The sequence below is a fragment of the Lutra lutra genome, chromosome 4 (assembly GCF_902655055.1).
Source record: "Lutra lutra chromosome 4, mLutLut1.2, whole genome shotgun sequence".
Classification (NCBI taxonomy): domain Eukaryota; kingdom Metazoa; phylum Chordata; class Mammalia; order Carnivora; family Mustelidae; genus Lutra; species Lutra lutra.
In genome coordinates, this window is record NC_062281.1 from 131,893,126 (window position 1) to 132,036,993 (window position 143,868).

The 143,868-nt window shown below is 39.3% G+C and overlaps 1 protein-coding gene, 1 non-coding gene and 1 pseudogene across 2 annotated transcripts; 2 read left to right on the forward strand and 1 right to left on the reverse strand.

Moving 5' to 3' along the window:
- Positions 1 to 9,438: 9,438 nt before the first annotated feature.
- Positions 9,439 to 10,780, forward strand: LOC125097377 (E3 ubiquitin-protein ligase RNFT1-like; annotated as a pseudogene).
- A 29,884-nt stretch (positions 10,781 to 40,664) lies between these two features.
- GIPC2 (GIPC PDZ domain containing family member 2) lies at positions 40,665 to 120,446 on the reverse strand. Its single transcript, XM_047727575.1, has 6 exons — positions 120,120 to 120,446; positions 87,324 to 87,509; positions 76,249 to 76,429; positions 57,282 to 57,388; positions 50,865 to 50,946; positions 40,665 to 41,432 (listed from the first exon to the last, which is right to left on the reverse strand). The coding sequence occupies exons 1-6, from the start codon at positions 120,357 to 120,359 to the stop codon at positions 41,287 to 41,289; spliced, it is 942 nt and encodes a 313-aa protein (XP_047583531.1). The 5' UTR covers positions 120,360 to 120,446; the 3' UTR covers positions 40,665 to 41,286.
- LOC125099501 (U6 spliceosomal RNA) lies at positions 84,176 to 84,282 on the forward strand. The gene has a single exon (XR_007127224.1). It is a non-coding gene; the product is annotated as a U6 spliceosomal RNA (small nuclear RNA).
- Positions 120,447 to 143,868: the final 23,422 nt, after the last annotated feature.

The following is a 143,868-nucleotide window of genomic DNA, read 5'->3' on the forward strand; positions in this document are numbered from 1 at the left end:
CTCAGTTTGCTTCTCAAAGTCCACAGTCTCTCAAGGTTTGTCTCCCCCTCCAATTTCCCCCAACTCACTTCTCTCCTCCCAATGTCCTCCGTGTTATTCCTTATGCTCCACAAGTGAAACTGTATGATAACTGACTCTCTCTGCTTGACTAATTTCACTCAGCATAATCTCTTCCAGTCCCATCCATGTTGATATAAAAGTTGGGTATTCATCCTTTCTGATGGAGGCATAATACCCCATTGTATATATGGACCATATCTTCTTTATTCATTTGGCTGTTGAAGGGCATCCTAGCTCTTTCCACCGTTTGGCAACTGTGGCCATTGCTGTTATGAACATTGGGGTACAGATGGCCCTTCTTTTCACTACATCTGTATCTTTGGGGTAAATACCCAGTCATGCACTGACATTTTTTTTTAAAGATTTTATTTATTCATTTTACAGACAGAGATCACAAGTAGGCAGAGAGGCAGGCAGAGAGAGAGAGGAGGAAGCAGGCTCCCTGCTGAGCAGAGAGCCCGACGTGGGGCTCGATCCCAGGACCCTGGGACCATGACCCGAGCCGAAGGCAGAGGCTTTAACCCACTGAGCCACCCAGGCGCCCCATGCACTGACATTTTTATTTCAAACTTTAAGAAACCTAATAATTATTGATCCAGAAATTTAAAAATTAAAAAATTTCTTAACAGATATACTTTATTTCAAACATATTAAGTTTAAAATTTGACATTTTAAAGGAAAAAAACCTCAGTGTTACTTGTTCTCTTTATTAAAAGATTGCCATCAGAAACATCAGGTATAAATTACTAAGGTAAGGTCCACTGTTAAAATGATTAAACTTGGGGCAGCTGGGTGGCTCAGTTTGTTAGGCATCTGACTTCTGCTCAGGTCACGATCTCAGGGTCCTAGAATCAAGCCCCTGCCTCGGGCTCTGTGCTCAGCGAACCACCTGTCTGTCTCTCTCCTTCTCCCCCTCCCTCTGCTTGTGCTCTTGTGCCCTCTCAAATAAATAAAATCTTTTTTTTTTAATGATTGAGGGGTGCCTGAGTGGCTTAGTAGGGTCAGCATCTTCCTTTAGCTCAGGTTGCGATCCCCAGGTTCTGGGATTAAGTCCCGCATCAGATCCCTTGCCCAGGAAAGAATCTGCTCCTCCCCCTACCCCTACCTCCTGCTCATGATCTCTCTCTCTCTCTCTCTCTCTCAAATAAACAAATCTTTTTTAAAAAATGATTGAACTCATACAGACCTTTTTAGAGTTAACAGGTAGTTCCCTGGATTTTGGTCCATAATTTCCCAAGGATAGCTACTTTATGATTTTTGGTAATACAATTAGCCACTAACAAACAGAATACTCTTTAAAGAACTTTTAATGCATTACTCAATAATATTTTTGTTATTTAAATTCCAGTTAGGGGGCACCTGGGTGGCTTAGTTAGTTAAGGTTAAACATTGAACTCTTGATTTAACTCAGGTCATGATCTCATGGTCATGGGATCAAGCCTCAACTAGGGCTCTGCACTCAGCCACTCAGTGTGGAGTCCGCTTATCCCTCTCCCTCTGTTTCTCCATCTGATCCTCCCCCCCACCAACCACCCACTCACACTCTTCCTCTCTCTAAAATAAATATTTTTAATTCCACTTAGTTAACAGTGTATGTTAGTTTTAGGTGTGCAATATAGTGATTCAACACGTCCATACATCACTCTGTTCTCATCACAAGTGCACTCCTTAATCCCCATCACCTATTCCACCCATCCCCCACCCACCCACCCCAGGCACCCCCAGTAATCATCAGTTTGTTCTCTATAGTTAAGAGTCTTTTTTTTGTTTGACTCTTTTTCCCCCGTTGCTCATTTGTTTTGTATCTTAGCTTCCATATATAAGTGAAATCATGTGGTATTTGTCTCTCTCTGGCTGACATATCATTTAACATAGTGCTCTCGAGCTCCATCCATGTTGTTCCAAATGGCAAGATTTCTTTCTTTTAAATGTTGAACAATATTCCTTTGTATATATACACCACATCTTCTTTATCCTTTCATCAGTCAATGGACACTTGGGCTATTCCCATAACTTGGCTATCGTAGACAATGCTGCTAAAAACATCAGGGTGCATAAAAATTGGGGTGCATGTATCTCTTTGAAATAGTATTTTTGTATTCTTTGAGTAAATAACCAGTAGTGTGATTGTTGGATCATAAGGTAGTTCTATTTTTAACTTTTTGAGGAAACTTCATACTATTTTCCAAAGGTGACTGCACCAATTTCATTCTCATCAACAGTGCAAGAGGGTTCCCCTTTCTCCACATCCTTGCCAACACGTGCTGTTTCTTGTGTTGTTGATTTTAACCATTCTGACAGTTATGAAGTGATATTTCATTGTAGTTTTGATTCATATTTCCCTGATGATCAGTGATGTTGAACATCTTTTCGTGTGTCTGTTGGACATTTGTATGTCCTCTTTGGGAAAATATCTGCTCATGTCTTCTGCCCATTTTTCAATTGGATTATTCATTTTTGGGTGTTGAGTTTTATAAGTTCTTTACAGATTCTAGATACTAACCCTCTATCTGATATGTCATTTGCAAGTATCTTCTCCCAACTCATAGGTTGCCTTTGGTTTTGTTGGCTGTTTCCTTCACTGTGCAAAAGCTTTTTATTTTGATGAAGTCCCAATACCTTATTTTCCCTTTTATTCCCCTTGCCTCAGGAGACATCCTAGAAAGAAGTTGTCAGAGCTGATATCAAAGAGATTACTGCCTGTGTCCTCCTCTAGGATTTTTATGGTTTCAGGTCTCATATTTACTTTCAAATTTACTTGAAATTATTTTTATGTATAAGAAAGTGGTCCAGTTTCATTCTTTTGCATGTTGATGTCCAGTTTTCCCAACACCATTTGTTGAAGAGGCTATCTTTTTCCCATTAGATACTCTTTCCTGCTTTGTTGAAGATTAATTGACCATATATTGTGGGTTTCAATATCTTTGTAAGAGGTCTTAAAGTAATGGATATGGAGCTAATGGTAGTAAACAACGCCTTAACCAAAAAATGTCTTTAGTCATTCTTTCCATTAAGAAAATTTCCATTCTTGGTGCTATAGTAAATGGAATCGATTCTCTAATTTCCCTTTCTGTATTTTCATTGATAGTGTATAAGAAAGCCACTGATTTCTATACATTGACTTTGTATCCTGCCACATTACTGAATTGCTGTAGTAATTTGGGGGTGGAGTCTTTTGGGTTTTCCATATAAAGAATCATGTCATCTGCGAAGAGAGAGAGTTTAACTTCTTCATTGCCAATTTGAATACGTTTTATTTCTCTTTGTTGTCTGATTGCTGTTGCTAGGACTTCTAATACTATGTTGAACAAGAGTGGTGAGAGTGGGCATCCTTGTCGTGTTCCTGATCTCAATGGGAAGGCTGCAAGCTTTTTCCCATTGAGGATGATATTTGCTGTGGGTCTTTCATAGATAGATTTTATGAAGTTCAGGAATGTTCCCTCTATCCCTATACTTTGAAGTGTTTTAATCAGGAACGGATGCTGGATTTTGTCAAATGCTTTTTCTGCATTAATTGAGAGGACCATGTGATTCTTTTCTCTTATTGTTTTGTTCTATCACATTGATTGGTGAATGTTGAACCATCCTTGTAACCCAGGGATGAATCCCACCTGGTCATGGTGGATAATATTTTTAATGTGCTGTTGGATCCTGTCTGCTAGGATCTTGTTGAGAATCTTAGCATCCATATTCATCAGTGATATTGGTCTGAAATTCTCCTTTTTGGTAGGGTCTTTGCCTGGTTTGGGGATCAGGGTAATGCTGGCTTCATAAAAAGAGTCTGGAAGTTTTCCTTCTGCTTCAATTTTTTGAAACAGCTTCAGGAGAATAGGTGTTATTTCTTCTTTGAAAGTTTGGTAGAATTCCCCAGGGAATCCGTCAGGTCCTGGGCCCTTTTTTTTTGGGAGGTTTTTGATCACTGCGTCAATCTCATTACTAGATATCGGTCTATTCAGGTTGTCAATTTACTATAGGACCAAGAATCATAAGATATCTTGGAATAAACCTAACCAAAGAGGTAAAGGATCTGTACTTGAGAAACTAGAGAACACTCATGAAAGAAATTGAAGAAGACACAAAAAGATGGAAGACCATTCCATGCTCTTGGATTGGAAAAATAAACATTGTTAAAATGTCTATACTGCCTAGAGCAATCTATACTTTTAATGCCATTCCGATCAAAATTCCACCGGTATTTTTCAAAAAGCTGGAGCAAATAATCCTAAAATTGTATGGAATCAGAAGAGACCCCAAATTGCTAAGGAAATGCTGAAAAACAAAAATAAAACTGGCAGCAACACGTTACCTGATTTCAAGCTTTACCACAAAGCTGTGATCACCAAGACAGCATGGTACTGGCATAAAAACAGACACATAGACCAGTGGAACAGAGTAGAGAGCCCAGATATGGACCCTCAACTCAATGGTCAAATAATCTTCAACAAAACAGGGAAAAAATATACAGTGGAAAAAATACAGTCTCTTCAATAAATGGTGCTGGGAAAACTGGACAGCTATATGTAGAAGAATGAAACTCGACCATTCTCTCACACTGTACACAAAGATAAACTTGAAATGGATAAAAGACCTCAACATGAGACAGGAATCCATCAGAATCCTAGAGGAGAACGTAGGCAGTAACCTCTTTGATATCAGCCACAGCAACTTCTTTCAAGATATGTCTCCAAAGGCAAAGGAAACAAAAGCGAAAATGAACTTTTGGGACTTCATCAAGATCAAAAGCTTCTGCAAAGCAAAGGAAACAGTCAACAAAACAAAAAGGCAACCCACGGAATGGGAGAAGATATTTGCAAATGACAGTACAGACAAAAGGTTGATATCCAGGATCTATAAAGAACTCCTCAAACTCAACACACACAAAACAGATAATCATATAAAAAAAAAATGGGCAGAAGATATGAACAGACTCTTCTCCAATAAAGACATACAAATGGCTATCAGACACATTAAAAAATGTTCATCATCACTAGCCATCAGGGAGATTCAAATTAAATCCACATTGAGATACCACCTTACACCAGTAGAATGGCCAAAATTAGCAAGACAGGAAACAACATGTGTTGGAGAGGATGTGGAGAAAGGAGAACCCTCTTCACTGTTGGTGGGAATGCAAGTTGGTGCAGCCACTTTGGAGAATAGTGTGGAGATACCTCAAGAAATTAAAAATAGAGCTTCCCTATGACTCTGCAATTGCACTACTGGGTATTTACCCCAAAGATACAGATGTAGTGAAAAGAAGGGCCATCTGTACCCCAATGTCTATAGCAATGGCCATGGTCGCCAAACTGTGGAAAGAACCAAGATGCCCTTCAACGGACGAATGGATAAGGAAGATGTGGTCCATATACACTATGGAGTATTATGCCTCCATCAGAAAGGATGAATACCCAAGTTTTGTAGCAACATGGACGGGACTGGAAGAGATTATGCTGAGTGAAATAAGTCGAGCAGAGAGAGTCAATTATCATATGGTTTCACTTATTTGTGGAGCATAAGAAATAACACGTAGGACATGGGAAGATGGAGAGGAGAAGGGAGTTGAGGGAAATTGGAGGAGGAGATGAACCATGAGAGACTATAGACTCTGAAAAACAACCTGAGGGTTTTGAAGGGGCAGGGGGTGGGAGGTTGGGGAAACCAGGTGGTGGGTATTAGGGAGGGCACGTATTGCATGGAGCACTGGGTATAGTGCAAAAACAATGAATACTGTTACGCTGAAAAGAAATTTTAAAAAATTTCCATTCTTAAAAATGAAACAAGATGAAAACAGAGAGGGCAACAAACCATAAGAGACTCTTAATCATAGGAAACAAATTGAGAGAGTTGCTGGAGGGGAGGGAGGGTGGGGAATGGAGTAACTGGGTGATGGACATTGGGGACTGTATGTGCTGTAATGACCACTGAGTATATAAGACTGACAAATCGCAGACCTGTACCCCTAAAATAAATAATACATTGTATGTTCATTGAATTTAAGTTAAAAAAAAGAAATTTTTCATTTTTTTAAATTTCCATTCTTAACAGCGACATACATACTTTGAAATCTACCAAATCACTAAACTTCAGAATTCTAAAATTCTTGCTATTATGCATTGTCCCAAAATATTCCATCATTTTTATATTTTCCCATAAAGCATAACAATACCTCTTAGAGCCCTCATCATTCAACATTAATTCAATGAACATTTTTGAGAACCTGCTAACAAACATTCTTAAAAACTAGTTAGTGCTCATTAGGAACTAAGGCTAAAAAGACAGGTAAAACACGGTCAAGCAAAACGTGGTCTAGAGTTTAGACCAGAGTTTAGATAGTCTAGCAGGAACAAGAGTCTATAGTTTACAGTGGGGAAGACAGAAAAAGAGAATTCACTGTGGTATAATCAAGCACTGACACTGAGACAGCCCAAGGGAACCATCACTAACCGTCACTAACTGAGGCTGAAGGAATTAGAGGAGGCTGCCAGAAGGAAAGTGATGAGTCACTGAGTCCTGGAGAACGAGCAGAATCTAGCCAGGAAAAGAGAAAAAGAGTGATTCAGGTATGTGTAAAGGTACAGAGGCAGGATGGGGTGTAACAAGGAGAACTAGTAGTAGAGGAGTTCAGTTCAGATGAAGCATAGAGTTGAGGTGGGCACTAAGGAAGGAATATTATATTTTTACATCTCAATGAATGCTGACAAAAGTTAATGAGGAAAGTACTATTCTCAGCCTCCTCCCCCATTTCATAGTTAAAGAAACAGAAACCCAGTAAGAGTCAGTGACTTGCCCGAGGTCATACATTGTAGAAGTGGATAAGATAAAATTCTAACTTAGAAATTCTGATTCCTGGGGACCCTGGGTGGCTCAGTGGGTTAAAGCCTCTGCCTTCGGCTCAGGTCATGATCCCAGGGTTCTGGGATCGAGCCCCGCATCGGGCTCTCCGCTCAGCAGGGAGCCTGCTTCCTCCTCTCTCTCTGCCTGCCTCTCTACTTGTGACCTCTCTCTCTGTTAAATAAATAAAAATATCTTTAAAAAAAAAAGAAAAGAAATTCTGATTCCAGGGGCACCTGGGTAGCTGAGTCATTAAGCATCTGCCTTCAGCTCAGGTCATGATCCCAGGGTTCTGGAATGGAGCCCCATGTTGGGCTCCCTGCTCAGTGGAAAACCTGCTTCACCCTCTCCCACACCCCTGCTTGTGTTCCCTCTCTCACTGTCTCTTTCTTTCTGTCAAATAAATACATAAAATCTTAAAAAAAAAAAAAAAAGAAGAAGAAGAAGAAGAAGAAGAAGAAGAAGAAGAAGAAGAAGAAGAAGAAGAAGGAGAAGAAAAGAAAAAGAAAAAGAAAGAGAAATTCTGATTTCAGAGCTCAGGCTCATCTGCTAATCATTAATGGATTGTATGCTATGCTAAGGAATTTTAATTTTATCCTGAAGGGCATGAGAGGCCAACAATTTTTGGCAGGAAAATGACAGGGTCCATTTTGCCTTTTAAAAGGATGACCCAAGTTACTGAAGGAAGCAGAGCTAGACTGGAGATGGAACTTTGTACAGCTCTGCATGTTGTACCTCAAACTCTAGGGAGAGCCATTAAACATATGGTCCCTACAGTGCACAACCTACATGACCATTTTGATGTAATCACAAGTTAAGGGCTACTACAGTATTCCAGTCATAAAATGTATGAGCAATTAAACTAAGAAAGAACAATGGCAGAGAAAGGAATGGTTTATAATGCAGAAATAATGATGTAGGGCGCCTGGGTGGCTCAGTGGGTTAAGCCGCTGCCTTCGGCTCAGGTCATGATCCCAGGTCCTGGGTTCGAGCCCCACATCGGGCTTTCTGCTCAGCAGGGAGCCTGCTTCCTCCTCTCTCTCTGCCTGCCTCTCTGTCTACTTGTGATTTCTCTCTGTCAAATAAATAAATAAAATCTTTAAAAAAAAAAAAAAGAAAAAAGAAATAATGATGTAGAATCACCAGGAGTTGGTGGCTGGTTGGATGAAGGTGGTGACACAGAGAAAAAGAAAATGGTTTTATTTTGTCTCAGTCTAAGTTGGGACTATATTTTTTCATCTTCTTCCCTATTTGGTTCTGGGTTACAAACTTGCACATGATTTGGAAAGTGAAATGAAGCAACAGCCTTTATGCTCTGAGGGTCATCATGGTTAGAGGTGAGAAGAAGGAGATGCAGAGAAGCAAGCAGGTCCCAGTTTGTACTTGCTGTTCCCCACTCTGCACTCTCCTCTGCTTCCAGGTCCAGCTGTTCAGGTCAGATGTCCATGTCCATCTGCCTGCCTTGCTGACCAGCAGCAACCCACCACGATACCCAATGGAAAACTCAGAAAGGCAACTATAAGAACCAGATCACAGCCCAGCACAGACCTCCAAAGTCCTCTTTGTGGACCATTTCAGCACATACCCCTTAAGCTCTGATTTGTCCACCCTGCCAGTGCTTTGGGAGGACTTCTTGGTGACTTCCTGCTCCACCTACTCTCCTCTCCTCCCTCTTCACCTACTTCTCCAGCTTCAGTTCCTGATCTCAGCAAAGTTGTTTTTTTTTTTTTTTTGTAGCAGTTGAGAAGATTAGTCTGAAATTTATATGGAGCTGCAGAGAACATATAATAGTCAAAAAAGCTTTGGAAATTTAAAAAAAAAATGGAAGATGTCAGGACTATTATAAAGGACTCTATCACAGAGTTGTAAAAATGGACACCCAAATTACACAGGGACAAAACCTGTGTTAAACTTGCCTAGGATAACTTGGAAAGTAGACCACATGCCCACTGAGACTGTAACTCTGGGGGAAGCAGTTGGCAAGAGAATAACTCTGGGCATACGTTTATTTTGTATGTCAAGCAAAGTATTGTAAGAAAGGAGCTCAGGAAATAATTGGCCAGTTTGTAAGAAGCAATTGAGGGTCCAGAAATTGGGGGGTCTGACTAGGAAGGCTGTATGAAAACTATTAGAACCCAAATTTTAAGACAATTTTTGAAAAAAATATTTGAACACAAAATCCCATTTGCTGCTGCTATTGAGGCTAACAAAGTTAGTTGTAGTGGGGTTTGGATTGGAGGTAAGGACCCTGACTGAAGATGTAGGACTATCTCCCACTGTCCCTGACACCACAGCGAGACTTCCATCCTCTCATCATTAGAGAAACACAGTCCTGATGCAAAGGAATGTGGATCAGAAAAAACGTATTCAAGGGTCATGCCACCCTCTAGGAACTGTGGACAATGCAGCAGCATCAACCTCCCAAAGTGCTCATGCAACAAGATAGACAGGAGAAGGGCCTTGCCTTCATTTCTGAGATGTTCTTATTTAGATGATCCCCATGCCTAAAGGATGTGTGGAAAATCCAAGCTTCAGAAACATGGGCTTCTAACAACTTCAATGTATGCCAACAAAAGCACTGTAATTTGGGTTTTTTCTAAGAAAAAGTGCCCAAAGATTCAGTACACTTGGTTACTTGTATTCTTGGCAGGATCTTATTTTTTTCAGTGTTCGAAGATTCATTGTTTATGCACCACACGCAGCATCCTCCTTAATACCCACTACCAGGCCTCGCCCTTCCAAAACCCTCAGTTTGTTTCTCAGAGTCCACAGTCTCTCAAGGTTTGTCTCCCCCTCCGATTTCCCCCAATTCGCTTTTCCTTTCCTTCTCCTAATGTCCTCTATGCTATTCCTTATGCTCCACAAGTGAAACTGTATGATAATTGACTCTCTCTGCTTGACTTATTTCACTCAGCATAATCTCCTCCAGTCCCATCCATGTTGATACAAAAGCTGGGTATTCATCCTTACTGATGGAGGCATAATACTCCATTGTATATATAGACCATATCTTCTTTATCCATTCGTCTGTTGAAGGGCATCCTGGCTCTTTCCACAGTTTGGCAATTGTGGCCATTGCTGCTATGAACATTGGGGTACAGATGGCCCTTCTTTTCACCACATCTGTATCTTTGGGGTAAATACCCAGTAGTGCAATTGCAGGGTCATAGGGAAGCTCTATTTTTAATATCTTAAGGAATCTCCACGCTGTTTTCCAAAGTGGCTGCACCAACTTGCATTCCCACCAACAGTGTAAGAGGGCTCCCCTTTTTCCTCTTCTCTTTCATTTTCAGTCACTTTATTACAACTTAATCTTTATAAATCCTACTTTGGGTCATTCATGCTTCTGGAAAGTACTTTGGATTACCGGAACTACAGTCTTCATTCTGAAAGTCTTTTTCATAGGCTTGAAATGCCTTATTTTATTGGTACCTTCTTTCATGATGCCTTTTAAATCCAAGAATTACTGGTATGCGTTCTTAGAAGAATTGTATCAGTATAAATGAATTTTGTTCCCATATCTGTTTTGTTCCATTACCTTATTAACCACAGGGAGTTTGGTAATATAAGTAGAATCTTCAGATGTTACTAGCTTTATTCTACTTCATTTTAATGTTTTTGGATTTTTTTTTAAGAGAAGGATTTTCAGACAGGTTTTGTGAATATTCTTTACATGACCAAGCTACAAAGTGACTTGTTCAGATGATATCTGACCAATATGTCAAGCAGAATTTCATAAGATTATTTTTCCCATCTGTCAGTATATATTTCCCAAAGAATGCATTACCTCATGGTTTCATCAAGAGAATGTCCACTAGTCAGAACTATGATTTCAAACCACATAACCAAAAGGAAAGATGGAGCTACTTCATCACACCTTCAAACATAATTAAGTCCTATAATCTATTAAGACCACAAAATAGTAATTGTATTTGGTTATAATGACTATTACTAAAGTCACTGGGATAGATTTCTTTGTTAAAAATTAAGAAAAATGTTTCCAGTGGTGCCTGGGTGGCTCAGTCAGGTAAGCATCTGATTCTTGATTTTGGCTCAGGTCATGATCTCAGGGTCATGAGATGGAGCCCTAAATCAAGTTCCACATTCAGTGGGGAATCTGCTTGAGATTCTCTCTTCCTCTCCCTCTGCCCCTCCCCACCACACTCTCTAAGATAAATAAATCTTTAAAAAAAAAGTTTGCAAACATTTTTGGAGCATTAGAATAAGATTTTAGTATCTCATTTAAAAAAAAAGATTTTATTTGTCAGAAAGAGGGCACAAGCAGGGGGAGTAGCAGGCAGAGGGAGAAGCAGCCTCCCTGCTGAGTGGATGCAGACACCTAACTGACTGAGCCATCCAGGAATCCCAAATATTTCATTTTTTTAATTCAAATGAGTGAAAAAAAAATTGTTTTAACATACGTAAACAATATTCCACCTAATTTATTGTCAACATTTATTCTATGTCAACATTTATTCTATTCTAATTATTTGACGTATGATTGCAGTATAAAACTGTAAATGTATTTTCTTACTAATGTTATTGAAAAGAGCAACTGGATAACTAAATAGAATTAGTGGTTTCAGAGGAATTCAGGTATTCTTTTCTGATAATCTTTCAAACTAATTTTTTATAATAAAATTTATAACCAAAATCTCAAAAATTCTTAAAATGTTCATAAAATTTATATTTTTAAATTTAAGCCCTGTATATATTACCTGTAAAAAGATTTTCTAGGGGCGCCTGGGTGGCTCAGTGGGTTAGGCCGCTGCCTTCGGCTCAGGTCATGATCCCAGGTCCTGGGTTCGAGCCCCACATCGGGCTTTCTGCTCAGCAGGGAGCCTGCTTCCTCCTCTCTCTCTGGCTGCCTCTCTGCTTGCTTGTGATTTCTCTCTGTCAAATAAATAAATAAAATCTTTAAAAAAAAAAAAGATTTTCTAAGTGAATATTAATTTATCAAGGATGATATATTTTAATATACTACTCTTTGAAATATTAGCAAACAATAATATAAATTGTTTGAAATTTTCAATATTATTACAAAGATTACATTAATGGTATGGCCTCCACCCAAATCTACTGACCTCAAGGTAGCCACCATTAAATTGAGAAGAAAGGTCTTGGGGGGAAAAAAGCAAATAAGACTTGAGAATGACATCTAGGCAAAATTTTGGATATATTAACTGGCACATGGAACTCACTAGACACTAGCAAATTGAAAGCCTTCTATGTTTCTGAGTGAATTGTACTGCCAAATAAATATAATCCCAACCTGAAAAAGTCTTGGACTACTTGAGCATCAGAACAATCCTCTGGACCTCACACTTGCACAAACAGGACACAGGCTATGAAAGTTATATAGCCTTCAAGAAGAATACACTCCCAAATGTCCTCCTTTAAGTGTAGCCATGGAAAATAGGACATGGAAGACCCTCCCAGAGGATGGACCAAGGACCATGGACAAGGGAGTTTTACCAGGAGAGCAAAATCAGAATCTAATCTGGGAAGGAAATTCCCACCCCATCTTGTGAGGACAGGATACTATCCTTCATAATGCCTGTTCAGGATTTCATATATACTAGCAATGAGAGATTGCTAAGTGTCTTGCATTCTTCTGTTTTCCAAAAGAGGTTGGGGAAAGGGGGTTGTTTGGATTTTTTTAGCATCATCCTGTACCTGACTTACCACTGTACATTGAGAAGGAGAAGGGATGAATCACCTTTTTATTGACAGATTGCCACAAGAGGCCACATCCAGGCACCATGTTCATCATCTGAAGATCTGAAATTTGTGCCACTTTACTGACTTCATAGGTCTTTGGGTTATCAAGAGAAATGTGTATGCTCAATGAAAGAAAGGAGGAATGGAATAATTTGTGACCAGAAGGAAAGACTATGGAGGATACTGGTTAGCAAGTCACCAAAAACCATTTCCTTTTTCTCCTGGAGCATTGCCAGATTATGCTTACCAGTCTCCCTTGTGGCTAGACATGGCATGTGTCAGTTCTGACCAATAAAATGTGAGAAGTAACATCTGTTGTTTCCAGGCTTGGCCTGTTTGGCCCCCTGACTCATGACTCTCATGCATTTTCCCTTCCAGCTGGCTTGCCTGGAGATGATGGGGACAACCTTGGGAGTCATGGTGTGAACATGGGGGAGCCACAGGATAGAAGAAACCGGGATCCCTGAAAACATGTGGAGAAAGGACACCCTCTAAGAGTGATTGCATTCCACTCTTATCTTGGCAAAAATAAGGATATTTTAAACATATTAAGCCCCTGAGTTTGGGAAGTTTGTTACAGTCACTAACGTATATACAGCAGAGGGAACACCACAAATATAGGAGGACTGAAAGAGATGATGGAACCTGTGGATGGTGAGGGGTTCTCTTTAGCTAAAACGTAAGCACAAGAGAGAAAACAGCAAGAAACAAGAGGTTCTTTGGGCATATTGCTATGGGTCTTAAATCCCATGCAAAATTTTGGACTTTATTCTGTAGAAATGGGGACCATCAAAAGTTATAGATAAATAGATAGATATATAGATAGATTGATTGATAGATATAAATATATCTTCTATTTAAAACTAGTAGAGTGAATGCTGCCAGTAATCTGCAATTTCTGAGACAACTGAGTCCAAATCTTTCACACACTGTTGCCCCACAAAATTGAGAATATAAAATATAATCACCAAGCTGACAACAGCTTTTGCAGTCTTCAAAGCTGCAACTCATACAAAATAGATCCTGCCAAATTCAGTAAGAAAACTGGGAATCAGTAACCTTCAGAGGAAAAAGTCAGCTTTCAAAACATGTTTCCTTTGGAAAGTGTGTGTGTGTGTGTGTGTGTGTGTGTGTGTGTGTGTGTGTGTGTGTGTGTGATGGGGAGGGATAAGGAAGGTGAGAGGGAGACGTCTTTTCAGGTAATGAATGTTATTCCTGCAACAAAACAAAACTTAAGATGGGCTTCAATCAATTCCACATGGACTAAGCACCTTCCATGTGGTGGGTGTCCTGCTAGGTATCTACGATATAAAGATAAATAAATGACTTACCAGGACTTCAAATTACTCACAAAGTAATATAATTAGCAGGCATATAAACAGAATAACCAGTATACATTAGTACACATACTATTTTAAAAAAAAATGGGACCCTACAGATCTACAGGGCTTGGGGAAGAATCATGGATCACAGAACTTTCTTAGCCTCATCCTGAAGATCCTCCCTCCTCAGACACAACCTACCATGGCAGACTGAAATTTCAGTACCTTTCTTCATACAATCACTTGCTCTCATACCTGTCCTCCACCTTCCCACCTCCACGCCTTGCCTTCTGCATCAAATGCTCTCCCTGACCCACCACCGGCCACCCCTAAGGCTCCACAAGTGAAATCTTCCCTGGTTCCAGCAGGGTGGGTTCTCCCCCTTCTCAGGGGTCCCATCTGTGCCCTCTCTCAAGAGGTTACCACTCGGCATCAAAGTTGTTTTCCGATCGCTGGTCTCGTCTGATTTCCATCCTAAACTATAAGCCCCTGAGGATCAGGAATGTTGCCAGAATAGCACCTGGTACGTACATAGTTGAAATTTAATAAGTATTTTCTGAATGTTAGATTTTAAACCCAAAACCTACTCCCTGCAGCTGCTGACTCTGCACTCACCAGTAATCACTGCATTTTTTGGTCCAGAACTAAACTGTTGGGTACATGGTCTTTTCTCATGGGAAGACCGTAAGAGGGTTCAGTAATGACAAACAGAGGAAATAAAAGTAGTGCTTACACCCCTGGTTTTAACTAGTGCCTAGTTTATACCACAAAAATTAAGATTGTCCAGTGGGCCAAAATTTTTGCTTACCGATTAGAAGAGATTGAAATCTCCAAGTTTTCTTTACTGCAAAACAAATCTTTCACAGAAGAATTTCTATTAATGTCATGTCAGCATTTTCTCCTAAACAACCCAGAGAGGAGAAAACGGACAGATGCCTTCCTTTCTAATATCAATGCAATTAGCAAAATGTATTGACATGAGAGCAACTGAAAACATTAACTGTCTGTAATATTCCCATGCTTGTACCATAAGAGCTGGAAGCTAAAACATGGGGACAAATCAGCATTATTCAAGATGGAACAGCTAAAGCCAAAGGTAGAAAATGTCAATGTCTATAAAATATTGAAGTATACTGAATGTGTTCACTAGGGCCTGGAATGTAATAAAGGAAATACATGCTTAAAATTTAAGTGGAGACAAGGGTGCCTGGGTGGCTTAGTGGGTAAGCCTCTGCCTATGGCTCAGGTCATGAGCTCAGGGTCCTGGGATTGAGCCCCGTGTGAGGCTCTCTGCTCGGCGGGGAGCCTGCTTTACCCTCTCTCTCTGCCTGCCTTTCTGCCTATTTGTGATCTCTCTCTCTCTGTCAAATAAATAAGTAAAATATTTTTTTTTAAATTTAAGTGGGGACAAATTTAGGGTAAATGGAAATATGTACAATTTTTCTTAAGTGGGATGAACTTTAGGTTTTTATTAAGACACAAGAGCAGTAAGAACGAGAATATAAATAAATCCATGGACAATGTCTTCATAAAATATCAATAGTAGAGATTTTTGTGAGTGGTCCCCAGTCTGTTAAGTCCTGGGGCCCCCTGGTCACTGTAATTAGTACCCGGAGACCTTAAATACATACAGAAAGCGAGCCCTGTCTGTGGCTTTGTATAAACAATATGCATTAACACATAACTCCTATCATTTGACGCAAACACAAAAATGTTTTTACTGATGAACAACAGAATGTCAGACAGGTTGGGGAAGCTAGGCAGTCTGACCTAGTAGGGACACGCTCCTGTGAGAAGAGCTGTCAGAGGGAGGGAAAACTCTACTTGTGGGAAGATGGGGGGCACATGATCTTTGGGAAGGATCCTGGCAAAAGCATGGGCTTTGAAAGGGCCTGAGCAGAAAACAGAGGGCAGAGCACAGCAAGCAGGCTATGAAGTAAAGGAAACTCTCAGCTCTTCAGGAAAATTACCACATTCACAAAACTCTTTATGGTTGATTTTTTGGGAGCAAATGGCCAAGGGGCTGAGCTTCTGGACTTGACCCAGGGCTCATCACAAATGGCATAAAAGTGGAAGTAAAGGTAAGCATGAGGAATTAAAGAATGGGAAATTCAAGGAAACAAGAGGAGCACTGTGCTGTTATAGGCTCTACAAGAGAGCTCAAGCCTCATGTAGTCTGGCATGGAGGCCTTGGGCAGTATCTGAGTCTCTTACATAAATTCACTTAAAAGTGCTCCTGGTGGCCCCTGGATGGCTCAGGGGGTTAAGCCTCTGCCTTCGGTTCAGGTCATGATCTTGGGGTCCTGGGTCAAGCCCCGCATCAGGCTCTCTGCTCAGCGGGGAGCCTGCTTTCCTCTCTCTCTCTCTGCCTGCCTCTCTGTGTACTTGTGATCTCTGTCTGTCAAATAAATAAATAAAATCTTTAAAAAAAAAAAAAGTGTTCCTGAATTCTTAGAAGCTGTCATTATGGGTTTCCTTGATTAATGGAATAATGCAAAAAAAGGGGGGGAAAAGTGTTATATTAAAAAAATGTTTATACTACAGGAGTTCAGAACCACTATTTTCAGAGTACTGTCCTGTTATGACTTAGCTTCACCAGAGAGGGAAGGCTGAACTGGGCCCACCAGAGAACCATGAAATGCCACGTATGCCATTGTCTTTTCTGAGAGTATCTGCAGACCACATCGAATAAATAGGAATGCTGGTCACAGGAAATCGTCTGCTCTCCTTTCCTTTCTCCATCTTATTTAATCCTCACAACCACCTTATATGGAAGTTAACATTATTATCCTATTACTAAAGATGAAGAAACTGAGGCACAGAATTGACCAAGGTCACACAGCTATAAGTAGCAGAGTCAGAGTCCAAAACTTTTTGACTATGAAGCCTGTAAGCATAATAATTAATAAATCAATTAGTTAATTACTTATTGGGCATCTGCAGTGTGCTAAGTGTTAAAATAACCATATGACTAGCAAATGTTATATGTATTAGGGTTCTCCAGAGAAAGAGAACCAGTAAGATGTGTGTACACACACACACAGATTATAAGAATTTTTTCACATGAATATGGATGCTGAGAAGTCCAAACCTGCAACGTGGTTCCAGTCTGAAGCAGGTGCAGGCCCAGGAAAACAGATGGTACAGATGAAGTCTGAAGGCAGTCTGCCTGGAGACTTGTTCCTATTACTCCAGGGAAAGTCAATCTTGTTATGCTATTTAGACCTTCAACTGATTGGATAATACCCACCCACATTATAGAAGGCAAAAGACTTAACCCCTTAAAATATTAATCTCATCCAAAAATATCCTTGCAGAAATACCCAAGATAATATTTGATGAAATTCTGGGCACCCTGTGGCACAGTCACATTGATACATAAATTAACCATCACAATTACTTTCAAAATGAACTTTCTGTCAACCCTTTCTTATCCTTACAGTACCTTTATGATTTACATACTTCACTAGTCTGGAATTTAATAGAAGTACTTTTTAGTCTCAAATACTTAAGAACCCACAATTCCCTTTATAGCAATTAGGGATATAATTTACATTTGTATCTCTTATTTTTAAACTTTAAATTAGATTTTAAATGTAGACTTTCAATTGCTATGTCCTCAGGGAACTCTTAGACTTAATAAGACATAAATTTGAAATTAATGCTTTCAGAATTAAGCTCCTTTCTGATAAAGATGAAGTCTGAAGGCAGTAAAATTTACTTACTTAAGTAAATTTTATTATTTTGCGCATTTACTATAGAGATAAAGATAAGGAGCAAAAATGTCTCAGTCAGGGAAATGAGTTCTGAGGAAGCAGAAAGGGTTATTTAAATCAGGAAGTGACAAAATTACAAACAACAAGTAACAGAATTCCTGGTTTAAAAAAAAAAAAAAAAGAAGAAGAAGAACTTCAGAGCTATGAGAATGATACCTAGAACCAACAGTGAATCCTACACCTTGCTGTCAAGAGCTAAGTGTTAGTGCTAGAGTTAGGGCTAGGTCTTCCCTAAGGCAAGAATCACATCTTTATGTCTCCCCATACACCCAACATGAGATGTAATACGGGCCATGCATAATAGATGCTCAATAATCTTTTGAAGTAAAAAAAAAAGAATAGATATTTGGAGGAAAGTAATTTAGAAAAGGGAATAAAAGAAAAAAGAAAGGCATATGCTCTCTAGACATGTGATATGGCTTGTTATAGGCTTATTAGGTAAAAAGGCTGAGATCCCAAGACCTCTTTGGATTATCAAAGCAGGATTTACATGAAGGCACATTTCCAAGATTTGAAATGCTTACTTAGTCCAAGAAATACTTACATTCTTCCCTATGGCAATAAAACATATCAAAAATTAGTCATTTAAAAATCCCCACTACATCCCCCACCCAACAGGCCTTTTTTTTTTTTCCTTAAAAACCTAGTAACTCTACTAAAGAGTAACTCTATACTAGCTTTTTACTTTGCTTTTTACTTTACTAGCAACTCTCTAGGTTACTTAGGAAAAAAGAATCTTCATTTGCAATTCTCCTTTTCTAATATTTCTACTACCTTCAAATATTTGGGTTTTGCTTTTTTGGCTTTAAAAAAATCTTTTTTGAAACATACACACTAGGATTTATGTCAGTCTCAGTTCTGATTAGAAAAGCAAACTCCCCCCAGGTGGTGGGTATTATGGAGGGCACATATGGCATGGAGCACTGGGTGTGGTGCATAAACAACGAATTCTGGTACGCTGAAAAGAATAAAAAAAAAAAAAACTTAACAACTCAAAAAAAAAAAAAAGAAAAAGAAAAGCAAACTCAGCTTCTCTTTATGTGCAGCATTATGGGAATCCCAATGCAATCCGAGGTCAGACATTCCTTCAAAGGCACAAGAATTCTCATGTAGACATACATATAGCAATCTAAAAACCTTTCACTTTGTATAGTACATTTCCTGGGAAGAAACCCAGAAGTTCCATAAACCACAGAAATTGGTAAAGCAGCCATTAAACAAAGTTATTGTCTCAAAGCTTTCAGAGAAAGAGTAGAACTTCCTGCCTAAAACACAAGGTCCAGATCTTTATATCTGAGAAAAGTGCCTTGAGATCCTTCAAATTCCAATATTCCATCTGAGAGAATACACACAGCCAATCGTGTGGACTCAGAGTCAGCAAATACAGGAGCACCTAGCTGGCTCAGATGGTAGGGCATGCAAGTCAGGGTTCGTGAGTTCGAGCCCCACTTTGGGTGTGGAGATTAGTCATTTTTCTAATCACTCTTACAAATGAAATCACAGAATCTCTAGGATTGGAGAAGGTGTTAATATATAATCTAGATTCTAGACAAAACACTGCATCAGATGTAGGACTACCCACATTTTGCTAATTCAATTCTTATGCTTAGTGAAATGTATTCGGAAACAAGCAAAAAAAAAATCTGAATTTAGCATTTTTAAGATTTTATTTATTTATTTGACAGAAAGAGATCACAAGTAGAGAGACAGGCAGAGAGAGAGAGAGGAGGAAGCAGACCCCCCGTTGAGAAGAGAGCCCGACTCAGGACTCGATCCCAGGACCCTGAGATCATGACCTGAGCCGAAGTCAGCAGCTTAACCCACTGAGCCACCCAGGTGCCCTGAATTTAGCATTTTTTAAGTTATTGACATTCGTACTTGAAGTTTGAATTTTAAAAGAATGACCTGCCAAAAACCAACAAAGTATGAAACATTAAGGAAGATAGTTATTTAAATTTTTTTAAATTTTCCAACTTTTTTTTTAATATTTTATTTATTTATTTGACAGAGATCACAAGCAGGCAGAGAGGCAGGCAGAGAGAGAGGAGGAAGCAGGCTCCCCGCTGAGCAGAGAGCCCGATGCGGAGCTCGATCCCAGGACCCTGGGATCATGACCTGAGCCGAAGGCAGAGGCTTTAACCCACTGAGCCACCCAGGCGCCCCTTAAATTTTCCAACTATTTTTAGACTGATTTTAGACAACAGAGAAAGAGGCAAGATTAAAAATCGTAAGGAAGAAGGCTGGAAAAGCTATGTGTACTACTACTATATTAAATGTGAAACATGATCATGACGTGCGTCCCTGCTGCTTCTAATGCCCACAGTGAGATCTCTCCCCGACTGATAATGGTCAGCTACTTGATCCTTCAAGCTCTGCTAAGGCCAATGGATGCAGTATTTTATTATAATATTTCTCCTTTTCTTTACAACAGCTACATTTCAAACGATGATTTGCTTTTCCCCTGCAATCCAACTAAGACTTTGTTTAAATGAGGAGGTCATAGATGCTTAATACTTCTTAAGCTGACTTCCACTGGTCAGTCACTTGGTTCAATTATTTAAGCCTTTTTGTTTAATACTGGACAGAAATGGCCCTGATGAGATCTTCTGGAGAATAATGTGCTATTTGCCTGGGAGAACTAGCCTTAAAAATTATGCCCTCCTTTAGCTCTGAAAATTTATCATTTATGTCTCAGAAATAAAGCACAGCATGAAACAAAACACAAATGTTATCCATGTAACCTTGATTTTCTGGGATAGTCCAAACCTCATGTATTAAAATACAGTATTAAGTGTCAAATAATAGACATTTGGTTAAATAAATTATAATATGTCATACAATAAGCAACTCTATAGCCATTTAAAAGATGTGTGGAAGAAAATGAAATGGAAAATGTGATATGTGTTTAGGTTAGAAACCAGGTTATTATAAAACATTATTAAAGTATCATCCGGATTTTGTAGAGACAGGGAGAGGACTGTACACCAAAATAATAATTGTAGTTCTATTTGGGTGATAAAATTATATGTGATTTTTTACTTTTTCTTTGAACTTTTCCATATTTGCTAACTTCTATAGAAATGCTTATTAAATAGACAAAAATAATTGTAAGAAGAAAACACAGTCACTATTATCCATTCAGCAAAAGATACCCAAAAGAGTAAAAGCTGCAGTGTTTCCTATGACCTTCATATCTGTATCTTTTCTATGATCTTTGAATTGCCCCCTTTTCCTGATTAAATCTGTATTACTTTCTCATGTTACATACTAACTTACCCCAAGTTAAACAGCTTGTAACAATGCACATTTATTATCTCACAGTTGCCATGGTTCGTGAGTCTGGGCGCAGCATATCTGGATCCTGTGCTTCGTGGTCTGTCAGTCAGGGTTGGTCCAGGATCTACAGTCTCACCTGAAGGTTCAACTGGGAAAGATCGACTTGCCAAGCTCATTCAGTGCTTGTGAGCAGCCTTCAGTTCCTCCCAAGCTGTTGGGCTAAAGACCTCAATTCCATACTGGCTATTGGCCATAGATTTCTCATTTCCTCATCACATATGCCTCTCCCACACAGCAGCTTACTTCATCAAAGTATCAGGCCAAGAGGACAACAAAAACGATTTTCTAGCAAGATGGAAGTCACCGTATTTTGTAACTGAATCACAGAAGTGACAGCCCATCATCCTGCCATAGCTATTGCTTAAAACCAAGTCATTAAGCCCAGCCCATGATCAAGGTGAAAAGATTAAAACAAGGACTACAACACCAATAGGTGAGAATCACTGGGAACCATCTTAGAAGTCTGCCTACCACATTATTCCTTCTAATTAACCTTTGTGTAATTTCTCTAATGTACCTTAGAATCCATTCTTTCAAATATCTTCCTTCACAGACTACAAATTTATAAAACCAGATATAACAAAAATCAAGTTTTCTGTTTCATACCTTAAGGATTTTAAAGAAAAATAATTTTAAAATATTTTTCTAATGAAAAATTGATGGATTTTTTGTATGTGTAGGTCTTTCAGGGATTTTGTATTCCTTTAATGGGAAAAAGAAGAACCATCACCATGTTACTTGTAATACTGACAAGCTATTTTAAAAACCTCAATTTTCAGTGTATATAAATTGTGATACAGTAATCAGAAGGAATAAGACATAATAATTAAAACTTGTGGAAAAACATTTGTGATATTAGAAACACCTTCTATATTGTTAAATGAAAAAAAGAAATCAAGATCTAAAGCAATATGGAGAGTATGATCACAATTTGTTAAAATATATAAGTAAACAAATAGGAATATTACTGGAAGTATGCACAATAAAATACTAACAATGTTTATTTTTGAGCACTAAAATCTCAAGTAACTTTCCCCTTCACAATATCTTCAATCTGAATATTTCATTAAATTATCATATTTATTATTATTTAAAAGTCAGTGTTTTCTTCTTTCCTGTCAACAAAGTAAAACCTAAAATTAACATGTTTATTGCGAGCATTTAATACATGTGATCAATATTATCCATGAATTCCTATAGAATCTTTGAATAATCCTTACAATGCCAATCCTTATAATACCAAATTTTGAAATTCAAGTAATACAGATTTTTTTGAGAGAGAGAGCATGCAGGGTGGGGAGGAGCAAAGGGAGAGAATCTTTTAAAATGTTATTTATCTTGGGGCACCTGGGTGGCTCAGTGGGTTAAGCCTCTGCCTTCAGCTCAGGTCATGATCTCAGGGTCCTGGGATCAAGCCCCACATCGGGCTCCCTGCTTGGCGGGGAGCCTGCTTCCCCCTCTCTCTATGTCTGCCTCCCTGCCTACTTGTGATCTCTGTCTGACAAATAAATAAAATCTTAAAAAAATGTTATTTATCTATTTATTTTAGAAAGAGAGACCATACATGTGGGTGGGGAGGGGTAGAGGAAAAGAGAGAGAGAGAATCTCAAGCAGACTCTGCATTGAACACAAAGCTCAATACAGGGCTCAATCTCATGACCCTGAGTTCACGACCTGAGCCAAACCCAAGAGTCAGATGCTTAAGTGACTGAGTCACCCAGGCACCCCTCAACTTTTAAAAGTTGTAAACTGGGCGCCTGGGAGGCTCAGTCGTTAAGTGTCTAACTTTGGCTCAGGTCATGATACCTAAGTCCTGGGATCGAGCCCCACATCAGGCTCCCTGCTCAGTAGAAGCCTGCTTCTGCCTCTCTCACTCCCCCAGCTTGTGTTCCCTCTCTTGCTGTGTCTCTCTCTGTCAAATAAATAAATAAAATCTTTTTAAAAAGTTGTAGAATATTGGGAAGCCTGGGTGGCTCAGTCAGTTCAGCTTCTGCCTTCAGATCAGGTCATGATCCCAGGGTCCATCAAGTTCCTTCAGCGGGTTGCCTGCTTCTCCCTCTCCCTCTCCCTCTGCCACTCCCCCTGTGTGTGCATGCATGCTTTCTCTTGCTCTCTCTCAAACATTTTTTTTTAAGTTGTAGAATACTGAGAAAGCTACAATGATCTTATACAGCAAAGAGAGTATTATCTGTTAATACTGAGAACAAAAAGGACAATAAATACTCTAGAATTCTTCCAGATTAAATCTCTTGGAGCATGAGTGAGTAGAGTATAAATTAACATAGCTTGCAAACAAATTTTTTTCATATACTATTTGAATGTCTATTGTGTGCAACTAGGTACCTCTAAAGCTCTAAATTCAATTTGTTAACTCAGGAACATAAAATCTAAGTTACATGTAGAATTATCCTATTTGCTATTATAAATCCTTTTTAGCTGGGGTATCTAGATGGCTCAGTTGGTTAAATCCTTTTTTAAATGTCTAACATTTCCTAATTAAAGTACTGAATTTGTGTTCCTACCTTAAACTTTCTTTTTAAGATTTTATTTATTTATTTGTCAGAGAAAGAGAGAGAGCACAAGCAGGGGGAGAGGCAGGCAGAGGGAGAAGCAGGCTCCCCGCTGAGCAAGGAGCCCAATGCAGAACTCGATCCCAGGACCCTGAGATCATGACCTGAGCCGAAGGCAGACACTTAACCTCCTGAGCCACCCAGGCATCCCCCTACCTTGAACTTTTGATAGAAGTTACTTGCTTTTCAATTTTCAATAAGCCAACCTTCTTCCATTTTTGTCACATTATGAGAAGGGATCAGACCAAAAAATTAAAACAGAAAGCCCACTCATCACCTAGAGAACACTGTTAAATTCCAAATTCAGTTCCTCCACAACTTTTAACAGATAAAACTCATTTGCTTAAAAAAAATTCTTTTCTTAATTTTTTAAGGAACTAAATAGAAAATGAAGCAAAAAACTAAAGGACAAACTTCCCAAAGCTCTCTGAGGATAAAGTTAACCAAGTGAAATTGTCTAACCAATCTTTTTTCATAAATATTGTCAGTTTTATTATATCCTTCATGACTATATTTTGATACAGCCACTGTCTTCTTTTGAATAATGTTCCTTTTCCGATCATAGAAATAATACATAATCATTGCTGAGATTTGGAAAATAAATAAAGGTACAAGGAAGAACAATTGTACTGCCCAGATTTTACTGTTGTTTGTATTTCTATTATTACCTTTGTTTCATAGCTTGTTTGTTTGTTTTTTACTCTGTAGCAGCTTCTTTCTAGATAGCCTTTTGGCCAAGGGAAACAAAAGCAAAAATAAATTATTGGGACTATATCAAAATAAAAAGCTTTTGCACAGCAAAGGAAATAATCAAGAAAACTAAAAAACAACCTATGGAATGAGAGGAGATATTTGCAAATGACATATCCAATAAAGGGTCAGTATCCAAAATGTACAAAGAACTTCTAAAACTCAACACCGATAAAACATATAATCCAATTAACAAATGAGCAGAAGACATAAACAGACATTTCTCCAAAGACACCCAGATGGCTAACAGACCCATGAAAAAGTGCTCAACATCACTGATCATCAGGGAAATACAAATCAAAAACTGCAATGAGATACCACCTCACACCTGTCAGAATGGCTACAATTAATGACACAAGAAGCAAGAGGTGTGATGTGGAGAAAAAGGAACGCTCTTGCACTATTGGTAGGAATGCAAAGTGCTGCAGCCACTTTTTTTTTTTTTTTTTTTTGCATATAAAAAGAGGGAAATAGCTTTAATTGAAGGAGGGATAACATAGCAAGGCAAAGCGGAGACAATCAAGAGGCGTGAGGCGGATGCAGATGAACGGGGTCTTCTGTGTGTATTGTTAAAATAGCTCCCCCAGCCCCCTGCAGCCCGAGGAGGGTAGCACGGTCATGTCACAGTCACAGGGATCTCGGTCTTGAACTGCCGTTGTGTCCTGAGGTGAAACCGTGGCTGTGGGCCTTGCAGATCGTGTATTTCCTAATGACAATGGGGAATGGAGGGTGGATTGGACAGAGAAACGTGATACAAGCCCCTGAGGGCAAGAGCCTGCGGGGTGGGGGAGGGGTGGGGAGGCGCCCTGGGTCCGTGGTGAAGGTAGAGAAATAGCATGCAAGTCCCGAAACAGTTGCACACGATATCCTGAGGACATAGGCGTTTCTCCTTGGGCAGCAAAAACTTAACAAATATGAAGAATGGCGATCCTATGAAATCATGTCTGAAAACATTAAGGAAGTCTAATGAGATCTCCTGCATTTCAAACATCTTGGCTTTAACGATCGGGTCTCTCATTGACTATTTGGAGTGAATCTGTGCTCGCTGGGTGAGACCCTGCTGCCTTGAAACGGTGCTCAGCCTGGTAAACAGTATTTGAAGGTTGTATATTACATTAGGCAGACAATGCGTGCAGGGATTTATTCAACAATTCTGAGACAATGTCTTTCTTCCATTTCAGTTTCTTCTCCATATGACCATCTTGTAACTTACCGAGGTATTCATGAAACTGTGAGCTTGGAAGAATGGAACTCTCCCCAGATGGGGCCCTGGGGGCCTGATTCTCCAAAGGCAGGTGCTGCTGGAATTGGGCCTAAAGGGGCTTGTCCACAGAGCCCACAGTCCTGGAGAGGAGCCCCTTCATGGGGCAACCCCAGGGAGGAGGATGTAGGCCTTGGAAGGCTGGAGCTGGAGGAACAGAGGTGGGCAGGGACACCTCACAGAGCTGGAGGGTGAGGTCCCTGGAGAGGTCTTCATCGAAGGCGGTGGAGGCAGCGAAGGGGGACTTTGGGAGATGGTCTCCCTTTTCACTCATCGTGCCCCGAAGGTGGTGGCCCAGGGGCCCCCGCCATGCCACCACCACCTCCTCACATTTGTGCATGAACTTGACTTTTCAACAGGTCTTTTCATTCATTTTCTCATTTGACTTTCTTGAGGGCTCCATAAACATAACTCCATAAACTGGAAAACAGTATGGAGGCTCCTCAAATAGTTAAACATGGGTTTACCCTATGATCCAGCAATTGCACTACTGGGTATTTAGGCAAAGAATACAAAATCACTAATTCAAAGGGATACATGTCCCCCAAAGTTTAAAGCAGCATTTTTTACAACAGCCAAGATATGGAAGCAGCCCAAATGCCCATTGACTGATGAATGGATAGAGAAGATGTGGTATATTTCTACAATGGAATATTATTTAGCCATAAAAAAGAATGAAATTTTGCCATTTACAACAACATGGATGGAGTCAGAGAGTATTATGCTAAGCAAAGTAGGAGAAAGACAAATACTGTATGGTTTCATTCATATTTGGAATTTAAGAAATAAATGAGCAAAAAGAGAGAAACCAAGAAACAGACTTTTAAATATAGAAAACAAACTGATGGTTACCATAGGGGAGGGGTGCAAGGGGCTGGGAGAAGTTGGTGACGGGAATTTGGGAGGGCACTTGTCATGAGGAATACCAGGTGTTATATGGAATTATGATTCACTATGTTATACACCCAAAACTGATATAACACTGTATTTTAACTAACTGGGATTAAAATGAAAACTCAAGTCAAAAATATGTTTTTTAACAATTGGATCCTACTGAACACAAAGTTACATTCCCACTCTTTTATCTTTTTTAAAGATTTTATTTATTTATTTGACAGACAGAGATCACAAGTAAGCAGAGAGGCAGGCAGAGAGAGAGGGGGAAGCGGGCTCCCTACTGAGCAGAGACCCAATGTGGGGCTCAATCACAGGACCCTGAGACCATGATCTGAGCCAAAGGCAGAGGCTTTAACCCACTGAGCCACCCAGGCGCCCCATATTCCCACCCTTATAAATAAATAGTATACATTTTCTCAGACATTGTCATTTGAATACAGTATTTTAATGATATTCCATCATGATACTCATCTCTGTATTTAAATCTCTGTTCAAATATTCAAATCTTATCAAGTTTTATACCATTATTATACTACACTTGTAAAGTAATTGATAAAATTTTAGCATGATGTGTCTATGCTCTGCAACAGTTTCTATAAAATAAAAATTGTCTTTTTCTAAAATAAAAAACTTGGGGAGCCTGGGTGACTCAGTCATTAAACATCTGCCTTCGGCTCAGGTCATGATCTCAGGGTCCTGGGATCGATCCCTTCATCAGGCTCCCTGCTCAGTGAGAAGCCTGCTTTCCCCTCTCCCATTCCCCCTGCTTGTGTTCCCTCTCTCACTGTGTCTCTCTCCATCAAATAAATAAAATCTTCAAATATAATAATAATAAACAACTCGCCTTTTCTGTCTGCACATAGTCATTTAGTAGATGAAGGGAATTTCTCCATGGTTATTGGACTATTCAAGTTTTCTACTCACATTGAATCAATTTGGGTAATTTTTTCCAGAAAGTTATATATTTCACCTACGGTGGAAATTCCTTCTCAAGTAGGGCAGATTGTTGCTGAATAGTCTGTTTTCCACATTCTTCAAGATGATTTAAATGGAAAGGTCAGAGAAGGCAAATCAGGCACTTCTAGCTAGCTCCTATCATATTCAGAAACCTCTCTACCAGTTTGTGAAAATTCTGCCTGGACGTATATCAACAATAAATAAATAAATTTATTAAATATTTACTATGTTCAAGATAATACGCTGAGCATTTTAGGTGTATTATTTAATGTAACCCTTACAATGACCTCACAACACGTTATTATTATTATTCCCATTTAAGATATGAAGAAATGGAATGTTGGAGAAGTAATTTATCTAGCCTGTAAATGGTGGAGCTAGTCTAGCGTCCAAGTTTATATGACTTCAATCCATTTCCTTATGCACTATTTCATTATGTAGTATTGTCTCCCATTATGAGCCATTTTTCTCTACTGTTCTTTAATATACTGCTTAATTTGATATGTTTAGTGGTATTAACTATTTCTCTCTGTGGTAGATGATAGAAGAATCTGAACTAGAAAAGAAGGATAAAGAATCTGATGCTATTAGATACAAAAGACTTTACCATCATGTTACAAGAAGGATAGACTAAGAAAACCCCAGACTTTTCTAAAAAACTGAAAATGTTATACATTCTACAACATGTTCTAGCCAAAATGAAATTCTAAGTGTAGCACTGTAGCATTAGAAGATATAACAAAGATATTTTCACTAACCTTTATATCTTAGGGCCAAGAGATTTCCAGTAACATGAATTTCTCAGTGTATGGAACATTTAAAACATTAATTATCTACATTTTTTTCCAAATATTCATTCATTCTAGAAAGACAGAGGGAAGGAGAGAGAGAACAAGGAGAAAGGGCAGAGGGAGAGAGAATTTCAAGCAGACTCTGCACTGAGCACAGAGCCAGACACAGGGCTCAGATCTCAGGACTCTGAGACCATGACCCAAGCCGAAATCAAGAGTCAGATGTCCAACCGACTGAGATACCGAAGTGCCCAAACTATCTACAGTTTTTAAAACAAAAGTAAAAATACCTATTATGAGAATGGCTGAATGAGTGTCTCAACAACCAAACAATGAGGGATGGAATTATACTAAAAGCCAGTGACAAGGGGCACCTGGGTGGCTCAGTCATTAAGTGTCTGCCTTCCTCTCAGGTCATGATCCCAGGCTCCAGGGATAGAGCCCTGCATTGGGCTCCCAGCTCAGCAGGAAGCCTGCTTCTCCCTCCTCCACTCTCCCTGCCTGCGTTTCCTCTCTTGCTGTGTCTGTCAGATAAATAAATAAAAATCTCTTAAAAAAAAAAAAAGTAAGTGACAAAGAACAGTAAGTATTTACAGAGATCAGTACTTAGCACAAATAAAGGAAAAATCATACGTTTAACATTGTTTATAAAATCCAATTGGAAAAAAATCCAATTGGAAAGAAATATGTAATTCATTGAAAAGATGCTTTAAAAATACACAAGAGGGAGGCAAAAAAAAAAGCCATTTGTTCATTTAGATCAATTAATAGTCTATTAGTTCCTTAATATGATTTGTCTATTTCTTTTGCACCAAGACACTATAATAATGAAGTAAGCCTAATAAAATTCTTTCAAGCAAACCATCATTTGTGTAGGAACAAAGGATTATTTTTTTTAAGGAAAAGAAAACTGGAACATTCCAATCACCCAGTAGGGAAAGTAAAATGCAAATGAAACAAAAATACAGTGGATGTTTGCCCACTGAGTCCCCCAACTAATAAGCAGTCATGAAATGGGTCATATCACCAACAAGAAATGCAGAGGAAGGAGCGTACTACCAGGTTCCCTCATGCCAAGCAACTCAACAATCTACAAAACTCACTTTTACTTCATGTCTTCAAGAACAAAATCCTCTAACATAGATTATGTTGTTGCAAGGCAATAGTATCGGCTGGGTGGTATTGTTTTATTCTATGTCCAATATTTCACCATCTTTCACATAAGCCTCAATAAAAGATGTTAGCTATTTCTTCTTCATTAAACTACTGATTTTTTAAAAACAGCACTGACTTTTAAAAACTAGTTTACCAATCTATATAAATATATTTGGGCTATCTGCTTACTATGCATCATGCCAAAAAAGGCTGGCTGGTTTTTTGTTTGTTTTTTACCAACTAGAGGAGCTGGGTTGCTTAAAGAGAAGTCTGACTTAAATGGAGACTATTGGTAGTAGCAAATATTGTGGGTTGGCTTGTTCAACATGTATTCCAATCTCACTGTGTTATCCTTCTGATTCTACAATGGCCAAAAAAACTTTTTTCCCCAGGGTCCCTTGCTGCTACAGATTCTGGATATGATTTAGGTCTGCCAATCACATGCATTCAAGATTTGAATTCAGAAGGTTACCCGTGAGAGAAGCAGGGCACGTGACATCATTTGTGCTGAGGCAGATACAGCAGGAGTGGTATGGCCCAGAGTTGTCACAGATTTAGCAGAAACAGTTTCCTGACCATGGCAGCAGCTCCACCAGCAACCCAGTTGGGGAGGAAAGCTTTGGGAATTCATCCTTGTGTCTGCCTCCTCAGCCTAGAGACTTAACTCTTGAGTCCTAACAACTCTGGGGCCTATCCAATAAACCATATTACATCACTTTCTGTGTACAACAGTACGACAGATTATGTTCTCTGTAACTGAATCCTGACTAACAGGATATCTTATATAAAATTCAACCTAGAGAGACCCAACGACAATGAGATGTCTCAGGTCATCAATCAGGAGAGGCACTCTCTCACCAAGACAATTGAGATGGAAGCTCGAAGTGGAGAGCTTGAAGAGATGAACCATAATCCCCCAGATCTGCAGAAAATGAGGCACATGGATAGACTTCTATGAGTGTCAATCAGAGACATGGTCTTTCACAGGCTAGTGAAATCCAAGTCCAACATTTGGTTTGTATATTTGGTCTCAACCATGTGGAACATGCCATATTAATAAAATATTGCGGACAGAGGAAATAAACAGAAGTGCAAAGATGAGCCACAGATCAGCTACATTAAGGAATCTAACAATAGATTAATGACCGACATTCACCACCTAATTGTCTATGTTTTTCCTGGAATCAATTACTAAGCTCCAGAGGTTATGAAATCCTTATTATCAAGGCAACATGAAGAATTTGGGCATTTAAAATAAGACTAATGCTTACAACAGGGCTTTTCAGGAGGTCTAACAAAGGGACATTTTCTAGAAGCCACTGATTCCTTCCAACTTTCCCTTTGGTTTAATATCTCTGCTCTTCCCTGTGAGCCTCTATTTACTGTGACCAGTTATAAAGCCCAGATAAATTATTTTTAATTGTGATTCAGCTGCTTCTCTCATGGGCCACTCTACTTCATACACCAGCAGGAAATTACTCATATAGACCCTGAATCTGAACTGACAAGGATGATCTATAAGGAAGCAGTTCTGTATTATTATAATTACAGGAAAATTTACAATTCCAATTTTAAAAAGTCTTGTTTCTAACAAATGTCACTTAACTGTAGCTAATGAGTGTCCTGAATAACATAGTTGATCATAGATAGGATATACAATTATTAAGGGGAAAATATCCTATAATAAGTACAAAGTATCATACCTCATAAGTATTGGCAAATTGCCTAAATGTAAAAAACATTAGAGAGAAGACAAGTTTGTTCAAATGGCAGCTGTTTAAACAGTAGTACATAAATCAGTATCTGACCAGAAATCCACCTCCGTGGAAAGGTCTTTTCACGATGTGAATCATCCACACAATGTTAATTACTAAATATAAAGAAGCTTGCTTTCTTCATTCAGGTAAAGAACAAATTCACTATTAACTGTTTGCTTGAAACTTGTTTAAAAGTTTTGAAGTCTGGGGCGCCTGGGTGGCTCAGTGGGTTAAGCCGCTGCCTTCAGCTCAGGTCATGATCTCAGGGTCCTGGGATCGAGTCCCGCATCGGGATCTCTGCTCAGCAGGGAGCCTGCTTCCCTCTGTCTCTCTCTCTGCCTGCCTCTCTGTCTACTTGTGATCTCTCTCTGTCAAATAAATAAATAAAATCTTTAAAAAAAAAAAAAGTTTTGAAGTCATGAACAAGGTTTTAAAGTTTTTAATGTACCTAATTTTATGCTTGGTATGAAGCTGTCCATAACTTTCACAGGATATTAACCATAATTACCTCCTACGGTACGTCGGTGCTCAGTCATTTCTTTGCCTCTCAGATCTAGAAGAGCCTTGGTTGGTTTTGTAGAATTAGTCATTTGCTCTGAACACTCTCGGAGACCACATTATATAAACTCCAAGATTCTGAGGAGAAACTCGGTTTCCAAGACACTTCCACTGTCAAAAAGTTACCCTTAGTAAAATTACAAAAGAGCTCAAAAATCAGGCTAGACAAGTCAGAACAGTTACAAGAAGAAAATAAAATACCTGACTTGGTATTGAGGGTTACAGAAGCAGCAGATGGAAGAGGTAGCCACGAGGGCAGGCAATGCCACCTACTGGTCAGAGGAGGTAAATTTTTTAAACTGCCTGGTGAATTCCCTTCTGCCATCAAGTGACAAAGTGGTGAAAAACTGGGTATTCTCCTTCTGAGCACTATACCACCTGGGGGAATCTTTCTGGAAGCTAATTAATGTATTTTAAAATATTACACCAAGGTGACTAACAATGTTTATCAAAAAAGTCAGAAAGGAGAATCACAGACATACTCTGTAGAATTTTAAAATGATCAGTCCTGAAAACACCACCTATCTCTATTTCAGTCAGTATATCTTCTTCAGAATTTCCTTGGACCTCATTTTCTTTTTAACGAAGGCTCAAGGGGCACCGGGGTGGCTCAGTTGGTTAAGCGTCTGCCTTTGGCTCAGGTCATGATTCTGGGGTCCTGGGATCAAACCCCATATCAGGCTCCCCACCTCGGTGAGGAAACAGCTTCATTCTCATCCTCTCTTTCTCTCCCTCTCTCTCTCTTTCCCCCTGCTGTTCCTCCTGTTGTGCTCTGTCAAATGAATAAATAAAATCTTTAAAAATTTAAAAAAAAAAAAAAAGAAGGTTCAACACAGGGCTTAAACTTACAACCCTGAGATCAAGACCTGAGCTGCTGTCAAGAGTTGGACATTTAACTGAGTCACAAAGGCACACCTTGGACCTCATTTATTTTTTTAAAAGATTATTTAAAGATCCTCTGGAAAGGTACATGATTGACTTCATTTTTTAAATTACTACAGTTACAAATAGTCTTACTTTGGGTTTAAGATTGAGGGAAGCCTCACAAATATTCCTTACTCACTAACTCATAATTTATTATGTTGAAACTGACCACTCTTCTGTATAGAAAAGAACTGAAAGGGAATATATTCAGGGTATTTATAATCATCTCTGTAAACTCATCCCTTTGGCATACAAATTAGAATTTTTTTCCAGAAATGGACTTTTGGAGCAATGTAACTTTCCAATTCATTTCTCAGAACTCAAGTATCTTAGTCTTAAAATGGTTAATGATAAGATTCCAGGCTCCATGAAACCTCAAATGCTAATTATATTCTCAAACAATAAATGGCACACAGAGCATTTGATAACAAGCAGCTTTATTCAAATTTGTTTCACAATATTAAAAAAAAAAAAACTAAAGAAACGCAGTAATCATCCCTTAGTAGTTTTCTGAAACAACAATGACTCCAGAAGCAAAATACCCACAACCCAAGTCAAAACAACTAAACCACAAAATCATTTAACCATATTTGAAGGATTTCTAAGACTGATCCTCATTCCCTAAGAATGGTCAAGAACTTTCTTAATCTTTCTTTTTCCTTAGTTACACCAGGAAGAACTTATTAAGCCAGTGACTACCATGTTTTTTTTTAAAATCCAGACTTAACTATTGCCAGTTATATATTTTTTTAACCTAAAGAACCACCAAACTCTTTCAGCACATGGTTTCTAACCTAAAATCCATCACTCAACCATTTAAGTCCACTTCTTGGCCTAACCTCGGAGTAGCTGCTCCCTTACTCAGGCTTACAACAGCAGCTAACTTAATCTACAAACTTGTTCTCCCAGCTTGAATCCCCTCCACAGCTTTCTTCAGTTGAGTGACTCAGAACATTGCTCTCTGGTAGAGTATTAACAGGATCAATTTGGAAGAGAACTCAGGACTTAAAACTGGGTTCAAATCCTTTCTTTGCCACTAATGAAACATGTGCCTTAGAGCAAGTTATTTAATTTCTCTGGACCTGTTTCTTCATCTTAAAATGAAAATAAGCATTACCTTATTCAAGGGGTTGCTGAAGATTAAGTGAGTTGGTCTACTTCCAGCAATTGAGCACACAGTAGGCACTCAATTTTGCTAAAGTTCCTCATTAATGATTATTTTGTTAGCGTTTAATATATACCAGACTCCCTGCTAGTGCCCAGGGTATAACAGTGAGAGATATAAACAACCTCACTCCCAAGAAACTGATATCCAAATGGGAAATATAAAATAAAAACTAATAATTTAAAATAATAATGAGCTAAGATGAAAACAAACAAGGACTGAAATCAAGAATATGGAGAGGAAGAAGGTCAAAAACATCTTTGCCAAAGAAGTGGCATTTACACTAATAAATGAAGGATGACAAGGACCTGGCCATCCAAATAGGAGGAAGGGTTCAAGACAGAGAAAACAGAAACTTCCTTCTAAGGAAGGAAGAACTTAGAAGTGAAAAGCAAGTTCAGTGTAACCAGAGCACCGAGTTTGGATGAGTATGGTGAATGACGTGGGTAGGGCTTTGAAGGCCACTGTAAAAAAGCTGGAAGGGAAGTGGTGTGATTCCATTAGCATCTAGCAAAAATGCCCATGTTCCCATCAAAGCTCTTGTGCTGGTTCAGTTCATCTTTCCAAGTATAAAAGCAAAGGTTCCCCCCAACACTCCAATAGACACAAACAAGGGACTGTCTCTCTTTTCTACAGTTTATGTGTGGGTCAGGTCATTGCCCAAAATGGGAAAAAAAAAAAAAAAAATCTGAGAACAGGGTATCCACAGGAATAAGCCAGAAATTTGGGCTGGTGTGGTGACTCTCCTGTTAGACAATAATGGGCAAAACTATGGACAAACACTAACAGAAACAAATAGGGGATGGGAAGTGCTGATTCTATGAAGGCTGATGGGCTCTGCTCAATGACTCAAGCTTCCACAAGGGAATTGGGTACTCAAACACCACCCCTAACTGTGCGTCTTACTGCCTCTGCAATGATGAGACACCAGGAATCTTTGGAAGGCTCTTGTTCCAGTTGGTCTAAACACTCTATTGAGCCATCACAAGCCTGCAAAAAAACGAGGCACCATCTTCCTCTGTTAGGACCTTTAAAGACAAGATATCTCTCTCCCTTTCCCCAACACATCCATACATCCCATAGCCTTTAGTCTCTGTGAGCCCTTTAGCAAAAGCAGAATCATCCAAAAACTAGTGCCCCTTCCCTCAAAGACAAAAATGAGCATAAGGTTAAGTCCCTCCAGAGAGGAAAACAATAAGACCCTGATATTTTCATTTTCAAGAAAGCTGAACACTCATGGCCTACAATCAATGTTTTCAGAACACTCGCATTACCAGGTGGAGGAAGGCAGGAGTGGAAGGTGGCACAGCCACGCAGAGTCTGAAGCAGCAGCCCAGATGGAAAAGAGGCATGGATTGAACAGGTAACACTGAAACACGAAAGAAGTAGATATTTGGGAGATATTTCCAGAGATACAACAAAAAGAACTTGCTGCAGAATTAGACATAGTAGGTGAAGAAAGGAACAGTGAATTATGACGCCACTTTCTGTCAGAGAAAATTGAAGACAATAAGACAAAAAAAACTTGGGTGCCACCTGGGTGGCTTAGTCGGTTAAGTGTCCCACTCAATTCTGGCTCAGTCATGATCTCAGGGTTGTGAGACCAAGCCCCATGTCGGGCTCCACACTGGGCAGGGAGCCTGCTTAAGATTTGCCCCCTCCTTCCCCCTCTGTCCCTCTCCCTTCCCTAAAAAAAATTTAAGTTTCATCCTGGACATGTTCAAGTTCTGACACACAAGTTGAGATGTCAAGGAATCAGTCGAACATCTGAGTATAGAGCTCAGAAGAGAGAGATAAATGGAAGATATGTTTGGGAGTTGTAACTATAAAGATGCTTAAAGCCACAGGAAGAGAGGAGTCCTCTGAAAAGAGGGTAGAGTCTGAGGCCTGGGGACCCATGGATGGAAAGTGGGTAGAGAAGACCCAGGAAGGGATGCATGGAGAAGAGGGAAGGACATTACAGGTAGATGGCAACAATGTTCCCATCTTCCCTTTCCCAAAGCTAACGCACCCTATAGTTCTTCCACCATTCCTTAACCTTGCAGGATTTTACTTCCTCATTTTTCTCCAGTGCCATTGCAGAAGAAAAAGTATTCCTTTTGCTTTATGGGGAAGAGTTTGGTTTACTTCATTTTTTATATCTCTATTTACTTTTCACTGGAAAGCCATAAAAATAAAATTAAAATCATATCAAATTATTTTTATAACATCCGAATCAGGGGGGTAGAAATTCTTAGAGAAACCACTTTTTCAAAGCTAAATTCATTTATTGGATCTACAATTGTCTTAATCATAAATATTATTCCCAACATATTTTTAGATGACACATAAGATAATGAAGCATGAATCATATTCACTCTACCCCCTACATGAAGGAACCTAAGAGAAAAATCCACACAAGGAGGCTACAAGCAGCATTTTTATAAGCTTAGTTTCTCCATGATCAAAACCACAGCATAACCACAGGTTACTCCCATTGAGAGAGATCAGTCATCATGCATGTCAATCCCACTCTAAAAACCGTGTCGAAAAGGATCTCTATCTACAAAACTAGAAGAGAATGCCTAATAAGGGCAAGATAAAGAGCCAATATTTATTTGTATCACTGGTAAGCATCAGATATTACATGTAAACAAAGGCAAAACTATCACCTGGATTAATCCATGAGTGCACCAATTGGTTAGTCTACTTCTCCAAGAACAAAGTTCTCTAGCATACCAATTTACATTTAGAAAATCACCCACTTGGTGAAATTAAAAGAAATCTTACTGCCATATATAGCTTCTTCCCATACGATTTTACATCCATTTTAGCACTTACCTAATCCTCTTGGAGAGCACTTTGAAATCTCTATCTTGACAGATGCTGAGTTCTTGAAGTCACGTCTATTGTTCCTACCCAGTGCTGGTCCTGATTGTCAGGGATCTCAAAGCAAAGGTCTAGGATTCACCTCCATTGGAATCATCTGGAGGATGGGTCAAAATGCAGATTTCTGGACCCCACCTCCCAACAGTTGGAATTAGCATATTTTTAAGGATTTCTAACAGCTCTAAGAGAGCCTTCAAAATGCATCAAGGAGAAATGAATCCAAAAGGCATAACCACCTAAGAGCTACGGGCTGGTATTTCTTCTACTTATGCTATTGTTTGGAAACTACTGCCATAAAATTGGTTGAATAAAGAAGAAAATGTCACCCCGGGTAAACCTCTATTTTATAAACAGAAACAACTTATGACTATTTTACCTTAGAGTATTCTGGCAGTGCGTAGCTCATATATTTTTACTGAATCAAAACACTTAATTTTGGGATTTTAAAACTAAGAGACCTTAGAGATTATACCTCATATGAAATACATTGAGGAAAAAAAATACCAAAATGTATTAAAAATATAAAGGCCAGGGCACCTTGGTGGCCCAGTCAGGTAGGCGTCTGCTTTCAGCTCAGGTCATGATACCAGGGTCGTGCTATTGAGCCCCATGTCTGGGTCCCTGCTCAGCAGGGAGTCTACTACTTCCTCTCCTCCTGCCCCTCCCCAATCCAGTGCGAGCACGCACCCTCTCTCTAATAAAAAATCTTTAAAAATAAGAAAAAAAAAGACCTAGACATTTACTTGTGTTATCCCTGAATCATTTATTTAAATAAAACTAAAAAGTCAAACATTTAAAACCCCAAATATTTTTTTCATAAAAACATTCATCATTTTTTTCATGAAAAGGTTATTTTAAGGAGTTATATTTTAAATATTATAAATTATGCCTCTATAATCACTCTTTGATCAATACATAAACATCTGTACAATCTATAAGTAGAAATACAGTAAAGTTTTAAATAAAATATAAGTTATAATTTTGCAAATTAATAAATTTCCAAAATTCAATCTCAAAAACATTTTAAAGTATATGCTATGATTTTTACAAAGGACAGAAGTTTTTTTCCTCCCAAAACATAGAATATTTTACCTGCATAGAGTCAATACCATTGCATGACACAAATATTTCAAAATATAAAATATTTAAAACTATTAGAAAATTTATTTTCTTTTTGTTATGGCTTTAAAAAATATCTGTGGCTTTACTTAAGTTTTATAGAAGCTTAACATCTCAAATTGAGATAAGGATGTCATATGCAATTTTCATCCTCCCTGCAGATAATAACCATGAGTCTTTTCTTAGAACTAGGTTTTCAGGTAAGAGGTGGGGACAAGCTGTGCCATTTGTAAACTTCGAAATCTTAGAAACATAACCATGACATGCGTAAGGACTTGTAATTACTCTGATGTCCCTTTCAATCTGTATCAAGAAGATAATAAATGTACATTTTACACAAAGCATTAGTTCTTGGGACTGTGAGCTGAACAACATCTCCTATCTTTTTATTCACTCATAGTTTGGGTAGAACACTGAACGGTCCTTCTAACCCATTATTTCCACCAAAATAATAACAATGCTATCAGTATTCATATATTGCTAGATGTATCAGAGGATGAAAGGGTCATTATATGATCGATCTTTTACATCTTTGGCAGATAACTGTGCCCTATTTAGAAGAACCATTATTTTGAAAACTCTATTTGCAGATGACTTTCATTTTGCAACTATGCTAGAGAGGCAATGATAACTAAAGGATGCCAGGAAGGCTCTCTCTAGACTTGATGAAGGTCTAGCAATAACATGGACCTAAAGAAAGTGTGCTTTACTTGGAAAAAATCTCTATTTGTTAAAGATATGGGGGCAATACAGCAAAATAGTCATTTGGAAAAATTAAGTTATTTTTAATTACCTGTTAACATTACAATATTTGATACAGCAGCCCCAAGTAGAGGTTAACTGATTAGTGCTTTTATAATTTAATTCTTAACAAGTTTCACATCATGTAATTATATATTTTTGAAATATCACAGAAACCCAAAATATACCTATTTAGAATCATCAGAATGTGTATACTTGATCAGGAGCAAGTTATGTTCAAGGCCCCATTGAGCCCAAAGATTGGTCCCCACCTACATACTCTGCCACAGAGAACACACAGTGTGCTCTTAGTGGCCCCTGAAAAATGCAATTTTGCATGGAGGGAAATCAAAAATAAAATAGTCTTCTCTACTGGGGGAAAAAAAAACAAAATAACAAAAATAACAAATAACGAAATAAAACAACAGAGGCCTTCTGGAAATGTTTACTGGCATCAATGAAATAGCATGTTTAATGAAAAAAAAAATAGACTTGTATCCTTGTAGCAGAAGGGTAGAAGGGTAGCCCACACTGTAGACGGTGACAACTAAAATGAGACCTTGCTCTTTTTGTGCACCGAGAGTTACCGAATGGCAAGAAGTTCACAAACAGATATATTTTCAGGGAAGGGAACAAAATAATACAGAGAAACTGACCTTGTTATCAGCTTAGCAACAGAGGTGAAGAGAGAAAGACATTTCAAGGAAAAACCTATTAGGAGTAAAGAACCTGTACCCAGCTGAAGCCCTGAATGATGATAACTACCATTTAACCCTAACAGGCAAGCAGAGTTACCACTGTACGTGGACACTGGTATCTTACACATCGAGATTCTAGAAAAATCATGGTGAGCACAGCTCACTTTGTGAATATGAGATTCCATAAATCACAGAGAATCAGTGTCAATCTTCCTGCATGCCCAAAAATGAAGGAGGAAGAAGACATTCATCAACAATAAACAATGACTCTTCATTGCAAATCTAACATCTAGTGCCAGGAAATTTTTTTTTGTTAAACTAAAGTGCTTCTATGGGTCTCAACTTTCTCATCTTCAGAAATATCAACTCTTTGGGTGTCCTCCTAAGAGATGTGGTATTAAGAATCAGTAGATATCTTAAAAATAGAAATTAAAATCAAAAATTAAAAATAATTTTAAAAAATAATTGATATTTGGAGAGCTCCCAAAGATATCCATGAAATGAGTAACAACAAATTACAGCCTGAGTTGGGTCCTATTTTCAAATGATGGGCAAGTGCATTAAGACAATCCATGTTCTAACTCCTTTAGTTACACATTAATGACTAAAACAGGGCTTCTGTACAGGACTCAGATTAATGAGACAAAGAGTATCCGCTTCAAAGCATTAAACCTCTGTGAAAGAGGAGTGGATGTTAGCAAAAGTAAAGTTGCGCAGGAAAACAACAGTTACCGAAGCATTAACTCACCATGAAAAGGGAACTACTTCTGATTTCCTGGAATAAAGCCCTCGTGGGTCATTATTTCTGATTACCATGGCAGCACACAACATTTTCCATCTAACACTTTAGAAAAATGCTTGGTCACACCATGCTCTGCCTTATTAAATGATCTATGCTGAAACCATTCATTTCCATTCTCTGACAGCCATAAAATGTCACATAAGAGTGATAAGACAGTCATTTGCCCTCAATTTTCTCAATAATGTAAGGTTTTAGAGAAAGTATGTTAGAACTCTAAAATAATAGACTAATATATTTTCTCAATTCCTCCCATCCTCCTTTTTTTCCACTGGGGGAAATCGATTTCTGATAGCATCTCCTCTAAAGTTTAGGGGGCTTAAAACGTTGCTCTTTCACCCAAAAAAAAAAAAAAAAAAAAGTTCTCAAGCACAGTTATTTTCTGAGTAAATATCTTTCAAAAGAAAAGTTCTACAAAGACTATAAAAACCTTCCCTGGAGTGCTTATGAAGCATAACATAAAAGTGGGTATGAGTGGAAAAAGAATGCTTTAAGAACTGCTTTAAAAAAAAATCAAATTTAAGTGCTTTCTACCCTATCTGCCTTTTTCACCCTTCTTCCACACAAGCAAACACATACACAGTATAATAGATTTTAACAAGTTTTTAAAAAGGAGCAATTACAAAGAACCAAAAAAATAAATAAGTAAAATCAGTCCTTGCTTTAAGAAAAAAGAAGGCCACAGATATCAAGAGGCTGTAGGAATCTTCCTCCCCTTACTCAGTGGATTAAAAAAACAAAAACAAAAACGATTTCTAGACCCAGAGTGGGCATAATTCACACTTCGCTTCCTGAACACACCTAGATCAGGCTGGTATTAAAAAATGAAGATGCTCAGAGGCAAATCATACTCTAATCCCAATTTCCCTGCATTAAGATTTTTAAAAAGAGCTACAGAGCTATTGCAATCAGCTACTTGCATGTGGGTGGAAAAGAAAACACAGACGTTTATGGGGAGCAAAATCCTCTCTAGAAATACTTCCTAAAACTTACTTTAAAAAGACTCTTGAATGAATATTAAAATTGATCATATTTTAGGTGATTTATTTTAAGCATACCACATCTGCAACCACATTAAAAGGTACCCAGAAACCAAAAGTGTATTTCAAAGAATGTATTCCATATACATCAGACCAAACCAGAATCTGTAACAGTGTCTAAAAATCAGATCTTATGGATATTTTTAAAAAGAATGTTCATTTCTCCAGAGACGGATCATCCACGTCATCGTCATTCTCGTTTCGCATCACCAATGACTCCCCAAACATCAAAGACAAATTCATCTGGGAACGCAAAGTCTCCAAGAGTTTCGTCAAGTGCCACAGCAAATTCATCTGGATTACCTTTGTCCTTTCCAGCTTCAAACATTGTGGTAGCTATCAAAAACAATTTTTAAAAATTAATGATACATGAGACAACATCAGAGAACTGAGAAAAACGGCACCAGAAAAATTACTTTCTCAGTGTAACATGCGTAGATCTATTTCTAGCATAAGTTATAACAGTAACATACTAACAACATACTAACAGTAACATACTAATATACTAACATCTGTCAGGGTAGCATTTAAACAGTCTGTCCACTGCACCCAGATTGGTCACCCCTGGCCTCTCCTCCACCTTGAAGCCCACCAGTCAAGAACTACTGATATTCCTCCAAAAAGGAAACCCTGTGGCTAACCCTGCCAGGAAAGTCAGGGTACGTCACCCCTCTTCCACCTGCCCACAGTCACTAGCTCTCTCTGCCCCCTCTACCAGTACCCCACTGCCAACTATAATGGAACCCAGTACTCCCTGTTCCTCCAAAGAACAAAGACGAAGGATAACAGTTCGCAATGGGAAAACCAAGCTAGGGTGAAGAAGAAGGTATTGGTCTACTAATGGAATCAAGGTAACTTTTCCTGAGCCCCTTTCTAGTTTGAGATAGAAAGTGAATGTGGCATCTGTGTTCTGTTTTTCTAGTAAATTGCCTAGGCCCGGTTCTTACATCTGGGGAACCAGCATCTTCAAGAGTACACAGGACCTGCTCCAACTGGCTGGGAGCCCATGAGGCTGAGCTGTTTTTTCTCAGCCCCTTATAAGCACTAGCAACTGAAAAGAGACAGTGTGGATGTGATTTAGGACTTGGATGAAGAAACTCTAGGTTAAAAAAAAAAGAACAACAACCAAATCTCAGCATCTCTGTTCCTCCCAGGTTAAGGCTGAACAATTCAACACTTGTAAGATTTCTCTGAATGAACCAAGAGGTCTGGTCTTTCAGCTAAAATCCACTAGGGCTCTTAAGAGCATTTAAAAACTGTGCCTTGTCTCAAACAGCTCTGTACTAACACAGGCCAAAGGGAAAGGAGGAGATGTGGCCCAAAGAAATGACTGACAAATGGACAGAAGAAAGGAAGGAAGGTAGGATCATGAAGAACAGGATATTTACATAGTTTCAAAGTATCTCTCCACCAAATACTTATTACGGAGAATAACTTTATAATGGAGACAATTAGCAAACACCACTTTAAGCTATCAACATGAACAATATCAGAAATAGAACAAACTAAATTCTGTGCCTCCTGGCAAAATGTAATTGAAAAGAATAGAGGACCACATTCGATATTTTTGCAAGAGGTATGACATAAACATAATTCCAAAAAAAAAAAAAAATCAGACAAGCCAGAATTGAGGAACATTCTATAAAATAACAACTTGTACCCTCCAAAAGCATCAAGATCATTAAAATTGAGAGTGGGAAACTGTTCCAAATTGATATAAATAAAAGTAACCTATGATTTTGAACATGCTCTTCTGCTATAAGGGATGTTAATGTATTTAGTGAAACATAACACATGATTAATAGGGGATAGTAATATATCAATGCTAATTTCATAATTCTTGCTTATACTGTGCTTAGCTAGGAAAATATATTTGTTCATGAGAAATATGCACTAAAGTATTTGGGGGCAATAAATATTGTTCATTAATTCCCATGTTCAAAGAGAAAAAAAGTCTTTGTGCTATATTTATAACCTTTTTCAATGTTTAAGATTGCCTTAAAAACTTTTTTTAAAAGATTTTATTTATTTATTTGACAGAGAGAGAGATCACAAGTAGGCAGAGAGGCAGGCAGAGAGAGAGGGGGAAGCAGGGTCCCCGCCGAACAGAGCCCGATGCAGGGCTCGATCTCAGGACGCTGAGATCATGACCTGAGCAAAGGCAGAGGCTTAACCCACTGAGCCCACCCAGGCACCCTGCCTTAAAAATACTTTTAAAGGGGCGCCTGGGTGGCTCAGTGGGTTAAGCCGCTGCCTTCGGCTCAGGTCATGATCCCAGGTCCTGGGTTCGAGCCCCACATCGGGCTTTCTGCTCAGCAGGGAGCCTGCTTCCTCCTCTCCCTCTGCCTGCCTCTCTGCTTACTTGTGATTTCTCTCTGTCAAATAAATAAATAAAATCTTTAAAAAAAAATACTTTTAAAAAGCAGTTATGAGTGAGGACGAATTGATTCCTTTTCATCATTATCCCTCTCTCTCTCTCTCTTACTCTGCCTCTGGCCTCAGCCCTGACCCAAAAGCTTTTGCATTTATTCTCAGTCTAAAAACAAATACTTCAAAGAGGAAGAAGACTTCAGTTCAGCTCCAGCCAAAACGTTTGGCCAGTTTATTGCAACTTTTATATATGTTTTATATGGCATGCCAGTGCTAGCCAGGATATAGTGAAGCAAACATTCAGATACATACAGGCTTGATTCATAAACTTAGCTTGTGAAAAACAATTTGACAACAAGTACAATTAAAATCCTCAAAAATGTTCACATCCTAGGGGCACCTGGGTGGCTCAATTGGTTCAGCATCTGACTCTTGATTTCGGCTCAGGTCATGATCTCAGGGTCATGGCATCAAGTCCCTGAGACAGGCTCCATGCTCAGAGGGGGGTCTGCTTGAGATGCTTTCTCTCTCTCCCTCTGTCCCTCCCCACCCTGTACTTGTTCTCTAAAATAATAAATAAATAGGGGCACCTAGATGGCTCAGTCAATTAAGCATCTGCCTTCAGCTTAGGTCATGATCTCAGGGTCCTGAGATCAAGCCCCGCATCAGGCTCCCTGCTCAGTGGGAAGTCTGCTTCTCCCTCTCCCTCTGTCCCTGCTTGTGTGCTCTCAAATAAATATCTTAAAATTAAAAAAAAAAAGAAGAAGAAGAAGAAGAAGAAGAAACTCCCGACTGATCTTGAATAGCCTACTCAGTCTTTCATGCCCATCGGAACAAGTTCAGTGTCTTATGCACTGAACGTGCTGGAAGATGCACAGGAGGCTGCTTTGTAATTATCTTTAAATAATTTTTGCTCTGACACAGTTAACGTATATTGGAGAAAGCAAAACCCAGAGGTCTGGTCCTGTAGCCAGGCTGTGGAAGAAGAGTAACCAAAACTTAAAGGTAAGTATTGCAAAAGCAGGACTCAAGTTTAGAATTTTGCTAAGTCTACCATTTTAAATATTTCCCATAGTCTCCACAGATAGCACTTATTGAGACAGTTACCTAAAGATTATACTAACATGTGGGTGATATACAGTCTAGCAGAGGAAGAAATAAGATGCACACAGAAGGTAAGAAAATCTACAGACTGTTCAGAAGCAAAAACTAACAGTGCAGATGAATGATGCTCTTAAATGCTGGGGGGACACAAGGACCACAATCATATGTTCACTGATGGGCAATGAGTCAGCCAATCTCTCGCTCACACACATACACATACCTACTTGACTGTAAGAAATAACTTGGTACATGGCTCTTTGGTACCTCGGGAAGCTCAGCAGCATTGTCTAGTGCACTGAGCCCAGGAATGATATATTCTGGACCTTGCCTACTCTGACTTGCAATCTCTGGCTTGGGTTCCTTAGTTCCTCAGTTACAAAATGAGAAAAATGATGGTCTAAGAGGCCCATACCACAACCTCCAACCACAGTCCAAACTCTGTAATCTCACTCATGTGCTCATGCTGGCACAGCAGAAAAGTAAAACTTCCACATTAAACACAGTCCCAGAGTTGGTCAGACCTCCAGGGATACAGTCCTACCTCTATTACCACTACCATTAGTACTAGCAATAATTACTAGAGAGCAATGTTAAAAATAGTAATAGCTGTACCTATTATTTATGATGTAACAGGAACTTTATACATATTATTTAATTTAGTGTGTTGGTTTTAAAGACCTCTAAGGTTTTTATTACACCTCTTTTACAAAGATGTGGAAATTAAGGTTTGAATTTAATAATGTGCCCAAAGGCTTAAGTTTCAAACTTATGAAGTTAGGATTCATACTCCCAGTGAATTCACTATTTTTGTGCCTCTACACAGTCCGTCAATAAACATTTACCAAATATTTACTCTAGAAGTACTGTAGTAGGAGCTGAGATTATGAGCAATACAGTATCTGCCCTCAAGGAACTAAAATATCAGTAGTTCCTTGGGACACTGTGTTACATATGTATTTCTAACACCTTAATGAAGTGTTAGAACAAGTAACAGTAACAAAATTATCAATTAGGTCAGGTAAAAGTTAACAAAATATCAATTAGGCAGCTTCATTAAGGTGTTAGAAATACATATGTAACAAAGTGTCCCATAAATCTTTTAAAATACAGTAATTTGCTATATGAATTTTCAAAGAAATTAAGACTGGAGCATGCATTAAAACACGCACAAATTTTTCCTAATGAAAAAAGGGAGTATAGGGGCGCCTGGGTGGTTCAGTGGATTAAAACCTCTGCCTTTGGCTCAGGTCATGATCTCAGGGTCCTCGGATCGAGCCCCACATCGGGCTCTCTGCTCAGCAGTGAGCCTGCCTCCCCCCGCCCCCCACCTGCCTCTCTGACTACTTGTGATCTCTGTCAAATAAATAAATAAAATCTTTTTTAAAAAATAAAGTATAAACACATATTTTGAAAATTCTTAAAGGAGAAGTAAACTGGTATAATTTTATCTTTTTTTTATTAAAACTGTATCTTTAAGAGAAAAGCAAAATGAAGCTTTTAGCAAAAAAAAAAGCACTTTTTATTAAGTCATATCACATTAATATGACAACTACTAAAATACTTTTCACCTATAATGGATCTGCAATAAACTGTAATAATATTTAACACCTAAATGCAATCCAGGAAAAAAAAAAAAAAAATCCCCTGAAAGGATAGAATTGTTCTATCACATACAGCAACTAAGTGCTGACCTCTACTGGCCATTTTGAAAATACCTTTGTATCGTTCCCACAACTGAACTTCCACATCATTTATTAACGACAAATTTATTTTTGTGATATAGGGCAATCTATATTTCCCACTGAGTTTTTAAATACCTAAACTGAACTTTTAAACATAAGATACTACTGCAGATGAAAAATCTTGGCATAAAAAAATTCCAGAATTGAATCTCAGCTTTTAATTTGTTAGCTGACTTTGGGCAAGTAATCAAACGTCTCTGAATCTGTTTTCATATCTATAAAATGACACATAGCAGGATTGAATAAAGATTAGTCCTAAACACTGTTAACCATTAAATCTATAGTTTTATAGGGAGGTCTTTATGAAAAGTCTGTGGGAAATAAGTGTTAAATAAGTGTTCCATTTCAAGGAACTCAGACAAGAATCAAACATTAAAAACATGACCAATGTTGAATACGCTTTTTTGTTAGTGAAAACCTATTTCCAAACTCATTGGCTTTACCTAAGATGGATGACTTTCTACAGTATTCACTGTTTTGAATTCACAGAAGAAAGGAAATCATCCTAAAAAGAAATATAATTAACTCTATTAAAATACCATTGTATTTTTTAAAGGAGCTAAAAAAGATTTAAGATTTTATTTATTTATATGACAGAGAGAAATCGCAAGTAGGCAGAGAGGCAAGCAGAGAGAGAGGAGGAAGCAGGCTCCCTGCCAAGCAGAGAGCCCGATACGGGGCTCGATCCCAGGACCCTGGGATCACGACCTGAGCCGAAGGCAGAGGCTTTAACCCACTGAGCCACCCAGGTACCCCAGAGCTAAAAAAGATTTTATAAGAAAAAAATTACTTAGAATCTATCATTCAAATTTCTTTTCCACACATTTCTGACCTCTTCATAAATTAGAAATCCTAAAATTCTGACATGGCTAGGATGAGCTCCAAACTCCTAAACTGGTATCGTCAGGACATAGTATAGTTTGATATATAATTAACACAGTTGCCTTAAATATTCATAAGAAAACTTAGAGGACACAACTTTTTCATTAAGTTACCTCAATCTCCTAAAAAACAGGACTCAGAATCTTCCAGAATCCATTTTTCTCCCACCATGAATAACATTCCAAGGCAACACATGTTGGCACTGGGTCAGTAGAAAAGTCCCTTCACAGCCTAGCTCTACAACCAAATAAAGTCCTATCATGTGCAGGGTTACTTCCTAAACTCATTTCAATTATTTTCCATTTTCAAGTGGTAAATACATCCCAAAGTTTTGTGAAGATAGTGTTTTGGTTTTGGTCATTTTATTGCATATTACCTTTCTCACTTTTTAATGTAAATTTATGTTAACAACTCTGGAATAACATGATGTGGCTACAATTTGCCTTAAGACTTAACATTTCTGACAGTTAAGATCACAGAACAAAAACAAGCAAATACATTCATTTATCTATTGAATCAGGATCACATTTGTGATTTCTATTTCATGCTAATCAGATCTGAATAATGACAGAAATTCCTAATTTAACAATGATTGACATTCTTCAAATATTACTTTCCTTAAATTTTACCTCCCTAGATGACTGATCACATTGCTAATCATGTATAATGATAATGACTTTCCATGTCATTGGAGGAACTTGCTACAGATGATTAATTAACTTTACAATGGGATTACAAGTTAATTTACAAGGAATTTGTGAGGAATGTTTAGTGCCCGAATTTGCCAAAGTGAAATAAATGGATTCTTAAAGAACTGTTCCTTAATTCACCTAGAATTACTCCATTGTCCATTGTTCTTCCATGTATACTTATACATACTTTTTTTTTTTTTTAAGATTCTATTCATTTATTTAATTGACAGACAGCAAAAGAAGGAACACAAGCAGGGGAGGTGGGAGAGGGAGAAGCAGGCTTCCTGCTGAGCAGGGAGCCTGATGGGGACATATCCCAGGACCCTGGGGTCATGACCTGAGCCAAAGGCAGACCCTTAACAACAGAGCCACCCAGCCACCTTGTTGTATACATATATAAATTTAATAACAAAAGAACAAAGTTAATTTATTTAACTATTTCAATTTTATACTTAATTAACTATAAGGCCTATACCCAAAATTAAGATCTAAAGACTATTTTAAATTCTCCCCTTTGAAAAGTGTGGTTCTCCCAGCATGGAGGTTGAAAATAGAGCTACCCTATGACCCAGCAATTGCACTACTGGGTATTTACCCTAAAGATACAAATGTAGTGATCCAAAGGGGCACGTGCACCTGAATGTTTATAGCAGCAATGTCCACAATAGCCAAACTATGGAAAGAACCTAGATGTCCATCAACAGATGAATGGATAAAGAAGAGGTGGTGTGTGTGTGTGTGTGTGTGTGTGTGTGTGTGTGTGTGTATCTATATATATATATAGATAGATATAGATATAATGGAATACTATGCAGCCATCAAAAGAAATGAAATCTTGCCATTTGCGACGATGTAGATGGAACTAGAGGGTATTATGCTTAGCGAAATAAGTCAATTGGAGAAAGACAACTATCATATGATCTCCCTGATATGAGGAAGTGGAGATGCAACGTGGGAGGGTTGAGGAGTAGGAAAAGAATAAATGCAAAATGGGATTGGGAGGGAGACAAACCGTAAGAGACTCTTAATCTCACAAAACAAACAGGATTGCCGGGGGTGGGGGCGTTAGGGAGAGGATAGTGGGGTTATGGACATTAGCGAAGGTATGTGCTATGGTGAGTGCTGTGAAGTATGTAAACCTGGTGATTCATAGACCTGTACCCCTGGGGCTAATAATACATTGTATGTTAATAAAAAAAATAAATTAATTTTAAAAAAAGAAAAAAGTAAAGTGTGGTTCTCCTAAATCTGAGTTCATCAAAATCTAGCACTGATATGTTAGCTTCTGAATCTTATAATACTCAATTATACTGTTAGAAAACTTCTCAACTAAACAGAGATATATATTATTTTTCCAACCAATACTGCCTATTCTGCATTTAAGTGACTGCCATTGATAAATCCCCTTTGCTTTCATTTGCATAATTTTCATAGGCCCACCTCACTGATGCAAATCTGTGTCTTTCACATGCAAAAGGGTTGAGGAAAAGGTTTTATAGAAAAGTTTTAAGATGCTATCTTTCTACAGGATAATCTCAGCTTTAACTTCTTGTCTGTGTGGAGCAAGTATCTATTATATACAAATTTTATACTTTGAATCAAGGAATTAGAAAAAAGAGCATCAGTATTTCTTCAATTACAGAGAGCGTCTGTATATCCACCATAGAAATTTTATTTTCAAAGTTCAGAAAGGCAAGAAAAATGTAAGAACAGACTCTATAAGAAAAAAGTAAGAATGAATGGAAGTAGAAGTGGAATAATGAGTTTCAAATATTCTACCTGAGCTAGAGTAAAATTCTTCACACCTGGTAGCAGGGAAACAGAACAGTCCAAGTGTTCGGCTTAAAAACATGGATGAAGTACCTGGTCCACACAAACATACTCCATGCACACAGGGGTGCATGCAGACACAAAGCCCACCACGGGGCACAGTTACTGTTTCACCACCCAGCATCCCTCTGCCCTTCTGAAGGGCACTTTCTTCTGGCTTCTACCTGGGAGGGGCCAGGACTTTTCACCAGCTCAGGCCTAGGATTTCAGTCACTCTCAGCTCCAGAAGGAGAGCATCTGACCCAGACCTAAGCATCACCCCCACCACTACCACCTCAGTGAGCCCATCAGACCAGTCAGGGTCAATCCTCAGCATTTTGTTTGAATGACTTGGAAAAGGCCCTCCCCCCTTCCCATCACGCTTGACACTAAGGTATAGAGGATGGAGCCATTGAAGGTGCCAAGGGACACTAGCAAGCCTAAAATGCAGCCTAAATGGAAAGAAGGGAAGCCATATCCTGGTGATAGCATGAGAACTCTGGATCTAGGCATTCTGGAAGCGAGGATCTACCTCTGAAGTTTTCAGGTATAAGAACCAAAACATTTCCCCTCTTTTATCCTGTAAATCAGTTGGAATTCAGTTTGTTGTTACTATTTTACTATCTGCAGTTGATAAATCAAGACTCTGATATCCTAAGGACGACATAAGAAATACCCATCAATTCAACTTCTCAACTGCCCTGATCAGTCTCACATCAGCTGAGTCCTTTCTCTTCCTCTTTCTGATTCATTGCTCACAGGCTCTCAGTAATCTATTAAGTGCACACAATATCATAACATTTGATTTAATCAATGTAGATCTGATGTATCAAATACATTCCATATGTGTCATTTACAAAATCTATTCATACGTAACTTTTAAATCCATAAAACAAGCCTTTGAAGGAAGGCTATTATCATAGTTTATAGTTTTCAGATTAAAAACTGAAGTTTAGAAAAGTTGATTTGACTCGCAGCTAGTAAAAGTGTAAGGGCCAGGTCTTTATTCTTTATCCTTTTATGTTTTATATCCTTATTTTCATTACATTTTTCTCATCACTTTCCAGTATTTACCTTGAAAAGTATCATTGAGTGTAAATGCAAGCAAAACAAAGAAGCACTAAATTCAATTAAGAAATGTAGAGACTTAAAAAATAGTATCATCTTACCTAAATCGATATCTTGAATTCCCATGTACAATTCAAGAAGATCATCAATCTTTTCAATTGCTTTTGTCTTGGTTTCGGAGGGCTTTATCAAAGAGAAGAGAAATGAGATATTTTTACATGAAATCTCTTGAATGTCAAGGCTAAGGGTAAGGGAAATCTGATGAGGATCCAGTTCATGGTTGTATACATCAGCTCATTTGGATGGAAACAGATCTACAGTGTGCTCTGTAGCTCAATACAAATCCATACACCAAATACTTATTTTTACTCTTACCGTTAAGTGTTATGGATTCAAAGAAGAAAAGCCAGAACAGAGTCTCCAAGTCTAGAAAGGGAGACAAATCTGTGAAAATAAATAACTATGTAATAATAAGGAAAAATTTTTCAAGGATGTAAGAGCCATCTCAGGCAAAGTAAATTTAAATATCTTAAGAGTCACAGAAGACTTGAGAAAGGGGACTTAAAAACTCTTTTCAAAGATACACTGGTGGAAGATAAGCAGGGGAGGGCGCTGCAAATAGAAGTATACAACAGGCATGCCTGGCTGGCTCAGCCGGTGGAGCATGTGACTCTTGATAGCAGGCTTGTGAGTTCAAGCCCCACAGTGGGTATAGAGATTACTTAAAAATAAAATCTTTAGGGGCGCCTGGGTGGCTCAGTCATTAAGCGTCTGCCTTCAGCTCAGGTCATGATCCCAGGATGCTGGGTTTGAGCCCCATATCTGGCTCCCTGCTCAGTGGGAAGCTTGCTTCTCCCACACCCCCTGCTTCTGTTCCCTCTCTTGCTGTGTCTCTCCCTGTCAAATTAATACAATCTTTAAATAAAATAAAATCTTTTTTTTAAAAAAGTATTGCAATTGATATGCAATGTCTATGTGAGGTCACAGAGTCTGATAAAGAGTATAGCCAGGGGGGCACCTGGGTGGCTCAGTGGGTTAAAGCCTCTGACTTCAGCTCAGGTCATGGTCTCAGGGTCCTGGGAGAAAGCCCCACATTGGGCTCTCTGCTCAGCAGGGAGCCTGCTTCCTCCTCTCTCTCTGCCTGCCTCTCTACTTGTAATCTCTATCAAATAAATAAATAAAATCTTTTAAAAAAGAGAGAGAGAGAGAGAGTATAACCAGACAGGACTAGATCTTAAGGGGTCTTGTGTGCCAGGAAAAGGGCTTTGGCCTTCATCTTACAGATGAAGGTCTCCAAAGCTTTCTTTTTTTTTTTTTTTTAAAGATTTATTTATTTATTTGCCAAAGAGAGAGAGGGAGATCACAAGTAGACAGGGAGACAGGCAGAGAGAGGGGGGAAGCAGGCTCCCTGCTGAGCAGAGAGCCCGATGCGGGACTCGATCCCAGGATCCTGAGATCATGACCTGAGCTGAAGGCAGAGGCTTAACCCACTGAGCCACCCAGGTGCCCCAAGTCTCCAAAGCTTTCAATGGCTTACCCCAAGGTGACTCAAACACTTCTGAATACATACTCTTATTATTTGTTTATTTAATTTTATTGTATTGTTGAAATCACTTTTATGCCCAAGATGGATCTGCACTGTCCAAGGTGTCATGTTATCTATCTTTTTTGTCCCTGTAAATGCTCTGCTTAATCAGAAACACAGTATAATCCAGTTGGCCAATCTACAAACACAAGCAAGCTCTGGGAGTTCTCACCCCAGACAAGACACACTATGTGGGCCCAACCGGTCAAATATTTTCTATTTTCCTCTCACTTGTTCTTTAATCTTTATCCTATCAAAGCTTCTTGACTTCTACCCCATTTTGCAATTCTATGAGACTGTTCACATCATGAATAAAGTTTGTATCACATAAATTGTCTTCTTTAATGATTCTTTTTAATTTTAATAACATTCTATTGTATTTGTTTACTTTTTAAAGTAAGCTTTATGCCCAACATGGGGCTCGAACTCACAACCAGAAGATGAAGAGCAGCATGCTCTATGGACTGAGCCAGCCGGGCACACCTTCTTAAATTGTTTTTTAACAGTATGTATCTTTCATAAACTATACATATTACTATATGAATATATTGTAAACATTATAAAAAGACACAAAAAATAGAAATGTTATAAGGATGAAATGATGAAACAATCATTTTGTTATTGTTAAGATTTATTTGAAAGAGAGAGAGACAGCAAGCAGAGAGGCTGAGGGGGAGGTAAAGGGACAAGCAGACGCCTCACTGAGCATGGAGCCCAACGAAGGGCTTGATCTTATGACCCTGAGATCATGACCAGAGCTGAAATCAAGAGTCAGATACTCAACCAAGCCACCCAGGCACCCCAACAACAATTTTTAAGTAATTTTTGTGTATTAATGGTACCAAAATAATTGTGTTCTTCCTAAAACTATTACTAAAGGTTTCAGTGAAAAGCACGATTGGATGCATTTTATCATTCTTTGAAAATCTTAGTTTAATGCTGGCAAAGTCTGGTTCTACATTCAGTTTAATACTTGGTTTTAAATGGCTTCCTAGCGGAAAAAGAAATTACCCAAAGATGTGAAATAATCAACTCTCAGTGCAAGTGCAGAATTCAAGATTCGATTGTAAGAAATTCATAGTACTTTTAATACTGTTAAAAATATATGTTGTTGGGGCGCCTGGGTGGTTCAGCGGGTTGAGCCGCTGCCTTCGGCTCGGGTCATGATCTCAGGGTCCTGGGATCGAGCCCCGCATCGGGCTCTCTGCTCAGAAGCCTGCTTCTTCCTCTCTCTCTGCCTGCCTCTCTGCCTGCTTATGATCTCTCTGTCAAATAAATAAATAAAATCTTTAAAAAAAATATATATATATATATATATATATGTTGCTTTGTGTTCTCCAAACTTATTAGAAATATGCATTTTACTATAAATGTCAATTTTTATTTCCTTGTGGATTTTATTACAATTTTCTCATGTTCTTATTTATATGAACTAAGCCTTAAATACAGTAACAGATACGATATACCACTCTTGCCTTCTTTATGGTATATTTTGGATGTGCTGTATAAAGCAAGTTGGTTATGCAAAGAAACTTGGATGTCCACCTTTGTATCCAACTATCCATACTGTAAGTTTTCATAACAAACATTAGTACTTTGTATACACAATCAAACATCAATACATTACCATTTTACCTCCTAAATAGCTCTTGATCTCATCGCCTCTTCTCCACTCACATTCTGATTGCCTGGGTTCAACTTTCATTTTTTGGTATTTGCAGAAGTTTTCTAATTTTTCTCCCTGCCTGCAATCTTCACCCCCCTCAAATCTACCCTGCTTAACAATCCATCTGCTAGAAACAAGGGATTTTTCTAAAATGCAAAACTGGACATGTTGCTCTCCTCACAATTCTTAAATGGCTCCCCCATTTCCAAGACCTTTCCCATTCTGACCCAGGTCTCTCGCCCCCCACCAGGTCCCTCCACACTCCAATCCCATGGACCCTCACAAGGTTCCCCAAGCCCATCATTGTTTCAGGCCTAGAACATTCTTCTCCCCATCTTTAACCAACTCAATCATTTCTTCAGGATGGAAATTCCCCCACCCCTCTCTCTTCCCCCATCCCTGACAGCAACTGATCAGCCCACCTCTGTGACATTAAACCTATTCCCTGGTTTTCAAAAGTTTCTTTCAACACCTCTTTCCCCTTAAAGGAGAAACAAGGTCTTTATTTATCTTTGTATCACCAGCACCTGGACTGTGTCTGTCTCAAGAAACATCTACTGAATAAATTTATGAGGTATGCAGGTGGAATTCTTCCACAGTTTTCAGGATTTGTGCTGGGTTATAAGAGGGTGACTTGTTTCGAATCTATAAATTCTTTAGATAAGTCATTTGCAAAAAATTAACATGAGTACCAAACTAGCGTTTTCCTTTTATTACAAGCTACTTTCAATTACCCTATTTAATGAAACAGGCCATGCAAATAGGAATGGAGTTTTAGATAAACGTTTATCTTTAAATGAATCTTTCCTACCTCCCCAGATAGATCTTCAGCTTCTCTTTCTCACCCCAGCACCTTATACATAGCAGGTGCTGTACACGTATCAATTATACTAACTACTCAATGACCCTCCTTCTGAAGGAACATGGAGTTTTCCCCACTGCCTCTGCTTCCTCTTTAAGTGGTTTTAAGATCTGTCGTTTGTTCCTCCCAGCCTGGAATGGGAAGCAGTGGGCATTCTCCTGGCTCTCCCCACCAGCTCCCTCTCACTGTTCTTCCATTCTCTTCCAGATTCCTTTCTTCTACGCAGGTTTATTCATTCACGCAGCAATATGCCTCAGAGTATGCAGGACACCAGGAAAGTAGAGACTCAGATTGGCCAAATGTCCCTGCCCTGAGTGTTTCACATACCTCTTCATGTTTCATTTGCAAAATGCTTCTGGTCCTCCTAGGTCTCTTCCTTGCCTCCATGTCAATCCCTTCACTTACTACCCAGTACCCAGGAACCCAACTCAGAGTCTTCCTCTGGAGTGTCCCCTGCTGACAACATCCTGGTTGACTCAAACATTCAAAAGCACAATCTCAGCCTCATGGTTCCTTGAGTGTCTGTTCCAACAAGCCACCCCCATGACTGACCCTGGATATCGTCACCCAACAAGCTCTGGGATCCTGCTCTGTGAAAATGGTCTCACTGTTCACTGGTCTCACTCTTCTGCTTTTCAAAAACATGGGGAATCAGTGTTTTTTTTTTTTTTTTCTTATTTTCAAAAACATTGTTTTGTTTTTCAAAAACACAGGAGAATAGGAACACACAACTAGCCAGGTCTGGCATTATACCCTCTGCCTGCAGGAACTCCCTGGCCTCAGACAGGCCTGACGCCCCCTCTGCCTATAGGACAGCATCATCACCACTGTCTTCACTGGCTAAGCAGACCACCACTTGCCGCCTTGAGCCCTTACCCTGTCTCCCTTAACCCCTACTGTTTTCTCCTTCTACCTTTCCTCCCTCCGTTTCTCTATTCCCCTTTTGGCATTTTTCACTTAAAAACTGACTGAGTCAATCACAAAACTCTATTATTCTCAAGTTTAAATGCATCATTTATTAATTAATTCAACAAAGGTGTGAACTCCTTTGATATGTTGGGTACTGTTCTAGGTGCTGGGGTGACAGCAGTGAACAAGATGTGAGCAAAGGAACTAAACAGACAAGAAACAAAGATACAATGTGTCCTATTGTGCTTAATGCTTTAAAGAAAATTAACAGTAAGCAAGATTGGGCAGGGGGAAGGGTGGCAGGAATTGCTAATTATGCAAGATACTCAAAGGCCTTTTAGATAAGGTGATATGTGGACAGAAACCTGAAGAAGTCAGTAGAGCCATGTCCCAAAATGGGCAAGGCATTCAGATAGAGGGAACAGCAATACAGAGACCCTGAGTTGTGACGCATCCAAAGTATTTAGGGACAGCAAGGAGACCCATGTGGCTGAAGCAGCGTGAGCCAAGAGGAGAGTGGTGGGAAATGAGATCCGAAAAGAAATGCAGAGTCAGATCATGTCCGTCACTCTGAGAACTTTAGCTTTCATCTTGAGTGGCATGGGAAACCACTGGAGAGTGTGGACAAAAAAGTAACCACTTGTGTTTTTTAATTCTGGCTATTGTTCTGAGCACAGAGGGAAAGAGGGAAGGGTGAATGCAGGAAGACTGAATGCAGGTAACTGCAATATTCAGGACAAGATGTAGGTGCCTTGGGCCAGAGTGATGAGGGCAGAGATAGTGAGAAGTCGCTGGATTCTGGTCTACTGTGGAGGTAGACCCACCAGGGTTTGTTAATGAAAGGGACATGGAACATGAAAGAGAAGAGTCAAAGATGACTACAAAATGTTTTACCTGAGGAGACTGGAGTCGTGAGTATCTTTCACTATCAAAATCTTAACTATGAGGGGCGCCTGGGTGGCTCAGTGGGTTAAAGCCTCTGCCTTCGGCTCAGGTCATGATCCCAGGGTCCTGGGATGGAGCCCCACATCGGGCTCTCTGCTTGGTGGGGAGCCTGCATCCGCTCCTCTCTCTGCCTGCCTCTCTGCCTAATTGTGATCTCTGTCTGTCAAATAAATAAAATCTTAAAAAAAAAAAATCTTAACTATGACTGCTACTACAGGTGGCCAAGAGACTTTCTCTTGGCCCTCAGAGCATTTTGGTTAAGTTTTTGAGCCAGGCTAGATGTTTACAGATTCTAGCAAACATTTTCTGCAGGTAGCTGAAGATGGCTATACATCATCATTTCTTCTCTTGTATCTATTTTCTACATTTCCTTCTTAAATGCTTTCAGTAACTTTCACATTGTTTAGGTAGGCAGTGAATTAAAGACCATACTTTAATAGGGTATATGGTATTTTGTTTAACTTTGTGGCTTTACCCTTATTTCCAGCTCTAATAAACATGAACATCCACACATTTCCAAGCAGAATGGGAATTAAATAAACATAACCTACCATGTCTTCCATGGAGGCAGGACCCTTTGATCTCAGGCGAAGTGTCTCTCTTCCAGTACCAATTTTTTCTGCTGATGATTTTCCAGCTTTTGACCTTGGCTCTACTTCTATAAACATACAATGGAGGAAGAAAGGTATGTATACTCAGTTTCAACAGATTGCTATAAAAACAAATGTAGTTTCTATCATAAAACTATATATACAATTAGAGATCTGATAGAAGGTATGCCTTCTTATATAATTTCCTAAACAAAGTAAATTCTCCTGCCATCATTCTTATATTCCACATACAGTCTAGCTACAAAAAGAAAAGGGAACGATTTGAAGTGTACAGTTGGGAAAGACTGGAAATTATAAGGAATAGAAAGTTAGCTTTATTATAAGATTAAAGGGGTGTAAAGGAACAGGAGAACAGTGGCAAATGTTCAGCCAGACTTCCTTAAGGTCATGAAGAAGGAAAAGTCATGTCTTGATAGAAGAGAGGGATGGAGGTGCCACTGTTTGAGTACCTACCTTCTGCATGACGTTCTATATACAAAATCCCATTTAATACTCCTATCAACCCAGGAGATAAGTTATAGCCCTCCTTATACTGAAAAGGAAATTGAACTCCATAAGAAGCAGAGCAGGGATTCAAATCCAGGTCTTGTGACACCAAAGTCTGTATGCTTTTCCCAGTGACACTCCAACACTGTCCCTCTTGCAACCACAGGGGACATAATCAGAGGTGTCATACTGAGAGAAGCAGGATTCTATCGAGGCTAGGACCAAGTTAGGAAGGAATTCCCCTCAGAAGGCAGGAGAAAGAACAGGAAGCAAAATATCCATGCAAAATCACTGCTTTCCTTAGGCCTGTTGTCTTTTATTTTTCTTTTGTTTTTCCTATGCACCAAGAGTCACCTCCTTCCCCAAGACCAAGTAGTAACATAAATGAGTGAAAGGCTAGGTAGGGTGGGGCCTGAGGATAACTCCAAGGTTCACAACCTTTCTAGGCCACTCTAATCATGCACTGCCCTGGGGAAACATAAGCCCTGCATAACTGGAGGGACATGTATGCAAAGAAACTGGATACTCAGAGTTCTCTACGAATCTCCTCATTTTTAAGTTTTGTCAAATAAGTCAAACTTTTAAAAACAACATATTGGCAAAAGTAAAAGATCTGGGGATCCGATTCTGGCCACGGGCTACCAATTTATAACTTTGCAAATATCCCCCGAGTACTGAGAACGCTATGTGGTAGCAGTTTGGGACAAGGGACAGAAATGGGGGCAGAGAGAGGCCATATGAAGAACTGTAGATAATGGAGCGCCAACGAGGAACTACAGGATGCGCTGGTACATGCAAGTAGATAGTGAGACAGACGTCTCAAGACAGACATCAAGTGGACCACAGAAATGTGTTCTAACGGACTTAGAATCTAGAATAATTCCGGCCTTCAGCAAGTACTGTTTTACTACTGGGAATCTACTCCTAAGTGATTAAGGATTTTACATATTAATTGTAACCTGCATTTGGGGAAACAATCACCAAAACATAAAACAAGTCTTATTCTGAGAATGAAATTATTAAAATTATAAGAATTTCTATACAATTCATTATAAGTGTACAAAAAAATATTAAAATTTTTACTATAAAAAATTAACAAAAACGCAACAAAGAAAAACCTGTGAGTGATGGCTAATGATGCTAATGCTAATTATGGTGCTCAGACAGTCTCCAGAGACTAAAGCTTTATTGGCAAGTCCACAGCATTTGCCCTGCCAGTCATACTATGCCCTAAGGGAAGAACGAGTTAATGGAAGCAAGATGTTCTGCACAGAGTTTCCAAAAGAGTGCCCAGAGGAAAAGATGAGGTCAGTCTGTCATCAGCACTGCCCAGCAACGTATTCCCAGCTCTGAGTCCCACATAGACCTAAAGTGCTCAAGACAGTCTCAGCTTGGGGTTAAGCGTCTGCTTTCTGCTCAGGTCATAGTCCCACGGTCCTGGGATCGAGTCCTGCACTGGGCTCCCTGCCTCCTGCTGCTCTTGCCTGTGCGTGCACTCACACTGTCTTTCCTTCGATTAAATAAAATCTTAAGGAAAAAAAGGCAGTTTTAGCTTAACGATACTAACCTTCAAGATAAACAACCTTACACCCCCCACTCCCTCTACGACACACACACACCACCGCAGTGACTTCTCCAAGCAACCTACTCAGTGTAATCCATCTTCCCATACAAATTTCCTACAGAGTAGAAAATGAACTGCTCAGCTAACACCTGTGTTTTGGTCTCCCGCTACAAACACATTTCTACTTGTAAAGTATTACTCTAGCATTCTGACTTAACAAGTTTCTTAGAAGTTTAGTGAGCATGATATAACCCTGGAAAACTGAACACCTCTGGAAATAGTAAAAAAAATAAAAGGTTTTTGAGATTTACAAAACTAAGCACCCAGCCTCTGGAATGTGGGAACTCTATCAAGGGACTGTCATCCATGCTGGAGAAGTCAGCCAACCCCCCAGATGATGGCTCTGTCTTGCCTTGCTCTTACTTACACCACCAGTAGCTAGAAGGGAAAATGTAGAATGGAAGATTTTTTTTAATAAGATTTTTTTAAGGCAATTGTAGGTTCACAGCAAAACTTAAAGACAGATTTCCCATATACCTTCTGCCCCCACATATGTACAGCGTCCCCCATTATCCCCGTCCACCAGCACAGGGGTACATTCGTTACGATCAACTGGCCTACGCTGACATCGTTACCGGAAGTCTGTGGTTTACGGTAGGCTTCACTCTTGGTTCTGTACATTCTGCGGGTTTGGGAAATGTCATGACCTATATCCACCACGACTGTAGCATCCAGAGTCGTTTCATTGTCCTAAAAATCCTATATGCTCTGCAGATTCACCCCAGCTTTTTTTTCAGTCATTATTTGTCAAACCATCCTTCTCCATTATAGAGTAGTTATCTCAAAATCAACCACTTGGTGGCACCAAAAGTTAAATTTTAAGTTCTGTCTTGGCCCAGGCTCCAGAAACCTAGCCTTCATAGCTGAGGAAACAAGCCATGCTTCTCTATGATCCTATGATTTAAGGATGTAAATCAACCAGTTTATACATGAAAACAGGCTAGATGGTCCTGTTCACCCACAGGGGAAAAAAAAACAAGTTCTGGGGGCGCCTGGGTGGCTCAGGGGGTTAAGCCTCTGCCTTGGGTTCAGGTCATGATCTCAGGGTCCTGGGATTGAGCCCCATGTCGGGCTCTCTGCTCAGCAGGGAGCCTGCTTTCCCCTCTCTCTCTGCCTGCTGCTCTGCCTACTTGTGATCTCTCCCTCTCTGTCAAATAAATAAATAAAACTTAAAAAAAAAAAAAAAGAAGAAGTTCTGTACCTCCGTGCTGAGTGTTTTGAAGGTTGTGAATGTTTCTCTCTCATCTGGCCTACTTTTGGGGTGCTGGCCTCAGCATGTCTAACCAACCAGGCCAAGCCCTAAATCAGTCCCTTCACTTTCCATGAACAAGTTTACCTGGGGCCTCTCCTGGGGCCGAGTGAGGAGAGGGATGAAGCTCATAAGGTAGACACTAGAAACCAGCCTGCAGCTGGCTAGAGTCACTAGACCCAGGGCTCCTCACTCGGCTGAAGCACACAGACTACCCACCTGCTGGTCACGGCGGGCACAAAACACACAGCGTGTGGGGTGTGGCTGCTCCCACAGCTGAAGTGGATGGCACCAAGAAGCAGTCACATTTGTTCCCCAGCCCCTTTGGTGGAGATTGTATCTGTTACTCTAATTATGCAATTTAATTTAAAAGTACATGCCCTGATGAAAAAAATGTGAACCAATGAGTTATTATTGCTAGGAAAAGTAGGTTAACTGCTTTGGAAAGATTCCATGAGGCCAAGATTAAAAAAAAAAAAAAAAAATTTTAGGTGTGGGCAAGACAACACTAGATTACGAAAAATATCTTTAAACATTCAGTATTTCATATAACTAGTTTTTAAAAGTGAAACAGAACCCGCAGGCTTGCATTAAGGTTATAATCATAAAACTTCACAGAACTCCAATTTGTGTCCTCCGCTCCAAGAAAGGGGCTTTTATATTAAAAAAAAAAAAAAAAAAAAAAAAACCTAAAAGAATATATAGGTTTTAAAATAAGATGTTTATACACATTTGTATCATTCTTTATTATACTCCATTTTAAGTGGCATTTTCAAGGTAAAGTGGAGAAAATGGGAAGCAGATAAGACAGAAAGAGGTCTGTCTCTAGTCCCACCCTGACCTCTAGAGAAATAAGAGGGGCCGACAGAAACTAAAGCCCCATTTTCAGAAGGAGCACATACAACATGGCCTAGATCCCCAAATGACCCAGGGTGACACAGTGGGAAATACTTCTGCACAGAATGAGGTCTGTTCTGGTCCCATGAGGGCCCTAGCTGAGTATGGGTAGAATACGGATCATCACTTTTATAAGCAGGGACAGGATTTCAACAGGAGGTGGGCACAGGCAAACTCAGCTACATCCAACACTTGCTCAGGGAACAAGATGGACTTCAGAATCCGAAAATGTGAGTTTAAAACCCAGTTCTTCTGTTTACAAACTGTGTGAACTTGAAGAAGCCCTAATCCGGAAAATGAGAAAAACACCTAAATATGGTGTGGTTTTAAACATTCGCATGGCTAATGTATAAAATGTGCTCAGCCCGGTGGCCTGGTTCGTATCATAGAATGCTTCTGCTGACACATTTCAGTCTGGAGAGGAGAAATCTGCTCTTCCCGATCTCCCTCCCCACTGGAAGTATTTGCACTGGTTTTCTAAGAATGTTCAGAAAAACGTCACTTCAAATACAGAGGTCTCTTTTTTATTCTATTTAATCTTTTCCATAAACCTATCCTTCCCCCCACCTTCAGTTTACAGGAGGGTGTAAACAGCACATGCCCATCCCACGGCTCCACTCAGATTCTCCAAAGTGTCTGAGGTTAGACCCGGCCCCTCATGGGGGCACTCTGTATGGAGCCCCTCCAGCATCCATCCCATTGGTCATTTTCTCAGTACCCATCGGTTATTTGAGGATCACTGTGGCTCAGGGGAAGCTAACTGCTCCCAGCTTCAGGGATGGAAAACCTAATGGATTCCCTTCATCACAAGTCACTATTTCAGGGGTGGGCATGTGACCAAAGTCAGGTAAGCCAGAATGAACCTGAGGACTTTAGCTAGAAGTTCTGAGACAAGCACACAGTCCCAACAGTTGCTGACCACCACCTTGGGACACAGTGTCAAACTAACCTTAAAATGATACACAGAAAAAAAAAATGATACATGAATAATGAAGCAGATACCTTGGGCAGCAGTGCAGAAAAAAAGAGCAGGAAACTGAGTTCCGATCACATTATACAGGCCCCACAGAGTTTTGCTAATGTCAGCATCACTCATGGACAACTGATTTATAAGATTCTCTTTTCTGCACAAGCCAGCTTGGAAGGTTTTCCACTGTCTCCAGCTAAAAGCCATCTCACAATGCAGAATTCTAAGCAGTAAAGCAACTTCTAAACAGGCCTTCCAATGCTTAGACACACACAGATGGAACTGCCTATAAACAGCCTAAGTACTCCCTACCCTATTTCCAAACCCCAACTCAACCATGCACAAATGCACACTTCTTGGCACAACTGGCTAAAATCTAGCTTGTGTCCCAGAATCTAAAATTTTAACCGTACGTCCCTCTTTCCCATGTGTCCTTCCTCTCATCAATATTTCTCAGACTCCTTTAGAATAGCTGTGAGTTTTTGTTTCTTAATTCATCTGGTAGGATGCTGGGGCAGATGAAAAGAATGAAGTAGGTGCTACATGCACAAGGCAACAGTTGTCCACTGGGTCAAAAGGGCTGGCCACCTATGAACCAACCCCACAAAACACACACACACACACACACACACACAGAGTTGCTCTTAACTGTTCCTCTGATGAGACTGAACAGTGCATGACATTTATGGGAAATGGAATAACTGTGACCCAAATCTTGTTCCTTAGTTAGGAGGTCATTTAAGAAAAACTCAGCCTTGTTTTTAACACTCTTTGAAATTACAGGCAAAAATTAATGTGTACCTCTGGGAAGAAGGTTTGTAGCTTTAATCCAGAGAGGAATGTGTTACAAAAGAAATTACAAACCTCCTATTCTCCAATAGGAGGGCGAAAAACTTAAGTGCTGGCTAAAAGACGTTAACCCTTTTAAATTTATTTTATTCCACAGTATGATTTCATCATAAGAATTTTTTAAAAATCAAGAGTTATTGTTTACTTTTATTACTGGTTTACTACATATTTTTTCTACCAGCTTTCAAAAAAAAGGTTTGAAAAGTACTTATAAAAACATATTTGGGGCACCTGGGTGGTTCAGTGGGTTAAACCTCTGCCTTCAGCTCAGGTCATGATCTCAGGGTCCTGGGATCGATCCCCACATCGGGCTCTCTGCTCAGGGGGGAGCCTGCTTTCCCCTCTCTCTCTGCCTGCCTCTCTGCCTACTTGTGATCTCTCTCTCTCTCTCTGCCAAATAAATAAATAAAATCTTTTTTTTTAAATCTTAATTTAAAAAATTAATACAATGGAATATTCTACCACATTTCTAACACAGAACCATTTATAATATTAAAGAAAACTGTTTAAAATGAGAATAATCAGGGCACCTGGGTGGTTTAGTGGGTTAAGCACCTGCCTTCATTTCAGATCATGATCCCAGGGCCCTGGGATAGAGCCCCACTTCCAGTTCTCTCTCCCTGCTCAGGGGGAGCCTGCTTCTCCCTCTCCCTCAGCCCCTTGTCCCTGTCCCTGCGTGAGCACATGTGCATATGCACACGCGCACACACACACACTCTCTCTCTCTCTCTCATGTGCACACTCTCTCAAATAAAATCTTTTTTAAAAATGAGAATCCTATAATTAAAAATTATAAAGCCATTAAAGTAGAATGATTCAGTTGCCCTACTTCCTAGCCAGAAATGTTATCCTCTTTTTCTAAATAATTATTTTCTGGTTATGAAAGTTAGTATGCTTATTTTATACTAAATATGCAAAAAAAATACAAGAATCCTAAAGAAAGAAGTCAAACTCACCATCTAAACCATTAAATTTCAATATACATACACTGTAATTCATTTTTCTTCTACATTTAAAGATCATTTTTACAGAAATGGGATATTACCACCCATTATTTTTATAATCTGCCTTTTCATTTATCAATCATTTTCCAAAATCATTTTCATTTTATCAATCATTTACACAAAAGGGATAATCTCCCTAACTTTTTCTGAAAACATACTCTTACCACAATTTTGAGCACAATTTGTTAGATCCATTTTCCTGTAATTATATGACAACTCTCATTGTACAAATACTCTGGCAGAATATGTATTGCTATAATTGCTGTTTTTCTAATAAGTTAGATTATATTCATTTTTTTAAGTTACATTATATTCATATTATTCAGCCATATTAAGGAAGCCACTTACATTTTAGCATCATTTTTTCCCCCTTCCTCCTACACTGTTATTACTAAGTTTAAGACCAGTTGAAAACAGGGGTTGCTGGGTGGCTCAGTCTGTTGAGCAGCTGTCTTCAGCTCAGGTCATGATCCCAAGGTCCTGGGATCGAGCCCTGTATCGGGCTCCCTGCTCCCTCTCCTTCTGCATGCCACTCTGTCTACTTGTGCTCTCTATCTCCCTGTCAAATAAATAAAATCTTTAAAAAAAAAAAGAAAAGACCAGTTGAATACAATTATGTCTTCTATTCATGGTTGTTGTTAACTCCAAATGCTCCTGAAACATTATAGTTCTAAGAAACCCATCACTGTTGGGGCACCTGGGTGGCTCAGTGGGTTAAAGCCTCTGCCTTCGGCTCAGGTCATGGTCCCAGTGTCCTGGGATCGAGCCCCACATCAGGCTCTGTGCTCTGCAGGGAGCCTGCTTCCCCCTCTCTCTCTATCTGTCTGCCTCTCTGTCTACTTGTGATCTCTGTCTGTCAAATAAATAAATAAAATCTTTAAAAAAAAAAAAAAGAAAGAAACCCATCACTGTTTAGGGTTAGTGTCTGGCAAAACAGATTACAAAGTTCTTAGTATTGTGGATTATAATTTCTCTTTTCTCAATTAAAAATGTCAGCATTTAATAAATTTTCTTTTAATGACAGTTTACAACTAGAATGGAAAGAGTGCATATTTAGCCTGAGTCTTTATTCAGCTGAAAACACATTTATCAGTTACACTCCGTATTCATCTAACACATTTGCCACCCCCCCAATAAAACAGAACTTAGCTCCTCATTTATCTTCTCCCATAGTAACTTTGTGGTAAATGCCAAACCACATCTAGCTGGAGAGAAGGACAGAACAAACTACGACATAAAAAGATGATTAAATGGCATGTTCTATCCCCCCGATTTATCATTGTGAAGACTTTAAACCTTTGCCAAAAAAAAAAAAAATACATGAAAGAGAGTGCCACTGTCAGATAAAATGCAAAATATCAAAAGCTGAACATCTCTCACTGACTTGCCCCCAAACAATTTCCACATTCAAACCACCTCATTTCTAATCACTCTTATTACAGGGGCTCCGAGGATAGACATCTTGGGAGTGACATTTGCTTCTCAGCATGCTCTTCTCTTCACTCTTCTCCTTTAAGCAGCATAGGTCCACCCCTAACCGCCATTTCTGCCTTGGCAATATTACTCAGGCTTTTTTCTCTCCTTCAAACGCCTGCTGCTACCTCTAATCCCAGCCCTTATCCCTCACTCAGGCACTGATACAGGAGCCTGCTACAGTTTCTCCTCTATAAAGTATGGTCACATTGTTTTTCTAGGCTTAATTCCCTAAAAATCTACTTCATCGTATCATTCTTCAGTTCTAATACCTAAATGACTCCCTATTGGGCTCAAAAACAAGCTCAGATTCCCCACCTAGTTTATGGAGCTCTTCTTTAAAGAGCCCAACCACTCCATCCGCTCACCACCTCCCTTCCAGCAACCCTCAGCCTACTGCCTATAATAAGGTGCCTGGGTGGCTCAGTCTTTAGGTGTCTGCCTTCAGCTCAGATCATGAGCCCAGGGTCCTGGGATCAAGTCCCACATCAGGCTCCCTGCTCAGTGGGAAGCCTGCTTCTCCCTCTCCCACTCCCACTGCTTGTGTTCTCTTTTTCTCTCTGTCTCTGTCAAATAAATAAAAATCTTAAAAAAAAAAAAAGTCTCCCATCATTTGTCTCCCTCTGTGTCAGGAGGGCACTTGAAGTGATGAGCACTGTGTGTTGTATGCAACTGACAAATCACTAGATTCTACCTCTGAAACTAATACTACAGTGTATATTAATTAAATTGAACTTAAATTTAAAAATTAAAGAAAAAGAACCCAGAAACTGCTTTTGCAACCTGATTTGCTCCAATTCCTACAACCTCTTCACTGTCCTGAACGCTTCCCCCAGAAAACCCTCCTTGTCTATACTTTTCTTTCCATCTACCAAGGCCAAGTTCAAATGCAATCTTCTCTAGGAATCTTTCTCAGTGAGTCCAGCCTACTCCTATCTTTCCCTCCTCTGAACACCAATTTAAATTTCTGGAAAAAATGGATTTAAAATTTTACTCCACAATTCTGGGTATAAGAAATGTCAGATTAAACCAAACTTTGAGTCCCCCACTCAAGGCTTGGTGAGAAACTGACTTTTTGTTATGTAAATCTATCTTCCTCTCTGAGGAACAAGAGGGCTAATATGCAAACCCTACTCTGAAACTCTATGTCCAATTCAATGGGTCTACTTGCAACCCAAGCCCAGGACACAGGTGTCCTTCACCTCAGATTGCAAGGCTGTGCACAGTTTTGTTTTGTTTTTAAGATTTTATTTATTTATTTATTTATTTATTTATTTGACAGAGAGAGCACAAGCAGTCAGAGAGAGAAGAAGGGAAGCAGGCTCCCTGCTAAGCAGAGAGCCCAATGCAGGGCTCAATACCAGGAACCTGAGACCCTGGCCTAAGCTGAAAGCAGAGGCTTTAACCCACTGAGCCACCCAGGCGCCCCTGTGCACAGTTCTTAAGACTGTCCTGTCACCTCTCATGGGGAGCTCCATGGAAATAGGACACTGGCTCCTGATACTGTTGGGACCTACTGAAAACCATGGCTTTCTCTTTGGGAAAGTACCGTCCCAATCCTACCACTTCTTCCAGCCCCCAGCACTCTCTAAGCTTTAGAACACTTCCCAGTCATGGAGAAGTCAGCTCTGAGCTGAAGCACACTTTGTTTAGGTCTGTATGACAGCACATGTCCTAGCTCACATCGTATTCTAGAAAGACAGTGCCATATGCTGCTAAGAATACATGCCTCATGGGGCGCCTGGGTGGCTCAGTGGGTTAAGCCTCTGCCTTCAGCTCGGGTCATGGTCTCAGGGTCCTGGGATCGAGCCCCGCATAGGGCTCTCTGCTCAGCGAGGAGCCTGCTTCCTCCTCTCTTTCTGTGATCTCTGTCTGTCAAATAAATAAATAAAATCTTTAAAAGAAAAAAAAAAAAAAGACTACAAGCCTCAGGAACAAATAGGAATGAAGTACTATGCTTGCACTTCCTGTCCACCACTGGGTGACCTCAGCAAAGTATTTAACAGCCCAAAGTCTCAGTCTTATCTGAAAATCCCTCTCGGGGAAAGGCAGGAGGATTAAAACAGGCCATAACAGTAGTCCTATTAAGGAATGACTTACATTTATACAGCACTATGTGCCAAGCACTATTTTAAGTGCTTTACATATATTAACTCATTTAATCCTCACAGCACTTTATGGATAAGGAAACAGGAACAGAGGAAGTAAGTGGTCCAAAATCACATAGGTAATAAGCAGCAGAGACAGGAATTTCACCCAAGCAATTTGTCTCAGAGTCTCTGCTCTTTATTGTTTCTTATAAGCATTCAATAAATGGCAGCTATTACTGTAATTAATAGAATGACCTGATTCTTAATGTACCTACATCCTTATATAAATTGTAAGCTCCTTGAGGACAGCAAACATACAGACTTATCCAAAACAGCTGTTAGAGAGCTGGCTCTGAAAGTTCCCTGCATGGGTTAGAAGCCTGCCTCCATCACGCACTAGCTCGCTCTGAAACCTTGAACAAATGCTTAATCTTTTAGCATGGGTGAAAGGATTACATGAATTCCTACTTAGAAAGTACTTAGAAAACAGAATGGCAGTAGCTACTCCTAAGACATATTTGAAAGGAGATGTGATCTGGAACCGTGCCAGATTTCCCAACAAATACTTGCTAACCAACTCATCTGCACCTGAACTCAACTCACCTGAAGTTGAACAACTACAAGAAAGGCTACCCCTTCATAATAAGAGTAATAACACTTTTATTGAATAGTACCATGTGTCAGGGACTAATCTATGATTTTTTGTGTGTTTAATCATTTAATCCTCAATGTGATAAATACTACTACCATCTTCTCTTTTGGTATGAAGAAACCAAGCTACAGAAAGTTTAAGTAATTCATCCAATGCCACATTATCACACAGCCCATATAGGACAGAGTCTATACACTTAACTACTTTTCCTTTCTTCTTCTTTAGTAACTTTTACCATATTCCCCAGTATATTTTGTAGAATTCAGTATACATGAAAAGGCACAAAACATATTTGTTGGTTGAAACTTTTTCACTAGAAATAGCATGAAAAATAGACTTTTCTAATATTTAATACTTTCTATCTAAAAAATCATCTGAAACTTAAAAGCCAAAGTTTCTCTCTTGATATAAAATAGATTTCATCTTTGAAAACAAGTACATCAGTGAGCTGAATCACGAAGATGAGGTCCGAGTTTTCCAGCTGTGAATGACTCAAAGGACTCAGACGTACTTCACATACTGAACATCCTATTCCGATAGACACATAGCACAGAAATGAATCCTCTAAAAGGAGACATAGTCCAGAGTTCTATTACAAAATCTAACCCCAAAATGAAGACTACCAATGTTTTAGGAGGTAAACTTTTTCTTTCAACTCCCTCTGATTTTGGAAACAATTTACAAAAATATTTTGGGTCTCCTTCTATAAACATCTTTCCATAAAGGGCAACACTTACAAACAAAAGAACTTCTCCAGGATAAATACAGACTCATCCAAGTAAAACAATCTAAGTTTCATAGATTTAACAGTTATTTTTCTGCAATTAAAAGTCCTCAAAGGAAACAAACCAGTTGAACTAGTCTGGTCCTAGAGCTTAAGTTAAGAAGAGTGGGTTTTCATGGCCTTGGGAAAGTGTAGGTTTACATGGCAAACCCTGCAAGGTTGAGCTCATTGTGGAGACATGTTCCTTTTCATTGGCAAAAGGGAACGGAAGTGAGCCATGCCCTAAAAAAAATACCACCAGAGACATTCCACCCGATACTTGATAAGGACTGGGAAGGCTGCCATCAACTCATGGCTAGAAGGGGGAGAATTTGGATCAGAAAGCAGCTGACCAGGAGAAACTATGTTAGGTATGGGAAAGATTTCCCAAACTACAAATTTTTAACAAGGGAATCATTTAAACCAGTGGCTTCCAAATTTTATTTTTTGCTATGACTCACGATGGGAAATATATACATTATATCATAACACAATTATACAAATGCACACACATATATATCTGGAACACAAATATACAAAAACACATGTAACTTTTATGTACAATGTAACCTACCCTCACTACGCACAAAGCACTATGAAGTTTTCAATTCTACTCCCTGTTCTAAACACAGAGGTTGAGATCCCTAGATGAAAAACAGTGATATAAACTCTGATCAACACAGGACAATCCGAGGGTGTGTCTTAAAGCAGCCTTTATTTCTCCCTCAGAGCCTGTCACCAACTTAGGAAAGTTGTAGTGAAGCACCTACTCTTGGGACAAGTAATAGGTCCTTGAATGCTTGGGAAAAGGCCATCCAGAGGCTGTCTCTTCTGTGTCTGGCCATTCCTCACTATGCTGGCTCCTCCTCTTTCTACTCCTTAATTCTGGGCTTCTTCCACAACTCTAGGCTTGGTCTTTTTCTTACTATTCTGAGTGATCGGATTTCCACAGCTTCAAATTATTCATAAATCCCATTCCCTAGGCTTTAGTTCTCTGACACTTGTCTACCTCTTACACATTTCCAACTAAATTCTCTCACAGGTATCAAACTCAGCAGGCCTAAAATTATATTGTAAGTACAGTGTCTCTTTTCTAAGTCTTCACCCAAATCTATTTCTCTTCCAGTTTTCCTCATCTTAAAGTAAAGCACTCCATTCCATTCCTCACCCAAGCCACAAATCTGTGGATCGTCATTTGCAGTCTATTTTACTTCTACATTCAATGAATTTCCAACTCCACCTTTTTAATATTCCAACCTTCCAACTCTACCTTCTTAATATTCAGTGGTATGCAGATAAATGTGTAACCAGCAACTCTCCAGGAAAAAAAAAATCAAATTTGCTGTACTTGTCTGTGTCTATGATATAAACAAGCCACCACAGCCAATTTCAAGCCCCTAACATGAGGTCACTGAACATGGAGTTTGGAAAAGGTGTATACAAATGGCTCCAGCACACCACTGTCTATTCCTCCGATCTGTTTCTGCCTTCATTTAGGACTTCGTCTTCTCTCTCCTCAACCTACACAATAGAATCTTCAAGGATTTCCTTGGCCAGGTGAGCTTATAAAGCAATCCCATGTGACATAGTCTCCAAACTCTCTCTCTAAAAGCCAAGTCTCATCCACCGGCTTAAACCCCTTCAATGCCCACTCTTTATCGTCACATATAAGGCTCTTGATTATTTGGTCTCTACTGACCCTTGAGCTTCATCTCTTGCCACACAATCACCTAGAACCTCTATTCCAATCATACAGACATACGTGGTATTCCCAAGCACAGGACACTGCTATACACCTCTACACCTTTGCTTATTCTATTCCTACTCCCACGCCCTGGGACCACCTTCCCTAATTTGTTCAATGACCACACCTCTTAAGATCCAGCTCAAATCTTTTCTCCTGGAAGCTTTTCCTCAACTCCTTAGGTTGACTTGATGTGGCCGACTTTTATGCCTCTAGTACATGTTAGCACCACTAATTCTCTTTATTGAATTTTTTTAAGATTTTTTTATTTATTTATTTGACAGAGATCACAAGCAGGCAGAGAGGCAGACAGAGAGAGAGGAGGAAGCAGACTCTCCGATGAGTAGAGAGCCCGATGTGGGGCTCGATCCCAAGACCCTGGGATCATGACCCAAGCCGAAGGCAGAGACTTTAACCCACTGAACCACCCAGGTGCCCCTGAATTTCTTTTCATATTCATCTCCTCCCACTAGATAGGAGCTTCTTGAAGGCAGGAACTAGTTCTTATTCATGTGATATACCAGGCAGGTAGTATGGTGATGGAATACAGTAGATGTTCAAGAAACTATTATTATTCCAACAACTAATACTCTAAGACTAGCATGTACTAACTCCTCAAATATTTATTCAATGAAAACATCAGTATGTTCCTGCCATCTACCCAAGGCTAAGAACAGCTAAGACATTCCATCTATACCTTCTAGATTATTAGGGAACTCATACTGCCACAGTCAAAGAATTTACACTGTAATTTTTCTTTTTTTTTTTTTTTTAAAGATTTTATTTATTTATTTGACAGAGAGAAATCACAAGTAAGCAGAGAGGCAGGCAGAGAGAGAGGAGGAAGCAGGCTCCCCGCTGAGCAGAAAGCCCGATGCGGGGCTCGAACCCAGGACCTGGGATCATGACCTGAGCCGAAGGCAGTGGCTTAACCCACTGAGCCACCCAGGCGCCCCTAAACTGTAATTTTTCTTTAAGCCTAATGGCCTCTATGTTAGTTTCCTAGGGCTGCCACAAAGGACCACATGGCTTAAACAAAAGAAATCTATTTCCTTTGTTCTAGAGAAGTTAGAGATTTTCAAGTCATCCCCAAGGTTGCTTTCTTCTAAGACCTCTCTCCTTGGTCTGTAGAGGTCTACATGATCACATGGCATTCTCCTGCTATGTGTATGTGTATCCAAATTTTCTCCTCTTAGATCAGTCTCATTGGATCAGGGCCCACCCTAATGATCTCATTTTAACTTCATGCCTACTTAAAGAGCTTATCTCCAAATACAGTCGCATTCTGAGGTAGTGGAGATTAGGACTTCAACACATGAATTTTAGAAGGGCACAATTCAGTCAATAACAGCCTTCTGCTAAACTGTGAGCTCCTCAAAAGGCAGTAGCTATGGCTTAGTCTTCTTAGTATCCACTGGGCCTAATGGAGCACATGGAACACAGAAAATTCTCAAGAACTTATTTGGGGGAGACATAAACGAAAGACCGTCTCAGGAGTATAGTCCCAATCTGGATTGTTGTCCTTTCCAAATCTGGTGGCCAGCACCAAGAAAAACATGGCTTTTACTCTGCCTTAAAGAAAGTCTGATGCAGCCTGGCTGGCTCTGTCAGTAGAACATGTAACTCTTGATCTCAGAGTTTTAAGTTCAAGTTCCATATTGGGTGTAGAGATTACATAAAATCTTTTTTTAATTTTTTTTATTTTTTATAAACATATATTTTTATCCCCAGGGGTACAGGTCTGTGAATCGCCAGGTTTACACACTTCACAGCACTCACCATAGCACATACCCTCCCCAATGTCCATAACCCCACCCCCCTATATAAAATCTTTTAAAATTTAATGCTATCAGTACCTCCAGAGAGTCCATTGCCAAAATGCCATTTACGCAGCACCCACAAACAGAAAAAAAAAAAAAAAAAAAAAAATCTGTAAGACCAGACACCCAAAGCCAGCTGACAATACCCTGCCTCCCTCCAGATCCATTCTGATATATCCAGACTGACAGTATCATGCATGGATACATTCAGACTCAAAGTCAAGAGAAAACCAACACACTCCACTAAACAAGGTATATTAACTTAAGAGAAATGGCAAAACAAACATCTGCTACTTTTTTCCTACCCAAACGGAAACTTCTCCCTCACTCTTCTGCATGATTTTGGTGGCCCTATTAACCATGCCTGCCTTCCCACTATCAAGATGGGACATGACCTAATCAGTTTCCCCTGCTCTCCCAGGAATTTGAATACTGAGTGAAGTGATATAAAGATAGGAAATAACAGGAAGGAGTTAATCAGGCCAGGGCCATGAAAGGTGCCTGGTTCATACATTCCTGAAATGGCCTTTATTCCTGACCTTCCCAAGGCATGACTGACACAGTCTTTGTTTCTGAGACCTACTTGATAGTCTACCCCCAAAAAATGCCCTTTCATTAACCTGGAAAGTGTTTATTCTATAGCTCTCAAAGAATCTCAGCTCACATAATGGCTCCTGGAAGTAGGATGTGACTGGTTGTGGACCAAAAATATGTAAATAGGAGCAGGCTGTAAAGATTTCCCTATCCACAGCTGAAAATTGTGTTCATCATCCTTGTTATACCATTCCAAAGCAACCAACTATACTACTACTTGCATTTTAGGACACAGTCCACGTGACTCCCCAGGTGAAATCTTTAGGGAAGTTGGTAAGGAAATGTTAAACTACTATAGTGTATGGCTATTTCAACAGCTTTTGGTAAAATCCTAGAAATGACTTCACTTCAGCCTAGATGGCCTGTCTGATCACAGAGACCAAAACATTTGGCCTCACCTACATTGGTCCTTTTCTCCTCTAGGAATCCAAGGCAATGAGAGACAGATAATCATGAAGGACTAGGAATTTGAATCAGTTCATTCATGATAATGCTTAAAACACAGGAAGGAAGGAAACAGAAAAAAATAAGATTAGAACCAAGATAACTGGGGGAAGCTAAATCCCTCAAGTACCTTTAATATATACTCCCTTCCAAGAAAAGCACAAAGCACTGGGATGAAGTCAAAGGATGAGAAACAAACTAGCATTGCCTTTATCCCAAGACAAAAATCAGCAAAACTGAGACAGAAGTATGCGCAGAGCAGCAAGGCCTACTTCTAAGAGGGAAATCCCCAAGCTATGGCCCAAAGTCAAGTTCCGACCCAGAGTGGAAAATGCATATGGCCCAGCAGATTTAAGTTGGGCTGAGTTAGGCTGTCAGAGGAACTTCAGAAGATAAAAAGCTATCACTGCTCCAAAATCAATTTCCACATATCCTAACCCACAGCACCACCAGGATTTGGGATGCTAAAATAATATACCCCCACTAGGAGAATTCTACCCAGTGTCCTTCTCAAATGTGTACATGGAATTCCTGTGGGGCAACAGAGAGCAGGTTCAATAGTAGTCAGGCACATAAGGCAGAGCAGCACCCCAACCATCTACACGTGTCTCAGGTACTGAAGGAAAAAAATCTAATCATGGAGCAATAATAGCCAAATACAATGATCTCTGTAACGTCCAAGACTAATATCAACCAAGCATCCAAGTTAAAGTATACCAGCAACTTTCTATCAAGATACAGGGACCACAAGATTTAGATGCAGACAATAAGAAAAAATAGAAAAAGATTAACTTTGGAAAATAGACTAAGTGGTAAAAATAAAGGTGGAAAAAAATTATACTCCTTGAGTTGTACTGAGAACGACTGATTTACAAGGAGTCTAAATCAAATAAAAATAGCTCAAACTGTTTACATCCTATCAGTTTATACAATAATCAGGGAGTTGGTTAGCAAAACAACCACTTCAAAAGGAGTGTAGACAGAAACCTGAGTGCTGCCCACCTTCTGTGACAAGTGAGCTCAGAAGCTGGGTTGTACTCCATGCAGAATCACAGTTTCTATAGTTCTGTCTCCTGGAATGAATGATTCCCTCCAGGAACAGCACTGGCATAAGGCATTCTCCCTCCCCCGATCCCCTGCCACCCCGTGTTTTCTTTTTGGGGTTGCTTTATTTTAATTCCAGTATAATTCCAGGATAGTTAACATACAGTGTTCTATTAGCTTCAGGCATGCAATATAGGGATTCAACAGATCTATACATAGCTCAGTGCAAAGCATTCTTTTCTTACATCTTCTATGGAACTCTTTCTGCCCCAAGTCATATAATCTACACTGTATTTCTATTAAATGGCACAGAAACCCTTGGAAGCAGAGAAGAATTTACATTTCCAGATGGTTAGTATCTGTCCCTTACTTGCTAAAGGAGGGAAAATGTAATTGCCCAGATCCATTGTTTTCTCCCATCATTTTTATTAACTGCCCTGAAAAAACATTCATTAGAGACAACCTATAAGGAATATTTATCTACTGTGAGCAAAGGGAAGAACCTAAGTTGGGTGGGGTCATGGATGAGTAAGGGCAGCCTAGAATGATTCTGCTGAAGATATTTCAACACTGATGAACACCAGGCCGTCATTTGGCTTATTAAAATAGTGCTGGGTAGCGAGAGAGAAGCTGGCACATTTTCCTGTAGATGAGATGCCCTTTGGGGTTTGAACAGTTGGGTCACAGCTGCCGTGGCTAAAACCAAGCGAGTACAGATGTCACCAAAGTGGAAGCAATTTCATCCCATCCAATGCTGCCAAATCCAAAATGCCAGTGGAGGAAAGGTATTGAGGGAAGCCTCTAAAACAGACAAGGTAACTATTTTAAAAACCAATTCTGTGTGCAACTGAAGTTTTTGCTGTTGAGGTCCATGAACCAACAGTTATTATGGCTTAGAGAGCTCAATCAAGAATTTTACTGCCCAGCAAGATAAATGTAATACAATGTGCCCTTCTTGGAGTTTGGAACAGCCACAAAGTCACTGGACGTGAGACTTTGTAACTCCAAAGGTCTTTCAGAAATTGTCCTTTTACACAAGTTTTTTCTCCTTGAATTGTTGTTCCCCTTGTCAGTAGTGCTGCTATTCTCTATAGTCTCAATGGACACGCTGTATCACATGGCATCACACCTCAGAACTTACTACCCTTAGAAAGACAAGACACGGAAGGGAACACTTCATACTCATACACACCCACACCCAACTTACCAAATGCCTTCTTCGGTTCTATTAACTTCAAGGTAAAGGATTCACCTTTTTTAAATTCCTTTAATTTTTTTGCAACATCATAATGACGCCACCCAGTGATATTTTCTCCATTTATGGATTCAATATGATCCCCCACACAGATGGTTTTAACTGCATCAATTAGGCTACCATCTTTAATTCTCTGAAAGAAAATTAAGGATAACACATAACACAAAATGGAACTGCATAACCTTACTTTTCATGCTCCTGAGACATTATATACGTTGACATATTAACAACGCAGCTTAATGCTCAGTTAAAGATGAAAGACCAAGCAATAAAGGACAACCATTCTTACCTCATTCAGAATTATGCTCCATCAGTGATCAACAACTTCTCTGAGAAATTTCTGACATCCCCTGGGGGGACACCCCCCAAGAATGGTCACGGTGTCACTCTCATGCTTCTAAAGTAGGTCTTGCTACATATTCTGCTGCCATCTCATTTAACTTTAACAACCTTTATGAGAGTCTCATGTCATAGATCAGAAAAATTGAAGCTTGGGAAGATCAAGTAATTTGCCAGTTCAGCATACTATAGAGCAATTGTTCATTCACTTCTCAATCTCCATTACCAAAATGTAATATCCTTGGAGACAGAGATGGTGTTATTCACCATTATATGCTCTGTGTCTAACACAGTACTACACAGAAAAATCCCTCCAAAAATGGTTGTTGAATCATTTCAAACTGAAACCCAATACATGAGAATAGACCTTAAGGTGTTTGTTTGTTTACTGGCTACATTTTTTAAACCTTAGTAACAAATGTAGTGATTCAAGAATTGGTACAACCTCAGCTAAGAACATTGATAACTAATAAGACACAGATGTGGTTACCATTTAGGAAGCCAGTAAGAGTGATTTTATACTATCATTTTTCATTTATAAGGAGAACTTAGGACTCACAGGAAAACTTTAAATTGGTCTTTCTTAAATCTATTTTACTTCTATACAATAAATAGAGTATCAAAAAGAGTATCAAAAGAGTATCAAAAGGAGAGTATCAAAAGGAGACCTAACACTCCCTAAGATAGTACTAAGATTTTATGGAACAATTCTAGGGATAAGAGGCCCAGAAAAAACTGCACAGGTAACAGCCCTGCACAGTTCGCTTCTTCCACAGTTGGGAGGAACAGGGCAAAAGAAAAGCCACAGTCTGCCTCAGGAGTCAAATCTTTCATGCGGGCAGATAGGATAGAAATATGAGAGGCTACTAGATGTATAACAAAAGCCTGTGCCATTCCCCACTCTTATCAGGTGGGAGAATAACATCTTCTGAATCAGTAGGGTAACCACTGCATCTAAGAGTTAAGAGGAAAACTGATCTCACATACCCTAGCATCTCCATAATATCAACAGAATAAAGAAAATTATAAAAGACTCTTCTAGGAAGGTTGGACTTTAAGTTTTAAGTTTTATTGCTATATACCAAAACTCAGTTTCTTTTTTACCCCCAAATTTTAAGAACATTCCTATTTTCATTAAAATAGTAACTATTAATATGCTTTATGCAAGTGAAATAATGTCAACTCAGAGCTCATTATCATTACAAAAGTGAAATATAAAAAAATGAAAAATTTCATAATCTGATACTGTATCAAATTAGGATTTGATATTACCATTATAACAGAATTAAGAGTTACTACAACATACCACCAAGTGCAACTGGGTTTTCTAAAGGGATACAGAAAAATAAGCAAGATTTAAAAGACAACTAGAGTCTAAAAAAACAAACAAAAAAACTATTAAATAGCCTATCATCTACCTATTCTTTTTTTTTTTAAGATTTTTATTTATTTATTTGACAGAGATAGATCACAAATAGGCAGAGAGGCAGGCAGAGAGAGAGGGGGAAGCAGGCTCCCTGCTGAGCAGAGAGCCCAACGAGGGGCTCGGCCCCAGGATCCCGAGATCATGACCCGAGCCAAAGGCAGAAGCTTAACCCACTGAGTCCCCCAGGCGCCCCACATCTATCCATTCTTAAGCCATTCAAGAATGTGGGTGTCTGGGTGGCTTGGTTGGTTAAGCAACTGCCTTCAGTTGAGGTCATGATCCCAGAGTCCAGGGATCAAGTCCGACATTGGGCTCCCAGCTCCATGGGGAGTCTGATTCTCCCTCTGACCTTCTCCCCTCTCATGCTCTCTCTCTCACGCTCTCTCTCTCTCTCAAATTAACAAAGTAAAATCTTTTTAAAAACAAGCCATTCGGGGTGCCTGGGTGGCTCAGTGGGTTAAAGCCTCTGCCTTCGGCTCAGGTCCTGATCCCAGGGTCCTGGGATCGAGCCCCTGGGATCGAGCCCTGCATCGGCTCTCTGATCACCAGGGAGCCTGCTTCCTCCTCTCTCTCTCTCTCTTTGCCTGTCTCTCTTCCTACTTGTGATCTCTGTCTGCCAAATAAATAAATAAAATCTTTTTTTTTTAAAGCCATTCAAGAATGTGAAAATCTATATATAACTCTCACTTTCTTGATTTTTATTCTAATTTCTCTTAATGACTTCTGTACTTATTTTTTTTCCTTTGATCAACAACACCATATAAATTTCAGTGTCCCACCTCTTACTTTTAAGACTTGTCACAATTTTATTAAAAGTAAGCAGTATATAGGGGCACCTGGGTGGCTCAGTGGGTTAAAGCCTCTGCCTTTGGCTCAGGTCATGGTCTCAGGGTCCTGGGATCAAGCCCCGCATCGGTCTCTCTGCTCAGCAGGGAGCCTGCTTCCCTCTCTCTCTCTCTGCCTGCCTCTCTGCCTACTTGTGATCTGTCTGTCAAATAAATAGATAAAATATTTATTAAAAAAAAAGTAAGCAGTATATAAAATTAAATGAAATACTTTACAGGGCATGTGGCTGGCTCAGTCAGAAAAGCATGAAATGCTTGATCTCGGAGTTATGAGTTCGAGCCCCATGTGGAATGCAGAGATTAAATAAATAAAACTTTTTTTAAAATGGAAAACTTTACAGACACATATAAACCTTACCAGTAAATTAAAGGCCAGAGTAACAAAAATCTAGGCTGTGCTGGACCTGTGAGGAGCCACAGAGGTCACTAGAAGACTGTCAAGACCGAAGGAGGAAAGGCAGTTACCAGAAGTCAGAGCAAGTAGCAGGGCAAGAATCCAGGTGGGCAAGAGAAACGTCAAGGCATGGGTAATCATCAGAGGTAGCAGATGAGGATCTGGGATGAAGAGATGGGGAAACTGCTGTAAGAAACTTGAAGAACACTGTGAGGGAAATAAAATACAGAAGCAAAGGGATGCCTGTGTGGCTCAGTTGATTAAATGTCTCACTCTTGATTTCAGCTCAGGTCATGCTCCCAGGGTTGTGGGATCGAGCCCCACGTTAGGCTCTGAGCTCAATGCAGTGTCTGCTTCAGATTCTCTCTCTCCCATGCATACACTCTCTCTTACATAAAGAAGTAAACTCTATGCTTTGAAAATCTTAACATGAAAGAGAATAACATTGCTAAAAGTGCTACTCAAACACAAAGAACTGGAAAAGAAAAGTGTTAGTTCCACGCTTATATTTACTGAGTCACTGAGTATAATTCTCTATGACACTGAGAACTTTGTCTCATCTAGCTTAAGAGCTTAATATTGCAAAATGCAGAGAAGACAAATATTTTTAAAAAAAAGATGGGAGTCACAAACTTCTTAAACTCAGAGGTTCCCAATCATGTCAGACCATTATGATAGTATTTTCCATTATTTCATTGCATATACTTACAGAACTCCATCTGTTCATCACAGACAGCAGCAGAACTCAAGGGCATCATCCCACCCTCCTCATAGCCTAGGTGTCAGATTCAAGGTTGTCTGAGCTGCATGCCTTACTGCCCTGGTCAGCAGCTCTGAGATCTGTGCTGCTGATCCTCCCAACACTGTCCTCAAACGATGTTCTAATAAACATTCATAACTGCAAATAGCTCGTTCATTTAGCCCTCAAAGCAAGCCTCATTCCGTTAACAGAGGAGAATATCAAGGTACAGTGATTACATGGCTTGATCAAAAGAACACAACAAACGACAGAATTGGGATTCAAACAGAGGTGGTACCAAGAGACTACATAACCCTGAATTACAACAAGGCCTAAAATAGTTACCATCTGTCCCTTTATATAAATGTTTGCCAACTTATCTTAAACCACTCTAGGAATTTCTGGTTTTGTTAAAAGTCTACTCTGAATCTTCTGATTAGGTTATTTATATACTCTGGTTCTGGGAAATTGAGTCTTGCAAAACCTAAAATCACAAATGTTTAAGTCTGTTGTCTTTTCATCTGTAAAGTTTTATCTGTAAGAACCATGCAGTACTGTCTTTTAATTCGATTAAAAAAAAAACACACAGATTCTACATAGAAGATAGATCATACAGTATAGGTGTTTCTCCAACATTTCACTTAGCATAATGCCCTTGAGATCTATCCATATTGCCACAAATGGGATGATTTCATTCTCTTATTCAGCTAATACTCCATTGTGTGTGTGTGTGTGTGTGTGTGTGTGTGTGTGTACACACACATCTTTATCCATTCATCAGTGGATAGGCACGTAGGTTGCTTTCACATCTTGACTACTATAAGTAATACTGCAATGAACTCCGTACACAAATGCATGGTGCATTTGTCTTGATGATTTTATTTATTTTAGAGAGAGAAAGAGAGTGTGCAGAGGGAGGAGCAGAGAGAGAGGGACAAGCAGACGAAGCACAGAGCCAGATGCAGGACTCGGTCCCACCACACTGAGATCATGACCTGAGCCAAAATCAAGAGTTAGATACTTAACCAACAGAGCCACCAAGGCATTCCTGTTCATTTAGCTTTCTGAATTAGCATTTTCATTTTCCTCCTAAAATACTGAGAAATGGAATTGTTCGATTGTATGGTAGTTCTAGTTTTAATTTTTTTGAGAAAACACCATATTGTTTTCCATAGTGGTTGTACCAATTTACATTCCTACCAACAGTGCACAAGGGTTCCCTTTTCTCCACATCCTCACCAACATTTGTTATTTCTAGCCCTTTTGAGAATAGCCATTCTAACAGGTGCAAGGTGGTATCTCACTGTGGTTTTGATTTGCATTTCCCTAATGATTAATGCCCTAAAACATCTTTTCATGTACCTGTTAGCCATCTGTAGATCTTCTTTGGACAAATGTCTATTCAGATATTCTGTCCATTTTTTTAAATCCAACTATATTTTAGATAGATAGTCACACTTTTTATTTTTCCTTCTGTTGCTTCTGTTTTCAGGTTCAAAAATCATCACAAAAACCTACGTCAGAGAGCTTACTGCCTAGCTTTTCTTCTATTTTTTGGTTTCAGGTTTTAAGTCAGTTCTTTAATCCATTCTGGATTAATTTTTGTATATGGTGTGAGATAATGATCCAGTTTCATTCTGTTGCATGTAGCTATCCAATTTCCCCATTACTGGCAATCTCATATTTCCCACACCATTTATTACAGAATACCCAGAGTAAATAAATAAACAAAATAGAGTGTCCCCTCCTCCACTGTGTATTCTTAGCTCCTTTGTTATAAATTGGCCATATATGCAAGAGTTTATTTCTGGGCTTTGTATCCTGCCCCATTGATCAAGGTTTATTTTTGTGCCAATACCACATTGTTTTAATTACCATAGCTTTGTAATATACCTTGAAATCAGGGAGTATGCTGCCTCCAGCTTTGTTCTTCTTTCTCAACCTTGCTTGGCTACTCAGGGTCTTCTATGGTTGGTTCCCATAAGTTTTAGGACTATTTGTTCTATTTGCATGAAAAGTGTCATTGGAATTTTGATAGGGGTGGCACTGACTCTGTAATATTACTTTGGGTAGTACAGACATTTTAACAATATTAATTCTTCCAATCCATGAGCATGGAATAGCTTTTCATTTATTTGTCTTCAATTTCTTACACTGACATCTTGTAGTTTTCAATATGCTATTATCTTCCTTGGTTAAATTTATTCCTTGGTACTTTATTCTTTTTGATGCAACTATAAATGGAATTGTTTTTTAATTTTTCTGATAGTTCATTATTAGCATATAGAAACGTAACATTTTAGCATACCAATTTTATATCCTGCAACTTTACTAAATGTATTAGTTCTAACAGTTTTCTGGATATAGTCTTGAGTTTTCTGTATATACCATCTCCAAACAGTGACCATTTTACTTCTTCCTCTCCAACAGGGATACATTTTATATCTTTTTCTTGCCTAAATGCTCTGGCTAGAACTTCCAATACTGTGTTGAATAGAACTGGCAAGAGTGGGCATCCTTGCCTTGTTCCTATTCTTAGTGGTGAAAAGCTCAAAGCTTTTCCTCTAAGTGTGATGTTAGCTGTTGACTTGTCCTATAGGACCCCTATCACATTGAGGTATGTTTCCTCTATATGCACTTTGCTGAGTTTTTACCATAAACAGATGTTGAATTCTGTCAAATATTTTTTCTCATCTATTGAGAGAATAATTTTTATCCTTCACTTTGTTATTGTGGTATCCACATTGATTTGTGGATGGTGAACCATCCCTGGAATAAACCCCACTTGGTCATGAGGTAGGATCCTTTTAATGCATCGCTGAATATGACTGCTAATGTTTTGTTGAGGATTTTTGCATTTATGTTATTACGAATACTGGCTCTTCTTGTGTCGTTCTTTTCTGGTTTTGGTAGCAAGGTGATGCTGGCTTAATAAAGTAAGTTTGGAAGAGTTCGCTCTTCTAATTTTTAGAAGAATTTGAGAATTGGTATTAATTCTTCTCTCTGAATATTTGGTAGAATTTGCCAGTGAAGGCATCTGATCCTAAACTTCTGTTGTTGGGAAGTTTTTCACTACTATCAAGGAGATTAAATCCATCTATTCAGATTTATTTCTTCATCAGTCTTGGTGGGTTGTAGGTTTCTAGGAATTTACCCATTCCTTATATGCTGTCCAATAGGTTAGGTAGAACTGTTCATAATAGTCACTTATGATCTTCTGCATTTCTCTGGTACCCAGTGTAACATCTTTCAGTTCTGGTTTTGAGTCCTTTTTGGTAAATCTAGCTAAAGGCCTGTCAAATGTTTTTCAAAGAACCAACTCTTAGTTTCATTGATCTTCTCTATTGTCTTCTCAGTCTCTTTCTTTTGGGAGAGGACAGACAAGAGAGAGAATCCCAAGCAACAATCCCCCCAACATGTGGGTTAATCTCACAACCCTGCAGTCATAACCTGAACCGACATCAATAGGCAGATGCTTAACCAACTGAGCTACCCAGGAGCTATCCAGTGGCCCTGGATATTCCCAGTCTCTATTTTTGCTCTAATCATTGTTATTCCCTTCTTTCTACTAACTTTGGGCTTCATTTGTTCTTTTTTTAGTTCCTTGAGGTATAAAATTAGGTTGAAACTTGTTTCTTGAGGTGAGCATTTATCTCTATGAACTTCCCTATTAAAACTGCTTTTTGGGGGCACCTGGCTGATTCAATGGGTTAAGTCCCTGCCTTTATCTCAGGTCATGATCCTAGGGTCCTGAGATCCAGCCCTGCATCCAACTCCCTGCTCAGCAGACAATCTGCTTCTCCCCCTCTCTCTGACCCTCCCCCTGCTTGTGCTCTCATTCACTCATCGTCTTTCTCAAAAAAAACTTTGGGGGGGGGGGAAGCATGGAGCCCAACACAGGGCTTAATCCCAGGATCCTGAAATCACAACCTAAGCCAAAATCAAGAATCAGATGCCCAACTAACTGAGCCACCCAGGCGCGCTAGGCCTGTGTCATTCTAAAGCCCATGTTCCCAGGCATCACAATACACTGCCTCCCTAGTCATGGAATTCTTCCTCCTTACCCTTTTCTAAATCTATACCACACCGTCCTACTCTAACCTACTGATTTCTAGCTACTACTGAAGGGATATCATGTACTCACTTCAGCAGCACATACACTAAAATTGGAACCATACAGAAAAGTTTAACACAGTCCCTGAATGAGAATGACACACAAACTCTTGGAATGTTTCATTATTTTTTTACTTATCTTGGCAAAAATAAACACTGAAAGGGTGAGCCAAAAATTAATGAAAATGATCACTTATAAGGAGTGGGAGAAATGAGTAATGGGATAGAGGGTTAGGGGAAAGAGTGACAGATCTCTGAATGTCTTTTAGTATAGTTTTAACTTTTGAATCATGTTAATATTTTATGTATTCAGGAAAAAAAGAAAAAAACAAGGATGAGGGGGGAAAGTCCAATTCAAAGAGAAGCAAATGGATTCAACAGCATTTCAAATAAATAACAATTACCTAGTGGGGAAAGGGGCAGGAAAGAACCTATTCCAAGTAACCTCTGAATAGAATACTTTATTTAGGGACACCTGGGTGGCTCAGTTGGTTAAGTGGCTGCCTTCGGCTCAGGTCATGATTCCAGTGTCCTGGGATCAAGTCCCACATCGGGCTCCTTGCTTGGCAGGGAACCTGCTTCTCCCTCTGCCACTGTCTGCCTGTGTTTGCGTGTTCTCTCTCTCTAACAAACAAATAAATAAAATCTTTAAAAAAAAAAAGAATACTTTGTTTATATATGTACATTTAGTTTAAATGGGATATTAGGCAACTGGTAAAATAATTTTAAACTAATGTCCATACTGTAGTTTTATCAATATTAGATTTCCTGAATTTCACTGTGATACTATAGTTATATAGAGGAAAAACCCTGTGCTTAGTAAGTATATTCTGAAACAGTAAAGACAAAATAGGCGTAATACATACAATCCACTTTTTCAAGTAGTTCAGAAAAATTGTATGTATTTGAATTTAATATACATATACACATGCGTATGAGAGAACAAAACAGCAAATGTGGCAAATGGTAAAAGCTGGAGAAATGTGTCAAGGGTATTATGGAAGTCCTTACAATCTTTCAGTAAGTTTTAAATTACCACCCCCCTCGATTTTTAAAGTCTTATTAACCACATACACCGTAGGATATTCATTTCTCTAAGTTGAATTGTATGTCAGCAGTTGGCTTATGCTCCACTTTCTCTTTGCCATCATGTACTTTCTCACAGGACTACTAACAAGTACAGAGGCAGGCACATATTCAAGTAGGCATTAAAAAAATAAAGAACACAAGCTCTGAACATCAGAGGTCAAGATCTAAAAAATCCACACGTGCTTGCAAAACTTTTAAGCCCTTTCCTGCTGACATTAGAAAGGCATTGCTGCATGTGCTTCATGTCCTGAGCTTCCCCCAGATGATCCCACATGACTTTCCCGACTCACGATTTTCCATTTGATCACCCACTCAACCTTCGGCACAGTCATATCTTTTGCAGAGCTAAAAATAACCACTCTATCAAATGGGAAGTTAAAGTACTATTTACAGTTTAAAAGATAGCTTCCTTAAGACCTTTTTTTAATGATGACAACGCATCAGCAAAGATTTGGGCAAAATAAAAACATGAAATATGTTTTGCTTATGAAATTTATAACTAGTTCTTAGTGAAGTGGATAGGAACGTCAGTCAGCTCTGAAACCAGATCTCTTGAATTCAAATCCTGAGTTTTTCAGCTACGTGACTTTGAAGCAAGCTACTTAACCTCCCTGATCCTGGATCTATATCTTTAAAACAGAGGTTAATAATACTGCCTACCCACAGGTCAATCTCCCAGATACCATATTGAACAAAAGAAGCCAGAAACAAGAGAGCATAGGATTCTACTTAATGAAGTTCAAGAACAAGCAAACTATGGCATTAGAGGTCAGAATAGTGGCTGCCTTTGGCAGGGAAGCAGAGTGACTAGGAAGAGTCACCAGGGAGACTTCTGGGTGGTAGAAATGAAGTTTCCCTTGATCTAGGTGGTGGTTACACAGGTATGAGTACAGTAAACTATACATTAAAAATTTGTTGTACATCAATAAGAAAAAACATAGTATCAAATTGAACTGTGAGACTTGAGAAAAAGTACATAAAGTGCATAGTACATGATAAGCATTCAATAGAAGTCAGCTGTTTTGCAGTTGTTTAATAGAAGGATTTAAGAAATGAGCCTGGGTGTCTGAGTGGCTCAGTCAGTGAAGTATCTACCTTCAGTCCAGGTCATAATCCCAGCATCCTGGGATCAAGTCCCACATCAGGCTCCCTGCTCAGTGGAAGTCTGCTTCTCCCTCTGCCCCACCCCCTGCTCTTTTTCTCTGAAAAAAAAAAAAAAAAAATCTAAAAAACAAAACAAAAAGAGATAAATCTACTTTCCTTTTTACTATTCCTCAGTTCTTAGCTTTTTCATACTATCTCAAACCTTCTCTCATCTTTGCAGCTCTATATTGCTCTCTTTGTACCTAAATAAAGGAATTACATACCCTCACACTCTAACATGCTCTCTCTTTCAAAGAAATAAATAAAATCTTTTTTTAAAAAAATGTTTACACTTAGGGTGCCTGCCTGGCTCAACTCTTGATCTCAGGGTTGTGAGTTTGAGCCCCACACTGCATCTAGACATTACTTTTTAAGATTTTATTTATTTATTTGACACATAGAGATCACAAGCAGGCAGAGAGGCAGGCAGAGAGGCAGGCAGAGAGAGAGGAAGAGAAGCAGGCTCCCTGCCGAGCAGAGAGCTCCAACACAGGGCTCAATCCCAGGACCCTGGGATCATGACCTGAGCCGAAGGCAGACCGAGCCACCAAGGCACCCCTAGAGATTACTTTAAAAAAAAAAAAAAGTATTCTCTCTCTCTCACTTGGAAATTACCCTAAAAAAACCATTGGAAATCAACACAGAAGTCATCAGATATTAATGAGCTACAGACCTACAAGAGCTCATATGGATGAATGGGCACCAGGACCAGACTTTCCTTTTCAGTAAGTTCTAAATTCTAGAGGAAGTTTAAATTGAAGGTAAGAAATTCAAGGAAAGGGTAAACAAAAAAATGAGGTCTTTGCAAGCTTTTTTAAATGAAACCTTATCAAAACATCCCTGCTAAGCCAGCTTTCCAATCTGAAGATTTCTTCGACCTGGTAGATTTTCTTAAATATTACCCTCGGTTAGGTCACATAGTTATTTTTTAAGACTTACCTTTATAAAAGCATAGCCAGTTCCATTTTCTGTAATGGTGAGACCAAGTGAGTCCTCAGACTTATATACATTCACTTCTTTTTGGTTCCCTTTCACATGGGCAAATATGAAATCTTCAAGACCTACATGCGATCCTAAGAGATTTTCCATATCAACTTTAGGTGTGTTTAAAGTGCAATATAAGATCTGTGAGAAAGAAAAAAATAGGTTAGCTCAGTTTCCATCACAAAGCATTCTGATCATTAGTTTATAAATATTTGAGTGAACCAGTCCTCGATTTATGATCTAAGAAGTTACATCATTAACCTCAGGTAATATATACTGAGTACTTCCTATAGGCAAGGCTGTGTTCTAAACAATTGACAGCCATGATCTCATTTAATCGTCACACTGACTTTAGAAATACATTATAATGTATAATATACCTCCAAATTATAAAGGATGAATTTTAAGCTACTGAAAGAAAGTAATTTGCCTAAGGTCACAAAGCCTGTGTTTGTCAAGAGCAAAATTCTGAGTTCAAATCATAGTGATTTAAACACCTACATTACCTGCCATTTACAATGCCAAAACCAAAAGTTGTGTTCCCAAGGGCAAGGCCAGGACATGTTTACCACAATGAAAATATAAGCAAGACTGTTTTTGAAAACTGGTGATTTTTTTTTAAATGAGGAAAATTATTTATCTTGCATTATAGTGCTTGAGGAAAGTAATGAATGAGGTACTAAAATGAAGAGGTCTAAAACAGACCTTAAAGACCACAAATCCAGTTCCTTAATTTTCAAAATAAAGGAACTGAAGTATGGAGAGATGAATGCAATTTGGTCAAATCCACATGATGGTAGGGACGCCTGGGTGGCTGAGTTGGTTAAGCCGCTGCCTTCGGCTCAGGTCATGATCCCAGGGTCCTGGGATCGAGTCCCACATGGGGCTCCTTGCTCGGCGGGGAGCCTGCTTCTCCCTCTGCCTCTGCCTGCCTCTCTGCCTGCTTGTGTGTACTCTCTCTTTCTCTCTGGCAAATAAATAAAATCTCTTAAAAAAAATTCACATGATGGTAGAAACAGCATGAAGAATTGGAATAGTAAAAAGTGGTGTAGGGATTCTAAAGAGACTCATGTTCACCACATCTTTATTGAAGCTCATTTTCCTTCAAAAATATGATTTATTTTACTAAAATCTGCAGGGCAGCTCGAAGTTTGCTCACCATGGTCTGGGTAATTTCTGGGGCCCAAGTACAAAATTACAGAACAGGAGGAGAAAGAGGGTTGAAAACACGTCATTGGTTCAAAAATTAAGTTCAACAAACATTTCCTGAGTACCTATGTCCCAAAGGAAAATATTTTAATACAGGTGTCTTATACCAAAATGGCTAAATGGAATTTTTTTTATTCTTTTTTACTGTCAAGTAATTTTGCCACAGATGTTTCCAGCCCTTCCTCCAAACCTGAGCCTTGCTTCAGTCCTCCCTTTCAACCCTTTCCCTGTATCCCTGGGTTTCACACCATTCCTGATTCCCACTGGAACTTAAGCCTTAACACATCCATAAGCCTCATAAGGTTCAGAAATGGTGTAACTACTACTTATCAAATGGCCCTTTAAGCCATATCAGAATGTTTCTGAGTTGGAAGAGTTCTGTCACATGGCCAAAAGGTCCAGCGTAGTCAGCAAAACTCTGATCAAATCTGAGAAGTGTATGAAAGGAGCTAGTGATGAGGACAAGAGGCAACTGGGTACCAAAGAATAAAGGCTTACAAAGAAAAACTGGTGTCCCCACCCCTTCCCTTTTTCATCTGTGGTCATTTGTGCTAACTGATGGATGTTTGATTTAACCCCTTGTGTTCCTGGGCAGGGCATAATATATTTGCTGATCAGAACATGAGCCCAGGGTCCTGGGACTGAGCCTCACACTGAGCCCCACACCTGCATCAGGCTCCCTGCTCACCGAGAAGCCTGCTTCTCCCTCTCCCACTCCCTCTGCTTGTGTTCCCTCCCTCTCTCCCTCTTTCTCTCTGTGAAATCAATAAAACCTTAAATAAATTAAAAAAAAAAAAAGAATGGCCCCTATTCCTTATTCTAACTGTGAAATCAATGGTATAATTAGTCCACTTACAAAAATCATTAATAGTGTGGGTAAACGGCCAAGGGAATATGCAGAGTAAACAGCTATTCTGATTTCCTTCCTCAAACAATGATGGGAAGGTGAAGAAACAGTTTTGTTTTGTGTGGTTTTAAGAAGTGAATCTACTAATGTGTTCACAGTGGATCCCAAACACCATTAATATAAAAGCAAGTTATCAGTTAGGAAATAAAACATTAAAATCGAATGACGGGGAGCACCTAGGTGGCTCAGTCAGTTAAATGTCTGCCTTCAGCTCAGGTCATGATCTCAGGGTCCTGGGATTGAGCCCCATGGGCTCCCCACTCAGCAGGGAGTCTGCTTTTCCCTCTCCCTCTACTTTCTCCTGCTCGCACTCTCACTCTGCTCCCTTTCTCTGTCAAATAAGTAAAATCTTTAAAAAAAAACACACAGACACACACACACACACACACACACACACACACACACACACACGAGGTAACAGGGCAGGAGAAAAGCCCCAAAAAGGAAATCCCACACAGAGTGGACTTCTAGTCACTATGCTGCTTCATTCCTTTCAATTTTTCACATTTCACTGCAAAGCAAATATTAGATTTCCTGTAGGTATGACCCCTTTCACCGTGCTTTCTCCCTTGCAGAAGAATGTTCCATTCCAGATAGCCAAAAGTTTGCAGGCAAGGTATCTTTTCTTTTTTTTTTTTCTGGAAGACGTGGAGACAGCTTTATCCTTCACAGAACAGAGCTCCACAAGAGGCTATGCTGAAAACCTGCAGGAAAGTAATGGTCACTGAGAGGTAGAGTGCAAGCCCTCTACAACAGCAAGTAAAAAAAACGCCCTAACTTCAGTCAGATCTCCGTGGGAGAATAAAAACCTAACACTCATAGGATCTCAACACACAACCATCGCAAATATATCTGTAAGTATGTGATAAAGGGTTAGAAATTCAAAGACATCCTCGCTGAAAAATAAGTGATCTAGTGCTTTCTGAATGCTGCAAAATTCTTGCTTATTCGTCCACCCATCAATCATCCATTAAATACCTGCTTTTCCCCAGGTTCTGTGCTGCACACTATGTATGCAAAGACACACAGTCCCTATACAACAAGGAAATCCCAGGCTCATATACTGCACTGAGGTATAGTAAGGCAACATGAATCAATTGAAAGAGAGCAAAAGCTATGAATATTTTAAACCAAAAAGAAACTCAAATACATATCTTGAGGTTTCCTATTTCATTCATACATTTCCCTCAATCCAAAATCTAAAATGCGGGCACCCATTCCACCCCTATAATACCCTTACCTATTGAGACTCTGCTCAAATGTAACTGCCCAGATGGAATCAACCTTTCCACTTTGCTCACATCATTTCAATCTAGTAACTCATTCAACAGTCTAAGTCACCTTGCCCTTGAGAGTCCTGCTGCTTTAACACATGTATTTGTCATCCTTACCCTGAGAGGAGATCTTGTCTTATCCTCTTTCTCCTACAATGGCTAACAAGCACCCCACTCCCTTTGTATCTGAGTGGCATTGACAGCATACATTCATTTACCTCATTTGATATAATATACATGTATACCAGGTTTTATTGTCCTCATTTTGCAGATGAGAAAATTATGATTTTATCCAATGAACACAGCTAATAAATGTTTATTGTTAGGATAGAAAAAAAATGATGCACTGTTCAGGTCATATCTGTGTTCCTTTAAGAGATACTGCTTCCACTGTAAGTATACTAGATAAAAGGCAGTAAGACATAGTATTTAGTATATTCTATACCTTCTTGTGAACAAACTAAACTAAATCAAAAGAAACTAAACTCAGGGCAAGGTATCATATTATAAGGTGAGTCATCCATTAGATAAAAGATTTTTGGTAGTTTATTTTTTTTTTAACTGTAAAATGAAATCCTTAATGTCTTCTGAGGTATCCGTATTTAGTGCTTTACTACCATTGTCCATTTTCATAAAATAAATGGAATATTCTAGTTTTGCAATTGTACTCTCCAAGTTCCTGGCTCCCTGAGCAGATACCAGATGGCCTCCCAGGAGTGCCACCCTACTGCTGCCAGCCACCGCTACCCACAAAGGAGTCAAGCCCAGTGGGGACACTACATTGGACCCCATAGGCAAGAAGCTGCATCAAAAGCTGATGACACTTATGACCCTTTTTTCTACCTTCCCTGAATCAGACCACCTCTTCAAATGGGTGGGGATCATCATGGAGCAGCTGGCACAGCCTATGAAGACCCAAGGTACACACTCTCCCTGGAGTTTGCCAGTAGCTACCCTTAACAATGACCCATACAGTGAAACTCCTCACACCCTGCTACCACGCCAGTGCGACACCCAGGGTAACATCTGCCTGGACATCCTGAAGGACAGTGGTCTATCCTGTATGATGTCAGGACCATCCTCCTGTCCATCCAGAGCCTGCTAGGAGAACCTAACATTGATAGACCTTTGAACACACATGCTGCTGAGCTCTGGAAAAAACCCACAGCCTTTAAGAAGTATCTGCAAAGAACCTATTCAAAGCAGGTCTCCATCAAGATCCCTGACTGCCTAGCCTCTCTCCTTGTGTTGTGTTGTCTTTTTTTTTTCTTTAGATGGTCTTCATTCCTGTCTAGAACTCTGCATCTTAAGCTGTGGTGTCATTTTTGTTTTGTTTTTAAAGGTTTTATTTATTCATTTGAGAGAGAGCACACAAGCAGTGGAGAGGGGCAGAGGGAGAGGGAGAAGCAGACTCTCCGCTGAGCAGGGAACCCAATGCAGGGCTCGATCCAAGGACCCTGAGTTCATGACCTGAGCCAAAGTCAAAGGCTTAACCATCTGAGCCAGGCACCACTTGTTTTTGTTTTTTAAATTAAGCCCTTAAGATTGAGCCGTTGTAATAATTAAATAAATACATTGTAAAGGAAAAAAAGATAAATGGAATACTCATGACAATTCCATTTCCTAAAGCAGCACTGACCAACAGATATGTAACAAGCCACATAATTTTAAATTATCTCATAGCTTCATTAACGAAAGTAAAAATAGATGTTAATTTATTAACTTATTAATAGATGTTTATTAATTATAAAATGCATATATCTAATACATTATTTCAAATAGATAATACAAAAATTGAGATAGTTTACATTTTTAAAGTTTTTAAGATCTTACTCAATTTGAACTAGCCAGAGTGTCCAGGATCTATAGTTTGCTACTAGCTACCACATGGGGCAGCTCAGTTCTAAAATATCCTGTCTTCATCAATTTTATACTTTGTATTTTCCCCATTTCCCTGTTATCTGCACATGGCATTTCCTTGGCCAAAAATGCCATAGCCAAAACCCAACTTCTAAATCCAGTATATGTCAAAATCTTCCCCATCCAATAAAGTCCGCTACATTTTCTATTATTATCATCCTAGGCTAACTTTTTTTTCTTTTTTTTTTTTTTTTTTTTTTTTTTTAAGATTTTGAAGTAAAGTCTACATCCAATGTGGGGTTCTAACTCATGACTCCAAGATCAATGGCTATCTGATACATAGTCCTCTCTCAGAATATTTAGTTACACAAGCCAATAATTTCACCAACCCATTCTAGATTAGATTTTGTTGTTTCCAACTAAACTCTAGAATCATTATATTTTGTATCTTTATAATTCTTCAGTTTAAAAGTTCTACCTACTACTATCTCATTTTATCCTTAAACTCAGTAAGGTAGACGGTGAATTGTGTTTAATACATTGACTGTATGCATCCTTATAGTAATTTCACATCCTATTCCCGCTATCAAAAATTTTAGGCACATGGACACCTGGGTGGCTCAGTTGGTTATCTGTCTTCACTTCAGCTTAGGTCATGATTCCAGGGTCCTGGGATCAAGTACCACATCAGGCTCCTTGCTTAGCAGAGAGACTGCTTTTCCCTCTGCCTGCAGCTCCCCGCTGCTTGTGCACACTCTCTGACAAATAAAATATATTTTTTTTTTTTAATAAAAAATTTCAGGCACAGAAAAGTTGTCTCCCCTTCCAATAGAAGCAAAAAAAAAAAATTTTAAAGGCAGGGAGAAGCACGCCTAGGTAGTTCAGTTGGTTAAGTAACAGACTCTTGATTTTGGCTCAGATCATGATCTCAGGTTTGTGAGACTGGGCTCCATGCTGGGTGTGGAACCTGCTTAAAGATTCTTTCTCCCAGATGCCTGGGTGGCTTAGTCGTTAAGCCTCTGCCTTTGGCTTAGGTCATGATCCCAGGGTTCTGGGATTGAGTCCCACATCTGGCTCTCTGCTTAGCAGGAAACCTGCTTCTCCCTCTACCACTCCCCCTACTTGTGTTGCCTTTCTAGCGCTGTCAAATAAATAAAATCTTTTTTAAAAAAAGTTCTCCCTCTGCCCCACCCCTCCCATAATCTCGCGCACAGCGTGTGCATCTGTAGGTGTGTGTCTCAAAACAAAAACAAACAAACAAACAAAAAACAACCAATGGATTAAGGGGTAAGCAACTTGGGATGCCTGTCTGGCTCCGTCAGAAGAACATGCAACTCTTGATCTCGGGGTTGTGAGTTTGAGCCCCACATTGTATGTAATTTTTTTTAATAAGCTTAAAAAAAAAAGACGTAAGAGTCTTGAACCTCGTCCCAATTCTGTACTCAGTGAGCTAAGTTGTTTGACCTCCATAGTCCTCAGGTACATCATGGCATCATTAGCTTGGTCTACATCATGCAGTTGTAATAAAATTTAAAAATTTAAAAAAAAAAACCAACCTCAATAAGACACTAGATATAATGTACTTTTTAAACTAAAAGTCTATTTTTAAGGTTATTATTCCTGGAATATAAGTGTTTTTTAATATAAGTGCTTCTTGAACAGTAATATTTACACTGATGCTTACAAGCTGCTTATATTGCATAAGTTTTCCTGAGGAGATCAGATTATGCTCCTTTTTAATGTCATCACCAGGAGGGATTTCTTTTTCTCCCATAAATTACATTGTCCTTCAACTTTGTTGTTGAAGAGTAACTCATGGACAGTGTTCTTACCATGCATAATATCTGAACTGTTATCTTCCAGTTCTTACCATGTGGTTATGATTACTCACCCTTAAAACTCGGCTAGGATGATAAGTCTTAACAACTATATGGAATCATTAATATAAATTAATATTGTCTTTTCTCTCCATTATATACTTTACAATGTGCTTTGTGTAAGGTTAAATAAATCATTTGTCATTGGTGTTTCAAAAGATATTCTGTTACCACAGATCTCTCCAAAAACACATTAAATGCCACCCCCCACCTTTTTTTTTTTTTTTTTTTAAATCCAGGAAGCCCATTTCCAACTTTCTTTTGTTTGATGCCTTCCTTAAACAGGAACTGAGCTGGCCAAAGATCCCACATGTTCCAAAAACCTCTGGAAGAAGTTATGGGCTTGTGTAGCTGGCATTACATTACTAGTGGATGTGATTTTAAATGTAAGTAACTGGAATTGTAACCTCTTAAAGGTTATCTAAAGTAGCAGTATTAATATTTTAATACAACTAACTACTTTCCTACATCTCAATCTATCCCAAGAATCTTGCTACTTTTTTTTTTAAGGTTTTTATTTATTTGTCAGAGAGAGAAAGAGTACACACAAGCAGGCAGAGAGGCAGGCAGAGAGAGAGAGGAGGAAGCAGGCTCCCCACTGAGCAAGGAGCGCGATGCGGGACTCAATCCCAGGACCCCAAGATCATGATCCGAGCGGAAGGTAGCGGCTTAACCAACTGAGCCACCCAGGCATCCCAATCTTGCTACTTTTTACATACTTTCTAAAATAAGCATTATAGAAATACCAATATTATAGAAAATAAAGAGAAAGTACATAATGACAAATCTAATAATTAAACCATAAATTTAAAAAAGTTTTCTTAAGTAATCTCTGCACCCAATATGGGGCTCAAACTCATGACTCTGAGATTAAGGGTCAAATGCTCTATGGACTGAGCCAGCCAGGCACCCCGACTTGACCATACTTCCATCAGGAGTTAATACCTTGTCTTTATCCATAAGAACACCACTTGGATTGTTTCCTGTGTTAATGACTATGGTTTTCTCTGTGCTGTTCTCATTATCTAAGTCTCAAAGACTTTTTCCTCAATTAAAAAAAAATTATTATACTTCCATCTAGTTAATTGTCCTTAAAATAGCAGGATTTAAGATCAAACTAAGAACAAAATAATTATGGAGAGGAGGGGAGAGGGTTACCCAATTACCCTGAGTGCTTGAACAGAAGGGAATAGCTCTAACCAAGCCAGTGACAAAATTGTTACTCATTACTCTTCCAGGGTGCCTGCCTATCTCAGTCAGTATAGCATGAGACTTTTGATCTCAGGGTTGTGAGTTCAAGCCCCACATTAGGCATGCACGGAGCCTACTAAAAACCAAAATCTTTCAAAAAGCTCTGAGTGTCTTATGGTTCCCCAAAATATGTGGTAAATGTACTGTATCAAATAACTTCTAAAACTTAATTCTTCAATTATAGTCATAAACTGGGCCACCTGTTCATCCCTCTTAACTGTACAGATTGGATACTGACTTCCGCTTCCAGAAAAGCACTCAGAAAGTGAAGGAACTGAGGAGATAGCTCTGGAAGAATGGAAAAATAAAATCAAAATTCAAAGTCCAAGAAACATTACATGCACCCGGCACTTTCATAAATTACTTCCTTTATTCCCTATGGTAATTCCAGGTGAGAGGTATTATATTACCACCACCCTTTTGTATATATACATATATATAAACAGACTAAAAAATAAAGGCTTAGAAATGGCGCCATTTGCAACAATATGGATGGACCTTGGGGGCCTTACACTAAGTGAAATAAATCTGACCAAGAAAGACAAATACTATATGATCATAGTACATAGAATCAAAAAAACACAAACTTCAAAGATACAGAACAGACTAGTGATTGCCAGCAACAGGGGTAGGTACAAGGAAGGCAAAACAGGTGAAGGTAGTCAAAAGTTACAAGCTTCTAGTTATAAAATTAACAAGTCATCAAGATGTGATATACGGTATAGCAACTATAGCTAATACAGTATTGTATATTTGGAAGTTGCTAAGAGATCTTAAAAGTTCTCATCACCAGAAATCATAACTATTTGTGTTGATGGATATTAACTAGATATTGTGGTGATAATTTTGTCATATATATAAGTACTGAATCATTATATACCTGAAACTAATAATATTATCTGCCAATTATATCTCAAAAAAATAAAATAAAATAAAATAAAGAAAAGCCTTATAGGGTCACATCAGTAGTATGTGGTATAAATGAGATTCCAACCCTGGATGTTATTTTCCCTGCTATGTTACCTCACTTGACATTTGATATCTGCAGAGAGACACCAAAGTTACTGATCACTTCCCAAGGCATTAGCTCAACTAATCCTTGTGAGTCAGGTCATGGGGGCAGGTATCACTACACCCTGTGCAGAGGAGAAAACCAACTCAGACCCATTAAGTGATTTATCTAAGGTCACATAGCTAATGAATGACAAAACAAGAATTCAAACTTCTGGGCTTTTTCTAACCCATGATACTATACCTAATGTAAACATAAATTCAGCTTTGAATTTAAAACAAAGGCAGAAACTATATATTTTGTGTTCTATATAGAGCCAAATAATACCATTTATCTAATAAACCACCCACTTCCTAAAAGGAATTAAAATAGATTGCAAAAAGGAGCTATTTGTAATTGGACTTTAAAAATCAAATATTAGGGTGCCTGGGTGGCTCAGTGTGTTAAGCCTCTGCCTTCGGCTCAGGTCATGATCCCAGGGGCCTGGGATTGAGTCCCGCATCAGGCTCTCTGCTCAGCAGGGAGCCTGCTTCTCCTCATCTCTGTCTGCCTCTCTGCCTACTTATGATCTCTGTCTGTCAAATAAATAAATAAAATCTTTAAAAAAAAATCAAATATTAGATGATCAGTAAATATCAAAATACTAACATGTTGTTTGATTTGATTTACTGTAAGTTTAAAATTATTTCTTCCAGATAATTTTGAAACTGACTAGTTACATTTGTTTCTTTGTACTATAAACAGCCATTTAAAATCTCAAACTCATTATTTTCCCAGCATAACATATGTACTAAATTTCTAAGATTTGTTTTTAAAATATACTTGATTTTATATATATAGTGTCCCTACCCTCACCTCGTCAATGGCTATAGTCATCTAGAAACAAGTTCCAGCATTTGCAAAAGATAAAATTGGCAACAAGACAGATATTTAGAAACCTGATACTGTATGCTCTATTTAGACCTTCATGAGGATATTGTACAAAGCCCTGCCTCGAACTGTGTAGAACTTTCTATAAATGATTCACTTCTAAATTAGCTGCCCTGGGTCAGCAGTGGCAAGTCCTAAATAAAAGGTGAATCATCCTTTGTACTCTTCTTCTTAGTGAGCAAAATAATAGGACAAAAATAATTTTATCCAAAAAAAGAAAAGCAGATTTATATTTGTTTAATCTACCAAATGACTTCCCACAGTAACCAAAAGAACACTTTCTTTTGCTAATGAAAGCTAACCGAAGCAACTATGTGACCAAAAGAGTCAAAAATCTCAAAGCAATTCTTGAAACATAAGTTTAAAAGGATAAGGAGAGGTTTTAGTCTTGCCTTTGTGGACATTACAGAAATACTAAACCAAGTAAGATAAATCAAATGTGTATGGCTATATATATCATCCTTTTCCACAATATTCTTCCAGTCAGAACTTTATCCTAGTCTATTAATGCTGCAAGGTTACATGCCAATTTTAAAGACATCATAAATCACTGCTATTCCCCTGGTCAGGTGCTGTCTCAAATTTTCCAGCTTCCTAAACCTACTTCTCTTCTTAAAAGCCTCCTCTTATTTGACACATGAAATGGAAAAGAATGTAAAAAGACAAAGACTATAACAAGGAGACATTTTATATCTAAGAACAATGTAGTAAGGTAGCTTGTAAAATATTATAAATTACATTAATAAAGAGATTTATGGTTAAGCTTTCCAGTTTACCAAATACAAAACATGATTTATAAAAGGTGGCCATTATATCTCAAAAGGGACCCTAATCAAAATTTTAAGATGTGTTTGGCAGAATGCTCATGTAACACTATGTTCATATTAACCCAGGCAGCAGACTTACAACCCTTACAATGAAATGGCTACAAGCATGTTGTATTTTTAAAAAACCCCTAAATAGGGGTACCTATGTGGCTCAGTCATTAGGCATCTGCCTCAGGCTCAGGACATGATCCCAGGGTCCTGGGATTGAGCCCGCATAGGGGGCTCCCTGCTCGGCGGGAAACCTGCTTCTCCCTCACCCACTTCCCCTGTTTGTGTTCCCTCTCTCGCTATGTCACTCTCTATCAAATAAATAAGTTAAATCTTTTTAATTAGTTAATTTAAATAAATACACATATACATACATACCACCTAAATGGGGATGCCTGGTTGGTTCAGTCAGTAGAGCATGCAGCTCTCGGTCTCAGGGCTGTTGAGTCTGAGCCCTATGTTGAGTGCAGCTTACTTTAAAAAAGTACTAAAAAAGAAGCCACCCATATAAATCATGGGAAATTAGAAAGCAAGCACGGTGAGCCAAGGAGGTGTCAAGTGGGAGGGACAAGGGAAGGTGGTCTATTCCTTACTATTTCCTAGGACAGAAATTCTGAGAGAGATGAGCACTTTATGTAAAAAGTGGGCCATTTGAAAAACTATAAACATCTTGAGAGAAAGACTGAAACTGATTTTTATTCTAAACTAGGACACCTAGAAAGACAGGAAATTGTACAAGGTGATAGGGTGAAAGGTGACAGAAGAAAACGTACTACAGGGTTCCCTAGATGAGAAGTAACAAAGAATTAGGGGAAGGCAAACCCAGTGACCACCTCAGACACTTAAATTGTTCATAAATTGTTCATTAGCAAGTTTGAGAAACATGGCAGGGGCGGGGGATGGGGAATAGAACAAAACAAAACAAAAAAACCTCTACGGGTAGGGTCAGTGTGACACAAGTATGTGCAGTCCTAAATTTAGAGGAACTGAGTATATGTGTGAGAGTGTGTTTGTGCATAATCAGGGGCACATGGTGTGCATGAAGATTCTTCTAGGCTCAGCTTGCTTATTCCTGAACCATCTCCCACCCCAGGGAAAGAGAGCCCCAAGAACAGAGACTGGGAAAAAGTGGAAAGGCATTGCCAAGAATAGAATTATGTCACAGACTCAGAGACACTTGGGCACAACCCTGGCTGGAAAACTCTCCCTTTTGCTTGGATTAGTTTATGAGTAGTTCCTGTTCCCCTGCTCTAAGCAGCTTCTTCCCACCCTCTGCTTGCCAACATCACTGCCATTCTGGCCTATAAAACTCCTGGGACTACAGCAGGCAGAACAGTTTAAGAGGGGAGGAGAACCCGGCAGTGTCCAGAGGCTTCCCGAAGAAGCTGGCAAGCTACCACAGGGTTCTCTCCTCGACTCCCAGGAATGTGTCACCCAGCCAGAGCCAGGACGAGGAGTACCAGCATCTCCCGGCTCCAGGCTTGCTGCTGACACTGCGCCCTCACTCTCAGCTTCTATTTTTATAACCACACTATCCTCTCCCCACCCCCTCCCCGAATGCCTAGAATTCAAAAACTTCCTTACTGCCTAGGAGACTGGCTTGTATATTGTTGGTGTTTAATTGGCAAATGTATGAAATGTTCTTACATTTTTCTTCTTTCTCCTTTTCTAGTAGTCAATTTGGTTACAATTACACAGACTGCAGGTCCCAGTTTACTACTATTGTCCCAGAGTAATTTTTTTATTTTATAAGTAGGCTGCATGCCCAGTGTGAGGCTTGAACTCAAGACCCTATGATCAAGAGTCTCATGCTCTAGCAACTAAGCCAGCAACGTACCCCTCACCACCCATCAGAGTAATTCTTACTATCATCCCTGTCACCCTCTGAAGTGTCTGGATTTGGAATATAATTTTTTTGCCCATCTATTTATAATACATCTCCTATTAAGCTGATCAAATAAGCATATTCCCATTTCAGAATGGCATGAGTAAAGACAGCATGAAATAAAAGGAAAAAGATAAATTTGGATGTTGAAGAACAGCAGTGGTAGAGTTCTTCTTCTATCCTTTAACATCTAAATAATCTTTCCTAGAAGCTACTTAGAAGGAAAATATCAGCATCTAGGACTTGAGCACAATTAAGATCCTAAGAGACTTGCATGTGTGGAGAGTTGAAAATGAGCTCTATGTGTTCGGTGAGAGAAAAGGGTAAAATATAATTATATGCTGAGACAAATTCTACTACAGGTATGCTCTATGCCTAGAAATAGGGCACAAAGAAATACAGATATTATTAAAGAGTTATTTTGGCACATGAGAAACATTGCCAAAGCAATCCTGAATTAACTGGTATATTTACTATTTCTCAAGTTTAACTGAGATCTTCAACTTCGTTGAAGTAATAAATGAACATCATTTATTATGTTTATACTAAACTTTATGGAAGAAGCCCTCATCAGAAAGGCCCAAATTAGTTACTATAACACAGAATTCCACACTGAGATAACTTATTTTGAGGATCATGTATAGGGATACACTTTTAGATGAGCCTTCCTTATTTGGGGGGATTTGGCCAAGGATAGGAGAATGAAAAAGGTGGAAAGCTAGGTGGAAGCAACATGGCAGAGGAGTAGGAGACGGAAATATAATTAGGTCCCAGGAGTTCAGCTAGATAGTTATCAAACCATTCTGAACACCTACAAACTCAACAAGAGAGAGAAGAGAAGAAGAGCAGCAATTCTAGGAACAGAAAATCGACCACTTTCTGGAAGGTAGCATGTACAGAGAAGTGAATTCAAAGCAGTGGGAAGATAGACTTGGCGGGGCGGGGTGGGGGGTGGCCTGCCTCCTGGCAAGCGGTGGAGGAGGAGAGCACAAAATCAGAACTTTTAGAAGTCTGGTCGCTGAGGGACATTGCTCCAGAGGCTAAGCAGGGGTGGAGCCCTCGTGGGGACAGTGTGGTCTCCAACCTGCAGGGTCACAGAAGGATCGGGGGTGTCTGAGTGTAGCAGAGTTCTCAGGTATCAGATGGGGGAAGCCAACTACAGAGACAGAGCTGAGGAGTGAGCTCTCAGCTTGGGGTTACCTTAAACTGATCTGCGACACAGTCAAGCCACTACTCTTCAAGCAGGCACCCAAGTGGCAGATCCAGAGAGACCCCCTCCTTCCTCCTCTGGGAGGAGTGGCGCAGGAGCACACAGCAAGAATCTGCTGGGTTTAGAGACTCCAAACAGGGCTATGCACCAAAGACAGAAATGCTCAGTCACAGGCTGGGTGAGCACACAGCACGGCCGGAGACCATCTGCATTGTGGATTGACTGCTTTTCTCTGAAGGCGCACTGAGGATTGGGGCCCTGAGCTCTCAGGTCCTCTGGGCTGGAGACTGGGAGGCCGCCATTTTCATTACCATCCTCTAAAACTCTATGGAAAGTGTTCAAGGAACAAAAGCTCCAAGAGCAAACCTAAGCAGATTACTTGGCCTGGCCCCTGGCAATGGCAGTGCAACTCCGCCTTGAGTAAAAACATCTGAGAATCACTGCAACAGGCCCCTCCCCCAGAATATTAGCAAGAACATGATCAATGAGAACTGCGGAACTCCAGAGCAAGAGGAAAGCAACACACAGAATTCATGACTTTTTTCCCCAGGATCTTTTAGTCTTGCAAAGTTAAATTATTTAATTTTATTTTTTTCTTATTCTATTTTTTTAACTTCTCTTTCCACTTTTAATGTTTTTTTAAGAATTTTATCTTAACAAACCTTTTAAAAATATATTTTTAGGTCACCTGGGTAGCTCAGTGGGTTGAGCCACTGCCTTTGGCCACTGCCAAAGCCACTGCCTTTGTGATCCCACGATTCTGGGATCAAGTCCCGCATTGGGCTCTCTGCTCCAGCAGGGAGCCTGCTTCCCCCTCTCTCTCTCTGCCTCCCTCTCTGCCTACTTGTGCTCTCTGTCAAATAAATAAATAAAATCTAAAAAAAAAAGTTTTTAATTTTCATTGTTATAGTCATCTTTTATGCCTTCATTGTATTTAACCTTATTTTTTGCATATGTATAGGTTTTTTTTTTAAATAGTGGGATACAATTTCTTCTAATAGAACAAAATCTACCTGAAATCTAGTGCATGACTTTATTCTAGTCTCCAGCCTGTTCACATTCTCTCCTCTTTATTTTCTTTTTCCAAACAACTTATCAATTCCTTTTTTAGAATCTTTTTAAATTTTCATCTTTACAGTCATATTTCATCCCTTCATCATGCTTACCCTTATTTTTGCATACATATGTAAGTTTTTATTTCTTTAAAATTTTCAGAGGTAGTTTCTTCTAAGAGACCAGAATACACCCAAAATCAAGAGGGTGGCTCTTGATTTTCTATTCACCAGTCTAATATATATATTTTTTTATTTTTTATTTTTTTAGTTTTCCCCCCTTCTTCTCTGCCTGGTTTCTGATCACTTCTGATTTGGTTAGTGTATATTTTCCTGGGGTCATTGCCACCCTTTTACTATTTTATTCCCTTGTTCATATATTTTTTTTTTAAGATTTTATTTATTTATTTGACAGACAGAGATCACAAGTAGGCAGAGAAGCAGGCAGAGAGAGAGGAGGAAGCAGGTTCCCTGCTGAGCAGAGAGCCCGATGCGGGGCTCGATCACAGAACCCTGGGATCATGACCTGAGCCGAAGGCAGAGGCTTTAACCCACTGAGCCACCCAGGCGCCCCGATTCCCTTGTTCATATATTCTTATCTGGATAAAATGACAAGGCAAAAAAAACTCACCATTTAAAAAAAAAAAAAAAAAAAAAAAAAAACAAGAGGCAGTACCAATGGCTAGGGACCTAATCAATACAAACACTGGTAATGTGTCAGAACTAGAATTTAGAATGATGATTACCAAAGTGCTAGCTGGACTCAAAAAAGGCATGAAAGATATTATAGAATCCCTTTCTGGATAAATAAAATCCTTTCCTGGAGAAATAAAAGAACTAAAATCTAAACAAGTTGAAATCAAAAAAGCTATTAATGAGATGCAATCAAAAATGGAGACTCTTACTGCTGGGATAAATGAAGAAGAAGAGAGAATTAGTGATATAGAAGACCAAATGATGGAGAATAAAGAAGCTGAACAAAAGAGAGACAAACAACTACTGGACCAGGAGGGGAGAATTCAAGAGATAAATGATACCATAAGAGGAAAAAATAGAATAATTGGGATCCCAGAATAAGAAAGAGAGAGATACACAGAATGTATACTGGAGCAAATTATAGTAGAAAATTTCCCTAATATGGCAACTGGAACAAGGATCAAAATCCAGGAAGCAGAGAGAATCCCCCTCAAAAATCAATAAAAATAGATCCACACTCCATCATCTCATAGTAAAACTTACAAGACTCAGTGACAAAAAGAAAATCCTGAAAGCAGCTCTGGACAAGAAGTCTGTAACATACAATGGTAGAAATATTAAACTGGCAGCAGACTTATCCAAGAGACCTGGCAGACCAGAAAGGTCTGGCATGATATATTTGGAGTGCTAACCGAGAAAAATATGCAGCCAAGAATACTATATCCAGCTAGGCTGTCATTGAAAATAGAAGGAAAGGGGTGCCTGGGTGGCTCAGTGGGTTAGGCCTCTGCCTTCAGCTCAGGTCATGGTCTCAGGGTCCTGGGATCGAGCCCCACATCGGGCTCTCTGCTCGGCAGGGAGCCTGCTTCCTCCTCTCTGTCTCTCTCTCTGCCTGCTTCTCTGCCTACTTGTGATCTTTCTCTGTCAAATAAATAAAATCTTTAAAAAAAGAGAGAGAGAGAGAGAGAAAAGAAGGAAAGATAAAAAGCTTCCAGGACAAACAAAAATTAAAAGAAGTGCAAATACCAAACCAGCCCTAGGGAAATATTGAAAGGAGTCCTCTAAGCAAAGAGAGGGCTTAAAAGTAGTAGACCAGAAAGGAACAGAGACAATATACAGTAACAGTCACCTTACAGGTAATACAATGGCACTAAATTCATATCTTTCAATAGTTACCCTGAACGTAAATGGGCCAAATGCCCCAATCAAAAGACAAAGGGTACCAGAATGGAGAAAAAAACAAGATCCATCGATATGCTGTCTACAAGAAACTCATTTTAGACCCAAAGACACCTCCAGATTTAAAGTGAGGGGGTGGAAAACAATTGACCATGCTAATGGACATCAAAAGAAAGGTGGGGAGGCAATCCTTATATCAGATCAATTAGATTTTAAGCCAAAGACTATAATAAGAGATGAGGAAGGACACTATATCATACTTAAAAGATCTATTCAATAAGATGATCTAATAATTTTAAATATCTATGCCCCTAACACAGGAGCAGCCAATTACATAAACCAATTAATAAGAAAATCAAAGAAACACATCGACAATAATACAATAATAGTAGGGGACTTTAACACTCTCCTCACTGAAATGGACAGATCATCCAAGCAAAAGATCAACAAGGAAATAAGGACTTTAAATGACACACTGGACCAGATGGACATCACAGATATATTCAGAACATTCCATCCCAAAGCAACAAAATACACATTCTTCTCTACTGCACATGGAACATTCTCCAGAATAGATCACATCCTGGGTCAAAAATCAGGTCTCAATCAGTACCAAAAGACTGGGATCATTCCCTGCATATTTTCAGACCACAATGCTCTGAAGCTAGAAGTCAATCACAAGAGGAAATTTGGAAAGAACCCAGATACATGGAAACTAAAGAGCATTCTACTAAAGAATGAATGGTTCAACCAGGAAATTAAAGAAGACTTGAAAAATTCATGGAAACAAATGATAATAAAAACACAACTGATCAAAATCTTTGGGACACAGCAAAGGCAGTCCTGAGAGCAAAGTATATAGCGATACAAGCCTTTCTCAAGAAATAAGAAAGGTCTCAAGTATACAACCTAACCCTATACCTAAAGGAGCTGGAGAAAGAACAGCAAAGAAAGCCTAAACCCAGGAGGGGAAGAGAATCATAAAGATCAGAGCAGAAATCAATGGAATAGAAACCAAAAGAACAGTAGAACAAACGAACAAAACTAGGAGCTGGTTCCTTGAAAGAATTAATAAAATTGATAAACCCCTAGACAGACTTATTGAAAAGAGAAAGGACCCAAATTAATAAAATCATGAATGAAAGAGAAGAGATCACAACCAACACCAAGGAAATACAAACAATTATAAGAACATATTATGAGCAACTATATGCCAGCAAATTTGACAATCTGGAAGAAATGGATGCATTCCTAGAGACATATAAACTACCAAAATGGAACCAGGAAGAAATAGAAAACCTGAAGAGACCCATAACCAGTAAGAAGATTGAAGCAGTCATCAAAAATCTCCCAACAAACAAGAGCCCAGGGCCAGACGGCTTACCACGGGAATTCTACCAAACATTTAAGGAAGAATTAATACCTACTCTTCTGAAACTGTTCCAAAAAATAGAAATGGAAGGAAAACTTTCAAACTCATTTTATGAAGTCAGCATTACCTTGATCCCAAAACCAGACAAAGACCTCACCAAAAAGGAGAATTACCAATATCCCTGATGAACACAGATAATGAAAATTCTCACCAAAATACTAGCCAATAGGATCCAACAGTACATTGAAAGGATTACTCACCACGACCAAGTGGGATTTATTCCTGGGCTGCGAACTTGGTTCAACATCCATAAATCAATCGATGTGATACAATATATTAATAAAAGAAAGAACAAGAACCATATGATACTCTCAATAGATGCTGAAAAAGCATTTGACAAACTACAGCATCCTTTCTTGATCAAAACTCTTCAAAGTGTAGGGACAGAGGGTACATACCTCAATATCATCAAAGCCATCTATGAAAAACCCACAGCAATATCATTCTCAATGGGGAAAAACTGAGAGCTTTTTCCCTAAGGTCAGGAACACAACAGGGATGCCCACAATCACCACTTCTATTCCACATTGTACTAGAAATCCTAGCCTCAGCAATCAGACAACAAAAAGAAACAAAAGGCATCCAAATCAGCAAAGAAGTGGTCAAACTCTCACTCTTTGCAGATAATGTGATGCTTTATGTGGAAAACCCAAAAGGCTCCACTACAAAACTGCTAGAACTCATACAGGAATTCAGTAAAGTCTCAGGATATAAAATCAATGCACAGAAATCAGTTGCATTTCTACACACCAACAGCAATCCTGTTTACAACTGCATCCAAAGCCATAAGATACATAGGAATAAACCTAACCAAAGAGGCAAAGAATCTGTACTCAGAAAACTATAATGTACTCATGAAAGAAATTGAGGAAGACACAAAGAAATGGAAAAACATTCCATACCCATGGATTGGAAGAACATATACTGTAAAAATGTCTATGCTACCAAAAGCAATCTACACATTTAATGCAATCCCTATCAAAATACCATCAATGTTTTTCAAAGAAATGGAACAAATAATCCTCAAATCTATATGGAACCAGAAAAGACCCTGAATAGCCAGAGGAATGTTGAAAAGGAAAGCCAAAGTTGGTGGCATCACAATTCCAGACTTCAAGCTCTATAACAAAGCTGTCATCGAGACAGTATGGTACTGGCACAAAAACAGACACATAGATCAATGGAACAGAATAGAGAGCTCAGAAATGGACCCTCAATTCTATGCTCAACTAATCTTCAACAAAGCAGGAAAGAACGTCCAATGGAAAAAAGACAGCCTTTCCAACAAATGGTGTTGGGAAAAATTGGACATCCACATGCAGAAAATGAAACTGGACCATTTCCTTACACCACACACAAAAATAGACTGAAAATGGATGAAAGACCTCAGTGTGAGACAGCAATCCATCAAAATCCTTGAGGAGAACACAGAGCAGAAACCTCTTCGATCTCAGCTGCGGCAACTTCTTCCTAGAAACATCACCAAAGGCAAGGGAAGCAAGGGCAAAAATGAACTACTGTGACTTCATCAAGATCAAAAGCTTTTGCACAACAAAGGAAATAGTCAACAAAACCAAAAAACAACTGACAGAATGGGAGAAGATATTTGCAAATGACATATCAGAAGAAGGACTTATATCCAAAATTTATAAATAACTTATCAAACTCAACACCCAAAGAACAAATAATCCAAAAAGACAAACAAACAAACAACAAATAATCCAATTGAGAAATGGGGAGAAAACATGAACAGATATTTCTGCAAAGAAGACATCCAGATGGCCTCCAGACACATGAAAAAGCGCTCAGCATCACTCGGCATCAGGGAAATACAAATCAAAACCACAATGAGATACCACCTCACACCAGTCAGAATGGCTCAAATTAACACATCAGGAAATGACAAATGTTGCTGAGGATGCAGAGAAAGGGGAACCCTCCTGCACTGTTGGTGGGAATGCAAGTTGGTGCTACCACTCTGGAAAACAGCATGGATGTTCCTCAAAGAGTTGAAAATAGAGCTACCCTATGACCCAGCAATCACACTACTGGGTATTTACCCTAAAGATACAAATTTAGTGATCTGAAGGGGCATGCGTACCAGAAAGTTTATAGCAGCAATGTCCACAATAGCCAACTAAGGAAAGAACCTAGATGTCCATCAACAGATGAATGGAAAAAGAAGATGTAGTACATATATACAATGGAATACTACACAGCCATCAAAAGAAATGAAATCTAGCCATTTGCAACGACGTGGATGGAACTAGAGGGTATTATGCTGAGCAAAATAAGTCAATCAGAGAAAGACAATTATCATATGATCTCTCGGATATGAGGAATTTGAGAGGCAGGGCAGGGGATTTAGTAGGTAGGGAAGGAAAAAATGAAACAAGACAAGATCAGGAGGGATACAAACAATAAGAGATTCTTAATCTCAGGAAACAAACTGAGGGTTGCTGGGGTTGGGGGGTAGGGAGAGGTTGGTTGGGTTGTGGACATTGAGGAGGGTATGTGCTATGGTGAGTGCTGTGAAATGTAGAAGCCTAATGATTCACAGACCTGTACCCCTGACGCAAATAATACATTATATGTTAATAAAAATATTTTTTAAATGTATAGGTCTAGAAGAGAAAAATTTAAAAATTTTTAAAAAGTATCCAAAGAGTTGTAAAAAAAAAAAAAAATGTATCCAAAGAGTTGTTAAAAAAAAAAATGTATCTTGTTTAAGGAAAAGAAGATACCTAACCTGCTATTTCATTCAACTCTTACAACAAATCACAAAAAGCAGGTATTATTTTGTACATTTTGCCAGTGAGAAAATTTAGGCTAGAAGGTGGCATCTCCAGGAGTCAAGCCCAGGGCACACCAAACCACCCTGAAACTCAACCCCCACTGTACGGTCCTGAAAGCTTTTCTATCATGCCACCTTGACTCCCTGTCTCTCAAAGGATGCTATGAACCCTTCAAAAAGCCACAGCAACATATGTTGCTTTAAGATATAAAAGCCTAGGGGCACCTGGGTGGCTCAGTGGGTTAAAGTCTCTGCCTTCGGCTCAGGTCATGGTCCCGGGGTCCTGGGATCAAGCCCCACATTGGGCTCTCTGCGGGGAGTCCACTTCCCTTCCTCTCCCTCTGCCTGCCTCTCTGCCTGCTTGTGATCTGTCTGTCAAATAAATAAATAAATAATCTTTGAAAAAAAAAAAGATATAAAAGCCTAAAATGTCACAAATCTAACAAACCACTCTCCACTCTACATAATTACAATCCTATAAGATTAATCCTAAAACTGAACATATAAAACCAACAGGTCTTTCTGCTGATTTTTCCCTTCTTGCTTTCCCACTTTTTCCCCCTTAGCACCTAACTTCACACGTAGAGCAAGTACTTTATCTCAAGCAGCTGGTTATAAAGCAATGTTGTTGGTGGGAAGGGAGGATTTTGGCCCCTAATGAAACAATCTGAAATTTTGTGGAGGCCTTTTTGGTTGTTAAAATGATTGTGTGACCCTGCTAGCATCTGGGAGACAGGGGCTGATGTAGGGATACTGTATGAACTCTAACACAGAAGCCCAGCTCAGTTAAGAACTGTTTGGCATTCCACGTGATCTTTAAATGTCCTCCCAGACATTCACTTTGGGGAGAGGAATACAAAGATTTATTTAAGCCTAAACCCTAGGTGTGTTAGAGCTGAAGTATTTTTGGTTATCACTTTCCTGGACTATAATTACCATGTAAATCAAGGAAAAGACTTAACCTGTTTATGCTGAACTTTACCAAGCACGGTTTATCATTTTAGAAAACCAAGGCACTCACAACAATGCTATTCACGTAACATTTTATGTTAAAAAGTCAAATATCAATCTATGCCTATTGTTACATTACAGTAATTCTACAAACATCAACAAATATCATTGATCCTTTATTTCTTTACATGTTATATAAAGAAAGTCAAAACATTCAGTTGAATATTGTCTTATTCTTTAAATCCAAACTTATTCACTACAAGTAGATACATGCACCTAACTGCTCCATTAGGTATTTTTTTTTTTTTAAAGATTTTATTTATTTGTCAGAGAGAGAGGAGAGCGAGCGAGCACAGGCAGACAGAATGGCAGGCAGAGGCAGAGGGAGAAGCAGGCTCCCCGCCAAGCAAGGAGCCCGATGTGGGACTCGATCCCAGGACGCTGGGATCATGACCTGAGCCGAAGGCAGCTGCTTAACCAACTGAGCCACCCAGGCGTCCCTCCATTAGGTATTCTATGATAGTTTTCCCCATACTGAAATCCATATTTGCTTCTAATATTAGAGTTAAGGGGCACCAGGGTGGCTCAGTTAGTTAAGCATCTGATTCTTGATTTCGGCTCACTCAGGTCATGATCTCGGGGTCATGAGATCAAGCCCTGCATGGGGCTCCACACTCGGTGGGGAGTCTGCTGGAGAGTCAGTCTCTCCCCCTCTGCCCCTCCCCATCCCCTGCAGGCATGTGTGCATGCTCGCTCTAAAAATAAATATTAGATTTAATATAATTTTTTCAATTATGTGTATAGGTTGGTAAAATTTTATTTCAGAGTAATAAAAAGGGTGTTACTTCAAGTCCAACAAGGTTAAGAACCACTGTATAAAAGGAAAAGGTATGGGCTTTGGGGTCAGACAAACCTAAGATCAAAGACATCCCTTTAGACTGCAGGACTTGAATAGTTTACTTTTGCTCTGAGCTCCAGTTGCCTCATCTATGGATTGTAGCCATCTCTAAGGCTCTGGGTAGGAACTGTCATTTCCCATAGGATGGCATGGGTTAAATGGTAAGGGTAGATATTCAACAAAAATTCCCTTCTTAGTTCAAGATATGTTTCCCTTTCCCCCACACACCTGCACATAAAGACAGGAAAATTAACACAGGAAGGGAGAAATATAAAGAAAACAGAAAAAAGTAACAGGAATCATGACCAGCCCCTAATACCCAGCCACACTCAGAACAAACTGTTAGTACCAAATGTGAGAAGCCACAAGAAGTTAAATTAAGATTCTGGCACTGGGTCATCAAGGACATAGTGTTAATGCCAATCACAAAAACTACTACTATATTAATGCAGTATGTGGATATGTGAGTTGTCTCAAGAATAGAAACAAAATTATCATTTCCTCAGCCTTGTTACTGTATATCCCTTTAAGGCCTCGTAAATTTAACACTACATTTTAAGAATCTGTGACTTTTATAGATGGAGATGATCTACAGGATTATCCTGGATTTTAGCCATTAAAAAAAAAGAGTTGAGGGGTACACAGCTGTCTCAGTCTGTAGAGCAACGGACTCAATCTCGGGGATCAGGAGTTCAAGCCCCATGATGGAGGTAGAGTTTACTTAATAAAATGAAAACAGTAGTAGTAGTTAAAAGAGAGAGAGAGAAACAGTTGAAACTGTTCCTCTACATGTTCTTTATTTCCAGGGAGTTTTGTTTTTTTTTTTAATAGAATAGCAAAAACACTTTTTGCTTGAGTTCTTGAGTCTCTTAACCACCATTTATGGATGGCCATAGGTTTCCAGCGTGACTCCTTAAGTACCGCTCACCTGCTTTTGTTCCACATGCCTTACAGGCTGGACCAGAGATGAGCCCCTGATCCACAGGCTCACAGGTCCTGTCCTACCTGTTCTGTACACAGACTTGCCAACACAGAGACTTACTCTCAGGGAGTCTGAATTTGAGACACAATGGGGCACAGAAAGTAGAGCAGTAACAAAACAAAGACACAGATGAGACAACAGGACATAAAAGGAGCAAAATCAAAAGGATAAGAGGCATTCATCAGTCAAGAAGAGATGTGGGGGGAGAGGGAGAGAGAAAGAGAAGCTGAAATGGAAGGTGAAGGACAAACAGACTTGCTCTTGGTTCTTCAAAGTCTAAAGCTACTGCTTTCACCTGGACAGCATGAATGATCCTACAGTTGTGCATGGAAAGGGACTACCCACCTACAGAAGCTGTCCTGAGCTTCTTTACCTTCCTATATACACCCTGATACAAACAAATACACGCATACAAATTGCCTAAGGTAATCGGAGTGTTCCATCTCTTGCAATTTGCAAGAGCCTTTCCTGTCCGCTCAGAATGGGAGTGGTGGGAGAGAGTGAAAGAAGGCAGAGGCCAGCTCTCAGCCTCTGACATAGCACGCTGCGAGTGGTTGGCCTCTGCTCAGGGTTTCAGACTTTACTCTAGGATTGTTCACATGCTAACTTCAGGGGATTTCCAGCAAAAGTCAACAGTTTTATTCATTTCTTATCTTCCTGATAGCAGTGAGGTCTGCAAAGCAGCTGCTTACACTCTCCCACTTCTCAAAATAAGTTAGTGATTTTTGTTTCCAGTTTTTAATCTAAAAATGAAGCTTTAAAAAAAAAACTGGTGCCCATAAGGGGTAGCAAACATAATGATCGTAATATTAGAATTTATCAGATGGTACTGTACGATTCCAGAAAATACTATCATCTCCAACTTACAAACATTTGCAAGACAAACATAGCAAATGAATGGTAAATTGTATTTCTACTTTATATATATAGAAGTCAGTGATCATTCCTCTGCTGAAAAACATTTGAGTTCTTTTCATTGCTTACAGAATAAAATCTATACAGCTTCAAGGATGTTTATAGTCTCACCATCTCCATCTTCAGCTCCTACTGTATCCACCATTCAGTCATTTAATTTTATTTATCAGACTTCCATGGGGCAGGTAACCATCTAGCTACTGTAGAGACAGGACTTAAGAAACAAAAAGAAATGAAAAGAAAAAGAAAAAGTCCAAGCCCTCCCTCCCCCAACCATCCTGGGAGAGAGAAGAGAGGAATAATTAAATTCAATTCAGTGTGCTAATGCTAGGCTAAAATCATGCAACAGTGGATATTATAACTAATCTAGACTGAGAGATTCACAAGGAAGGCTTCTTGGAAGAGGTGGCAGTTAAGACTGGAAAGGTGAATAGGAGCTACCAGAAATGAGAAGGCTTAGTCAGTTAAACATCCAACTCAATCTCAACTCAAGTCTTGAACTCAGGGTCATGAGTTCAAGCCCACACCCAGCATACAGCCTACTTTAAAAAAATGAGAACAGTATGAGAAAAGGCACAGAGAAAGAGGGGATGGTTAGAAGAGGAGATCGGAGGAGCAGGCACAGGACAGAACTCAAGAGGGAGGAATAGGAGACATTGTTTAGCTAGTGGGGGTTATGTATAAGTTCTTTCATCTGAATATTTGTGTTTCCCTCCAAAATCAAATGTTGAATCCCCACAGGTGACAGCATTATTAGGTAGGGCCTTTGGAAGTTGTTTAAGCCAGAGGGTAGACCTCGTGAATGGAATCAGTGCCTTACCAGAAGTTCCAGAGAGATTACCAGCCCCTACCCACCATGTGGGGACACAGCAAGAAGGTGCCAACAATGAACCAGGAGAGAGCATTACCAGAAGGTGGTCATGCACCAGGCTCTAGAAATGTTAGCAATAAATTTGTGTTGTTTAAAAGCTATCCAGACAGGGACGCCTGGGTGGCTCAGTTGGTTAAGCAGCTGCCTTTGGCTCAGGTCATGATCCCAGCGTCCTGGGACCAAGTCCCACATTGGGCTCCTTGCTCGGCAGGGAGCCTGCTTCTCCCTCTGCCTCTGCCTACCACTCTGTCTGCCTGTGCTCATGCTCGCTCGCTCTCTAACAATAAATAAATAAAATCTTTAGGAAAAAAAAAAAAAGTTATCCAGACAGTGATTTTGTTATAGCCGCCAACAAGGAATAAGACAGGAAGTAACTGGGAGCTCTGAAGGTTTCTAATAGGTATGCTCAGACCATCAAAATATTAAAATAGAAGATGGGTAGGGTCAGGAAAATCATATCAGGGTGCTTCTTTAGAGGTACCATTGTAATAATCCAACAATAACAACTGTCAACGCCCTTCAGCCAAGGATCACCAGGATTTCTCACCTCTAGTTTACTGTTCCTAGCATCAAGGGAGACAGCATGCCATGGAGAACCACAAAGGGGTCTGAGTAAGGGGATGCTAGAAAGGACTTGGGGAAAAAAAAGAAAGAGAGAAAGATAGGACTTGGGAGTACGTGCAAGGAAACGTGGGTTTGCCCTGGATAGGTTAGCATCAGGAGGTGGGGCAATTCTTGGACTCTCTTAGTAAGGTGGGAGAAGTTATCAAAGCTAAAAGCTAGAATTATGGAAGGAACAGCAGGGATTTTTACCAGTCACCTGGTCTGGGGGAAAAGGGGTGCGAATCTGGTCATTTTTGAGGTGTGAACAACGTTCATGTTTTGGTTTCTGTCTAGACAGGATTCCAGAGTGATGTTTTTGGTTTCTGTTTTAACATTTTTATTTAGGTAATCTCTATACTCAATGTGGGGCTCAAACTCACAGTCCTGAGATCAAGAGTCACATGCTCTTCCAACTGAGCCAGCCAGGCACCCCAAGATTTTCTTTTAAAGTAATCTTTACATACAACTTGGGGCTTGAACTTACAGCCTCAAGATCAAGAGTCACATGCTCTTCCAATTGAGCCAGCCAGGCACCCCCAGGGTAGTCTTACTTTTGACTTGCCCCATCAGTCACAGAGTGATCTTATCTGATTTTGATGTTCTGTGATACCATTTATGCCCAAAAGGAGAATGCCAACTCCTACCTGTGAGTGTCAAGCCAGCTCCCAGATGGCAGGGGCTGCTTTTCTCACTCTTAAACTCTTTTATTCAGTTCTGTTGGGCTTGTTTCACAGTTCTCATAGCTCAATGGTAAAAATTCACACTGGATTCCCAAATTCCTTCATTTGGTATGTTTGTTGTTATTCCTAGGAGGGACCATATGCAAGTCAGTGAAGCTCATTTTGCTCTAGTCTTCCTGGATTTCGCATTTATGAAGCAGGAAGGCATGGTTCCACTAGCCAGTTAGCTGCATTGCTGGGAAATGATAAAGTCCGCAGTACAGTTCATGTTCTCCAGAAGTGCCACATAAGTACAGAATATTGACTTTCACAAGAGCTCAGCGCAGATGCCAGCAACTTGGAAACAAAAGGAAGCAGTTTCTGGGAACCTTTACAAGGCAGCTCCCCGTACACTATTTCAGCTAGGAAGGAATTCTGCTTGTAAACAGAGCCTCCAACTTCATAATTTCTGCAATTTTTAGAGATACAAGAAATGCATAAAAATCTTCATTTCCATACTTTCTAGTCAGTGTCCATACTTCACCCTCTTACTCCCCATCCCCTTCAAAGTACAAATGATACTCCTCATTCCTACCGCCATCAAAAGCTAGTCTTTCTTCACACGGCAGTAGGAAAAGTTAACATCTACAAAAGATATCATTATTGTGGGGCACCTGGGTGTCTCAGTGGGTTAAGCCTCTGCCTTCAGCTCAGGACATGATCTCAGGGCTCTGGGATCGAGCCCCGCATTGGGCTCCCTGCTCAGCGGGGAGCCTGCTTCTCCCTCTCTCTCTGCTTGCCTCTCTGTCTAGTGATCTCTGTCAAATAAATAAATAAAATCTTAAAAAAAAAAAAAGGTATTATTGTAACTGGTACTAAAGCTGCATACTGAAGCTACAGGATTTTAACTACTGTGTGAAGATTTTTTTAATTCAATGAATACTTGAGCTTCAATCAAGTTTTAGGTAGAGTTCTAGGCCCTTTGGGGCTGTATCAGTAAAAAAAAAAAAAAAATAGACAAAATCCTTGCCTTTGTGGAGCTTATATTCTACTACATGGGAGAAGAAAAAGACAAATCAGTTACATATACATAGTATGTAAGTATGCTATGCAGGAAAATTAAGTGAGGAGGGGAATTTTAAATGGGATGATCAGTACCAGCCGGAGAAGGTGAGATTCAAGTAGTCTTAAAGAAGGAACTGCATTCTGCAGGAAGAAGTTCTGGTAAAGACAACAGCCCCAAGGCTCCAGAGTTCAAGGAATGGCTAGGCCAGACTGGCTGGAACAGGAGGAATAAGGGTATTAGAGAGGCAACATGGCCTAGAGCCAATTGTAAGATCTTGGCTTTTGCTCTAAGTGAGATGGGGAGCTATCAGAGTTCTGATCAAATAGAAAAGATACAGGATAGGTCTCAGTGGAGACAGCAACTTGTGAGTTTTGCTAGAAAAAAGAAATAGCAGGAGATGGGGCAGGTGAAAAGGGAAGAGCTGTTTTGTTGAGAGAAATCACAGTATAACTTATTTATAAACTACTGTATATAAAGCATGAATTAAAAATCACAGTTTTCAAAATTAAAATCTGATCTTCCCAAGAATACTGGGTTTTTTGGACTGCTTTATGTATTGAGAAAGAAGAGGCTACATTTGCTTGACCCATTCAGTCAATGAACTAGTATTATACATAAATGAATGAATACAACCAAGTCAAAGGAAATTTTAAGGATTTTATTTGTCAGAGAGAGTGAGCACACAAGCATGCACAAGCAGGGAGAGAGGTAGGATCCCCAACGAGCAAGGAGCCCAATGTGGGATTCCATTCCAGGGTCCTGGGATCATGACCTGAGCCAAAGTCAGACACTTAACCGAGTCACCCAGGAATCCCAATAATTTCTTAAATCTTTAAAGACACTGAGCTTTCATTTCTTGGACATGTGAGGTATCGAACTACAAAACTGATTTTCTTAAAAGCCTGTTCAAATTACTGTTTTCTACAGTCGTTCCACATAATAGGGAACTAAGAAAACATGTCATGGCACCATCTACTGTCAATCACAGTGGTCACATATTCAGAATGCCCCTTCAGTAAATGTTACCACTGAAGCTCAAGAGTGTAATGCTCAATTCCCTTGTATAACCTGAATATTTTAAAAAATGGTATCAAACTTTTGTAAAAGTGTCCCTGCACTTACAGAAATTAACCGCTCTTTTAACCAAGATTTACTTTGTTCTTTTTGCTGAATTGTTCATTTAGTTGTTTAGAAAAAAGTACCAGCTCAAAGGGATTTCTGCATAATTGGCCATCTGTTTCAAGGTAATGATCACAGGCTGCCCCCTGAAAGTGATTCAGAGCCTAGATTCATAGTTTCCTTAGTTTCCTCCTTCAGGGACCTTGAAATAGGTGAAATCCGCATTAGTTTCACAAAAACTAATGGGTCATTAGTTTTTGCCAGAGAGAGAGAGAGAGAGAGAAAGCGCGCGCGCGAGCAAGCACAGGCAGGCTGAGTGGTAGCAGAGGCAGAGGGAGAAGCAGGCTCCCTGCCGAGCAAGAAGCCTGATGTGGGACTCGATCCCAGGACGCTGGAATCATGACCTGAGCTGAAGGCAGCTGCTTAACCAACTGAGCCACCCAGGCGTCCCCACAACAGCATTTTTTGAGGCAATATTTTTGTGGTGGGGTCTGAGGCTTTAACTGAAAAGACCCTTTGTTTTAAAAAAAGCTTTCCTGGGTTTGTATTTGAAATTTGAATGCAGTTACCTAGAACCTCATAGACTTGGAACCAGGAAACCTGCATTCAAATCCTGCCCCTGCCCCATACCTGCTCAGTGACTCTGGGCAAGCTACTTAACTTCTCAGAACCTCACTTAGCTTTATAAAGTGAAAAGAACCCCAATCTCGGTGCTATGGTGAGGATGGAACAACCATGCTGCAGACTTATTTACATGCCTAGTACAGTCATGGGTACATTATGAACTCCCAGTATATCTGCCCCACCTGAAATCAGGTCAGGCCAAGCCCTTCCCTTTTCCTCTCCCCCTTAGGAAAGGTGGTTCAATTCTATACAGAGCTATTTATAATCCTAAAGCCACTGCTCTAGAAAAAAGGCAGGAATTCTGAGCTAATACTCTACTGAAACTATTAAAGGGGGGGAAACTTGTTTTGTTCCCACTGACAGCTCAAAAGTTTATACTGTAATTCCCCTTGCTGGGGGAAAGACAGGAGAAATGGTTTTAGTAAGTTACTTGTTTCAAAATAACTATTGAAATATTTAGGACATACTATACTATGATGACCAATACTTTATCTTAGATATACTTAAATATTCTTAATCCAAATAGAAAACTTGCGTTAATGTTGGTTACATGCAAAAGTATACCAATACATATATTTGGAGTTATAAAAATATATGAAGTTTGATATAGCAGAATTATATTATCTCAGGATTATATTATCTAGGAATTTTATCTCCTAATTCAGTGTGTTGGAAAGTGAAAACACTGAAAATGGTTGCCCAGCTATCCCAGAGACCATGGAGAACTTGGGAAGCAATACAGAAGAGAAGTTCATGGAATTTGGAGTCAGAAAACAAAAAGCAAACACACCTGAGTTTAAACCCAGGCTCTGCTACTTACTACGTATAATTTTGAAAAGTTTGTGAACCTCAAAGCCTGTTTCCTCTCTGAAGCAGTGATATCGATAATATTTTTTTCTGGAATTAAGTGGATTGAATAAAGTCATGCACCTTGAACTCAGAATAATGAGGAAGGCTATTAACACAAAGCAATTAAATCTGGAGTCCCTGGTTATAGAAGAGACACTTAAAGTTGTCAGTTAAGTATGTTAACAAGCTCACTTAGCTTAGAAACCAGAATATTCAAATTTAAATAACATTCCAGATTATTTCTTGCTAATTACGGGACCTTGGCCAAGACCCAATTACTTTGTACCTCAGCTCCTCACTTAACTGTTAGGTATCAGTAATACTAGTTACAATTTGTTAAGCATGGACCATATACCATGCAATCTCTTAAGTTTATTTATGAGCTCCAGTCTTTACAATCCTTCAAGGCAGACGTTCTCATTTGGGTTTTGTTGTTGTTGTTGTTGTTTGTTTTTCAAGATTTTGTATTTCAAGATTAAGTAATCTCCACACCCAATGTGGGGCTCAAACTCACCAACTAGAAATCAAAAGTCACAGGCTCTACCAACTGAGCCAGCCAGGCACCCCCCTTCTCAAATCTGTTTTATACATGGCTGAAAGTGAGGAAAGTTAAACTTGTTCAAGGAGACACAGCCAGCAAGTGGTAGAACTTGGACTCACATCCAGGCTTAGGTGTCTCCAAATCCTGTCCTTTAGCTACCCAATGACCTACATGCACCTGCTTCTCCTAGAGAAAAGGACATTCATTAGTCCCATGAAAGTGCCTTTTGAATTGAAATGTCGTACAGGAGCGTGAAATACTGTTACTACTCCAGGTCAACATAAATCATTCACAAAATGGGTTTGTGATTTGCCCCTCAGTGCCTAGGAACCCAGAAGGAACAAAAGGTTACACTTCAAGCTCTCTCTCACCTCCCCTTAGAATTTTGCCGCGACCTCAGTTTTACTTGAGCAGACCTGATAAAGAGCGTTAAAGAACAGAAATCCAAGTGCAGCTGTGTCATTCCAAGGCAGCTCTCTACACTCCCTGGAGCCCGGGGCAACATCTCATGCTTTTCCTCCAGTGTGGACAAAAGACTTCCTTGGGCCAGCTTCTCTTGCATCCGCAGTTCGCTGGGGTAAGCACAGAGCAGTCCCATGAACATCCGCACACTAGTGCTTTCCGCATCGTTCCCACAGCAAACTTCGGTTCCGGGCGCGCAAGCAGTCAATCTAATTAAGGCGAGGTCCAGCCTCTTTTAAAGGACAAGGTGTAAAATTTAGAGCCGCTTTCCCCTCGGACCGTGTCAACTCATCCCATGGAGTGAGCTCTAATTCTCTTCCGCTATGCACCCTTGGTAGAATCAAATTCTAGGGGATACTACCAAAGGGGCTCTGGTGTTGGGGGGCCAGACAACACACCTGAGGGGCTAAGAGGACCTCGGTGTGCTATCACCCAGCAGGCCCTTTTCTCTCCCTACCTTAACCTGGGAGATGCTTCCCCCAGCAGAGGAAGGAAAGTGAAGTCCCGGCGATGCGAAGGGTGTTACCTTGCCCAGTCAGATCTCCACTCCGCGGAGGCGCTCCTGCCCGGAACGTCTAGGAACTCCAGGACAAGGGAAGCATACTCATTTGCATGAGGAAGAAGAGTCGCCGGGTTTCCCAGAAGCCACGGGCCCGGGGAACGCGACTTTCTGTGGTCCCGGACTTACCTTTCAGCTCCTCACTTCGCCGGGGGCGCTGCAAACTGACGCTGCGCCGCCCCTCCAGCTCCGGCCTGTTTAAGCCGGCGCGGCACGTGGAGGGGCGGGGGGCGCGCGCGCCAGCCAGAGCCTGAGCGCCCTGCCCTTACCTCAGACGCCGAGATCCCGAACACTCCCGCGATCTTGGCGTAGAGCTCCTGGACGCAGGTGAAATTCTCCACTCGGCCGGTGGCGCTGCCGTGGGCCAGCTGCGTGTAGAAAACCAGCTTGCGTGTGGGAGGCGGGGGGTCCGGGAGGCTGCAGCCGCCCGCGCCCACCTGCTCGACCTTCACCAGCTGGGCGGCCTCCTTGGACTTGGCTTTCACCTTTCTCCGCAACCCCAGGGGCATCTTGCCTGGCCGAGGGCGGGGGCCCACCTGCACTGCGGACGGCGGCTGCCTCTCCCGCAGGATGTCGCGGACTTTGAGCTCGGGCCCCCGGGCTCCGCGCAGGTAAAAGCCGCCGCTGGGCCAATGGCAGAGGTGCTTCCGCCCGGCCACGCCAGGTCCGGGCCCCCTTCGCCGCCGCGAGGAGGGGCACCTGGACAGCAGCGGCCACCTGTCCTCCCTCCGGGGAGACCTGCAAAGAGGAAAAGTTGGCCTGTTCCCACATCTCATCTCCCCGGCTTCTCTCCTCGCCTTAAAAAAGGAAAAAAAGGGGGAAAAAAAAAAGGCTCTATTTCCGTAAAAGCCTCAAGATGCTGAAGCTACAGAACGCGTCTTAGAATACAAACACGGTGGGTTTTCGGGGCTTTTCACGAATCTGAGGTTGGCGCTCATAAGGATGGGGGCACTGGGGATAGGGATTTAAGTAGAAGTCAACCTTCATCGGCCTTCTCGGCACCTCACACCCTGCATGGCAGAGTTGGAAGGGAAAGTTTTGAGATTGGTGCCAAAGGACACTGCTCCTTTTTCCACAGAGAAAATTGAAGCCATTCTGTTCAATGTGTGAGCTCCCTCAATTCCCCACACCTGTGTATAACTACACCCACCTCCCGTTTCCAAACCCTTAAGAAATCTCTTCTTATTTGACCCTTGCACTGATCTCCTCACTCTTCTAGGATCTTTTTTTTTTCAATTCCAGTATAATTAACAAATAGTGTTATGTTTCAGGTGTACAATATAGTGATTCAACCATTTTTAGGATCTCTCTTTTTTTTTTTTTTTTCTTGAAGATTTTTATTTATTCATTTGACAGAGATCACAAGTAGGCACAGAGAGAGAGGAGGAAGCAGGCTCCCGGCAGAGCAGAGAGTCCGATGCGGGATCCCACCCAGAACCCTGAGACCATGACCTGAGCCGAAGGCAGAGGCCTCAACCCACTGAGGCGCCCAGGCGCCCCAGGATCTCTGTTTTTAAGCTGTGGGCTCTTGCCTTTCTCCCCATCTGGTGCCACTCACTGGTGGTCAGAAGCCCAAATCTTTTACACTGCTTTCAAGTCCTACCTTTTCAGTGGCCTATAGCTACATCTTCACAACAAAACAAAAATAATCTTGAATTATAAGCTACTTTTCCTCACTTCCCCCTTTGCTCTTAGGCTCGCTGTGATTACTTTGCCGCCACACTCCACTGAAATTGCGTGTACTCTGATCACTTCTTAATTAACTCTTTTCAGTCTTGATCTTACTTGACCTTTTAGAGTATCTGACTGCATTGACCATTTCATTTTTAAAACATGCCTTTGTTTTGACGTACCTCTCTCTGTCTGTGCTAACTGCTACTTTCCAGGAACTGTTTTCTCTAACCCTATTATTTTTCTTGGCCATCTTCTCTTACTCTGCATGCTTTCCCTGAATGGCCATCTGTTCTCTTGGTTTCAGTAGATGTTGCTGACCTCCAAATTTATATCTGCAGCTCAGTCTACCACAAAGAAAATGTACTGCAGGAAACTCAAAGTGAGATTTTACAAATTCATCCTTTTCACTCACAGCATTTTTTTTTAGTCCTGATTATAGAAAATAGGTATTCAGTAACCCAAACCAGACATCTTTGAATCATTATACCAAACTTTTTCCCCATCTCTCACATCAATTCAGTCCTGAAAGTCCTTGTTTCTCAAATTAAGATGAGTAAATATCCTGAGGGAGGAAGGGGATCTATTCTTTAGGGTAATTTTAATATTTTTGTTTTATGTTCTATGACTTAAAATTAGTATAAACATATTCCAGTTCATATGGGCTTTAAAAAGTAATATAAACATATTCTCGTTCATCTCCTTGAAAATGGAATACTGCTACAGGATCTCAGAGCTTGATTTTGCGTGTTTGTTTATGATTGCTATAACACCAAATAATATTACTTTGTCATGTGCTGAGAAAAGAGCAGAGAAAACCTAATGCGTAAGTGATGCATTCCCATCAAGTGAAAGCCAAATAACTTCACAAAATATTGTAGGAATAAAAAGCTCACTGAAGTTTGATTAAAGAAAAGTAGGAAGAGAAGTGAGTCACCCTAGGGTATATGGCAGGTATAATTCTCAATATCCAAGCAGTGTGAGGGAAAACAAGAAATTGTGAAATTAAGAAAAACTTCAAAGAATGCTTCTAAGCTGTGTCAAAATATCAAACAGGGCAAAAGTACTGGCATGGGGTGGGAAAGTAGGATTCCATAGCCTTTCGATTCCCTTTAATTTCTAAATCCTATCTTTCTTTAGCTTGAGGCCTACATTAACTTCATCTTCATGTACAATCTCACTCAAGGAACCAGCTGTATTAGCCACCATCCCAGAAGAAAACAGATGGTACCCTCAAATTAAGACTATTTAGTGATGGTTTGACAAAGGGAATGGGCAGGTGGTGGTCAAGATATACTTGTAACACATAGTATTATATCTCAGGGCCGTTTCTATCCCCAAGTCCAAAGTGGTGAGGAATTAGAAAGTTCTGTAGACAAAAACACCTTGAGAGGACCTGTGACATTTGTTTGAAGGAAACCTCTAGCAAAGGGAATCTAGAAGAAAAACAACGGAGGAAATGAAAAGTCTCACCCAATATTCTTAGACTTGACCGAAAGGAACCCCTGCTTCAGCCCTCCTTCAGAGGCACAAAACCCTACAAGGTATGGAGTCCACAGAGTCAAGGGACTGTGGCCACCCAGAATTCATGCTGTCCCTGGATTTCCCTGCCAAAGTGGCCCCAAGTCTCCTTCCAGAAACTATATAGGCTTTCCTAGGGTACAGACAGTCAGCAATGCTTGTGGGCACAACCCTGTGCCTGAGGGTAGTGTAGTCAAGGAGCAGCTCTTTGCCAAGGAAAGTCAGTGGGAGGAGGTAAAACTGGATAAGAGTATAATAGGTAGACTCTAGGCACAGACCTGGTTTTCCCCATGTTCCTACTTTCTGGTTTGGAACTCTGATGAACCGAGGAACTCTATATTTATACTTTACCTTTCAGATTATGAAAATATATTGGTTAAAATAGGATGGAGGGACGCCTGGCTGGTGCAGTCAATTAAAGGTCCATCTCTTGGTTTAAGTCCAGGTCCTGATCTCAGGGTCATGAAATCGAGCCCCACGTAAGGCTCTATGCTCCACACGGAGTCTGCTTGACTTTTTCCCTCACTCTCCCTGCCCTTTCTGATCATGCTCTCTCTTTCTAAAATAAATGTCTTTAAAAAAAAAAAAATAGGAGAGAACATATATTATTTGTTTTTAAAGCAATTACTTTTTGATGGTTAATATATGGTATCTGAGCCTCCATTTTGACTCTTGCCATGGGCCCACCAATGTACCTACCCTGACCTCATTCTCCTCCTTCCCTCAGATTACCTATTCAGAGTTAACACTAAACCAGATGTCAGAGGGAAGAAAGTCTCTGTCTATATGGCCCAGGCTGCAGATGCCGCTTGGAAAAACTGAAAAAGATGAAAGTTGATCTAGAGAGACTGGCACACCAGTCCACCTAATCCCTCACTTTCCTGAATTCCTAAAGTACAATCTAATGTTCTAGAAATAGTTTTTTACAGGAGAGTTTCGTATTTGCATATATGCTGACTTTTTTCACATATGGTCAATTGTCTACCTACCACAGAGTTCCTTGATGGTAGAAACTATGTTTCATATTCCTCTTTAGCATCCTCTCCAGATTCTCACATATTGTGAAGTATATAACAGAAATCAGTAAATATGACTGATAAAATAAATTGACCATTCTTACTACCTAAAATAAATGAATTAACTTCAATTATTCAAAAGTATAAAGTCTGCATTTTATGGGGCACATGTGTGGCTCAGTCAGTTAAGCCTCTCCCTTTGGCTCAGGTCACGATCCCAGGGTCCTGGGATTGAGCCCTGGATCAGGCTCCCTGCTCAGTGCAGAACCTTTTTCTCCCTCTCCCTCTGCTCCTCCCCCTGCTTCTGCTCTCTTGCTCTCTGTCAAGTAAATAAACAAAAAAACTTAAAAAAAAAAAAAAAAGTCTGCATTTCCCTTCAAGGCTACAGTTCAACCCAGGTTATTGATCTACAGTATTTACACTCTAGCATTTGGCATTTCTAACAGCTTAAAAGTATCAGCTATAAAATCAAATATGAATGAGTCATAAAAAAATTCTAAGATTAATATAACCTTAAATGTCTGCCAAAAACAATAATATTAACTTGTTTATAAGAAAACATGTAGTCATCAAATGAATCATAAGATAAATTTACTAATCTGTTTTGCTCAGCATAAAATAAAGCCTCTATTTACAACATGTAAGATAAGGTACGCTGAAGAAATATACACTGTCCACCTCTCCCCCAACAGCTTTCCCTCCCCCATTTCTATATTATATATGTATCCAGTAACCGAATACTTAAGAGAAAATAAACACAGGATTTGTTAAGCCATATGCAGTTTTCCCTGGAACTAAAGATAGCATGTTTTATAGTTGCATGGCAACAATGAACAACTTAAGATGACAAATGGGCAAGGAAATAACTCCTAGTTAGTGGAAATTCAAGTAAATTTTGCTAGGAATAATTGGAAATAGAGAACTAGAAAGTGGGAAGAGAAAAAAAGTAAAGTGATATAGTGGGAAGAATAAAGTAAGTAATCAATAATACATAAGTGTTCACTGAGCACCTACTATGTGTCTGGCTTAATGCTCAGTTGTTTTTTTTTGTGAAGCTGAGTTGGTCATATTTTCTCTAGTGATTATTTGTTATTTCTCATATATTAACTTGAAATTCACAACCTAGCTAAATAAGTTAATGTGAACTAAAACCTTAAGTAGGGGCACCTGGGTGGCTCAGTGGGCTAAGCCTCTGCCTTCATCTCGGGTCATGATCTCAGGGTCCTGGGATCGAGCCCCGAATCGGGCTCCCTGCTCAGCAGGGAGCCTGCTTCCCCCTCTTGCTCAGCCTGCCTCTCTCCCTACTTGTGATCTCTGTCTGTCAAATAAATACATAAAAATCTTTAAAAAACAAACAAACCTTAAGTAAACACCATATCCTGAGACCCACAGGATAAGACTTAGAGTTCAGATAGGTGTATATTTCACTTCTCTCAGGGTCACTGAAAGACGAGGAGAAGGAAAGCAGTGCTCTACATGACTTTATGAAAGATAAATGCCTCAGGGAATCAGAGGAAGGAGTTAATACCGCCAAAGGGGCTTCTGGGATATCAGTAAGACTAACTACAGTGGGTACTTAGTGTGCATATGAATTATGAGTGGAGGAGAGAGTTATCTGAAATGCAGATGTCCAGGCCCCATCCTAAGATATTCTGATTCATCTGGGATGGGCTCCAGCAATCCACCTTCTCTCATATCCACCTCCAGGTAATTGTCATACAGGTAATCTGCAGAGCATAATATATGAGTAGATGACAGTAGACATTACATCTAGGAGGAGCTGGGCAAAAGAAAGGAGTGTAGGGAAGAATAAGGCCATTCTAGGTGGGTACTAGATTACAAGTTCTTTCAGTAGGGTCATATTTCCTATACATGATCAAACATAATTCTTTAGAGGTCTCTGTTTATCAGCTTCTACTATTTTTCAATAAGGTTTACTTACACAAGTGAGACTGTTTCTGCACTTGGTAGCTCAGTATTTTACATACATTATCTCATCCAGGGATACCTGGAAGAAGCCCTCGGGCATGGAGTCCAAATTATGCTGCATCACCAAGGTTATAGTAAATAAAACAGTGAAAAAGCAAGAATAGATGTGAACAGTAAGCTAATTTAACAAATTCTGTAATAACATATATGGAAGAGCTGCATGGAAGTTAGCAGCCACATACAAAAGCCATATATTTTACTCATTTAAGATCTGTGTACAAAACTGCAACTAGTGGGAGTAAGTAGTTGACATACAAGCCTCTGATGACTCTTCCAGAGTTGGGCAAATAATTTCCTTCATACAGAACCCAAAAGAGTAGATAGAGTAAGACATACTTTCAGTAAAAGCAATAACCTAAATAATCTTTAAAATAATTATAACAGTAGTTTTAAGGTCAAGAGATAGTAAAGACAAAAAGATATAATTTCTCTAAGGAAAAATATCTCACCTAAAGAGTAGAAATTCTGGAATAATCGTATTACATATCAAAAATATGATTACTACAATCCATTCGCTGGCAGAAAAATGTGAAGATTGTCAGCACCTGAAAGTCAATTGCTGGTGACGAGATAAATGTATCCAATTGTTCCATTTTTAAACTTATACATGGAAGTGATAGTTTCTCAAACATGGCCAAGCAGTTTTCATCTTGTTCCTTAGTCCTATTGGAAGAATTGTACTAGTAAATATTATCCAAATATTTTGCCACATTTGTTCATTAAAATTAGAACACTGAATTTACCCAGAAAGTTTTTTAAATTAAGAATTTGAGGGGCGCCTGGGTGGCTCAGTGGGTTAAGCCTCTGCCTTCGGCTCAGGTCATGATCCCAGTGTCCTGGGATCGAGCCCCGCATCGGGCTCTCTGCTCCGCAGGGAGCCTGCCTCCACCTCTCTCTCTCTGCCTGCCTCTCTGCCTACTTGTGATCTCTGTCTGTCAAATAAATAAATAAAATCTTAAAAAAAAAAAAAAGAATTTGATCTGGGGGTACCTGGGGGGCTCAGTGGGTTAAAGCTTCTGCCTTCGGCTCGGGTCATGATCCCAGGTCCTGGGATTGAGCCCCGTATCGGGCTCTCTGCTCAGCAGGAGACTGCTTCCTCCTCTCTCTCTCTCTCTCTCTCTGCCTGCCTCTCTGCCTACTTGTGATATCTGTCTGTCAAATAAATAAAATCTTTTAAAAAAAATAAAATAAAATAAAATAAAGAATTTGATCTGTAAACTAACCATTATAACCTCTGTCATTTAAGATAACATAATTCAGGTTTTGCTATAGTTTTTAATAGATACAGGGCTGAAGTTCGTATCTGCCAAGCAGAATGCCGAGAATGTTGATTAGCATGGCATACATATAACCTGACAATATGAATGGAATTTTTAAGTGGGCATCTTGCTTTCCACTTTCCTTTCAAAAGTGAAACAAATAAAAATGGTGAGAGTTTATATGTTTTTAAAAAGCACAAAATCAGCCATAAGGGAATGTTCTGCAGAGATGGTATGATGGCCTATACTTTCCACAGCTGTTATAAATCAGAGAAGCTGTTCAGGATACCAATTAAGTGCATGAGTTTTACATTAAGAAAACTGATTGAAGTCATCACACTCTTATATAATAGTAGTTAACAATGATTTGAGGCAAATCTTTTCATCTCCTCTTGGCTAATTTTTCATGCTTAATGATATTTATTTCTTATGGTAAATAAGAGTGTTACATGAAATAACATCTATAGATGAAGGGGCATGGTACTCAGCACATAGTAAATAATTAAGAAATATTAGTTACTATAACATAATAGATATTCGTAGTGAAAATGAATGACATACTGTAAGATCCTGTGGTATCTTCTGAATCAAATATGTGTTCTGTTTGATAACAGTTTTCATATAGCATATTTCATTCCACTCAGACTTTGAAAATAGGCTGTCTGAACATGGTATACTTCATTTGAAATAACCAGAACATTTAATTCCAAATAGTTTGGATTAAGAAAAGTTGCTTTAAATTGTAAATATAAGTTAGAGGAGAAATTAAAAACACTTCCAATTCAATCATTTTAAAGTGTAATAGAAAATTCACATTTGATGATCACATTTTTATCTGTTCATTAAATCAAATCCTGAACTACATTTACTTAGCAAATGAGTATTTCAGGTTATAAATTATATCAGAGAGGTGCCTGGGTGGCTCAGTCATTCAGTGCCTGCCTTAGGCCCAGGTCACAATCCTAGGGTCCTGGGATAGAGCCCTGCAAGGGGCTCCTCATTCAGCAGGGAACCTGCTTCTCCCTCTGCCTGCAGCTCTCCTGGTCATGCTTGCTCTCTCACTCAAGTAAATAAATAAAACCTTTAAAAATAAATAAATAAACTATATGAGAAAGTAATCAACTATCTTTGTGATACATTGTATTTAGTATTTAATTCAAAACAGTCTTCTTGAACTAGAGGGTATTATGCTGAGTGAAATAAGTCAATCAGAGAAAGACAATTATCATATGCTCTCTCTGATATGAGGAATTTGAGAGACAGGGTTGGGGGTCGTGGGGGGTAGGGAGGGAAAAATTGAAACAAGATGGGATCAGGAGGGAGACAAACCATAAGGGACTCTTAATCTCAGGAAACAAACTGAAGGTTGCTGGGGGGAGGGTGGGTAGGGATAGGGTGGCTGGGTTATGGGGAGGGTATGTGCTATGGTGAGTGCTCTGAAATGTGTAAGCCTGATGATTCACAGACCTGTACCCCTGGGGTAAATAATACATTATATGTTAATAAAAAAATTAAAAATCTCTTTCCCAACATGGCAGCCTGATAGTCCCCTTTTCAAAATTCAGCTCAAAGGTGTATAGAATATTGTAGCAGATATAAATTGATGGGGCCTCTGATAAATCCCAATAGGAGAATCATAGGCAAACCCCTTGGATTTGGAGTACAAGCATGCCCTTTTTTGCCAACAGCCATTCTCTTTGAAAAGCAGCTCCTGGCTTACTGACTGATGCTGGTAGAGACTCATCACCTGATTGTGGGACACCAAGTGATTATGCAACCTGAGTTACTCCTCATGCAATAAGTGTTACTTGGTCAACCAAGTCATAAAGTTGAAACATGTACTCCATTATTAAGGGAATTAATAGAATGATACACTCCATTACGTATAAATGACATGGCAAAATTGGGACCAAGTAAAGACTAGTTATAAAGGAGGAAAACACGAAGGCCTGGATCTGCACTGTGTGCTGGCACCAGCCAGAAATGGAAAGCTACTGCATTACAACCTACTCAGGATGGCCCTGAAAGATCTGGTGAAAGGAAATCCCCCCATTGTGAAGAACTCTGGACAGTTTGCTTGATTGTCCACTTTGAATGGAAAGAAAATTGGTATCTCCTTGGCCACATTCCCCAAGTTACTCTAGTTGATAATATAAATTGGCAAAGGGCCTCCAGCCAGGGCCCTAGTTGAATGAGTTACGGACTTGGGAGGAACCCAAGGGCACAGGATCCCAGGCACTGCCTAAATACTGTTGATCGTTCTGGTGTGCTGCCTATTAGGCAACAACTTTGTTAGAATTTTACCTTTAAACCCTTAGTAAGAAGCACATTGGGAGAAAGAGTTCACCAGCCAAGGGCTTTGAAGAGAAGGAGAAAGAGCAATGGCCATCCCAGGACTGCCAGTCTGTCTACATTTGTTTTCATCAACACCTCTTGACACCAAGGCTTTGCATTGCCCTGGTAACACTCTGCAGTTATCAGCCTCTGCAGCCAGGGCTGTTGCCTCCAGTTTTGGGTGTAAAGCCGCAGATAATGTCTATTGCAGCGCAGTGCTGGGAAAAGGCAAGAGCAGACTTGAGAAGCTCTCCTCAGATGAATCCTCTCACCATTGTTTCACCAGCCTGCCCATCTATTAACCCTGACAAAGGAATTCGTTCAGCACAGCCTAAATCTCCCTACAGTTCCTCCTATCTCCAGCTAGCTCTATATTTTCTCTAAGGTTGATTGTCTGAGAGCTCTTGCTTTCTTGTCCTGGCCAGGAAGTAGAAACCCTCAAATCCCTATAAATTTAATCCCTGACATATAGTTTGCTCTTAAATGTTTAATATTGAATGAATAAATCCTGGCACTAAGGCCTGAAATGAGGATTCTAAGTCCACTTTCAAATGAAAAGATGCTATGACTATTAATAGCTAATATTTACTATTGAGCCACATAGGTTATTTCTTTAAATGAGGTAATATATTTAATAAATGAAACAATTGCGATTTCCTTGTGTGTTCTGAGTGGGAAACAAGAAGCATTCTTCCACACAATAACAACATATAATTTAAGTGCTCACTTCGTGGGATAGTTAATTTTGTCAGCGGCTTGACCAGCCTAAGGGTTGTCAACATAACTAGTAAAACATTTTTTCTGGGTGTGTCCATGAAGGAGTTTCTGGAAGAGATTAACATTTGATTCAGTCAGGTAAATAAAGATATCTGCCCTCACCAGTGGTGTGGGTGGGCATTATCCAATTTGTTGAGGCCAAGAAAGGAACAAAAGGCAAAGGAAAGGCAAATTGCTTTCTCTCTAAAAAAAAATAAAAAATTAAAAAATAAAAAATTGCTTTCTCTCCTGCCCTGGGTGGGGGGACATCAGAACTCTTGGTTCTAGAGCCTTCACACTCCAGATCTTATACCAGCAACCCTGTCATTCTCAGGCCTTTCGACTTGGGCTGAATTATATCACTGGCTTTCCTGATTCTTCAGTTGAATAAATCAGTCTATCTACCTATCTATCTATCTATCTATCACATTGGTTCTGTTTCTCTGGAGAACCCTAGCTAATGCATATGTATAATTTACCTAACAAGGTAATATCTTCCAGATATACTTAGTCAACTACTAAGTATTCTTGATTGTTTTATTCTGGAAAAAAGAAGATTTTAGTTTTGCTGAAAATACATTTTCATGACTTTGGAAATTATACACACACACACCCCACTTAATGCAAATTATTTGTCTAAATTTCTTAAGAACAGTTTCTTAACAGTTATTAGGCAATTTCTTAGCTGCTGTTTTAGAGATATATGTATGTGCCCCATTTATTTATATACCAGAAGCACACCCTAAACTGAAATAGCAATAATAAAGAGGACACTTACCCAAAGGTCTATGAAGTCCAACAGCCTACAAGTAAAACCTATGTACAACCTCCTCAAACATCAAGATTACATTTAATGCTTGCAAATGAAAACCATTGAATACAACAACTTGGGAAACATTTCCCTACATTATATTTGTGGTCCCTGAAGAGTACCATAAAAAGAAATGTGAAAATAGAATTCAATCAGACACTCTTAATGGTATTTAATTTTCTCATACATAGTCCTGAAATGGTTGTGATTCTGGCAAAGAAAATGGAAGTTTTTAAAAGCCAATTTTAAATTCACTTTTAAAGTTTAAAGCAAATTTAAAAAAAAGTTTAAGTAAAAAGTGTGCATTTATCTTCCCTTCTATCAGATTAAAGCAACACATCAGAAACAAGCTCACTCAAATCTGTTCTGAACCAGTATTCTAAATACATTGAATGAGAAAATTAAGACATTTCTGTTTTCTAAAAATACCTATCTCTCTATATGTAAGATTTTTATAATAAGGTCATTCGTTTGTAGACTTATTTTTTTTAATGTTACCAACTAATAAAATGTATTGTTAAAATAATGTATAACCAAAATTCAAAGGAAGTCTGAATATTGTCATAGCTGATATGGGTCTTCAGTATAGTAAGTTTAATAGAAATTTACATTGCTATATATATAATTATTTTAAGTTCTGGGGGAGGGAAAGGAATGAACTCCATCTATAAATTAATGGATATAGTTGTTTTTTATTAGAATTTGTCTCATGACCAAGAAAAAACAATATTTACTACTGTTTCAACAAACAAATGAGTGAAAACGTTCCAGTTAGTAGTTTAAAAGTGGATTTAATAAAAATAGGATGCCTGGGTGGCTCAGTGGGTTAAGTCTCTGCCTTCAGCTCAGGTCAGGATCTCAGGGTCCTGGGATGGAGCCCCATGTCAGGCTCTCAGCTCAGCAGGGAGCCTGCTTTCCCCCCTCTCTCTCTGGCTGCCTCTCTCTGTCTGCTTTTGATCTCTCTCTCTGTGTGAAATAAATAAAATCTTAAAAAAAAAAAAAAAGGATGCCTGGCTGGCTCAGTCCAGAGAACATGTGACTCTTGATCTCAGGTTTATGAATTTGAGCCCCACATTGGATAGGGAGTCTACCTTATAAATATAAAATTTTTTAAAAAATGAATTTTATGGGGCGCCTGGGTGGCTCAGTGGGTTAAGCCGCTGCCTTCGGCTCGGGTCATGATCTCGGGGTCCTGGGATCGAGTCCCACATCGGGCTCTCTGCTCAGCAAGAAGCCTGCTTCCCTCTCTCTCTCTCTCTCTCTGCCTTCCTCTCCATCTACTTGTGATCTCTCTCTGTCAAATAAATAAATAAAATCTTTAAAAAAAAATGAATTTTATAAAAATGAAATAAGTGAATTTAAACAATCTGGCAATTAAGTTTAAATTTTGGCAGTCACTATATTTGTATCCTTATCAGAATATCTACAAGTGTTTTTCAAACTGGAGAGTTAGTTCACAAATGTAAACCATGAAATAAATGTACTGGGATACAATTAGAAAAAAATTTGATGAGCTAGAGTAAAATAGAAAATATCTGGATCATTCCATCTAAGAAGGATAGGTGATGTTTTACGAAACTTTGCATATGTATATGAAATTATTTTCATAAGTCAAAATTTAGCTAATTTCATATTGCCCTTTTTATAATTCAAAAACATTGAATATAACTTCATATAGTTCAAACTAATGTACATAAACATTCATGCACAAATGTAAGCAATGTATTCTTGCTGGCAGAGTAAAAAACAAAACAATACTATATATTACATAGTACTAGAAAATAGCCTAATATTTGAGAATTTTTATTTCCTTTGAGTTAGAATAGTTTTACTTGTTTATGAAATTTTTGTGGTTTATTAGCTTTTTAAACTTATAATGTAGATATATTTGAAAATGAATTCTAACAAGCTTATTAATAGATATTTTAAAGTTTCTAAACTTCTATAATTATTATTCCTAGTAACAACATTAGGGAAAAAAATAAGGTTAAGTTAAGAATAATCAAGATATGGGCAAATTAATTTTCTAATTTTGTTCCCTGTATCAATTTTTAAAACCATATTAAACCTATAAATTTTAAATTTCAAAACATGATGAAACAATAGCATAAATTAAATTCCCTTTATCATATACTGTGACTTGTTTATAACTATAAAAGGCATACATCATTCTTTTTCACCTTAACACTATTACTAGTACTAGTACTAAGATTAGTATCAGTACTTTATTCTCTTAGGAAACGTGCAGGACCTTCTAAAGTTGTCAACGATACAAATAAACTTCTGGCCCATGCATGAGTTAAAAAGAAAAAGCAAAAAAAACTAGAATCTAGTGAATTAAATTTATGGTATAATCATTTAAGGCAATTTCATCTACAGGAAGATAGACCTCGTCTAGTGTCATTGTCATCTAACAACAGTCATCAAAATTAAAATACAGTACTTTAAACAGGGGTCATTGTAAAACAACTTTGTGGCTATAAATACAGCCTGTGCTCCTTGGAGAAAATATTTTAAATTTGAAAATGAAGATGAAAGCAATAGTTACCCTTAATCCTACCATCTTGAGATCATCACTTTTAAATGTTTTGGTTTGTTTTCTTCTGGTCTCTTTTCTATAGATACCTCATAGTGTAAAAAAATTAAAGAAAAAAAATCCTTATTTTGAAAATTTGACTCCCTGTAAGATAAATAAATGAGCAATTTTTTATTAGTTTTAGGGGTAGCATTTAGTGTTTCATCAGGTGCCTGTAACACCCAGTGCTCATTATGTCAAGTACCCTCCATAAATAAGCAATTTTAAAGTAAAACTTAGAAGTCATCATTCTTGGGGCACCTGGGTGGCTCAGTGGGTTAAAGCCTTTGCCTTTGGCTTGGGTCATGATCCCAGGGCTCTGGGATCAAGCCCATCGGGCTCTCTGCTCAGCAGGGAGCCTGCTTCCTCCTCTCTCTCTGCCTGACTCTCTGCCTACTTGCGCTGTCTGTCAAATAAATAAATAATATCTTTAAAAAAAAAAAGAAGTCATCATTCTTTAATATTCCTTGTTAGGAATATAATATTTTAGAGTTACCTAAGACTTAGAGAGCATCTTATTATTTTATTTTTTTTTAATTTTTTTAAAAGATTTTATTTATTTATTTGACAGACAGAGAGAGATCACAGTAGGCAGAGAGGCAGGCAGAGAGAGAGAGGAGGAAGCAGGCTCCCCGCTGAGCAGGGAGCCCGATGCGGGGCTCGATCCCAGGACCCTGGGATCATGACCTGAGCCGAAGGCAGAGGCTTAACCCACTGAGCCACCCAGGCGCCCTATTTTTTTTAATTTTAAGCAGGATCCATGCCCAACATAGGGCTTGAACTCATGACCCTAAGGATCAAGAATCACATGTTCTACCAACTGAGCCAGCAAAGTACCTCTCGAGATCATCTTATTAAACTTTTAATTTTATCAATAAGAAAAAGCTAAGGCAGTGAGGTTGAACAACCTGACCAAGTTCACAAATGTTAGTTATTGGTATAACCTGATGCCTAGTAATATTCTTTCCAACCTCACTTTGCCTTCTTTCATAAGCGAATCATATTTTAAATAGGCCACCCTCTAGTACTATATTATTATGTACTTTATACTTCATAAGTAAGCAAAAACATTACTTATAAAAAAAGAATGAAGATACATTAATCCTCTTTCTTCAAAGTCATCTGTTAAAACACATTAATAGTTTTAGGCATTTTGATAATTGCACAAATATGAGAAACTAAAAATATTAGAAGCAACATACCTATCACCCTTTCAAGAAACAATTTTTTTTTAAAGATTATTTATTTGTCAGAGAGAGAGAGAGAGAGAGAGCACGCACAAACAGGCAGAGTAGCAGGCAGAGAAAGAAGCAGGATCCCTGGGGAGCAAGGAGCCGGATGCGGCACTCGATCCCAGGACTCTGGGATCATGGCCTGAGCCGAAGGCAGCGGCTTAACTGGCTGAGCCACCCAGGTGTCCCAGGAAACATTTTATTTTTAATCTGTCAATGTTTAAACTGTGTAAGGCTCAACTGTGAGATAGCATGAGAAATTATGCAGACTTAGTCCCCAGTGAAACTGATGAAAAAAAAATTTTAAACACCTATTTAAGTTCTCTGGAAATGGTTCTAAAGGCATACAACAAATGAGGACACATTTGATAAAATATATTGTTAAAATCTGATAGGAATAGTGAGGATCTGTGGTGTTTGGCCAAGATCCACTCTATCCTTCTCCTTTCTAGCTCAATGGGATGGAAACTCCACTAGAGACTGCCATAGCCAGGAATACCCCTATTTCTCCAATCTGAAGAATTATAATCCACTCAAAGAATTATCTTCCTGGGAAGGGCAGGACCTCATCATTTCTCATCCTGCCCCAACTACTTGTTGCTAGGCTAAATTGTGGTGAATGTGAAGGAGAGTTGGGACTCTCCTTCCTCCACCACCATTCCCCACTTTGTGGGACAGAGGATCTACCTTGGGGACAGCTCTGCTGAAAATATTGGAGTCTCAGTTCCTTTAAACTGGCTCAAGGTGCAAGGTTTCCATGCTGGGGGAAACAAGCTTAAAAATCGTGGGGCGGGGCGCCTGGGTGGCTCAGTGGGTTAAGCCGCTGCCTTCGGCTCAGGTCATGATCTCGGGGTCCTGTGATCGAGTCCCACATGGGGCTCTCTGCTCAGCAAGAAGCCTGCTTCCCTCTCTCTCTCTCTCTCTCTCTCTGCCTGCCTCTCCGTCTGCTTGTGATCTCTCTCTGTCAAATAAAAAAAAAAAAAAAAAATCGTGGGGCTACTCCCAAACTGACCCCTATCCCAGTATTCAGCTTCTAAAGCAGGGGCATCACCCACCCCCAAAAACCGTCATTGTTCTTACCCCTGCCCAGCCCCCCCACTACAGGTTTGCCAGAGAGAAAAGAGGAAAGAGACAAATGGGAGGAGTCTTCCAAGGGGTCAAAACACATCTGAAACAAAATTTCAGAAGTATCCCTTCAAAGGAGTCCTACTTTGATTTAATCAGTTTGCTGAGCAATTTATGATCCAAAGGCTTTGTTGAAAACAACAGAATATCACTCAACAATTAGTGTAGTTTAAAGGCTGGGTGTGGTCAAGTGAAAGAGAGAGAACCTTGCCAAAAACACTGTTATCCCAGGGTGACTGTGGGCATACCCAAACCTGCATCCTCTGAAGAGTAACATCAGAAGCTTCACGTTATGGGGGACATAGACTTGATTAAAATAACTCAGCCAGTCACCAGACAAGTAAATAACAAGTCCTAGAGGGGGGTGGGAACTAATACCCAGTGTTGCTATATTATCTAAAATACCTAATAGCCAACAACAACAACAACAACAAAAATCACAAGACATGCAAAGACATGGAAAGTATGACTGATACATCAGGAAAAAAAGAAGGCAAAAGAAACTGCCTCTGAAGAAACCAGATATTGGATTAAACAGACAAAACTTAGAAGAAGACATTGTAAATATGTTTTAAGAACAAAAAAAAAAAAAAAAAAAAGAAAAGAAAAAAGAAAACCATGATTAACTAAGTAAGGGAAGATATGATGAGAATGTCTCATCAAATGAAGAATATCAATAAAGAGAAATTATAGAAAAGAACCAAATGGAAATTCTACAGCTGAAAGAAAGGACAGGAAATGAAATGATAAATTTACTAGAGGGGTTCAACAGTAGATTTGAACTGGCAGAAAAAAGAATTAGCAAACTTGAAGATAGACTGATGAGATTATGCAATCCAAAGAATTGAGAGAGAAAAAAGAGTGAAGAAAAATGGACAAGGCTCAGAGAATGGTGGAACACCATTAAGCATACCAATTACATGCAAAACTGGAGTACCAGAAAGAAAAGAGAGAAAGAAAAGAGCAAAAAAAATTTGAAGAAATAATGGCTGGAAACTTCCCAAATTTAATGAAAAACATTAATCTAAATATCAACAAACTCAATATAGGATAAGCACAGAGATCTACAACATCAGAATAAAAATGCTAAAAGCCAAAGAAAGAAGATAATCTCAAAAGTAGCAAGAGATAAATGACTCATTATTTACAAAAGAACCCAATAAGATTGACTGACCTACCAGAAATAATGAGTCAGAGACAGCAGAATAACATATTCAGAGTGCTCAAAGAATAAAATCTGTCAACCAAGAATCTTGTATCTAGCAAGTCTATCTTTTAAAAATGAAGGCAAAATAAATTTATTCCTAGATAAACAAAACCCAAATGAATTTGTTGATAGCAGACCCACCTTACAATAAATATTGTCAAAAATTCTTCAGGCTGAAAGCAAGGAGCCCAGGTCAATAAATTCAAATCCACAGGAAGAAATGAAGAGCACTGGCAAAGGTAATTATGTAATTATAAAAGACAGTATAAATGCATATTTCTTCTTCTTAACTGATTTTAAAAGCAATTATATAAAGCAAGGTGTATGTAATGTGTTCTTGTGCTATAACATACTATTATTTGCCAACAACAGTACAAAGGCAGTGAGACAAGGGTGTATTAGAGAATTTATAAATACTGAACCAGCCTTGAACACCTAGGATAAATCTCACTTGGTCATCATGTATATACTCTCTTTAAACTTCATGAGAATAACCTATATAATCCAGCAATTAATTTTTAAATAATACTAAAACCCCATTATCAGCTCGGGGTTCCAATTTTAACTTTTAATAATCTCCTCCAAAATTTATACATCAAATACTCTGGGAAAGGAGGATAAAATGTATAACTATTCTTTTTTTTTTTTTTTTTTTTTAAGTAGCCCCAACCCAGGGCTCAAACTCATGACCTTGAGATCAAGAACTGAGCTGGGATTAAAAGTCAGACACTTAATGACTGAGCCACCCAGTTGCCCCTAAAACTATTACTATTGTGTAATTAATCCTCTGAAGTCGGCTGTGCCCATTTTCATGATTGCCTTAATAAGGGAGTGTAATTTATCAAAACTACAGTACAATATAATTTCCCCATCTGAAAGGATTATTTCTGAAAACACTGTGGAAGACAAAGGATTAGCTGAGGAATTGAAGTTGTTGTAGGAAAAAAATAGGTTTTTTTTGTTTTTTTTTTTAAAGATTTTATTTATTTATTTGAGAGAGAGACAGTGAGAGAGAGCATGAGCGAGAAGGTCAGAGAGAGAAGCAGACTCCCCATGGAGCTGGGAGCCCGATGCGGGACTCGATCCCGGAACTCCGGGATCATGACCTGAGCCGAAGGCAGTCGTCCAACCAACTGAGCCATCCAAGCGTCCCCAAAAAAATAGTTTTTTTTTTTTCAGCATAACAGTATTCATTATTTTTGCACCACACCCAGTGCTCCATGCAATCCGTGCCCTCTACAATACCCACCACCTGGTGCCCTCAACCTCCCAAAAAAATAGTTTTAAGTGCAACCCTAAGAAGTTAGTTTTTAGGTTCACTAAAATTAAGATTGTATTAAATAAGAAGAGGGGCACCTGGGTATTTCAGTGGGTTGAGCATCTGACTTCAGTTCAAGTCATGATCTTGGGGTCCTGGGATCAAGCCCGGAATTGGGTTCTATGCTCAGTGGGAAATCTGCCTCTCCCTCTTCCATTCTCTCTGCCCCCACCCCCAATTATTTTCTCTCTCTCTCTCAAACAAAATCTTTTTAAAAATGAAATAAATAGGGGCGCCTGGGTGGCTCAGTGGGTTAAGCCGCTGCCTTCGGCTCAGGTCATGACCTCAGGGTCCTGGGATCGAGTCCCGCATCGGGCTCTCTGCTCAGCAGGGAGCCTGCTTCCCTCTCTCTCTCTCTCTCTCTCTCTGCCTGCCTCTCCGTCTACTTGTGATCTCTCTCTGTCAAATAAATAAATAAAATCTTTAAAAAAAAATGAAATAAATAAAAACAGATAATAATATCCCATTATTTAATGAGTAATAAATATATGGTTTATCATTCCTTACTCACTAGAAACCATTCAGGATCTCCCACTCCACTTCAAATTTGTTTTTGCTCTGTTAGACCTACTAGGCACATTAAGAAGACAATTAAGAAGACAAGAAACCTAACCTCATTGTGAATGTTTAATACTTTTCAGATCTTATGATTCTCAGTTAATCCTATTTCTTCAACCCCTCCATACCAGTCCTAGAGATGCAAAATATATAGTTGATTTAAAATATTGTGTAGGGGCGCCTGGGTGGCTCAGTGGGTTAAAGCCTCTGCCTTCAGCTCAGGTCATGATCCCAGGGTCCTGGGATCGAGCCCCGCATCGGGCTCTCTGCTCAGCGGGGAGCCTGCTTCTTCCTCTCTCTCTGCCTGCCTCTCCGCCTACTTGTGATATCTCTCTCTCTGTCAAATAAATAAATAAAATTTTTAAAAAAATTAAAAAAATAAATAAAATAAAATATTGTGTAAATTCTACAGGTGCCTGGGAGGCTCAATCAGTTAAGTGTCTGCCTTTGGCTCAGCTCATGATCTCAGTCCTGGGATGGAGCCCAGAATTGAGCTTTGTGTTCAGCCGGGGGTCTGCTTCTTCCTCTCCCACTGCCCCTTTCCCACTTCTCGTCTTCTCTCTCAAATAAATAATCTTAAAAAAAAAAAAAACAAACAACTCTTAATATTGTCTTTTAACTTAAAAATTTTAAAATGTAGGGGTGCCTGGGTGGCTCAGTCAGTTTAGTGTCTGCCTTTGGCTCAGGTCATGATCTCAGGGTCCTGGGATGGAGTTCCGTGTTGGGCTCCTTGCTCGGCAGGAGCCTGCTTCTCCCTCTCCTAGCCTGCCACTCCTCCTGAGTGTGCTCTCTCTTTCTATCAAATAAATAAATAAATGTTTTAAAAATTTTTTAAAAATGGAGGCACCTGGGTGGCTCAGTGGGTTAAGCCTCTGCCTTCGGCTCAGGTCATGATCCCAGGGTCCTGGGATTGAGCCCCACATCAGGCTCTCTGCTCAGTGGGGAGCCTGCTTTCCCACCCCTCCACCCCCGCCTGCCTCTCTGCCTACTTGTGATCTCTGTCAAACAAATAAATAAAAATCTTTAAAAACAATTTTTAATGTAAATATCTCTCAAGCTTTTCTCTAATACAGAACATGTAACTTAATACTACTTCTTGTCCAGATTTTTCATATTCATATTCATTTCATATTCATCTCAGTGCCATCCCTTTAACAGAAACAGGAATGGAGTTCTTTGCCTCCAGTTTTATTTCTCATGTTTAAGACTGTATCCAAAACTTACTTTCCTCTGCCATTTACTTTCCTCTCCTTTCCTTTATCCAACCTCCTGTTTCCTCTTCCTAAAATTATCTCTATAAGACAGGAGCTTGGCTGGCTTAGTCAATAGAACACACGACTCTTGATCTTGGGGTCATGAGTTAGAGTCCCATGTGTGGCATAGATTTTACTTAAAATGAGAAAAAAAATTGAAAACAATTTTCTCTATAAGAATGGCTCAAGAACTGGATTCACACGAGCCAAATTTCTAAAGGCTACAGAGATGTACCTATTAACTTTTAGTTTGGGAGAGATTACTGTACTTCCAAGTGATTATAGAGCTTCCATAAGCATTGTACTCATTAAAAATTTTTCTCAGTAAAAGCTGCAGCAATTTTTTTCTTCCTCCCCTCCTCTTCCTCTTCTCAACACCTCTTTCCTCTATCTCTCTTTACAATGATAGAATATCACATATTTTGGATAGTAACTTTTTTACTTGGAAAAGCATTAATTTAATTTATATTATTTATCTAAAAGATCAGATGTGGCCTTGAAGTATTCTGAGAATAACATTGGCATACATTTTTTTTGGCATACATTTTTTTAAGTTAATGATGAATACATTTCAATTCTGAGCTCTTAATTCCCTTCTTAAAAAAATAGCAGTTTTCATAACTAATCTTTTAAGTTTTCTAGTTAACACCATCAAATTATAGATTCATATTCTACATGTTCACAAGTGACTCAAAATATTTCAAATGTGCTGAATTATACAGACCACACGAAGAAGTAGGTAAATGTACTTTAACAGAATCTGTTAAATCTTGGAAATTTAATAACAGGGGACATCATAACATGTTAATAGGAACTGTTACAGAAAATAAGAAACAAGGTATCTCAGAATTCCCTTACAAGCTTGCTTTTTAGCTATAGGCAAGTCACTTAGCATCTCCGGGTTTACTTCCTCATCTAGAAAATGTGATCTCTAAAATTCTCCCAGCTTCAAAACTTTTATGAATTTTATGAATTAAAAAATCACAGAAAAAAAATGATAAAAAGCTTGAAATACTCAATCTATAGAACTTGTCTAATCAAATAAATATTGATGAAGCTATAATGTAAAAGTAACAAACCACATTTCTTTCTATAACTCTCCATAAAGTGGGAATATATATGTATAAAAGCCAAGTATATAGGTAAGTACACTACACTACACACTGTTGCATAACCATTGTATTAGATTCTGGGTAATGTTTAAGCTTAACACTGTGAGGTTAATAGTCCTTGAAATACAAGAATAATTACTTCTAAGCCATTTACCAAGTCTAATCACATATATTAATTTCATTTTTTCCATCATAACTAGTTATATTTTTTTCTTAAAAATAAACAAAAGTACTTTCAATTCCTTGCCCCCAAGAAAGGCTCATAATAGGTAGGAGTAATGAGCTAAAAGATAAAAGGTCACAAACTCAGATGCGTTCAGAGGCAGTGAAGTAAATGAACTAAATGTGTGAAGTGGCTTCATATAACACAGTTGAGATTGTTAGGTCAGTGACAACAGTTCACACCTTGCCTAAAGACTTCCTAATTATAAAGCATAAGCAATCTGGTTTTTCTGGTAGGAAAGATAAACATCTCTATCAATGAGCTTACTACCATCTCCAACACTGCCAAACTATTTCGGGTATCCGAGTTCGAGGTTGAATTGAAAGAGACCATTTTTTTTTAATCAAAAGTACTAAATAAATAAATTAATAATACTAATACTAAATAAATAAATAAAAATCAAAAGTACTTTCACAATTTACATAAATAAGAAAACTTCAAACTATTTTTACATTAATTCAGCACTCAACAAATAAAAATTGGGAACCAACTACATGCTAAGGCATTATCAGTATTAAGGCAAGAAAGATACTGGCATACTGTTTCTATATAGCAATGAAAATTAATTGTTTTATACTAAAAGAATAATTCTGTACTTCAAAAAATACTTTTTAGGGGCGCCTGGGTGGCTCAGTGGGTTAAAGCCTCTGCCTTGGGCTCAGGTCATGATCTCAAGGTCCTGAGATCGAGCCCGGCATCAGGCTCTCTGCTCCGCGGGGAGCCTGCTTCCCCCCCTCTCTCTCTCTGCCTGCCTCTCTGCCTACTTGTGATCTCTGTCTGTCAAATAAATAAAAACTTGAAAAAAATACTTTTTAATTCAAAGATTATCTATCTACCTAGTCTATAAATCCTCTATTTAACTTGGGAGAAAATGCTTAATCAAAAAAATTGCAATAATTGACAGTGAGTTTAGTATGGAAACCACATCCACCACTCTTGACTGATGCTTTTCAGCTCTTTAGACCTGTGAGAAAATGTTTGTGACATACTTCCCTTAGGAGTTTTATTTTTTAAAGATTTTATTTAGAGACAGAGTACAAGCAGAGGGAGCAGCAGAGGGAGAGGGAGAAGCAGGCTCCCCACCAAGCAGAGAGCCTAAAGTGGGGCTCCATCCCAGGACCCTGAAATCATGACCCTAGCCAAAGGCAGATGCTTAACCAATTGAGCCACCCAGGCGCCCCTCCTAAGAGTTTAAACTGTTGTTCAGAGAACAGAATAATAAAGGGATTATTTATAAATTAGGTGGAGTAGTAAGTATGATTAGCTGAATTCTCTGGCATTTTCAACATTTTCTTTTTTTAATTTTTTAGTAACCATTACACCCAGCATGGGGCTCAAACTTACAACCCCAAGATCAAGAGTCGCATGCTTTACCAACTGAGCCAGCCAGATTCCATTTACAACTAAAGCATATGCTTGGTCTCAGCAATTCTATTCTTAGATATATATATCCAAGAAAATAGAAAAGTTCTGTACACAAAAACTTGTGCAAAAATGTTCATAGTTAGGTGCTTAGGCGGCTCAGTGGTTTAAAGCCTCTGCCTTCAGCTCAGGTCATGATCTCAGGGTCCTGGGATCGAGCCCCGAGTCAGGTTCCTTGCTCAGTGGGGAGCCTGCTTCCTCCTGTCTCTCTGCCTGCCTCTCTGCCTATTTGTGATCTCTGTCAAATAAATAAAAATCTTTAAGAAAAAAAAAGAGAAAAAATCATATCTTATTTAAAAAAAAAAGTTCATAGCAACATTATTCACAACAGCCAAAAAGAGGAAATAACCTAAATGTCCATCAGCTAATAAATGTAAAAGTAAAACGTGGTTATCTCCATAGAACAGAACATTATTTGGCCGTAAAAAAGAACAAAATACTGATACATGATACAACATGGATGTACTTGAAAACATGATGTTAAGTGAGAGAGGCTGAGGGAAGAAAACCACATATTCTTTGATCCCATTTGTACTAGATGCCCAGAATAGACCAATCTGTAGAGACAGAAAGTGGATTTGTTTATTCCCTGGACACTGAAGAATAGGAAGTGAGTGCTAATGGATATGGATTTTC

Bases quoted from the DNA above. Each gene is read 5' to 3' on its own strand.
- GIPC2 (XM_047727575.1), bottom strand. From the start codon at position 120,359: ATGCCCCTGGGGTTGCGGAGAAAGGTGAAAGCCAAGTCCAAGGAGGCC. The intron at 76,430-87,323 runs GTAAGTCTTAAA...ATTTTCTTTCAG, and splicing joins CTGGCTATGCTTTTATAAAG to AGAATTAAAGATGGTAGCCT. The intron at 50,947-57,281 runs GTAGGTTATGTT...TCTTTGATAAAG, and splicing joins CTGCCTCCATGGAAGACATG to CCCTCCGAAACCAAGACAAA.